This window comes from Brassica napus, chromosome A1 (assembly GCF_020379485.1).
Source record: "Brassica napus cultivar Da-Ae chromosome A1, Da-Ae, whole genome shotgun sequence".
NCBI classification, from domain to species: Eukaryota; Viridiplantae; Streptophyta; class Magnoliopsida; order Brassicales; family Brassicaceae; genus Brassica; species Brassica napus.
The window spans coordinates 29,932,236-30,046,535 of record NC_063434.1 but is presented as its reverse complement, the minus strand read 5'-3'; the positions used below and the strand labels follow the sequence as shown (position 1 = coordinate 30,046,535).

At 35.0% G+C, this 114,300-nt stretch overlaps 20 protein-coding genes across 21 annotated transcripts; 8 read left to right on the top strand and 12 right to left on the bottom strand.

Moving 5' to 3' along the window:
• Positions 1-19,917: 19,917 nt before the first annotated feature.
• Positions 19,918-21,865, bottom strand: LOC125575063 (NAC domain-containing protein 46-like). The gene is made up of 4 exons (XM_048735832.1): positions 21,658-21,865; positions 21,342-21,623; positions 20,948-21,228; positions 19,918-20,730 (listed from the first exon to the last, which is right to left on the bottom strand). The coding sequence occupies exons 2-4, from the start codon at positions 21,538-21,540 to the stop codon at positions 20,176-20,178; spliced, it is 1,035 nt and encodes a 344-aa protein (XP_048591789.1). The 5' UTR covers positions 21,541-21,623; positions 21,658-21,865; the 3' UTR covers positions 19,918-20,175.
• Positions 21,866-27,479: 5,614 nt separating this feature from the next.
• On the bottom strand, positions 27,480-29,215 carry LOC111197700 (NAC transcription factor 47-like). The gene is made up of 3 exons (XM_048735789.1): positions 28,942-29,215; positions 28,455-28,807; positions 27,480-28,204 (listed from the first exon to the last, which is right to left on the bottom strand). The coding sequence occupies exons 1-3, from the start codon at positions 29,108-29,110 to the stop codon at positions 27,653-27,655; spliced, it is 1,074 nt and encodes a 357-aa protein (XP_048591746.1). The 5' UTR covers positions 29,111-29,215; the 3' UTR covers positions 27,480-27,652.
• Positions 29,216-36,052: 6,837 nt separating this feature from the next.
• LOC106445292 (apyrase 1) lies at positions 36,053-39,140 on the bottom strand. The gene is made up of 9 exons (XM_013886807.3): positions 38,614-39,140; positions 38,387-38,515; positions 38,251-38,307; positions 38,082-38,174; positions 37,390-37,595; positions 37,179-37,270; positions 36,875-37,092; positions 36,598-36,787; positions 36,053-36,437 (listed from the first exon to the last, which is right to left on the bottom strand). The coding sequence occupies exons 1-9, from the start codon at positions 38,902-38,904 to the stop codon at positions 36,325-36,327; spliced, it is 1,389 nt and encodes a 462-aa protein (XP_013742261.2). The 5' UTR covers positions 38,905-39,140; the 3' UTR covers positions 36,053-36,324.
• A 314-nt stretch (positions 39,141-39,454) lies between these two features.
• LOC106445291 (aquaporin SIP1-1) lies at positions 39,455-41,596 on the bottom strand. The gene is made up of 3 exons (XM_013886805.3): positions 41,176-41,596; positions 39,908-40,180; positions 39,455-39,831 (listed from the first exon to the last, which is right to left on the bottom strand). The coding sequence occupies exons 1-3, from the start codon at positions 41,461-41,463 to the stop codon at positions 39,628-39,630; spliced, it is 765 nt and encodes a 254-aa protein (XP_013742259.3). The 5' UTR covers positions 41,464-41,596; the 3' UTR covers positions 39,455-39,627.
• A 1,190-nt stretch (positions 41,597-42,786) lies between these two features.
• On the top strand, positions 42,787-43,834 carry LOC106362543 (agamous-like MADS-box protein AGL29). Its single transcript, XM_048749027.1, has one exon. It carries the CDS (start codon positions 43,022-43,024, stop codon positions 43,577-43,579), a length of 558 nt encoding a protein of 185 aa, XP_048604984.1. The 5' UTR covers positions 42,787-43,021; the 3' UTR covers positions 43,580-43,834.
• A 2,854-nt stretch (positions 43,835-46,688) lies between these two features.
• Positions 46,689-50,686, top strand: LOC106365676 (glutamate receptor 1.1). Its single transcript, XM_013805133.3, has 5 exons — positions 46,689-47,380; positions 47,486-48,684; positions 48,957-49,269; positions 49,574-49,905; positions 49,977-50,686. The coding sequence occupies exons 1-5, from the start codon at positions 47,119-47,121 to the stop codon at positions 50,277-50,279; spliced, it is 2,409 nt and encodes an 802-aa protein (XP_013660587.2). The 5' UTR covers positions 46,689-47,118; the 3' UTR covers positions 50,280-50,686.
• A 433-nt stretch (positions 50,687-51,119) lies between these two features.
• LOC125591162 (glyceraldehyde-3-phosphate dehydrogenase, cytosolic-like) lies at positions 51,120-53,567 on the top strand. The gene is made up of 9 exons (XM_048764767.1): positions 51,120-51,237; positions 51,323-51,352; positions 51,440-51,540; positions 51,972-52,087; positions 52,191-52,290; positions 52,437-52,583; positions 52,686-52,746; positions 52,823-53,063; positions 53,139-53,567. The coding sequence occupies exons 1-9, from the start codon at positions 51,234-51,236 to the stop codon at positions 53,353-53,355; spliced, it is 1,017 nt and encodes a 338-aa protein (XP_048620724.1). The 5' UTR covers positions 51,120-51,233; the 3' UTR covers positions 53,356-53,567.
• A 1,001-nt stretch (positions 53,568-54,568) lies between these two features.
• Positions 54,569-55,229, bottom strand: LOC106365674 (40S ribosomal protein S16-3). The gene has a single exon (XM_013805131.3). The coding sequence runs from the start codon at positions 55,148-55,150 to the stop codon at positions 54,710-54,712; it is 441 nt and encodes a 146-aa protein (XP_013660585.1). The 5' UTR covers positions 55,151-55,229; the 3' UTR covers positions 54,569-54,709.
• Positions 55,230-55,967: 738 nt separating this feature from the next.
• LOC106365673 (probable UDP-N-acetylglucosamine--peptide N-acetylglucosaminyltransferase SEC) lies at positions 55,968-61,920 on the bottom strand. Of its 2 annotated transcripts, XM_013805130.3 has the most exons (25): positions 61,632-61,920; positions 61,190-61,335; positions 61,014-61,112; positions 60,879-60,929; positions 60,677-60,793; positions 60,544-60,600; positions 60,003-60,185; positions 59,848-59,926; positions 59,642-59,751; positions 59,513-59,566; positions 59,363-59,430; positions 59,193-59,295; positions 58,889-59,091; positions 58,631-58,727; positions 58,464-58,535; positions 58,193-58,269; positions 57,753-58,122; positions 57,558-57,668; positions 57,391-57,477; positions 57,177-57,304; positions 57,012-57,094; positions 56,823-56,928; positions 56,593-56,739; positions 56,382-56,502; positions 55,968-56,294 (listed from the first exon to the last, which is right to left on the bottom strand). In XM_013805130.3, the coding sequence occupies exons 1-25, from the start codon at positions 61,777-61,779 to the stop codon at positions 56,181-56,183; spliced, it is 2,931 nt and encodes a 976-aa protein (XP_013660584.2). In that variant the 5' UTR covers positions 61,780-61,920; the 3' UTR covers positions 55,968-56,180. The 2 variants fall into 2 exon arrangements, with proteins under 2 accessions (XP_013660584.2, XP_048602150.1); XM_048746193.1 differs by lacking the exons at positions 60,677-60,793; positions 60,879-60,929; positions 61,014-61,112; positions 61,190-61,335; positions 61,632-61,920 and having other exon boundaries at positions 60,003-60,282; positions 60,544-60,581.
• Positions 61,921-68,787: 6,867 nt separating this feature from the next.
• LOC106447903 lies at positions 68,788-69,773 on the bottom strand. Its single transcript, XM_048743853.1, has 2 exons — positions 68,944-69,773; positions 68,788-68,833 (listed from the first exon to the last, which is right to left on the bottom strand). The coding sequence occupies exons 1-2, from the start codon at positions 69,771-69,773 to the stop codon at positions 68,788-68,790; spliced, it is 876 nt and encodes a 291-aa protein (XP_048599810.1).
• A 2,173-nt stretch (positions 69,774-71,946) lies between these two features.
• Positions 71,947-72,534, top strand: LOC125579906. Its single transcript, XM_048743825.1, has one exon. It carries the CDS (start codon positions 71,947-71,949, stop codon positions 72,532-72,534), a length of 588 nt encoding a protein of 195 aa, XP_048599782.1.
• A 700-nt stretch (positions 72,535-73,234) lies between these two features.
• Positions 73,235-77,578, bottom strand: LOC106445286. Its single transcript, XM_048776021.1, has 10 exons — positions 77,158-77,578; positions 76,239-76,410; positions 75,931-76,148; positions 75,798-75,858; positions 75,630-75,702; positions 75,471-75,548; positions 74,175-75,393; positions 73,887-74,090; positions 73,677-73,810; positions 73,235-73,589 (listed from the first exon to the last, which is right to left on the bottom strand). Exons 1-10 carry the CDS (start codon positions 77,530-77,532, stop codon positions 73,391-73,393), a joined length of 2,733 nt encoding a protein of 910 aa, XP_048631978.1. The 5' UTR covers positions 77,533-77,578; the 3' UTR covers positions 73,235-73,390.
• A 1,607-nt stretch (positions 77,579-79,185) lies between these two features.
• On the top strand, positions 79,186-79,651 carry BNAC01G40130D. Its single transcript, XM_013886798.3, has 2 exons — positions 79,186-79,297; positions 79,388-79,651. The coding sequence occupies exons 1-2, from the start codon at positions 79,227-79,229 to the stop codon at positions 79,608-79,610; spliced, it is 294 nt and encodes a 97-aa protein (XP_013742252.2). The 5' UTR covers positions 79,186-79,226; the 3' UTR covers positions 79,611-79,651.
• A 63-nt stretch (positions 79,652-79,714) lies between these two features.
• Positions 79,715-82,593, bottom strand: LOC106365670 (inositol phosphorylceramide glucuronosyltransferase 1). The gene is made up of 9 exons (XM_013805126.3): positions 82,276-82,593; positions 82,055-82,175; positions 81,319-81,668; positions 81,131-81,238; positions 80,919-81,053; positions 80,701-80,838; positions 80,338-80,623; positions 80,145-80,268; positions 79,715-80,046 (listed from the first exon to the last, which is right to left on the bottom strand). Exons 1-9 carry the CDS (start codon positions 82,510-82,512, stop codon positions 79,905-79,907), a joined length of 1,641 nt encoding a protein of 546 aa, XP_013660580.2. The 5' UTR covers positions 82,513-82,593; the 3' UTR covers positions 79,715-79,904.
• A 386-nt stretch (positions 82,594-82,979) lies between these two features.
• BNAA01G33590D lies at positions 82,980-86,015 on the bottom strand. The gene is made up of 2 exons (XM_013805125.3): positions 85,619-86,015; positions 82,980-84,701 (listed from the first exon to the last, which is right to left on the bottom strand). Exons 1-2 carry the CDS (start codon positions 85,734-85,736, stop codon positions 83,143-83,145), a joined length of 1,677 nt encoding a protein of 558 aa, XP_013660579.2. The 5' UTR covers positions 85,737-86,015; the 3' UTR covers positions 82,980-83,142.
• Positions 86,016-87,735: 1,720 nt separating this feature from the next.
• Positions 87,736-88,731, top strand: LOC106449191 (60S ribosomal protein L23). The gene is made up of 4 exons (XM_048777271.1): positions 87,736-87,819; positions 88,016-88,300; positions 88,382-88,423; positions 88,534-88,731. The coding sequence occupies exons 1-4, from the start codon at positions 87,807-87,809 to the stop codon at positions 88,614-88,616; spliced, it is 423 nt and encodes a 140-aa protein (XP_048633228.1). The 5' UTR covers positions 87,736-87,806; the 3' UTR covers positions 88,617-88,731.
• An 8,026-nt stretch (positions 88,732-96,757) lies between these two features.
• Positions 96,758-104,592, bottom strand: LOC125576230 (protein LIGHT-DEPENDENT SHORT HYPOCOTYLS 2-like). Its single transcript, XM_048735699.1, has 2 exons — positions 104,340-104,592; positions 96,758-98,613 (listed from the first exon to the last, which is right to left on the bottom strand). Exon 2 carries the CDS (start codon positions 98,476-98,478, stop codon positions 97,891-97,893), a length of 588 nt encoding a protein of 195 aa, XP_048591656.1. The 5' UTR covers positions 98,479-98,613; positions 104,340-104,592; the 3' UTR covers positions 96,758-97,890.
• LOC125579895 lies at positions 98,781-104,197 on the bottom strand. Its single transcript, XM_048743802.1, has 3 exons — positions 102,456-104,197; positions 99,187-102,345; positions 98,781-99,120 (listed from the first exon to the last, which is right to left on the bottom strand). The coding sequence occupies exons 1-3, from the start codon at positions 104,195-104,197 to the stop codon at positions 98,781-98,783; spliced, it is 5,241 nt and encodes a 1,746-aa protein (XP_048599759.1).
• A 1,729-nt stretch (positions 104,593-106,321) lies between the features above and the next one.
• On the top strand, positions 106,322-107,941 carry LOC106362541 (rubisco accumulation factor 1.2, chloroplastic-like). Its single transcript, XM_048743156.1, has 2 exons — positions 106,322-107,186; positions 107,268-107,941. The coding sequence occupies exons 1-2, from the start codon at positions 106,394-106,396 to the stop codon at positions 107,804-107,806; spliced, it is 1,332 nt and encodes a 443-aa protein (XP_048599113.1). The 5' UTR covers positions 106,322-106,393; the 3' UTR covers positions 107,807-107,941.
• A 4,366-nt stretch (positions 107,942-112,307) lies between these two features.
• On the top strand, positions 112,308-113,598 carry LOC106363929 (AT-hook motif nuclear-localized protein 19). The gene has a single exon (XM_013803587.3). It carries the CDS (start codon positions 112,525-112,527, stop codon positions 113,470-113,472), a length of 948 nt encoding a protein of 315 aa, XP_013659041.2. The 5' UTR covers positions 112,308-112,524; the 3' UTR covers positions 113,473-113,598.
• The last annotated feature ends 702 nt before the right edge of the window (positions 113,599-114,300 follow it).

Below are 114,300 nucleotides of genomic sequence, written 5' to 3'. Positions count from 1 at the left end.
AGGCCTGGCAATGAAAGCCGCTCTTTATAAGAGTAAGGTATTGAACTATCGCCACATTCGATGTGAATCGAACTCGGCACAGTTGATCAAGGCGTTAAAGACGAACGTCATGAATAAGGAAATTTACGGCATCGTATCAGATATCAACGCTCTGGTCGCTGCATTCGATTATGTTTCCTTTAGCTGGATTCCACGAGAGAGAAACAAAGATGCCGATTGTTTGGCTAAACAATGTTTATCTTTTCATCAAGATTTGTACGCTTTGAATGCTACCTAACGTTATGGTTGAGTAATGAATGTTTTGTTTTTCAAAAAAAAAAACAAAAACTATAAAATTATTATTTTCTTGATAAACGGAGACGACAAATGCTCCAAACCTCTTTGAACATCATCATATGTTAGTGAAGGATGCAACCAGCATTAAAACAATATTGTCATATTTTTTGAAATTTTTCTCAAAATCTATGGCTAACCCTACAAAATATTGAGTTTTTGGTAAATACTTTATATACTAAAGCTATAATCTTTAGTGTTGTTTACATTGTTTAAACATTTCTACCCATATTCTGAATTTGTATTAATGTTATACTAAACTCATTTTCATGTAAATTAGCATCGTTCAATTTTTTTATTCAATTATTTAGTAAAACTTCATAATACTCCCATAAATCGATGGAGTAAACCACTATAAAATTATATTTTCTTGATAAACGGAGACGACAAAGACTCCAAACCTCTTTGAACATCATCATATGTTAGTGAAGGATGCAACTAGGCATTAAACAATATTGTCATATTTTTTGAAATTTTCTCAAAATCTATGGGCTAACCCTACAAAAATATTGAGTTTTTGGTAAATTCTTTATATACTGAAGACCATAATTTTTAGTGATGTTTTAAAATTTCTACCATATTCTACATTTGTATTAATGTATGCTAAACTCATTTTCATAGTAAATGAGCATTGTTTAATTGTTTTTATCAATTAATTTAGTAAAATTTTATAACACTCCTAAATCGATGGAATAACCACTATAAAATTATTATTTTCTTGATAAACGGAGACGACAAAGGCTCCAAAACCTCTTTGAACATCATCATATGTTAGTGAAGGATGCATTGGCCATTAAAAAAATATTATCATATTTTTTAAATTTTCTCAAAATCTATGGGCTAACCCCTACAAAAATATTGAGTTTTTGGTAAATCTTTATATACTAAAGCCTATAATCTTTAGTGTTGTTTAAATTTCTAACATATTCTAAATTTGTATTAATGTATGCTAAACTCATTTTCATGGTAAATTAGCATCGTTCAATTGTTTTTATCAATTAATTTAGTAAAACTTCATAATACTTCCATAAATCGATGGAATAACCACTATAAAATTATTATTTTCTTGAAAACGGAGACGACAAAGACTCCAAACCTCTTTGAACATCATCATATGTTAGTGCAGGATTCAACTAGGCATTAAACAATATTGTCATATTTTTTTAAATTTTCTCAAAATCTATGGGCTAACACCCCTACAAAAATATTGAGTTTTTGGTAAATTCTTTATATACTAAGCCCATAATCTTTAGTGTTGTTTTTAAAATTTCTACCATATTCTACATTTGTATTAATGTATGCTAAACTCTTTTTCATGGTAAATGAGCATCGTTCAATTGTTTTTATCATTAATTTAGTAAAACTTCATAATACTCCCTAAATCGATGGAATAACCACTATAAAAATATTATTTCTTGATAAACGGAGACGACAAAGACTCCAAACCTCTTGAACATCATCATATGTTAGTGAAGGATGCAACAAGCATTAAAACAATATTTCATATTTTTTGAAATTTTCTCAAACTATGGGCTAACCCCTACAAAAATTTAGTTTTTGGTAAATACTTTATAAAGAAAGCCTATAATCTTTAGTGTGTTTTAAAATTTCTAACCATATTCTAATTTGTATTAATGTATAATAAACTCATTTTCATTGTAAATGAGCATCGTTCAATTGTTTTTATCAATTAATTTAGTAAAACTTCATAACACTCCCTAAATCGATGGAATAACCACTATAAAATTATTATTTTCTTGATAAACGGAGACGACAAAGGCTCCAAACCTCTTTGAACATCATCATATGTTAGTGAAGGATCAACCAGCATTAAAACAATATTGTCATATTTTTTTGAAATTTTCTCAAATCTATGGCTAACCCCTACAAAAATTTGAATTTTTGGTAAATTCGTTATATACTGAAGCCCATAATCTTTAGTGTTGTTTTAAAATTTCTACCATATTCTAATTTTATTAATGTATGCTAAACTCTTTTTCATGGTAAATGAGCATCGTTCAATTGTTTTTATCAATTAATTTAGTAAAATTTTATAACACTCTCCTAAATCGATGGAATAACCACTATAAAATTATTATTTTCTTGATAAACGGAGACGACAAAGGCTCCAAACCTCTTTGAACATCATCATATGTTAGTGAGGATGCAACCAAGCATTAAAAAATTGTCATATTTTTTGAATTTTTCTCAAAATATGGGCTAACCCCTACAAAAATTGAGTTTTTGGTAAATACTTTATATACTAAAGCCTATAATCTTTAGTGTTGTTTTAAAATTCTAACCATATTCTAAATTTTTATTAATGTATACTAAACTCATTTTCATGGTAAATTAGCATCGTTCAATTGTTTTTATCAATTAATTAGTAAAACTTCATATAACTCCATAAATCGATGGAATAACCACTATAAAATTATTATTTTCTTGATAAACGGAGACGACAAAGACTCCAAACCTCTTTGAACATCATCATATGTTAGTGCAAGATGCAACTAGCATTAAAAAAATATTGTCATATTTTTTTGAAATTTTCTCAAAATCTATGGGCTAACAAACCCTACAAAAATATTGAGTTTTTGGTAAACTCTTTATATACTGAAGCCCATAATCTTTAGTGTTGTTTTAAAATTTCTACCATATTCTACATTTGTATTAATGTATGCTAAACTATTTTCATGGTAAATGAGCATCGTTCAATTGTTTTTATCAATTAATTTAATAAAACTTCATAACACTCCCTAAATCGATGGAATAACCACTATAAAATTATTATTTTCTTGATAAACGGAGACGACAAAGGCTCCAAACCTCTTTGAACATCATCATATGTTAGTGAAGGATGCAACCAAGCATTAAAACAATATTGTCATATTTTTTGAAATTTTTTTAAAATCTATGGCTAACCCCTACAAAAATTTGAGTTTTTGGTAAATTCTTTATAATGAAGCCCATAATCTTTAGTGTTGTTTAAAATTTCTACCATATTCTACATTTGTATTAATGTATGCTAAACTCTTTTCATGGTAAATGAGCATCGTTCAATTGTTTTTATCAATTAATTTAGTAAAACTTCATAATACTCCCTAAATGATGGAATAACCACTATAAAATATATTTTTTTCTTGATAAACGGAGACGACAAAGACTCCAACCTCTTTGAACATCATCATATGTTAGTGAAGGATGCAACTAGGCATTAAAACAATATTGTCATATTTTTTGAAATTTTCTCAAAATCTATGGGCTAACCCCTACAAAAATATTGAGTTTTTGGTAAATTCTTTATATACTGAAGCCCATTATCTTTAGTGGTGTTTTAAAATTTCTACCATATTCTACAATTTGTATTAGTGTATGCTAAATTTTTTTCATGGTAAATGAGCATCGTTCAATTGTTTTTATCAATTAATTTAGTAAAACTTCATAACACTCCCCTAATCGATGGAATAACCACTATAAAATTATTATTTTCTTGATAAACGGAGACGACAAAGGCTCCAAACCTCTTTGAACATCATCATATGTTAGTGAAGGATTCAACCAAGCATTAAAACAATATTGTCATATTTTTTGAAATTTTCTCAAAATCTATGGGCTAACCCTACAAAAATATTGAGTTTTTGGTAAATTCTTATATACTGAAGCCATAATCTTTAGTGTTGTTTTAAAATTTCTACCATATTCTACATTTGTATTAATGTATGCTAAACTCATTTTCATGGTAAATGAGCATCGTTCAATTGTTTTTATCAATTAATTTAGTAAAATTTTATAACACTCCCTAAATCGATGGAATAACCACTATAAAATTATTATTTTCTTGATAAACGGAGACGACAAAGACTCCAAACCTCTTTGAACATCATCATATGTTAGTGAAGGATGCAACTAGGCATTAAAAATATTATCATATTTTTTGAAATTTTCTCAAAATCTATGGGCTAACCCCTACAAAAATATTGAGTTTTGGTAAATACTTTATATACTAAGCCTATAATCTTTAGTGTGTTTTTAAAATTTCTAACCATATTCTAATTTGTATTAATGTATACTAAACTCATTTTCATGGTAAATAGCATCGTTCAATTGTTTTTATCAATTAATTTAGTAAAAACTTCATAATACTCCCTAAATCGATGGAATAACCACTATAAAATTATTATTTTCTTGATAAACGGAGACGACAAAGACTCCAAACCTCTTTGAACATCATCATATGTTAGTGCAGGATGCAACTAGGCATTAAAAATATTGTCATATTTTTTTGAAATTTTCTCAAAATCTATGGGCTAACCCCCCTACAAAAATATTGAGTTTTTGGTAAATTCTTATATACTGAAGCCCATAATCTTTAGTGTTGTTTTAAAATTTCTACCATATTCTACATTTGTATTAATGTATGCTAAACTCTTTTAATGGTAAATGAGCATCGTTCAATTGTTTTTTATCAATTAATTTAGTAACTTCATAATACTCCCTAAATCGATGGAATAACCACTATAAAATTTATTTTCTTGATAAACGGAGACGACAAACTCCAAACCTCTTTGAACATCATCATATGTTAGTGAAGGATGCAACCAAGCATTAAAACAATATTGTCATATTTTTTGAAATTTTCTCAAAATCTATGGGCTAACCCCTACAAAAATATTTAGTTTTTGGTAAATACTTTATAAAGAAAAGCCTATAATATTTAGTGTTGTTTTAAAATTTCTAACCGTATTCTAAATTTGTATTAATGTATACTAAACTCATTTTTCATTGTAAATGAGCATCGTTCAATTGTTTTTCAATTAATTTAGTAAAACTTCATAACACTCCCTAAATCGATGGAATAACCACTATAAAATTATTATTTTCTTGATAAACGGAGACGACAAAGGCTCCAAACCTCTTTGAACATCATCATATTAGTGAAGGATCAACCAAGCATTAAAACAATATTGTCATATTTTTTGAAATTTTCTCAAAATCTATGGGCTAACCCCTACAAAAAATTGAGTTTTTGGTAAATTCGTTATATAATGAAGCCCATAATCTTTAGTGTTGTTTTAAAATTTCTACCATATTCTACATTTGTATTAATGTATGCTAAACTCTTTTTCATGGTAAATGAGCATCGTTCAATTGTTTTTATCAATTAATTTAGTAAAATTTTATAACACTCCCTAAATCGATGGAATAACCACTATAAAATTATTATTTTCTTGATAAACGGAGACGACAAAGGCTCCAAACCTCTTTGAACATCATCATATGTTAGTGAAGGATGCAACCAGCATTAAAAAAATATTGTCATATTTTTTGAAATTTTCTCAAATCTATGGGCTAACCCCTACAAAAATATTGAGTTTTTGGTAATACTTTATATACTAAAGCCTATAATCTTTAGTGTTGTTTAAAATTTTCTAACCATATTCTAAATTTGTATTAATGTATACTAAACTCATTTCATGGTAAATTAGCATCGTTCAATTGTTTTTATCAATTATTTAGTAAAACTTCATAATACTCCCTAAATCGATGGAATAACCACTATAAAATTATTATTTTCTTGATAAACGGAGACGACAAAGACTCCAAACCTCTTTGAACATCATCATATGTTAGTGCAAGATTCAACTAGGCATTAAAAAAATATTGTCATATTTTTTTGAAATTTTCTCAAAATCTATGGGCTAACAAACCCTACAAAAATATTGAGTTTTTGGTAAATTCTTTATATACTGAAGCCCATAATCTTTAGTGTTGTTTTAAAATTTCTACCATATTCTACATTTGTATTAATGTATGCTAAACTATTTTTCATGGTAAATGAGCATCGTTCAATTGTTTTTATCAATTAATTTAGTAAAACTTCATAACACTCCCTAAATCGATGGAATAACCACTATAAAATTATTATTTTCTTGATAAACGGAGACGACAAAGGCTCCAAACCTCTTTGAACATCATCATATGTTAGTGAAGGATGCAACCAAGCATTATAACAATATTTTCATATTTTTTGAAATTTTTTCAAAATCTATGGGCTAACCCCTACAAAATATTGAGTTTTTGGTAAATTCTTATATACTGAAGCCCATAATCTTTAGTGTTGTTTTAAAATTTCTACCATATTCTACATTTGTATTAATGTATGCTAAACTCTTTTAATGGTAAATGAGCATCGTTCAATTGTTTTTATCAATTAATTTAGTAAAACTTCATAATACTCCCTAAATCGATGGAATAACCACTATAAAATATTATTTTCTTGATAAACGGAGACGACAAGACTCCAAACCTCTTTGAACATCATCATATGTTAGTGAAGGATGCAACTAGGCATTAAAACAATATTGTCATATTTTTTGAAATTTTCTCAAAATCTATGGGCTAACCCCTACAAAATATTGAGTTTTTGGTAAATTCTTTATATACTGAAGCCCATAATCTTTAGTGTTGTTTTAAAATTTCTACCATATTCTACAATTTGTATTAGTGTATGCTAAATTTTTTTCATGGTAAATGAGCATCGTTCAATTGTTTTTATCAATTAATTTAGTAAAACTTCATAACACTCCCTAAATCGATGGAATAACCACTATAAAATTATTATTTTCTTGATAAACGGAGACGACAAAGGCTCCAAACCTCTTTGAACATCATCATATGTTAGTGAAGGATGCAACCAAGCATTAAAACAATATTGTCATATTTTTTGAAATTTTCTCAAAATCTATGGGCTAACCCCTACAAAAATATTGAGTTTTTGGTAAATTCGTTATATAATGAAGCCCATAATCTTTAGTGTTGTTTTAAAATTTCTACCATATTCTATATTTTTATTAATGTATGCTAAACTCTTTTTCATGGTAAATGAGCATCGTTCAATTGTTTTTATCAATTAATTTAGTAAAATTTTATAACACTCCCTAAATCGATGGAATACCACTATAAAATTATTATTTTCTTGATAAACGGAGACGACAAAGGCTCCAAACCTCTTTGAACATCATCATATGTTAGTGCAGGATGCAACTAGCATTAAAAAATATTATCATATTTTTGAAATTTTCTCAAAATCTATGGGCTAACCCCTACAAAAATATTGAGTTTTTGGTAAATCGTTATATACTGAAGCCCATAATCTTTAGTGTTGTTTTAAATTTCTACCATATTCTATATTTTTATTATGTATACTAAACTCTTTTTCATGGTAAATGAGCATCGTTCAATTGTTTTTATCAATTAATTTAGTAAAACTTCATAACACTCCCTAAATCGATGGAATAACCACTATAAAATTATTATTTTCTTGATAAACGGAGACGACAAAGGCTCCAAACCTCTTTGAACATCATCATATGTTAGTGAAGGATTCAACCAAGCATTAAAACAATATTTTCATATTTTTTGAAATTTTCTCAAAATCTATGGGCTAACCCCCACAAAAATATTGAGTTTTTGGTAAATTCGTTATATAATGAGCCATAATCTTTAGTGTTGTTTTAAAATTTCTACAACATATTCTACATTTGTATTAATGTATGCTAAACTCTTTTTCATGGTAAATGAGCATCGTTCAATTGTTTTTATCAATTAATTTAGTAAAACTTCATAACACTCCCTAAATCGATGGAATAACCACTATAAAATTATTATTTTCTTGATAAACGGAGACGACAAAGACTCCAAACCTCTTTGAACATCATCATATGTTAGTGCAGGATGCAACTAGGCATTAAAAAAATATTATCATATTTTTTGAATTTTTCTCAAAATCTATGGGCTAACCCCTACAAAAATATTGAGTTTTTGGTAAATACTTTATATACTAAAGCCTATAATCTTTAGTGTTGTTTAAAAATTTCTAACCATATTCTAAATTTGTATTAATGTATACTAAACTCATTTTCATGGTAAATTAGCATCGTTCAATTGTTTTTATCAATTAATTTATAAAACTTCATAAACTTCATCCCTAAATCGATGGAATAACCACTATAAAATTATTATTTTCTTGATAAACGGAGACGACAAAGGCTCCAAACCTCTTTGAACATCATCATATGTTAGTGAAGGATGCAACCAAGCATTAAAACAATATTGTCATATTTTTTGAAATTTTCTCAAAATCTATGGGCTAACCCCTACAAAAATATTGAGTTTTTGGTAAATATTTTATATACTAAAGCCTATAATCTTTAGTGTTGTTTTTAAAATTTCTAACCATATTCTAATTTGTATTAATGTATAATAAACTCATTTTCATGGTAAATTAGCATCGTTCAATTGTTTTTTATCAATTAATTTAGTAAAACTTCATAACACTCCCTAAATCGATGGAATAACCACTATAAAATTATTATTTTCTTGATAAACGGAGACGACAAAGGCTCCAAACCTCTTTGAACATCATCATATGTTAGTGAAGGATGCAACCAGGCATTAAAACTATTGTCATATTTTTTTAAAATTTTCTCAAATCTATGGGCTAACCCTACAAAAATATTGAGTTTTGGTAAATTCGTTATATAATGAAGCCCATAATCTTTGTTGTTTTTTAAAATTTCTACCATATTCTACATTTTTATTAATGTATGCTAAACTCTTTTCATGGTAAATGAGCATCGTTCAATTGTTTTTATCAATTAATTTAGTAAATTTTAAACATAACACTCCCTAAATCGATGGAATAACCACTATAAAATTATTATTTTCTTGATAAACGGAGACGACAAAGACTCCAAACCTCTTTGAACATCATCATATGTTAGTGCAGGATGCAACTAGGCATTAAAAAAATATTATTATATTTTTTGAAATTTTCTCAAAATCTATGGGCTAACCCCTACACAAATATTGAGTTTTTGGTAAATCTTATATACTAAAGCCTAATCTTTAGTGTTGTTTTAAAATTTCTAACCATATTCTAAATTTGTATTAATGTATACTAAACTCATTTCATGGTAAATGAGCATCGTTCAATTGTTTTTATCAATTAATTTAGTAAAACTTCATAACACTCCCTAAATCGATGGAATAACCACTATAAAATTATTATTTTCTTGATAAACGGAGACGACAAAGGCTCCAAACCTCTTTGAACATCATCATATGTTAGTGCAGGATGCAATTCGGAATTAAAAAAATATTATCATATTTTTTGAAATTTTTTCAAAATCTATGGGCTGCCCCCTACAAAAATATTGAGTTTTTGGTAAATACTTTATATAGTAAAGCCTATAATCTTTAGTGTTGTTTTAAAATTTCTAACCGTATTCTAAATTTGTATTAATGTATAATAAACTCATTTTCATTGTAAATGAGCATCGTTCAATTGTTTTTATCAATTAATTTAGTAAAACTTCATAACACTCCCTAAATCGATGGAATAACCACTATAAAATTATTATTTTCTTGATAAAGAGAGACGACAAAGGCTCCAAACCTCTTTGAACATCATCATATGTTAGTGAAGGATGCAACCAAGCATTAAAACAATATTGTCATATTTTTTGAAATTTTCTCAAAATCTATGGGCTAACACCCTACAAAAATATTTAGTTTTTGGTAAATTCGTTATATAATGAAGCCATAATCTTTAGTGTTGTTTTAAAATTTCTACCATATTCTACATTTGTATTAATGTATGCTAAACTCATTTTCATGGTAAATGAGCATCGTTCAATTGTTTTTATCAATTAATTTAGTAAACTTTATAACACTCCTCCTAAATCGATGGAATAACCACTATAAAATTATTATTTTCTTGATAAACGGAGACGACAAAGGCTCCAAACCTCTTTGAACATCATCATATGTTAGTGAAAGATGCAACCAAGCATTAAAAAATATTTTCATATTTTTTGAAATTTTCTCAAAATCTATGGGCTAACCCCTACAAAAATATTGAGTTTTGGTAAATATTTTATATACTAAAGCTATAATCTTTAGTGTTGTTTTAAAATTTCTAACCATATTCTAATTTGTTTAATGTATACTAAACTCATTTTCATGGTAAATGAGCATCGTTCAATTGTTTTTATCAATTAATTTAGTAAAACTTCATAACACTCCCTAAATCGATGGAATAACCACTATAAAATTATTATTTTCTTGATAATCAGAGACAACAAAGTCTCCAAACCTCTTTGAACATCATCATGTTCGTGCAGGATTCAACTAGGCATTAAAAAAATATTGTCATATTTTTTGAAATTTTCTCAAAATCTATGGGCTAACAACCCCTACAAAAATATTGAGTTTTTGGTAAATTCTTTATATACTGAAGCCCATAATCTTTAGTGTTGTTTTAAACTTTCTACCATATTCTACATTTGTATTAATGTATGCTAAACTGTTTTTCATGGTAAATGAGCATCGTTCAATTGTTTTTATCAATTAATTTAGTAAAACTTCATAACACTCCCTAAATCGATGGAATAACCACTATAAAATTATTATTTTCTTGATAAACGGAGACGACAAAGGCTCCAAACCTCTTTGAACATCATCATATGTTAGTGAAGGATGCAACCAAGCATTAAAACAATATTGTCATATTTTTTGAAATTTTCTCAAAATCTATGGCTAACCCCTACAAAAATATTGAGTTTTTGGTAAATTAGTTATATAATGAAGCCCATAATCTTTAGTGTTGTTTTAAAATTTCTACCATATTCTAAATTTGTATTAATGTATGCTAAACTATTTTTCATGGTAAATGAGCATCGTTCAATTGTTTTTATCAATTAATTTAGTAAAACTTCATAACACTCCCTAAATCGATGGAATAACCACTATAAAATTATTATTTTCTTGATAAACGGAGACGACAAAAGCTCCAAACCTCTTTGAACATCATCATATGTTAGTGAAGGATGCAACCAAGCATTAAAACAATATTGTCATATTTTTGAAATTTTTTCAAAATCTATGGCTAACCCCTACAAAAATATTGATTTTTTGGTAAATTCGTTATATAATGAAGCCCATAATCTTTAGTTATGTTTTAAAATTTCTACCATATTTTACAGTTGTATTAATGTATGCTAAAATTTTTTCATGGTAAATGAGCATCGTTCAATTGTTTTTATCAATTAATTTAGTATAACTTCATAACACTCCCTAAATCGATGGAATAACCACTATAAAATTATTATTTTCTTGATAAACGGAGACGACAAAGGCTCCAAACCTCTTTGAACATCATCATATGTTAGTCAAGGATGCAACCAAGCATTAAAAAAATATTGTCATATTTTTTGAAATTTTCTCAAAACCTATGGGCTAAAACACCCCTACAAAAATATTTAGTTTTTGGTAAATTCGTTATATAATGAAGCCATTGTCATTAGTGTTGTTTTAAAATTTCTACCATATTCTAAATTTGTATTAATGTATGCTAAACTCATTTTCATGGTAAATGAGCATCGTTCAATTGTTTTTATCAATTAATTTAGTAAACTTTTATAACACTCCCTAAATCGATGGAATAACCACTATAAAATTATTATTTTCTTGATAAACGGAGAAGGCAAAGGCTCCAAACCTCTTTGAACATCATCATATGTTATTGAAGGTTATTGAAGGATGCAACCAAGCATTAAAACAATATTTTCATATTTTTTGAAATTTTCTCAAAATCTATGGGCTAACCCCCCCTACAAAAATATTGAGTTTTTGGTAAATTCGTTATATAATGAAGCCCATAATCTTTAGTGTTGTTTTAAAATTTCTAACCATATTCTAAATTTGTATTAATGTATACTAAACTCATTTTCATGGTAAATGAGCATCGTTCAATTGTTTTTATCAATTAATTAGTAAAATTTTATAACACTCCCTAAATCGATGGAATAACCACTATAAAATTATTATTTTCTTGATAAACGGAGACGACAAAAGCTCCAAACCTCTTTGAACATCATCATATGTTAGTGCAGGATGCAACTAGGCATTAAAAAAATATTATCATATTTTTTGAAATTTTCTCAAAATCTATGGGCTAACCCCTACAAAAATATTGAGTTTTTGGTAAATATTTATATATACTAAAGCTTAATCTTTAGTGTTGTTTTAAAATTTCTAACCATATTCTAATTTGTATTAATGTATACTAAACTCATTTTCATGGTAAATGAGCATCGTTCAATTGTTTTTATCAATTAATTTAGTAAAACTTCATAACACTCCCTAAATCGATGGAATAACCACTATAAAATTATTATTTTCTTGATAAACGGAGACGACAAAGGCTCCAAACCTCTTTGAACATCATCATATGTTAGTGAAGGATGCAACCAAGCATTAAAACAATATTGTCATATTTTTTGAAATTTTCTCAAAATCTATGGGCAACCCCTACAAAAATATTGAGTTTTTGGTAAATTCCTTATATAATGAAGCCATAATCTTTAGTGTTGTTTTAAAATTTCTACCATATTCTACATTTGTATTAATGTATGCTAAACTCATTTTCATGGTAAATGAGCATCGTTCAATTGTTTTTATCAATTAATTTAGTAAAATTTTATAACACTCCCTAAATCGATGGAATAACCACTATAAAATTATTATTTTCTTGATAAACGGAGACGACAAAGGCTCCAAACCTCTTTGAACATCATCATATGTTAGTGAAGGATGCATTTAGGCATTAAAAAAATATTATCATATTTTTAAAAATTTTCTCAAAATCTATGGTCTAACCCCTACAAAAATATTGAGTTTTTGGTAAATACTTTATATACTAAAGCTTATAATCTTTAGTGTTGTTTTAAAATTTCTAACCATATTCTAAATTTGTATTAATGTATGCTAAACTCATTTTCATGGTAAATGAGCATCGTTCAATTGTTTTTATCAATTAATTTAGTAAAACTTCATAACACTCCCTAAATCGATGGAATAACCACTATAAAATTATTATTTTCTTGATAAACGGAGACGACAAAGGCTCCAAACCTCTTTGAACATCATCATGTTCGTGCAGGATGCAACTAGGCATTAAAAAATATTATCATATTTTTTGAAATTTTCTCAAAATCTATGGGCTAACAACCACTACAAAAATATTGAGTTTTTGGTAAATTCTTTATATACTGAAGCCATAATCTTTAGTGTTGTTTTAAAATTTCTACCATATTCTACATTTGTATTAATGTATGCTAAACTATTTTTCATGGTAAATGAGCATCGTTCAATTTTTTTTATCAATTAATTTAGTAAAACTTCATAACACTCCCTAAATCGATGGAATAACCACTAAAAAAATATTATTTTCTTGATAAACGGAGACGACAAAAGCTCCAAACCTCTTTGAACATCATCATATGTTAGTGAAGGATGCAACCAAGCATTAAAACAATATTGTCATATTTTTTGAAATTTTCTCAAAATCTATGGCTAACCCCTACAAAAATATTGAGTTTTTGGTAAATTCGTTATATAATGAAGCCCATAATCTTTAGTGTTGTTTTAAAATTTCTACCATATTCTACATTTGTATTAATGTATGCTAAACTCTTTTCATGGTAAATGAGCATCGTTCAATTGTTTTTATCAATTAATTTAGTAAAACTTCATAATACTCCCTAAATCGATGGAATAACCACTATAAAAATATTATTTTCTTGATAAACGGAGACGACAAAGACTCCAAACCTCTTTGAACATCATCATATGTTAGTAAAGGATGCAACTAGGCATTAAAACAATATTGTCATATTTTTTGAAATTTTCTCAAAATCTATGGTCTAACCCCTACAAAAATATTGAGTTTTTGGTAAATTCTTTATATAATGAAGCCCATAATCTTTAGTGATGTTTTAAAATTTCTACCATATTCTACATTTGTATTAATGTATGCTAAATTTTTTTCATGGTAAATGAGCATCGTTCAATTGTTTTTATCAATTAATTTAGTAAAACTTCATAACACTCCCTAAATCGATGGAATAACCACTATAAAATTATTATTTTCTTGATAAACGGAGACGACAAAGGCTCCAAACCTCTTTTAACATCATCATATGTTAGTGCAGGATGCAACTAGGCATTAAAAAAAATTTATCATATTTTTTGAAATTTTCTCAAAATCTATGGGCTGAAGCCTATGATCTTTATTGTTGTTTTAAAATTTCTAAACACATTCTACATTTCTATTAATGTATATTAAACTCACTTTCGTGGTACATGGGCATCGTTTTAATTTTTTGTCAATTAATTTAGTGAAACTTCATAATAATCTCAAAATTGATGGACTAACCAGTATAAAATCGCCATTTTCTAGAGAAACAGAGACAACAAAAGTTTCAAACCTCTTTGAGCTTCATCATAAGTTAGTGAAGGATGTAACTATGCATTAAAACAATATTTTCATATTTTTGAATTTTTCTGAAAATCTATGTACTTAACACCTATGAAAATATTGAATTATTTGGTATATGCTCTATATACTGAAGCCTATTATCTTTAGTGTTGTTTTAAAATTTCTAAACACATTCTACATTTGTACTAATGTATATTAAACTATCTTTCATGGTACATGGGCGTCGTTTTAATTATTTTGTCAATTAATTTAGTAAAACTTCATAATACTTCCTAAATTGGTGGACTAACCAAAATAAAATTGCTATTTTCTAGAGAAACGGAGACAATAAAAGTTCAAAATTTCTTTGACCTTCATCATATGTTATTGAAGGATGAAATTATAAATTAAAACAATATTTTTATATTTTTAAATTTTTCTCAAAATCTATGTGTTAATCCCTACGAAAATATTGAATTTTTCGGTAAATACTCTATATACTGAAGCCTATGATCTTTATTGTTGTTTTAAAATTTCTAAACACATTCTACATTTGTATTAATGTATATTAAACTATCTTTCATGGTACATGGGCATCTTTTAGTTTTTTCCCAATTAATTTAGTAACACTTTATAATACTCCCTAAATTGGTGGCCTAACACCTATAAAATCTCAATTCTCTTGAAAAACGGAGACAACAAAGGTCCCAAACCTCTTTGACCTTCATCATATGTTAATGAAGGATGCAACTATACATTAAAACAGTATTTTCATATTTTAGAATTTTTCTTAAAATCTATGCATTAACCTCTATGAAAATATTAAGTTTTTCGGTAAATATTCTATATACTGAAGCTTATGATCTTTAGTTTTGTTTTAAAATTTTTAAACACATTCTACAGTTGTATTAATGTATATTAAACTCTTTTTCGTGGTACGTGGACATCATTTTAATTTTTTGTCAATTAATGTAGAGAAACTTCATAATAATCTCAAAATTGGTGGACTAACCATTATAAAATCGTCATTTTCTAGAGAAACGGAGACAACAAAAGTTTCAAACCTCTTGGACCTTCATCATAAGTTAGTCAAGGATGTAACTATGCATAAAAACAATATTTTCATATTTTTGAATTTTTCTGAAAATCTATGTGCTTAACCCCCTATGAAAATATTGAATTATTTGGTAAATGCTCTATATACTGAAGCCTATTATCTTGTTTTAAAATTTCTAAACACATTCTACATTTGTACTAATGTATATTAAACTATCTTTCATGGTACATTGGCGTCGTTTTAATTTTTTGTCAATTAATTTAGTAAAACTTCATAATACTCCTTAAATTAGTGGACTAACCAGTATAAAATTGCTATTTTCTAGAGAAACGGAGACAACAAAATTTCAAAACCTCTTTGATCTTCATAATATGTTAGTGAAGGATGAAACTATACTTTAAAAAAATATTTTTATATTTTTGAATTTTTCTCAAAATCTATGTGTTAACCCCTACGAAAATATTGAATTTTTCAGTAAATGCTCTATATACTGAAGCCTATAATCTTTATTGCTGTTTTAAAAATTCTAAACACATTCTACATTTGTATTAATGTATATTAAATTATCTTTCATGGTACATGGGCATAATTTAGTTTTTTCTCAATTAATTTAGTAACACTTTATAATACTCCCTAAATCGGTGGACTAACAACTATAAAATCTCTATTCTCTAGAAAAACGGAGACAATAAAGGTCTCAAACATCTTTGACCTTCATCATATGTTAATGAAGGATGCAACTATATATTAAAACAGTATTTTCATTTTTTTGAATTTTTCTCAAAATCTATGCGTTAACCCCTATGAAAATATTAAGTTTTTCGGTAAATGTTCTATATACTGAAGCCTATGATCTTTAGTGTTCTTTTAAAATTTCTAAACACATTCTACAGTTGTATTAATGTATATTAAACTCTCTTTTGTGGTACATGGGCATCGTTTTAATTTTTTGTCAACTAGTTTAGTAAAACTTCATGATACTCCCTAAATTGGTTGACTAACCAGTATAAAATTGCTATTTTCTAGAGAAACAGAGACAAAAAAATTTCAAAACCTCTTTGACCTTCATCATATGTTAGTGAAGGATGCAACTATGCATTAAAACAATATTTTCTTATTTTTGAAATTTTCTCAAAATCTATGTCTTAACCCCTACGAAAATATTGAATTTTTCGGTAAATACTCTATATACTGAAGCCTATTATCTGTAGTGTTATTTTAAAATTTCTAAACACATTCTACATTTTTACTAATGTATATTAAACTATATTTCATGGTACATGGGCGTCGTTTTAATTTATTTGTCAATTAATTTAGTAAAACTTCATAATACTCCCTAAATTGATGGATTAACCAGTATAAAATTGCTATTTTCTAGAGAAACGAAGATAACAAAGGTTCCAAACCTCTTGGACCTTCATCATATGTTATTGAAAGATGGAACTATGCACTAAAACATTATTTTCATGTTTTTGAATTTTTCTCTAAATCTATGTGTTAATTTCTACGAAAATGTTGAATTTTTCGGTAAATGCTCTATATCCTAAGCCTATTATCTTTAGTGTTGTTTTAAAATTTCTAAACACATTCTACATTTGTATTAATGTATATTAAACTATCTTTCATGGTACATGGGCATCTTTTAGTTTTTCTCAATTAATTTAGTAACACTTTATAATACTCCCTAAATTGGTGGACTAACACCTATAAAATCTCTATTCTCTAGAAAAACGGAGACAACAAAGGTCCCAAACCTCTTTGACGTTCATCATATATTAATTAAGGATGCAACTATACATTAAAACAGTATTTTCATATTTTTGAATTTTTCTCAAAATCTATGCGTTAACCCCTATGAAAATATTAAGTTTTTCGGTAAATGTTATATATACTGAAACCTATGATCTTTAGTGTTGTTTTAAAATATCTAAACACATTCTACAGTTGTATTAATGTATATTAAACTCTCTTTTGTGGTACATGGGCATCGTTTTAATTTTTTGTCAATTAATTTAGTGAAACTTCATAATATTTCCTAAATTGGTGGACTAACGAGTATAAAATTGCTATTTTCTAGAGAAACGGAGATAAAAAAAATTTCAAAACCTCTTTGACCTTCATCATATGTTAGTGAAGGATGCAACTATGCATTAAAACAATATTTTCATATTTTTGAATTTTTCTCAAAATCTATGTCTTAACCCTACGAAAATATTGAATTTTTCCGTAAATGCTGTATATACTGAAGCCTATTATCTGTAGTGTTATTTTAAAATTTCTAAACACATTCTACATTTATACTAATGTATATCAAACTATCTTTCATGGTACATGGGCGTTGTTTTAATTTTTTTGTCAATTAATTTAGTAAAACTTCATAATACTCCCTAAATTGGTGGATTAACCAGTATAAAATTGCTATTTTCTAGAGAAATGGAGATAACAAAGGTTCCAAACCTCTTGGACCTTCAGCCTATGTTATTGAAAGATGCAACTATGCATTAAAACATTATTTTCATGTTTTTGAATTTTTCTCAAAATCTATGTGTTAACCTCTACGAAAATATTGAATTTTTCGGTAAATGCTCTATATACTAAAGCATGTTATCTTTAGTGTTGTTTTAAAATTTCTAAACACATTTTACATTTTTATTAATGTATATTAAACTCTCTTTCATGGTACATGGGCATCGTTTTATTTTTTTGTCAACTAATTTAGTAAAATTTCACATTACTCCCCAAAATTAGTGGACTAACCACTATTAAATCGTTATTTAATAAATAGTCATATTAATAAAATATACTATACGTCGATGTTGATATCAATTTATATTTAATTATAAACAATATAAAAGATAAAAATTATTATTTTGATTTATTTACCATCAAATAATTTTAAACAACAACAATTATTTTGATTTATATGTCCGCACCTATTTAGTTTTATATATAATAGTTACTGACCTTTCACTAATTTAATATAAGTATAAAACCGCAAATAAATAATAAAACATAAAATAGTATCTATATATAACATTCATTCCGTGCAGGGGTGCGGGTGGCGTGGGTCTTAATCTAATATTAGGATATTAGGAATGGTGTGTATTTCATCATGTACAATGATTACAATATATAGAGATTACAGTAGGGTTTAGGCTATTATTAATTACAACATTAGTCTTTAACATCTTGTATCTCTTATATAAGAGCAAAGGAAAAGAGGAAAGATTATAGAGAGAACTCATCGTTTAGAAAACGGTCAAGAATGCTCAAGTTCTCCGTATGCTCGGAAACGGACGGTGCAATGCGTTAATTAACATGAAAAACGTTCTATATATTAACATCAATTGTAAAATGGCATTAGGATATACGATAGTTTTAATCATCAGAAGAAAAATATCACATAGAAATTCAACATTTTGTTTAAAACTCTTGAAAGCGAAGTTTATAAACACAAAGTAAGAAAACGTAAAGTAGCTGAGCGTGTAATAACTAAGGACTGTTCCTTAAGACAGAAGACTTAGGGATCTGGAGTTTGTTTTTACAAGAAATCCATCATTAATTACTGTCCTTGCTAAGCATCTTTTAATATATTTAACTAATTCTTAGATAATTTAATACTAGTAAGCTAACTCATTAGCCAAATTTAAGGAACAACTCACATGCTTCGTGAGCTGTGTTCTTCCTCTCAGTTTATTCAGATTCTATAGGTCCATATTTTGCCACTTTATGAGCAGAATAAAAGGAAAATTACTTTCTTGATATTCGTCTTCACCCAAATAAAGACAATACTATAGATATTTCGCACTTAGCCGTGCATGATATTATAACTATTGCTTTAGAAGTAAAGTATGACTTAAAAAAAAACTAATTAAGAGACGGTGGTCTAATAACTACTATGAATTGAATTGTCTGGTTGATAAATAGTACCATTCAAACTCACCTAACCGTAGACTTTACATTAAAACTACAAGCTTGTGGGATTAGTATTCACGAGTTTCGAACCGGGACGTTGCATCTCATAGAAAAGACCATATTGTCTTGTTATTATATCATAACCAAGAGTTGATAAACCCTGCTTGAAAGTCTTGATCCTTCAAAATCTTGAATTTATGTGCACTTCACCAATAATTTTTATATAGAAAAATCGACTACAAATTTATTTATATAAAATACCAAGAAACTTCATAACAAAGATATAAAATCATACGAAGAAATATATATGTGTATATATATACAAGTTAATCACAAGGAAATGTATTGCAAATTACAAAGTTTTTTTTATCCCAAACTAAAAACTAAAAACTAAGTAAACAATTTCGTCTACCTAAAGTTCATTGCCTAGGAACACCTAATAATCCAAGTGGATTTATAAACAAACTAATTCCCTGATTAAAATCACTAAGCAAAGTAATCAGTACCACTCACAGATTCACAACTAATAATAACACCTTCAAATTAGTTAGTAGTCGTCCCAAAAGATCCCCAAGTCATCATCATCGTAGGACGTCTTGTTACCATCCATCATCGCCGCATTGGCCGCAGTATTCACCATCCCTGGATACGAAGAAGATATCTCCGGCGTGGCGGTTGTGTTCACATCGGAACTTAAACCGGTTTCTTGAGACACACTCACCAGAGAATTCTCCAGCTTGATCATACCGTTGTTATTGTTGCCGGAACCAGTCCCATAACCAGAACCAAATCCATAATTTGGCACCGAGTTATAAGGGTAAGTGAGGGTTTGGGCTGATGGGTAAGTGTTGTTGATCTGCACGGTTGTAGGGTGATGAGGGATGGGTTTGAAGTCGTGTTGTTGGCCGGCACCGGAGAAGCTTGGGCCGGGCTGACTCAAGAAACCCGGATCGATGAGAGGAGGGAGAGACGAGAAGTCTAAGAGATGATCAATGTTGTCAAGAGAATCAATCCTTGTAAGTTGATTTGTAGTAGTAGTAGTTGCTGTAGTAGTGGGAGGAGGAGCGTTCTTGTGAAAAACCCTACACACCACCCATTCATCCTATAATTATCACAACAACAAAAAGTTAAGTTAATTAAACAATTCTAATTAATAAAGCTCGTATTTATATGATTATATTATCTTTTACGATTTGGATTAATTAAGAACATTATAAGATACACATTTCCATACCAAATGCATCAGAGTAAGGTAGTTCTCACAAAGTTTCTAATAAAAATCAAACTAATAGTTCTGTAAAAATAGTTGAATTACATACCCTTGCGGTTTTAGGGAGGTTGTGATAAGAATAGATGCCATCAAGACGATACTCATGCATAACCCAATTGGTCTTTTCACCTTTTGGAGCTCTTCCTCTATAGAACACAAGTGTTTTCTTCATTCCAACAAAACAACCTTTGCCTCTAAAAATCTCCTTGTCCTTCCCGGTCGCCTTCCAATAACCGGACAGGGTTGCACGGTTCGTCCTCATGCCGGTCGGGTACTTCCGATCCCTCTGGCAAAAGAAGTAAAACTCCTTCTCCCCCATCTTTGCAATTTCTGCACCCCCAACAAAAATAAATTCAAGAATCAGAATCTTGATGTATTATAATTTCTGAAAAGGTCAAATAACAATGAAAGAAACAATTTATTTAGATAATGACTTGACTTACTTGGTAGATCCCATGGCTCGTTTTTGTTAAGGTCGGCTTGACCAATTGCAGCCGAGGTGAATCGAACGTTGAAGACCTTCTCTTTGAGATAGTGAATTATGATCTCTGCATCAGTTGGATGAAACCGAAACCCTGGAGGCAAATCCACCACCTCTTGGTCCCCTCCTTGGTTCACAACTACACCTCCTTCTTCCAACATATCTATATGTATGTTTTAATCAAGAACAATAAAGATGAGGTAAGTTCTTGATGGATTAAGAAAAAAAGCAGGAATATATATATATATATATATATATATATATATATATATAGGTATGTGTTTGTTGCAGACACACGTCGACGTTGAAGAAGAAAGAAAGAGGTTGAAGAAAGATAGCAGAAGAAGCAAAGGTTGGAGAATTTTAAGGAACTAGACAGTTAAAGGAAATGGAAATAAAACTTTGAAAATTTAGGAAAACATTTGGCTTATTTATACAAAGGGAAGGATAAGAGCTTTGAATTAAAAATAATTAAAACCAAGAATTGTCTTCTTCTTTTTTTTTGGTGATGTAGCAAAGACACGTAAGCTCTAAGCAACTTCCTGAATTGTTGAAAAAGCCCCCACATAAAAATGCTTAAAATATCTTACTACATGATACATTTATGAAAATCAGGGAGATTCGCATGTGTATATATGTATTAATGTAAATAACCCGTTATTTTCTACACCTAATTAGTAATGTTACTAAATTTCACTATTTTATTGTTTTTTTTTCTTATTCTAGTTTCATTTTTTTACTATGAATAATTGTAATATTTATTTTATTTTTATTGTTTTAATAGTATTTTTTAACTAAGAAATAACGGTTAATTTAGTGGGAGACTTTTAGAACTTGCCGCTTAATATCAAATTTTGGATTTATAAATCCTATCATTTACTCTAATTACAAAGAAGCTAGATAAAATTCATATGGTGATGTTGAACAAAAAAAATCATATGGTGACACCTCTGTCGAATAGTATTATGGTTAATGCACTTTCTTTAGAGAATCAATTCGTTTTTAATCCTTCGTTTCATATGACTATGCCCTTATAGTTATAGGCTTATAGCTTCTTTAGATTTCCACAACAAAATGGCCGGCTTCCATTGCCACAATGACCAACATCTCTCTACCTTTTGACAAAAAAAAAAAGATCCTTTGAGAAAGAAAATAAAGAGTCGTGGGAAAGAAAACGTTTGAAGTTGTGCTATAAATGTGGACCCATATTACTGAATCCCTCTTAAAATTTAACTATTCATAATGTATTATCATACTGAAAGGAATCAGTCTCTAAGGAAATCCTTAAAACGTATTTTACCAAAACAAAATCTTAAAATGTATGTTAATGTTGGAGTTATTAAAAAAATGTTAATTTCAGTTTTTTTACAAAGGTATATTTACGAGAATGTTTAAATAAATAAATCAAACAAAAATGAGATTTATAGTATGTAGATATGGAGCAATAGAAAACCCGTTAACAAACAAAAAGTAGAAACTAAAGTTTGGTTAGTTTTAATTTTCAACTAAAGTACATGTAAAATAATACAATTTATTTTATAAATGAATTAGATATTTAATATTTATAAGATTTTAGTTTTGAATATTGGATGTAAAAGAACTGTGAGTAACATTAACGTAGTTAAATCTTGATTTGATTTTTAGAATTGGAATTTTATTATTGGTTTAAGAATAAAATAATGTACGCTGTCCTTTTTGATATTTTAAAAATACGAAAATATTGTATTCTATAGCAAAAGTTTAAACTATTTCATACTTACATTATATACACATAAACGAATTTATACTGTATGTATAGGAGTTACAATTTAGGATATTAATCTCCAGTCTTTACTAATTTAATCGCATCTATTTCGGTATAATTCTAGTTTGAATGAGTATATTTAGTCGTAAAAAAGTATATGCCTTTTCTTAAAAGTTGGCTCAATTATGTGGTGACGGAACCCATTTACCAATATTGGAATTTGGAATCATTAGAAAAAGACCAAGTCAAATAGTCCTAATTAATTTTTTAGATGTACCGACACAAAAAAAGTTTTTTTAAGAGCATTTTTAAAAATATATTTCTAACTACACAAAATAATAGAACTGTTTTAAAAATATTTTTCTAACTACACAACATAATATGAGCATTTCTTTTTTTAGGAAGAACATAATTTGAGTATTCCTATTATAAAAATTTTAGAAGAGTGTCAATTATAACTGCCGCTGTATATTTAAAATTTCGGCCTAGATAGTATCATTTGATCAATAATATTATATATACGTATCAAAAAAAATCTCTCAGACTATTTGTAGCATGACAAGAACTATTCTTTACCAATGCAGCTAAACAAATCAATACGAATTTATAAATGAAACAAGATATTGACGAAATTAGTACAAAGTTTCGTGATATGATGAGCGAAAATACTAGCTGGTACTTAAGAAAAAATATTACCAGTTGGCTTTTGTGATATGATGATTCTAATTGGGGTTTCTCAAAAAGTCTAGTTGGTTTTTAATAACAGTTTGATTAGTTTTTTAAGTTGTTCTTTGGGGGGTTTCTTTGAAAAGAAGGATAGGACACCTAATCTTCAACTAACATAACCGTCTAATTGTCTCTGTTCACCAGTATATTTATTGTGTCAATATCACATACTCAAATCTCATCGATGATAACTATTTTTTCATTACTGTACAGCAGCATCTATTCAGAATGTGCTGCATATCAACATATATGCATGCTTTTTACCTTTTCCAGGTTAAATTCCGCTAAATACAACCCAGAGGAATCCATTAACCAGAAAATTGTATGCAGAGACTATTATGTTTGAATCATATTAATGGAACCAGTTTGAACAGAAAAAAAAAAACAATCGCCCATAAAACAAAACAAAAATACATACAAAAAAATAGAAATTGGCTGTATAACTTCTAAAATTATTAATGATTTTTCTCAAGAAATCCCAGCATTGATAAAGACCATATTAAACCGAACTACCTATGGATCGACTGCAATTATCATATCTTGTAACACAAAAAAATCAAATAACTAAAATCCAAACAACTCCAAAAAAGTATTTTAAAAGTAGACGTACTAATAGGTTATCATATTAGTATATCTTGTGTTTGAATTATTAGTATTTTTGAAATACACTGATGTTTCGAGCTCGTCATTTTTTTTGAAACTAGCTCGTCATCTTCTCATTGAAGGTTGACATGTTTTGATCAAATCGAATGTATTTTAATTACTAGTAACTCGGTACACGTTTGTCAATATTCGCAACCAATTACCGACCCAATCATCAATTTCTAAAACAATTAACTCATAGTTGACCAACTATTGCAAATTCGATTTTTTTTTCATTTACCCGTATATTACAGTATCTGTTTTATTATTTACTCAAAAAGAAAAACAAATAAAACTTTTTTTAAAAAGTAAAACCAATAAAACTTTACAACCTTCGTTACTGTATATATGCATTAATAGATGGTAGAAACTGGATAGGAATAAATCATCCCGATAATATATACAGTATGATATACAATGACATGTCGAACGCAAGTTGTGGAATATAATTAGGGATAAATAATACTCATAAATAATGCTGTTCTTAGGTTTTATTTATTGTATTCTGTCGAATTTTTTTTATAAATTCTGGTATGGCGCGTGGACCCCACAAATAGAATAGAAGTAGGTTCTAATATATACGCGGGCGTAGCTTAGGAAGGTTGACTTTTGCTATCCGAAGGCAAACACTTAAAAGCGAAGAAGACGGATCCTTCGGTGACGGATTATGACGTAAATTATGACATCACAGGCTCTTCTTATTGGGTCATGTGGACCCAGCCCAGGCCTTTTTAAACCATCGATACACACAGACAGAATCACTGTCCCATCGATGCAGTTGATCAGTCCTAATGTTATATGGAAAATACGAGTAACAAGATCATACCTGAGAAATTCCATGTGTCCTTAACTCAAATATTGTCATTTTTCTCGAATTGTATTTTCATCATTAATATTTCTATTTTTCGTTCGATCAGTATAGATAGTGTGACCCACACTATGCTCCTTGAAAACTATATTATTGGGAAAATTACAAAAATAATATGTATAGCATAGTGCTGTAATGATGATGATGTCATTCAACCTTGCTCAAAGTCATGGCTACCACCACTATTTCTCAGTCATGCGTATATATTTAAGGTCTATATTTAAACATTTCTACACACAAATATATATAATTTAAATGTTAAAAATTGGTGTGTATTAGAAAACTTTTAAGTTAAATAGTAATGTAGGCTTCGGAATCAAGTGGGTGGACTTATTATAACTATATAGTACAATATAGCTTATATAAAATATAGACTTCAATTATTTATTTTATATTTCAGTTGCTGCCGCAACAATTTAGGATGTTAATATTATTATTTGTAAGAACCTTACAACATGATATGTGGATTTTCTTTTCAAATGGCTAATAACCTTACAACATGATATGTGGATTTAATTTATAGTATAGGGCTTGATTTGTAATCTTCGACAATGGAAGTAGAGTTTTTGTTACTCATGAAATGGTGTTATCTACATCAACAGTTGTATACTAAAGCAAATATTAAGATCATTTCGTGTTGAATTTTTTTTTTTGTAAGAGATACTACTGCAAATATCCTAATATTAGGTTCTATTTGTTGACATCGTAAATTTCTTCTATATTTTGTAGTTGTATTCGTCTCGGAAAATTTCTATAGATAGCAAGATACTATATATGTATTAAATAGTTGGAAATATATATAATATCCGAGACGAATTGAATATATTGTTAGGTCGACGTATATATACATACTACAACAAAGGGTTCATATAGTTTATATTTTTGGCTTTAGTTTTATCAGCTGGACTTCATAAAAATTAATAAATAAATCGATCAAATCTCAAGTTTTGGACACTTGTGTTGTGTGCACATAATGTGTTATATAGCTTGCAAATATAGTATCATTGGAGGGTAGAAGAACAATTTGTGTGGTCGACTTGCGTCACCTCGAAATGCAAGATAACATATTTAATCCGCCTATATATGGTTCTATTTATTTGAATTTTTATCCAAGTCGCTATTTGATAACTAAACAGCGAAATTGTCTATATATAAATCAATTGTTTAGAAATTAGAAGAATCGAGCCTTGAACTGTCGTAAAATTTTTGTGACACTATCCATTCTGCCAAAAAAAGATGGGGACAGCCTCTCAAAACAAGTCAAAAAATAATTTCCAAACACTTTGTAAAATAATAAAATCTAAATATAATTTTGGTAGTAGCATTATCATCATCACTCGTTTATATTTTTTTTTTATCGCAGCAAATCAATTTAATGTGATATAGTAACATTCTCAAAAATAATAATTTAGCATAAGCGATAATTATTAGTTGTCTAATGGTTTTCATGCTGTCATGCTCCTACAGTGATTTAAATGTGATAATCTGGCTTCATGAGATTTGTTTTTGTATGGACGATGTGTATATTACTTATGGAGCCTATTTGACCTTTTTCTTTTTGCTAAAACTTATTTGAAAGTTTATAGATAGTATGATCTCAAATATACCAGGGGAAAACCATTCACAGTCCCTTATTGATGAAATCACCGGCCTCTACAATGTTACAGAGTCAAAATTTGTTTTCCAATGACTCTCTTGAAGATCAGGCAGAGACATTGGATTTGGCCATGACGATGATGGGTGTTGTCAAATTGTCCATTTGGTTCTTGATGATTCACAAATTCGTTGTGTGCAAGTAATTATGGTGATGATATTTCAAGGGCTATGAAAGAAAGAATAATTGGGATGTCATCTCCACGTGGACTTACCCAAAACCGCAAATATATGTGTACACTGTCAACCAGGGACGAGGACAAGCCCTTTTAATACGGCTTGCGAAAATGATTTTACATACTATACATGTCACTCATTCTACATTTCTCTAAAAAGGTTTTAAGAATATTGGCTATTTTCATGCTCAACATGCGTGTCCATATGTCTAACATGTATGCATATGTGGAATATGTCGTAATAATAATATATAGAGAATCAGAATTCTGAACGCATTAGAAGAAGAGAGATGAAACCAAACTTATAATCTTGATATGATCATATATCCATTACAACTATTTTATATATTTTCCCCTTCCCCTCGCAATACTTAGTAATTTATATTATAACAACTCCTAACTTTTCAATCATATATCAAATGGGCCCTAATTCTCGTCATTGGGTTTTGAAAACAATATCCTCGCTAGCCTTGATACTTAAGGTGAGGACTGATCAAGAGTTCTTGATTCAGAAAACTAGATTGTTGAATCAGACTATGATCCAAATGATCTATACTATTATTGTAACTAAAGTTGTTGATCTTCTTTGAATTGTTCATCATTTCTTCAGCATAATCCACTCTTTCTCTTTTGTTTCCTATAACTCTGGTCTCTGAAGTGGGAGAGCTCAACTGCGGTAACTTGTGACCCAAGTAACGGTTTCCGTAGATGTCAGGGTTTGAGAAATCTCCAAACAAGAAAGAAAACTCTGACTCAGTACGATTTTCCGGAGTTTCGTTTAGAAAATTTGTCAAGAACGTCAAATCTGTAGCGTCTAGTAAGTTGGAGAAAGAAGACTGCTGGCGTTTAAGGGTTTGATCGTTTGCCAAATTTGGCAAAAGGGTTTCGCTGACTACGAATGGTTCGTTGTCATTTTCCTCATGTTCCTGATCCTCGCTTGTAGCTGAAGCAACCTCTGGTGATGACAATGAAGCGTGTGATTTCTTGTAAATACGGCAAAGAACCCAATCATCCAGCTGCAAGAGAGTAAGGAATATTAAAATCATAAGTATTGGGGGAAAATCATAAAACAATCAACATATATGTTGCATAGGTTCTTTATTAAAAAAACAAAAAAAATATTTATTCTATATCATGTATACTTTAATTAAACAATATAGTTGAATTATTTTTTCCTTTTAACTGAATTAAAAATATCATAATTTTTTGGTTCACATAAAAATACATCAATTATAATAAAAATATTAAGTACTTCTGAAATTTTACCCTCATTGAGTATTCTGTAGATTTTAAAGTCCTATCTCCCAAATTATTGACTTGGCTACCGTTCCTAGCATGGGCCACTCTTTTGGGCGATAAGGATTCGGCAAGTCGATACTCATGCATGATCCAATTGGTTTTAACACCTTTTGGAGGCTTTCCTGTGTAAAACACAAGAGCCTTTTTTATACCAATGTTTTCATTAAACCCTTCACGGTTTGGTACCGCGATTAATTTATCTGTTCCTGTGGCTTTCCAATATCCAGACGCGGCCGCTCTGTTTGGTCTTGCTCCATTGGGATACTTCCTGTCCCTCGGACTGAAAAAATACCATTCTTTCTCTCCAAACGGAGCCTTAGCTGATACAAACCAAACAACATGTTATAACACTAATAAAAAATGTGAATAAGAGGAAATATGCATATTATAAGAAAAAAAAGAGGAAATATGCATACACAAGTTATTATAATGGAAATATATTTTGCTTAGTTACCTGGTAAGTCCCATGGATCAGACTTATAGATATCGACATCTGCGATGATCGAAAGAGGGACTGGTAAGGAGGAAACCTTCTTCCTTAGGTAATGGAGGATGAGTTCTTCATCTGTTGGATGAAATCGAAACCCTGGTGGTAAGCTTGATCTTGGATCCTTGCTTATCATTGTTTCTTGGTTTGATCTTAAAAATCTTTTATATAAATAGAAAGTCTTTATTGAAATGAAAGAACAGAGGAGAACTGTTTTGGTGAAGAAGAAGAAGTGAGCCAAAGATTGAAATTTTTCGTAGAGCAGGTTGCGAGGCAATTTATGGTGTGTGGATTTTTGTCCTCTAGTACTCTACTGTATATGTATAATAATTTATATAATTAAGATATTAGAAATTTAGAACAAAATAGAGGGTATTATATTCTTAAAAGTAGACCGGTAGAAAAAGTCCAAAAATAATGTTAAAGTAGTCGATAAAAAGAAATAAAATAAGTTCTAATTATTTCGAACTGGGTAATACTTGATTTTCCAGTTATTAGAACTTTATGGCGAGAAGCTAGCAAATATCGTCATCGAGCTCGAGCATGGTCTATGAACAGAAACTTGTATAATGAATATCTTAACCAATAATTTTTGGTCGTCTTTTGCATGTATTTTTTTTGAGAAAACGTCTTTTGCATGTTGTCTATATATTCTCATCATTTTATACGTTTGGACTAATTAATTTTTTTTATTCAGTCCAACGTAATTAAACTTCTTGTGCTAGATAAAATTCCATTTTATTGAGGATTTGCATCCTTAAGCTATTGAATTCAATACTAGGTATATATTTTTATAAAGTTTCTGAGAAATATTCTTCAATCTTCTCCTAGCAAATATCAAAAACATCTACAATGATCCAAGTATGAACACAAATGTTCCGTTTTCAAATATTTAATAGCTATATAATTATTTATTTGTCATTGTATTGAGTGTGAATAATTGAAGTTATCTTAGAGAAGTGGACCCAAAAGAGACAGCTGTGTCCTCTGAGATTACATCTGATTGGTTAGTTTTGCTTTTGTCCTAACCATATCCACGTACTCCCAGATGCGGCTGCTGACGTAAGCATCATACTTTCTCAAGAGTGATTTTCTTTTGAGTTATTTTCACCATAGGACAGTTATTTTCTTTTGTACTTGATAAGAAAAATGAGATGATTCAAGTACAACATTATTGAATTTGAAATAAACTTGTCGCAGTACAAACACATGTATACATTCCCTGGTTATCCATTAATGAGAAGATTATGAGAATGTTAAAATTTTTGGAGTATTAGTTCGCTATTTGTATAAGATATGATCTTAAAATTAAAATCCGCAACAGTAAGACCATTTCCAATAAAGTTTTTTCTATGGAGTTCATAATATATGTGCTATATATATATATATATATGTATGTATATATTATATATGTATAAATAATTGTGGTTCTAAGAATTTTTAAGAATTCTTATTTATGGGATTTCACACTAATTGTGGACCTTACAATTATTTACATATATATAATATATATATATATATAATACATATATTAAGAACTCTATTGGAGAGAAACCACGTTGGAGATGGTATAAGACCCTAACGTACTATTTTAGATGTGATGCGAGCTGCTTTTTATGATTCATGAATTTTTCCAATTTTGTGACGTTAATTGAATTCTCCCTACTTTCCAAATGTAGATTACAATTATCATCCATGGATGATGAAAATAGGGTTGTGTGTTCGGAAAAAGAAAATTTAAATACGAAAGAGATTTCCTTCTGCCCTCTAATATAAAAGAGATAAGAACAACTTTAAATGATAAAAGCTTTGCATAATTGTTTCTGCATACTCTTTATCATCATGGGCTTGTACAATTGTAATTCATATACATATACAATACATTGCATATCCAAGTCGTATATACTAAACTTTTTATTTTTTCTTTGTTATAATGTAGAAAATTAAAGAAAAATATGAATAGAATAAGGTCAGTAGTCAATAATATTTATTGTTCTACATCAAAATTTAGTCATGATGAAGATAGTCAGAATGTTACAAAAAATGTATTAAACATCTATGAAGCGTCCAATAATATCTAACGCACATTTTTTCTTGACTTTCAAAATATTAGCTTACATTTATATGAAAACCGATATATAGCTTTTCTCCCCAGACAAGTTGTATATTTACTATTGATCATTTATACCTGAGTATATAAAGATATCTGATGTAGAAAAATACTATATATTAATGTCTATCAAAATATGAATATGCATAGGCAAACACATATATAGAAATGCAATCGAATCATACAAATCCCATACTTCAGTTATTTGTTAACTTATTTTATGTACGTAACGACCAAGTTATAATGATAAATTAAACAAACCGATTTATTTTTCAGAAAGAACTAATAACTATGCCAGTTACAAAAAAAAAGAACTAATAACTATGCTGGAAGTTTTTATGGTTTGGTAATACGTTAAGTATATTTTATTATTACAGTAAAATAGAATTGGATAGACGTATCAGACCAACATATTGATTGGGTTAACTGAGATAAGAACTACGTACCACGAAGCTTTGAATCAAATCCATATATAAAAAACAAAAGTAAACTTTGACCAGTGCTGCTCTAACATGTGTGAAGATGAAAAGGACAATAATTTGTTGACAAAAGACAATAATTTTGTTTCAATGCTAAACTAGTTAATTAACTACGTGTTTTGTCTAATGAAGCAAGTACTATTAAACTAATCTTAGTTTGATATGTTTCTTGGTGGGATGCAAACCAAATATAAACATTTGTTTCTTCCCGAAGAACAAACGTGGAATCATAAACACCCACATGATCTATTTAATGTTTACTTTAAAACGTAATTTAGTAAGCTAATTAGACTATGTTAATATTATTAAACCTACATTATTAAGATAAAGTGTTTTTCTTAAATGATAATGACATGCCACGGCGGTATTCACACACACACGCAAACCACACGCTAGCCCAACTTTCCCTCGAATATACTTCTGATTTTGACTTTTTGGTTCTAAATTTGTAATTACACGTCAGTGATTTATTTACCAGCTACTTATATATTGTAGGGATAATAAGCTTTAAAGGTTCAATTAAGCGTTGCTAAAAAAAAAGGTTCAATTAAGCAAACCAATAATTGAACCTCATTAGTTCACCGAAAGAGGTATCACCTGACTGTCAATTATAAGTTGCATAGTTTACAAAAAAAATGTTATAAGTTACATAAATAACTAGGGGATCATAAAAGATATCACAAGCGCTATTAACCTTTTAATTACTAAGTTTCCAAATACACCACTTTGGCAACATAGAAGAGTATTTTCATATAGTAAAGATAAAAATGAATCACAGCGACTGTCTGGTAAAATTATCTATTATTTTCAAGTTTTTTAAAAAAATAATAAATTGATCGTAGTTTGATTTTAGAAATTACATCGTAAAGCAATATAGAGGAATGAGTTACTCTCCTCACTTCTTGAGTTAAATATTCATAAAGGGATGAGTTAGGGCCTGACTGGTTCAACCGCAGCGGTTGCGGTTGCGGGAGTTTGCGGATGCGGGTGGTTGCGGTTTCTAGCGGTTTTAAGAGATTTGTACGACTGGTTCTGCAGTTAGAAATTAGTGCGTTTGCGGGATACTTATGACTGGTTAACTACTAAATGCAGCAGCAGTTAAATTATAAATTAACAATATTTACATTTTATACAATTATAAAAATATCAAAAATAATAATATTATAATAAATATAAAATTTATATTTAGAAATTTATAGTTTAAATTTTTTAAAAATATAGAAAATATTTTTATTTTAAAGTTTTATAATATTAATTAAAATTTAATTGATATATTTTAGCATTTTTATAATTTCAATTTAATTTTTTTATTGAATTTTTTTATTTTTGTATTTATATTGTTTTGAAAAAAAAAATTATCCTCCCGCAAACGCCCGCAACCGCAAACGCTAGCTGTAACCAGCTTTTGAATTTATGAGGTTCAGAGCGATTTGGAACGCTTTGGAGCGGTTTAGAGCGGTTTGAGCGATTGTTGCAAAACGCCAGCAACCGCTACCAACCGCAAAAGCTGCGTTTGCGGGTAGTAGCGGGAAAACCAGTCATACCCTTAATCTCCTCAATCTTCTGAAATTTCAAGTTTAATTAAATCATTTGATCAGTTCAAAAAAAAAAAATTAAATCATTTGGTAATGAATTAAGTTCCACCTTGTTTTCAACTTGAAAATTATTAATTAGAAACCCTCACAAAACAAACAGAGAGTAGTACTCTATATGCGAAATTCATGGACAAGAATTCGACAAATACGCTACACCTTTATGATCTCCTATGAATTTCATATGTATGCGTTGTATATGTAATCTCATATTACTAGTCAAATATTGCGTATCAACGTTAAAACCCACTGATTATGCACGTACGCATAACGAACAATACGCAAGCAAATTATAAAGAAACCCAACTAGCAACAAAGTAGTTGTAGAAAATACACGTTAAAATTTACAAGAAAGTGTTTTAATATGTACATAAAACACTTCGAATGATTTTTTTTATCATCAAATGTGACTTTTGTTTCGTTTGTAGAAAATTGAATTTTATCTTACGCCAGTAGGCTTTAAGGTAATTCACAATAAATTTATTTTTTTATTGTTTATAAAATCTAAAGTCTCCCTCAAATAACAAGAAAACAAGAAACAAGAAACATGAAAAATGAAAATATGAAAAATGAAATAGTCAACGTGCCAGCAACAACACGTGTGACTTTCGATTCCTCCATCAAGCGTCAACATTTTGCACCTAGCTAGAATTATAGGTGAGCATGTTCCTTTTAATATACGTATTATATTTTTCTGACAGGAAAAATTTACTGTATGCATAGTTTTAAAGACTTAAAAATAAAAATAATAAACGCTACTTTGCTAAAAAAATAATATATAATATTGGTTATGTGAAAGAAAAAAATAATAAATACCAGACGAGACGAGTTGTTTGAATATATAGATCTGTGTATATATATTTTTGGGTCTAAATGTTAAGGTCAGTGTATAGTTCTTCTTCAGTATTTCATCACATATACCTCGAGCATTATAAATTCAAGAACTAGATTGTTGGGATGTTCAAAATTTAATGTTGATCAACATTTGAACTTATTCAGTGACATGTTCCGCATGTTAACATTTCCAATATACGTTTTCAGAACAAATATTTACAATATTTCTTCTTCTTTTTGCAAAAAATATTTACAATATTTCTACCATCAGTATATTATTTTGTTTTTCTTAAAATATATATATGTAGCATTTTTGTTTTCTAACTAAATTTCGATGCACTATATTTAAAAGGAAAAGTTTGCAATTTTCTATAGGTGAAAGTTTGCTGACAAAATACATTTTATTTACATATATTTATGTAGATTATTTGTTATAAAAGTCTAATTTGTAGTTGTAGAAAGATAGTAGGAGAAATAGACGGTTATAGAAAATTGGAAAACGCCAAAATCGGAAGGGACTTGCTTTAGGAACCGAAAAAGAGATAGAGAGGAAGTGAGGAGCATTATTAATAATTTTATAATAAGCCAAACCGTAGAAGATAGCATATGCCAAAAGAATGAAGTAAGTCCACACTCCTCATAAAAGTTTGATATTATCCACTTGATTCAACCGGGTTTTAAACTGAGGAAAACAAATCTTGACAAGGAGATATATGGATGTCCATCGCGTTATTTATAGAGAAGAGGAAGATAACTAGTCTTTTGACGAATCATTTCATCAAATATTGGTGGTAACTAGATACATAACTAGTTTAATATAAGCTACTTTTCTTATTTTACAACGAGTAATGTTTTCAAGTACTGTTTAAAATTTTACACATTGATATCTTGTACATAATAGATTATTTTTGGTAGTAGGTCAGAATCTATTCTACCGAACAGAAAAATATGGATATTCATCTTGTTTACATCCTTTTCTTCTTTGTCGTTATATACTTTTATATGAGATAGTTTTTTTTTTTCTGGAATGATGGGTACTAACTTAGTTGAATAGTGGTCTCTTTACGTAATTTAGGAATGGTATATTATACTTTTAGTTTTATCACTTATTTCTCATCTTTCTTTCCACTTCTCCACTTTATAAAGATAAAGATATATGCTACTTTTTTAGGAAAAAAAAGATATTATACGTATAATTATGGGTGTGGATATCCTTCGTAATTAAGATAATATGAAGCAGAATTAGATTTTCGATTTTCTAAATAAGTGTGGTTAGATATAATGAAAGTTTACTTGTTCCACTGGAATTTGAACACTAACTTGTCAAGTTTACAACTACTCACCAATCAACATCTTATACTTTTAAGTCTTAACTTTTGTATTCTAGAAGAGAATTTTGTTTTTAAGTTCGATTATCACATTTACTAAAAGTTATTTTAACATATTATAGAAGTTTTTTTTTTTGTTTTAAGCAGCAAACAATAATACATTGATTGTGGACCATTAATAGTTTTATCCCTTACACAGTCTGGCCGATGGTTTAGCTGAACAAGTTTTACACTTGTATAGTCTGCATATATAGCTTTACCTGATTTGAGTTTCCATGTGTTTTCAATGGTTCATTACAAGTATATTAATGTAAAACTACTTTGGTCCCGGAAGTCAAGCTGGTGACATGAGATTAGAATGGGTGGGCGTGTAAATGGTCACAAATCAAAGTAGTAGTTCAGTTTATATGACGGGACCACTCATATAACGTATAAGTTCCAAACTATCTATAATGCCTTTGACTTGTCAACGCTCATCTCCAATTCTTTTTGCAAACTTATCTCCAAATTAATGTTGTTTGCTCAACAAATAAATTAAACAGAAATTTAAGGAAAAAAATATATTGGCTTAAAATGGACTTGGATATAGACTGCTTGTGGAGAAATATAATGATGTTTACTGAATTATCGACGTTGAACTAAATCAATCCACCCACAATAATTGTAAGTCTGAAGAAAAAAACAGAGACAAACAAGGACAGACTACAAAATCAAATTCTCAACCGCCAAGACAAATACTCTCAATAAGGAAAGCATTTATACGAAACCAAGGACACGTATTCAGTCTAGTTTTACAAAAAAAGGAAACTAATAAATTAGATATATAGTAAGAACAAAAAGTCTCTTTGTTTCTTTTCTAGAATGATTCTTGTAATAAAAATCAATAGTAAGGAAGTAAGGATTATGATGATAACAAAACTTGGAGGTAGAAATAAAAAGGATGGGGTGATTTTGGGAGAAATCAAAAGAATATGGGTCTTCATGCAAATTCCCAAAAATTTCCCCACTCATAGCGAGGATACGGCCTCTATGGCGCTTCCTAGTGGCCACGCAGCTTCCACTGCGTGTTCTCCATACTTCACCTTCTTCACTAACGTTATTGTCTGTGATGGCTTCAATCCTGTTTAAGATTATTAACGTTATTGTCTGTGATTGCTTTCATAATATCACTGAACTAAGAAATCTAACACATGCATAACCACTAACCATTATCATCAAACTTGTACTTATCATTATCGTGATAGGCTAATGTAAAACGAAATGCGTAGAGAGTAGCTTACCAAATCCATCAACGAGAAGTGTGTATTGGTAAACAAGATCCAAGCACAGGTAAGGAAGATTGTCTTCCTCCACACGTGGGAACTTCGTTTTCCCTTCTCCCATTTTCATGTTACACGCTTGGCTTGCCGCTTTCTCAAAGTCAGCTGGACGAACCGTAGCCACAGGTTGCGACGGGTCAACGAAACCAGCCTGCCATTTACCATCATGGTTTAGTTTTAAGCATTGACAAACAATGTGATGTCAACGAAGACTTTTAAAGGCGATAAAGATTTTTACCTCTGCGGCTCTGTCAAAGAAAAACGATGCGACAAACATATTCTTTTGGCCACCACCGCCTCCACCGTTCCACACTCCACCGAATGTGCATTTCATGTGTGTACAGACTGAATCAATGACTTTAAGTGCCTTAAGAGCTACTCGCTTGCATTCGTCTACACTTGCACCGGATGGAGAAGCAGCGGCCTTAAACGCTGTTCCACCATACTTGTAAGTACCTGAAATGAATCACATGTTCCACAGTTGGATGCAGAGAGTTCTAGTTTGAAACAGAGTGTTCCTCAAGTAATAATGTCTCACTTACCATCATAGCCGGTGACAATGCAGGGGTTGTTAGAGCCCTCGGAAACTTTCAAAATCTCTGCTCGGGCAGCTAATAACCCGTAATGTAGGTAGCTGCATTCAGCAAGCCAATAAGATATTGCGTTTGAGTTAATAAAAGCTAGGTTCATGTCTCGCATGTAAGGAGCAATGTATCATCAAATAGGGTACAAAAGCAATTACAGATGACCAACCTATGAACGTAGAGGAAATACTTTCGTCCCTTGAGATACATTTCTCTGACGTAAGAATCCTCGCCTTGTAATGGTTTTGGTGCTGTTGCAGCATCTTTCTCAGATATAGCATACGCCATCTGAACAGATCCCCCTCCAAGATCAACCACTCCAACCGTTTCTGAGTAAGGCTTTCCCAAAGTCTTTAGCAAGTAGTTGATAGTCACCTTAATAATAGACAATTTAGGGGGAAAAAATGAAAACTTGTTAGTACTTAACTACAGGTTGTTTTAGGATAAAACAAAATTATTCAAAGAGATCAGTCCTCAAAATGAAAGATAAAAATACTAAAAGAGACACAACAAATACAAGCACTTAAGACCATCTCCAATGGTTTGCTCTATTTTTCACTTCAAAATAGAGTAACTCTATAATAGAGTTCAATTTTACTCCAATGGTACTCTATTTTAGAGTGAAAAATAGAGTGATGAACAAAAAATAAATAAGTTACTCTATATTTGGAGTAAACCTATTTTTTACTCTATTATAGAATGGAAAATAGAGTACCATTGGAGCATTTTTACTTCAAACTCTATTTTAGAGTGGAAAATAGAGTGGGGTTGGAGATGCTTTAAATCTTAAGTTGTACTCTACAATAATAACAAATACGAACTGGATTTAACACTAATAAATGGAAAAATCAGAAAACATACCCACTGATAAGAACCTTCTTGAGTACCATCCAGAACAGTAACTGCATTTGCCTCAGTCTTCAACCTGCTTCTATCTTTCAGGAGCTCCCTAACCTTCAAAACAAAAATATATTTTTCGTATAAACACTACAAAAGCAGGCGAATTTTAATATATTTTCACAAAAATTACCGCTTGCAAAATGTTTTCAGAAGCTTCGTGACCCAAAGCCCTCAAACCAGCAGTCGCCTGCACATAATATAATGCAAAAGATAATGACTGATCACATGATTAGCTATCATTATGTGCAAGGAGCTCGTTTCCATACCCCAACTCTAACAGGAGTCTTGGGACGCAACTCATTAGGAACAGAGTCCTCTGCTTTATCAAGCAGAGTCACCAAAGAGTTCGCTGATTGTCTAGGATCATTAGGATACGCACTCAACCCCGGCTTAAGCTGAAATCAACATAACACAAACCGATTACAAAACAAGAAACACGAATCAAACAAACATATCCTCTAACGCCTAAAATCAATTTTAGCATTCGCAACACCTGAAGGAAGAGCTCGAGTTCATTCTCCAAAGGAACGAGATCCAAATTTTTATCAAAGCAGTAAACATGCACGCGGCTCCCCGAGCTCCCCGCGTCGAAAATCACAGCGTACTTCTTCGAATCCGCTCCTCCTCCTCCGTTCAACGCGTACTCCGACGTCGTCCCCGGCATTAGCAGGATCACGAGAGTGATCAGCACGATCGGGATCGAGATTACGAGCAGGAGACCGCGGTGTCGACGGATCTTATCGGGGACCGAGTCGTGCCTCCCGATGGCTCGCTTCGCCGTCATTTTCGCGCCGTTGTCGGAGTCGGAGGTGGGGGAAGTGGCGAGTCCTGACTCGAGTAGCTCGGAGGCGGAAGGGGAACGGTAGCGGATCTTGTTGGTGGTGGCGGAGGACGCCGATGTCTTCACGGACTGCGGCGGATCCTTTGACGGATCCAGATCGGCGATGGTTGGTGACGGATTGATCTCACAGATCTGTGAATCGGAGAGTTTCGTGAGCGATGGGAAGCAGATGAAGTCGTTACGTTTATGATTTAACGAATTCGATAAAGAGTTAACCGAACCAAATTGAAGATAACCAAACCGAAACCCGGTTTATTCCGCAAGCTTAGAGAATGAGCCGAAAAGAACCAAAGTTAACCATTCATTGATAATCTACTGTTTCTAAACCGGGAGAGTCTGAAAAATTAATGCACAAACCGGAGAACAGTTGACATTTTAAATTCAAACTAAACCAAATCATCTGTTTATTCCGCAAGCTGAGCCGAACAGAACCAAAAATAAACCATAATAATTCTAAACCGGAAGAGAATCTCAATGATTAATGCACAAACCGGAGAAAAGCTGAATTAAATTGATAAATAAAGAGTGAATCTAAACAATTGATAAGGAGACTTTTTGTTGGTTTCTCCTTAATTTTGGAATTAAAGAAAAAAACATTATGAATCTTTGTAAAATCCCAAACCGGTAAAGAATGGAACCGGTGTTGTGTTTGATTGGTTTATCTCCTCAGGCTTTCTTCTGTTTTTCTGCTTTCTTCTGTTTCTTCTGTTTCTTTTGTTTCTTCTGTGGTCGAGGTGGAGATGGAGATGGAGGGAAGATAGTACGGAAGATCAATGCAGCAGATAAAGCTCCAACGAAAGAACTGATCCAGTACACGTAGAAATGGTCCCATGTGTTGTGAGAGCTGGTCATATACGCCCACCCAAACGCCTGCATTGCAAACACACAAAGACGTATTTAGAGAGATCATTCATCTTTTAAAAACGTTGAACCAATGGATACTTACAATGGCAGGGTTCATTGCTGGTCCGGTGTATTTAGACCCAGCAACAACGAAGCAAATGGTTGCGAGAGAAAGCAAGAGCGTCTTAGCGAGTAATCTTCGTGGACCCTTGAGGATAATAAGCAAAACCGCGAAGGTAATACCGAAACTCAAGATGGTCTCTGCAATAGCTCCAGTGTGCACATCAACCAGAAGGGAAGGCCCTGAGATCATATGCTTGTACTTCTCTGGTATGAACTCCATGATGGCTAATGCACCTCCTGCAGCACCAGCTGCCTGGTAAAATCACCCAAAAATGTCTCACATTTCATTTTTAAACATTTTCCAGGAATAAAAAAATGTTTATTTCTAGAGCAAAACGTTGTAAGAAGAACAAATAATAAGTGAAAAAAAGAACAAATATTTAATCCTATTAAGAGGTGTTATGTTAAGGTCTTTTTTACTCAGTATAACTCCTCTACAAAGGAGTACAACTTACTCTTTTGTTAAATCAGCTTTAATCAATCTTCTAACAGTCTTTATATCTCTTTATGCTATACACAGAACCACACAAGAAACTTCAGAAAGAACAAAAAAAACTTTTGTTTCTAGACCCAAAGGATGTTTGAAAGAAGAAATAATCAGTGAAAAAGAAAATATTCAATCCTACCAAGTGGTGTTAAAGTCTTTTTTTACTCAATATAACTCTCAAAAAGGAGTACTAATTATAATTCACAACAACAATGGAGTTTGTTCCATTATTGTCCTCTGTTCTTGCAACATCTTGTAATTCAAGACAATAAATAATAAAAATATTAAGCCGTTAAAAAGGAGTACAACTTACTCTTTGTTAAATCAGCTTTAGTTAATGTTCCTAGCAGTCTTTCTATGTCTTTATAAAAAAAAGCTTAAAGATAAGGGGTTTTTTTTCAGCTTTAATAAAGTGGGAAACACGTAGATCAACAAAAGAATCTGATTCTCTGTGTTCTTCATGCACAAGAACAAAAAACAAACCCCACTATACTAACTGATCAAAATTGAGAATATACTAACAGTAACAACACAAGATCATTCTCATTGTCCCAAAATGATATGATGTATGATAAAATTGAGTACTTGCAAGTTGCAACCAACCTAAAGAGGATTAAAAAATGCACATACTATAATAGACTGAGATTCAGACACAACTAGATTCAGATTCGTACAGACAAAACACAAACGAAATTCAAATTTAAGACTCAAAGTCCAATACTTTCGAAATAAAGTTTGGATCTTTAGAGTAGATTATGTACCTGAGCAGGCAACCTGATGGCCAAGGTGAAGAGGGTATCTCCAGGGATCCCGGCGGCGTAGAAGGCGGCGTTTCCGGTAGGGTTGAAGCTAGCGGAACCGAACACGACGGTGAAGATCGAGACGTAGACGAAAATGAGAAACGTGGTGATCGCCAACGGAGCCCAGGTGATTCCGTGAAGCCCCGCGGCGGAGATGATCTCCGTCGTCTGTAAACCGAAGGTCGCGGAGAGGACGACCCAGGAGAAGGTCATCAGCATATCCCCAGTCGCCGACTTGACAACACCCATTCTTCTTCCTTCTTCCTTCGTCGTGAGTATCGATGGTTCTGTTTTTTTTGGGGATCGGAGTAGTTTTTTTTCTCCCTCTAATAAGATTTTTATTTTATTTTTATGAAAGGAAGATATCTTTGTATGATTCGACTAACCACTCGTCTTGCACTTGTTATACAGTATGATTTTTATTATTATTATGTTGTAATAGATTTATATATGTATTCGAAGCATATATGTATCACTGAAGATTCAAAATTCATGGGTTCTATATTAGTTAAGCTATGAGAGAAAACAATTGTATATTTCAGGTTATTTAATTATTTATTTAGTAAAAAGATGTTATTAATTATCTGGAAAATTATTCGAGCAAAATGCCACTCTAAAGTTGTTTGTGTGTGATATAAATATATAATCACAAGTACGGAATACTAGAAAATTAGAATAGTGTTTTGTGTTTGAGATTATTTTAGACACAAGATGGGTTATTTAGTGATTTACATAAATATATTTTTTGTTGCAAAAAGTTCTAGGACGAAATTCATAATTTTTTAGGACCAAAAAAATAGTTGGTTGGTAAATAACTTTCTCGTAACTATTAAGGCTCGAAACTTGAATTTTCATCTGAAAAGTTTATTAGTAATATTGTGTAAACCTGACGAAATTTTCATTCCAAGCAACAATATTTTCTATTTTACACAATCTTGATAGAATAAAATTGTTTAAAAATATATATTTAATCAGGATTGTTCAAGATTGTGTATTTGTAGTTGAATTTGTTAACAACTAACAATTAATAAATTATATTTAAATATTAATATTTTCTCTTTTACTAAAGTGTCATTTTAATACTCTTACATATATATAATTAAAAAGATATATAATTAATTTAATTTATTTAATAATTTAATAATTATGTTTATATCAAAATTATTATTTTAAGAATAAATTTTACAATTAAAAGCTGTTGTTAAATAGTATTTTACATTTAAAATATAATAATTATATTCTAAATGTGAAATACTATTTAAAAAATATTTTATTGTAAATTTATTTTAGAAATCAAAATTTTATTTTCTGGATATAAAAATAATTTTATATATTATTAAATAAAATAAATGAATGAATTATATATTTTCCTAAATTTTATAAATTATAAATGTAAATGCTCTTCTAAAAGCTTCATATGAAAGAATTGACCAGAGAACATTTGGAGAGCATTAACGTTTAATAAATGCTTTTCTAAATATTTTTTTAATAAATGTTGATTGGATTATGTATAATATAATGTTAATGCTAATGCTCTACCAATCAAGACCTAATTGAGTTACTAAATTACAATCTTAGTTTGTTGACTTTAATTCTGCAATAATGACTACAAGATTTAAAATATATTAAGTGGTTGCCAAATAATTAGTCAAATATGTAAATTATTCATTACAGTCTCTTCATAAACATTAAATGTCTACAAACAATATACCATATTTCTATACATCTATTTTCCTATAAATATATTAAAGCACAAAACTAAAAAACATACCAAAAACCAAACTCTCCAAGTCCTAAAAAGGTGACAATGAAAAATACAAAAGGAAAGCAAAAGATCGAAATGAAGGAGGTGGAAGACTACGAAAACAGAATGACTACGTTTTCAAAACGTAAAACTGGGATCTTCAAGAAGATGAACGAGCTCGTTGCACTATGCGGTGTGGAAGCAGCTTTCGTGGCTTTCTCTGAAACCGGAAAGTCTCACACATTCGCACATCCGTCTATGGAAGATGCTGTTGGTCGACTGAAGAGCCCTTTGATAGATGAATCGCCCAGGAAAGACGATGCCAATACTGATCCGCTAGTGGGAGCTTATAAGAAGCAAAAGAATGAAGAGCTCAAGAAATTGTATGCTGATTTCACTGAAGAGTTGGAAATGGAAAAGGAAAAGGAAAAAAAATTGAAGAAATCAAAAAGTGACAAAAGGTTTGACAAAATGTGGTGGAATGCTGAAGGCTTGAGCGTGGAAGAGCGGAAGCAGCTGCACCAACGTTTTGTGGAGTTAAATGTTACCTTATGCGGTAAGGTTTCACAACAGTTTAGAAAAGACGGTGATGGTTCTGATCTTGCTGGACATGGACATTAGGATGTGGTGAAGCCGATGGGTGTGAATAAATTTGAATTAATCTCTTCGTATTTGAATAATTGTTTTTATGTTGTTTTTCTTTGTCGTTGTCTTGATACATTTAGTTATATGGTTGGGTGATAATTTGAATTGTTGTTTTTATGTTGTTTTTCTCTTGTCTTTTAGTCGTTGTCTTTTGAATTTCATTATAAATTTTATGTTTACAATCTTCTCGGACTTAAAAGGCAAAAATCATAATGGTATAATTAGATTCATATTCGTTGCCGCTCTTCAGACTCGTACATACCATTGATATGTTTTAATTTAAATTTCGTTTTAAATACATTTTATCATCGAATTCATAAGATCTATGAATGTTCATGAACAGTATAAATAAATTTAATTTTGATGGGAAATTAGTACTCATTATGACAATCTCTCGATCGGTTCTGTTTCATCTTTTTGATACTTGATAGTCAAACTTGCCTCGAAGACTATTGCTCCTTTCCTTATAAAAGTTAAAAAGTTTTAACAAAATGTCCATGTACAGAACGCATTGACTTTGACTAATAATTTGCTTAGAAATGATTATGACAACACAATAAATCAAAGGGAACGGTGCAATACACGGCCATACACAATCACTGGAATGGAGATTCTGATTTCTCTGCGCGTTTGTCTACTTCTCCTTCCGATGATTTAATCGGGAGTAGCTGATCAAAACGACGGCATTTTAAAGGAGGTTAGGGTGGGATTGGTAGTTGACTGTGGTTCCACGGAAGGAAAAATCCTCGAGACTTCGTTTTCCTTGGCCCTTTCAGATTTCTATGGCATCAACAACGAATATGGAACCATTACCATAGTCTCTGTTTTAGCTAGAGACCCTCTCCTTGTCTTTGCCGCTCGTGAGTTAAGTTTCATCTTCTTTAAATCTTTCTCCGTCAAACTATTTTATTCGTTATTTGTTCATGAATGTAACAGTTACAAACCTTCTCAAGAATGCAAAAGTCGAAGCTATTGTTGGTGCACAATCATTACAAAAATGCAGCAGTTAGAGCCTGTTTAATGGTAAAACTCTTAAATGTCTCTTAATGAAAAAGCCAAAGTTCTTGTAATAAAGTGATCATTGGTGTATAGCTCCAAAAAATTTTGAAAAATAATTATATAAGATATATAAGCCCCAGAATTCAAGTTTAAGTATCCATCTCTTTGGATTCAAGAGACTTTGTTAAAACTAATATAAGTTCTTGAGAATATAAAAAAAAAAACAAGAAAACAAAAAATGAAGATAGTGATCAATGTCATGACGAATTCTACAAATTTCTTTTAGTTCGATTTTGGAGTTGTTCGATAAAGCTCTAGTGACTACAGTCATGATCGCATGCCTTATAAAAAATTTCGGTCTTCTATTAAGATTGTGTGATTGGAGCTGAATTAGTTAACAATTAACAATTAATAAATTATATTTAAATATCAACATTTTCTCTTTTATAAAAATGTCATTTTAATTATTCTTTAATAAATTATTATTTTTATAAACTTTTTTGTCCTTCATGAATATATTAGCAAAGATTTATTTTCTAGTTAATACATTAAAGTAGTAAAGTTTAAATTAAAATATTATTTACAAATTTTTATTGAAAATATAAAATGATATTTTTGTGAAATAAAAATTAAAATCTTAAAATGGCATTTTTGTAAAATTGAGAGTAATTTTTTGTTCTATTTTTGAAAGAATTGATATGTTCTCAAGATTTACGCTAATTGAGTTACCAAATTACAATCTTAATTTGTTGACTCTAATTCTGCAATAATAACTACAAGTTTTAAGAAAAAAATATTAAGTGGTTGCCATTTTATTAGTCAAATATGCGAATTAATCACTTTAGTGAACATTAAATGTTTACAACCAATAAAAATTTCTTCTGTACATCTATTTTTTTCCTATAAATATATTGTGCACGTGCATTGTTTTATTAAGACACAAAACTAAAAAACCTACCAAAAACCAAACACTTCGGCTCCTAAAAACGTGAGAATGAAACATACAAAAAGAAAGCAAAAAATCAAGATGAATAAGTTTGAAGCCTAAGAAGACAGAATGATTATGTTTTCAAAACATAAAGCTGAGATTTTAAAGAAGATGAACGATCTTGATGTGGAAGCATCTTTTTGGTTTTCTCTCAAACCGGAAAGCCTCATACATTCACATATACGTCCATGGAAGATGTTGTTGGTCGAGTAAAGAGTTCTTTGGGACATGAACCTTCCGGAAAAGATGAGATCATTAGTGGAAGCTTATAAGCGGCAAAAGATCGAGGAGCTCATGAAAAATAATGATGATTTCGCTGAGGAGATAGAAATGGAGGAGGGGAATGGAAAGAAATGGTGGAATATTCCAGATGAAAGCTTGAGCATGGAGGAGTTGAAGCGGAAGCACCAAGGTTTGTTGAGTTACATAATAGCTTATGAGATAAGGCTTTACAACGGTCGGGAAAAGATGGTGATGGTTCGTCTTCTTGTCCTGCGAAACATGGACATTGTGGTGGTAGCAAAGCAGAATTAAGCGTGTGAACAAACTTGATTTAATCTAATCCAGTTTGAATTGCTGATTTTTATGTTATTTTCCTTTGTCGTGTCTTAATAGATTTGGTTATAATTGATGTAATGAATCATGAACTATTCATCATCTTCTCTTTATTTCTAAGCTAGTGTCTTTGGAATTTCATTTTAAAGTTTATGTTTATAATCTTCTCGGACCTAAAAGGCAAAAACCATAATGGTATAATTAATTAATTCATTGCCGCTATTCAGAATCGTATTTGATCGTTTTAATTTAAATTTCGGCGTACTGTATATACATTTTATGAACAGTATGCATAAATTTAGTTTGATGAGAAACTATATTTGCACTTTTTTCCTTGAACCATAGGAAGGCGAAACTTAATTTTCAAAATTATGCGTAACCAACTTTTACAAAGACTTTACCATATTAAAAAAACTGAAAAACTATGAATAACTACTTCTTTATAATCTTCACATCTGTAATGATTTTTATTAAAATTTAATATAGTATATAACCCACAAAGTTCTTAAACAAATGATTGATATATTGTATCTATATTTGAACAACGACTCATGTCACTCATCTGCAGACGAAGTAAGTTGCCCACACGTACTTGTATTGTTAAACAGATTGCCCATGCTCTTGCATTAACATGCATGCATACATGCACCTCATTTAGACGTGCCGTGATATATTGCTTGTTTTGTGGAAAGCTCTCGTCCCTTGATCTAATTTATTGCAAGGAAATTCACAACCAGTCCACATTATACACTAGTTTAACCATCTCTAGATCGGTTCTGTTTCAGCTTTGATACTTGATAGTCAAACTTGCCTCGAAGACTTTTGCTCCTTATAAAAGTTGAAAGTTTTGACAATGTCCATGTACAAAACTCATTGACTTTGACTATGCGATATAAATTATTTGAAATGATTACGACAACAACAATAAATCAAAGGGAACCGTGCAATAGCAATACACAGCCATAAACAATCAATGAAGAATCTGATTTCTCTGCTCATTTGTTTTCTCCTCTTTCCGACGATTAAATCGAGAGTAGCTGATCAAAACGAGGAAGTTTTAAAAGAGGTTAGGGTTGGATTGGTGGTAGACTTGGGTTCCACGGAAGGAAAAATCCTCGAGACTTCTTTTGCCTTGGCGCTTTCAGACTTCTATCGCATCAACAATGAATATCAAACCAGAGTCTCTGTTTTAGCTAGAGACTCTCAAGGAGACCCTCTCCTTGCCTTTGCCGCCGGTGAGTTTCATCTTTAAATCTTTCTCCGATCAAACTAGTTTATTCGTTATTTATTCTTTTTTTTTTTTGTAACTTAGTCGTTATTTATTCTTGAATTTATAACAGTTACAAACCTTATCAAGAATGCAAAAGTGGAAGCTATTATTGGGGCACAATCATTACAAGAAGCGAAGCTTCTTGCAACAGTTAGTGAAAAAGCTAAAGTTCCGGTATTATCACTTCTTGCTCCAAACTCATTATCTTTGAACAAGTATGATCACTTTATTCAAACCACGCACGATCCGACATCAGAAGCTAAGGGTATAACAAGTCTCATACATGATCTAAACCAGACATCGGTTGTGGTTATATACGAGGATGCTGATGATTGGAGAGAGAGTTTGCAATCACTCGTGGAGCATTTTCAAGATGAAAGAATCAGCATCAACCGTACTGCTTCTTTCTCCGAATCATCAGGAGAGAACCATATGATGAATCACCTAAGGAAGGTTACTAAGGTCTCAAGAACAGCAGTTTTCGTGGTGCATATGTCTAATAGTCTTGTTTCTCGTCTCTTACATTGTGCGGAGAAGTTAGGTCTGATGGAACAAGGTCATGTTTGGATTCTCACCGCAAGAACCATGCATCATTTTCATTTCTCGGATCATTTCTCAACTAGGTCTATGCAAGGGGTGATTGGTTTCAGATCCTACGTTCCAGTATCATCAAATATTATGAATTTTACTTCAATAGCGACAAATACATTGATGGAAACTAAGCGTTATAGTGCATGGGCACACGCCGTTGCTTCTATTCTAGCAAACGCAGCTGAGAGAATGAGTCTAAAAACATCTGAAAATGTATCATCAAACCTTCTTGAGACAATGAGGCAGAGTAGTTACAAGGGTTTGAGTCATGGTGGTGACATCCAAATGGTTGGCAACAAGTTTATTTTAGGTACATTTGAGATTGTGGATATGGTTGGAACAAGGGAGAGAAGAATAGGATTATGGAGTTGTGATAGTTTTTGTGGAATAAGAAGAGATGTCATGGCTTCTTCAACCAATGATCTTGAGATCCCAAGACACCGTTTTCTGGAAGAGAATGGTGAAACTAAGAAGGTTCTTAGGGTCTTAGTTCCAGCAGGAAACAAGGTTCCAAATCTAGTGTCCATGCGTCTTGATCCTGAAACAGGTGTCTACACTGCCACTGGATTCTGCATAGAAGTTTTCAAGACTTGCATTGCTCCTTTTAACTACCAGCTAGAGTTCATACCTTATAATAACGGAAGCTATAACAACCTTGCTTATCTACTCTCTACTCAGGTGTGTTGCAAAAACAAAAAATAATAGTCACAATGCTATATATATATATATATATATATATATATATATGCATACCATTTTAATTGTTAAGTTAAATAAACTTCCGAACTAAAACTGATTGGTGATAATTGGATTGGCACATATCTATAAAATATAACTCTAGATCATTTTCTTTCTTTTTTTGTCTTTAACACATACTCAAGATCCTTTTTTTTTCAATTTCCGATACCAGAGACTTTCTCTAAAACTAATAATGTGTTTTGTTTTGACAGAGTGACAAATACGATGCCGCTGTTGGTGATATAACCATCACTTCCAACAGATCTTTGTATGTTGATTTCACTCTGCCTTTCACAGACATTGGTATAGGAATCCTGACGGTAAAGAAGAAAAGCCAAGGCATGTGGACTTTCTTTGACCCTTTCGATACATCCTTGTGGCTAGCAAGTGGAGCTTTCTTTATCTTGACTGGAGTTGTTGTTTGGTTGGTTGAACGGTCCGTTAATCCGGAGTTTCAGGGCTCTTGGGGACAACAACTTTGTATCATGCTCTGGTTTGGATTCTCCACCATTGTCTTTGCTCAAAGTAAGACTATGTTTCATAATCTATAGTTTTGACGGCATTTACGATTAAATTTATTATTTATTTATATTACACATTTTTCAGTAACTATATATTTAACTAATTAAGATATTTTTAATAAATGTTTCTTAAAGAATTATGACTTATTAATATCAATGAATGAAAATACCAGAAATAAAAAAATCTGTTTTTGTCTTAAAAAATCTGTTTTTGTCTAAAAAAATCTATAAAAATATCTTCCGAAAAGGAGAGTAATGCTTTTCTTTTTACTGTATACTTTGGTCGGTAACGGTGACATTCTTGGCAGGAGAGAAGCTGGTGAAAATGTCATCAAGATTCTTAGTCATAGTTTGGCTTTTTGTGGTGCTGATATTGACATCAAGTTATAGTGCAAATTTAACATCAACCAAGACCATTTCTCGCATACAACTTAACCATCAGGCGGTTTTCGCCTCTACCACTTTAAATAATATGAAGCTTGGATCCATAAATGCAGTAGAGGCATATGCTCAAGGTCTGCGTGATGGAACTCTTAGTCATATTATCAATGAGCTACCCTATCTCAACCTCCTTCTTGGTTACTATCCAGATGCTTTTGTAATGACAGATAGAGAGAGTAGTACCAATGGCTTTGGCTTTGTACGTGCCTCTCCTCAAAAATCTCATTGGTTTGTTAATTACCTTCACTAATCTATGTCTAATGTTTTCAGATGTTCCAAAGAGGTTCAGGTTTGGCTACTAATGTTTCAAGAGAAATCGCGAAGCTAAGGTCATTAGGAACTTTGAAAGACATGGAGAAGAGATGGTTTCAGAAGCTGGATTCATTGAATGTACGTTCCAACGCTGAAGATGTTGCATCTCTTAATGACGTCGATGAAGCATCTAATCGGTTTAGCTTCCGTGAGTTGCGAGGATTGTTCATCATTGCTGGGTTTGCTCATGTTCTTGTAATATCCCTACATCTCGTTCATATGCGTCAGGAGCTACTCACCAAACTACAAAGCTTCTACTAGTAAAAAAATGATTCATCATTCATAAGATGATGCAGTATAGCCTTTGAGTTACAACTTACAACTTTCAAGAACAAGAAAGTACAGTTTGTAAAATTTTGAAATGAATGCACATGTAAATATAGTACTTGCTCCTAGTTTTAAGTTTATATCAATTTTATTTCATGCTATATAAGTCAGAACAACACAAAAATAGAAGAAGCATTACTTCTTTACAATTTTTTTAAAAAAAAATCTTTTCTGAATAAGATTATGAACTAAGTTTATAATCAGCATACATATATGCTGGTTGCATCTTTCTGTTGCAAATATGCGTCATCTCATACGCAACTTTTTGGATACTATCATGAATATTAAATCGAACATTTTACATTCAACTTTACGTTGACTTAAGGAAATAATAAAAATACTAGGCTTGGTTTTAAATAATATAGAAGAGTCCATATGAAAGAAGCAAAGAACATAGAATTATATTATTTGTGAAGTTATTACTTGGGGGCGTCACTTCTAGAAAAATTGAAATCGTCTACTAAAATGGGCCGCACTTGTCAAACGCGATGCGTTTCATGCCAAACCGACTTGACCCGGCCCGTTCTACGGTTTTTAAAGAATCTTCTAGTTCATCGCGTGAGATGCAGACGCCACGACTCGCTAATTAATTTCCTAATTAACAAATCAGGGGTGACGACATTTTTGCTAAAACAGAGTGGCTAACGAAGGTAGATAAGGTAATTAAAGGGAGTAGCGTAGGGTAACTTGGTCATTTTGGTTTTTAAGAAAATATTAAAAATCAGATCTGACTTATTTCCCAAGAAAAACTCTCCACCGTTGGATCTTACCCGACCCCTTCGCCACGTTCCTCTCTTTTAAATACACCTCTTCACGGATCTCACTCACTCAGTCTCTCTCTGCTAATCTCATCTTCAATCTCTCTCTCTCTCTCTCTCGCACATCACCATGGGTGAGTATATCTACTTTGTTGAATTGGTTTCTGCTTATGATGTTGTTTATTCTCATCTGAACCTTTTGTTTTTTTCTGTTTGTAGCTAACGGTAAGATCAAGATCGGAATCAACGGTGAGTTTTCGATTTATTAGTTTTGTTAACTTACGTATATGTATCAGATCTGTTGAGCTGACGTTTTTGTTTATGTATAATCGATAGGATTCGGAAGAATCGGTCGTTTGGTTGCTAGAGTCGTTCTCCAGAGGGACGATGTTGAGCTCGTCGCCGTTAACGATCCCTTCATCACCACTGAGTACATGGTTTGTGTTTCCTTCCTTCAACGACGTCGTTTCGATCGTTTTGATATGCATGTGTGATCTTAAATGATTGTTTATTCAGTACTCAGATCCAGAAACTGGTTTAGTCGTATGGTTTTCGTGTTGGAGGAGCTGATCAGATTCTTAGTGACTCGATAATGTTATCGATTAGTTGAGTTTGAGCAACGTAATTTATTACTCTCTTCGACGTCGTTTCGATCCGTTTGATTGTTTAGTATGCATGTGTGATCTTATTGCTTAGATGAATGTTTATTCATTACTTAGATCGAGAAACTGGTTTAGTTGTTTGTTTTGTAGCTTTATAAGCTGATCAGATCTTAGTGCCGGTATAACGCTTGGATTAGCCTGTTTTTGATTAATTGAATGAGATTTGAGCAACGGTACTGATTGCTCTCTGTGTTTGATTGGTGCAGACGTACATGTTCAAGTACGACAGTGTTCACGGTCAATGGAAACACCATGAGCTTAAGGTTAAGGACGAGAAGACTCTTCTCTTCGGTGAGAAGCCTGTCACCGTCTTTGGCATCAGGTGCTACATCTACTGGATTGTTATCTTGACTGTACCCTGTGTTTGTATTTATAGTTGATTTTGAGGGTTTTTAAATCTTACGAGTGATTTGTGTATTGTGAAGGAACCCTGAGGATATCCCATGGGGTGAGGCTGGAGCTGACTTCGTTGTTGAGTCCACCGGTGTGTTCACTGACAAGGACAAAGCTGCTGCTCACTTGAAGGTTTGTTTTTACCTGCTTTCGATGTTATATATTCGTATAGACTGATTCATCTGCTATAGCTTGTTGGTCTTGGAAGAGTTTTATATCCCTGTGTTTCAGCTTAAGTGTTGTTTTCAACTGAATGATTTGGTGATTTGTTTGTTCAGGGTGGTGCCAAGAAGGTTGTCATCTCTGCCCCGAGCAAGGACGCACCCATGTTTGTTGTTGGTGTCAACGAGCACGAATACAAGTCCGACCTTGACATCGTCTCCAACGCCAGTTGCACCACTAACTGCCTTGCTCCTCTTGCCAAGGTATACATTATCTCATCGTCTATTACAAAACAAGTTGATAATGTTTTGATCTTTGCAAGTGAATACGTTTCCTCATCCTTTATCATGGGTCTCTTCCTGTAGGTTATCAACGACAGGTTCGGAATTGTTGAGGGTCTTATGACCACCGTCCACTCCATCACCGGTAATTTTCCCAATCTTTAAATAACTGTTTGAGAGGAGACGCTGACACTAATTGGGGTTTGCTTTTATGATATCAGCTACTCAGAAGACTGTTGATGGACCATCAATGAAGGACTGGAGAGGTGGAAGAGCCGCTTCGTTCAACATCATTCCCAGCAGCACTGGAGCTGCCAAGGCTGTCGGAAAGGTGCTTCCACAGCTCAACGGAAAGTTGACCGGAATGTCCTTCCGTGTTCCCACCGTTGATGTCTCAGTTGTTGACCTCACCGTTAGACTCGAGAAAGCTGCAACCTACGACGAGATCAAGAAGGCTATCAAGTAAGCTGTTTGTTCCAGTTGAGCTTAAATCACTTGTTTGATCGTATATAAACTAACGGATTGAATTGTTTACAGGGAGGAATCTGAAGGCAAGCTAAAGGGAATCCTTGGATACACAGAGGATGATGTCGTCTCAACTGACTTCGTTGGTGACAGCAGGTCGAGCATTTTCGATGCCAAGGCTGGAATCGCATTGAGTGACAACTTCGTGAAGCTGGTGTCGTGGTACGACAACGAATGGGGTTACAGTACCCGTGTGGTGGACTTGATCGTCCACATGTCTAAGGCCTAAACACTAGAATGATGTTTGGAGGATGAAGTGTCGTCTTTCGTCCCTGCTAATGGTTTAAATTTGTCGTTTTTTGAATAAAATTTCTTGGGATTTAAATCTCTTTTTTTCAGTTTAAGCGAATCTCCCTCAGAGTTTGTGAAGAGGCTCTTTATGTATGGCTTTTGATATATTGAGTTGTGTTTTATCAGGATTCTAAAACGTTTCGTATTATCGTAACAGAGTAAAGTGTTTTAGAACAAAAAGAAATCCACTTCATCAGTCCCATGGCTAATTAAATTCTACGCTAATATATGGATACTTGTTTCTCCACATTCTTCTTTATTTGACTTCCAGTTCTTTCTTGTTCGGTCCGCTTTAATAGATTAAGTTTAGTTTGGTAGCATTCTGTTGAGCTTTCACCATGTTTTGGGTTGAGTTTGTTGACCGTTTTTGTTACTTAGAAGCTATGTTTGGCTTATGATATATTTACTTGCTTTATCAAATTTAATCACCTCTCTTAGTTAATTTTTGCGCAACCTATATCTTTTGATCAAAGGCTGAGAGAAAATTTTCAAATCTAAAATTGGCTTAAGATAGAGTGACAGACATTGATGAACACATATATTGGTTATTTCAGTCTCCCTGAAACCAACATTATCATACATTGTATTAGATCACGAACCCCATAAGCTGAGCCGGGAAATTTTTATGATGAACTTGCAATGGTTACACATTGGGTCTTGAAGACTTGCAGAGTAGGAGAAATGAACCAAAAAAATACGCCAGCAGGAAATCAAAATCTATACAGCATTAGCGAATAAACACTTTTATCTAAAATAACATCGCACGTTTCGTTTGTTAAGAATGGAACACGAGGCTGAAACTGCTTTACGTTTAGTTTGAAGACGAAGTTTTAAGAAGTTCAAAGGACAACGAAGAAATCAACAAACCAATCGTCACAAGACAAAAACATAGTCTTATTCTATTTAAACAATCAATAAACATGTACTCATTCGTAAGAGATCTGAACTTACTAATTATTCATGCTTCAACAACTTAACTAGAGGCAGAACCAGATCACATGTAAATACAATTCGTTATCTATAGGCGAGACAAATTACAACAAACACACTTCGGCATAGTAGAATTTATTCAATGCGTCGATAATATATCATGATCAACTAAACTATAAGACCTAGCAACTACAAGCCAGATCATTTCACAAACCCAATTATTTCAGCAAATCGAAAATGAGATTAAGATAGTGAACACTGTAAAAACATTAAGTTCTCCAATATCCAATAACAACGAAAAGAAAATGCAACAGCGAATAAGTCTCAGACTTGAACAAGGCATAATAAGACACACATTTGTTTTAACGGTAACTCTTCTGGAAACGAGAACGAGCACCACGCCCACCAAACTTCTTCGGCTCGCACCTCCTCGGATCCGCCACCAGCAGAGTCCTATCATACCTAATCAAAATATCCTTCACCTCCTTCTTCGACTGCTCATCCACATACTTCTGATAAAACGCAACCAACGCCTTAGCGATACTCTGACGAATCGCGTAGACCTGTGAAGTGTGACCACCGCCGTTAACGCGGATCCTCATGTCCACGCCGGCGAAACGGTGCTTCCCGAGGAGAAGCACCGGTTCGAAGATCTTGAACCGGAGGATCTCGGGCTGGAACAGCTCGATCGGGGAGCCGTTGAGCTTGATCAGACCGCACCCGGGCTTGCAGTGGGTGACGGCGACGGCCGTCTTCTTCCTCCCGAAGCATTGCACGGATTGTTTAGCTGGTTTCGTCGCCATTGCTAGGGTTTTGTGATTCGGTTGCTCACTTGCAGCAGCTACAGTGATATATGAGGAAGAAGAGAAAGCCCTAATGTGATAATGGGCTATATTAAAGGCCCATTAGCTCTTATGTGAACACGGGCTATGATGTATTATTAAGGGCCTAGGTAATACTACTTCGTATTGTGTATATACAAATGATATATCGTATTAACAAATTGATATACCTCATTGCTACTGTGCGAGTGTTAATAATTTTACTGTTGACTAACATTTTATATTAACTAAAAATGGTTTTTTTCTTGTGTTATATGGTAGACATTTTGATAATTTTATCTATTGAACTGGTGGTTTGGTGGTGATTAAGTTGGGGACAAAATTCAATACGATTAAGTCACCAGGGTTCAAGTTCCTGTTAAGTTACGGGAGAATTAACATTTGACATTGTTAAAGGCATGGAACCGACACGTATACTGAAAATATAGGCTGCTAACAAGTAGTTAATCTGGACTCACTTACGTGGAAGCGAGAATACTTTTGTATAATTCAAAAAAAATACATGGTTTTTGTTATGGTTGAAATAGACCATTTTCTAATGAATGATATAAAACCTACCGGCTTAGGTAACCGGGTGTTTTTCATCTTTACTAGTTTGGTTTCCACCAAATGATTCAGAACCTATTTGGCTTTGTAGAAATGATTTGGGAGTTAGGTTTGCAGTTGCACGTTTGGCTTATAGAAATGACAGTTAGGTTTGCACTTGCAAGTTTGGGCGTTAAAAAAGTTTAATAATGTTGAGGTTTATATTACAATGATATGACATGTTTTTTTTTTAAATGTGATACAACATTGGGATCTAAAGGATAACATCACAGCAAGCTTCTGTTATAGTATACAACAGCCCCATAATAATAGGTAATCTTTTCTACCTCTGATAAATTTTATCAATCTTTATGCTACTAACTCTCTTCGGTTTGTTTTTTTTTAATTTACAACGCCGAGTGAAATCTTGATTATGCTCTCAATTTTTCTTTTCCCTCATTTGTTTTTATCTGTCATGTGGGAACTCCATGTCCTTTTCCACTACTTTGAAGTGTTGAGGCTTCTGTCCAGAGCAGTGGAGGTTCCACATTTTGAAGTATGACCTCTCAAGATTCTTCACCTGTAGAGTTAGTAGCCAATGGGAAACTAACTGATTAAAGAAACAAACCGGAACAAGAGAGGAATGGAGATAAGAACCAAGACTAACCCAGCGCATGGTGTCAAATAGAGGACAGGTTAAGCGGCTGGCCCTCAGTTCCTTAGTCAGTGCTTGAAGTTTCGGCTTGTTAAGCGCCAAAGAGACAGCCTTCTCTTCGTATTCCTCCAAGCTGTTAGATTTCACCAAGCATCTCATCATATAAACTTAAGAATGTAGAGCAAACAAGTACAAGTTGGTTTTATGCTGATTAGACACTCACCTATTAACAATCATCTCATGTCCTAGACCAGTTGCAAGACAGAGTGATCCAGCCACTCGAGTCGCCATTTTCTCAAGTGGTAATGTTATCATCGGTACACCAGCCCACAGCACATCTGTTCCTGTTGTGTGTCCGTTACACAGAGGCCTAGGGACACAGCAAGATTGTGGTTAGAGTGTTGTTGTTTTCAGAAATATAATGAATCAAGTAGAGAGGGAAAAGGAACTCACGTGTCGAGGATAACATCTGCAAGGACACTTCGCCTTATATGCTCATTCTTCATGGCAACATCTGTGAAGATAATCTGATCAGGATGCACTCCTTGAGCAGCAGCATCTGTATAAAAAATATATGGTCGATTAGTAATGTTATAAGAAAGGACAAGACAACGCTAAGCAAGGGAATGAAACCACACGTACATGCGCGAAACCTCATCTCTCCAGCTGCAGGGAAACGGAGAAGCCAAAGAGCACTGTTGGGTACTCGTTTAAGAACGTTGCACCTTCATGGCCAAAAGAAAGAACAAGTCAGTTTTGCTGAAAAAGAAAAAAAAATCACATCTCTACCTAAGAAAAACATTTTACCAAGTATTGACGATCTCAGGATCCATTTTGTACAGCTGGTTGAAGCATCCAAATATGAATTTATCTTCAGGAAGTCCATAGTCAGATCTCTTGGGCTTAGACTTTGGATCCAACACATCCTGATTTTTCTGCAGATAGAATTTATACAATTGAGATGATACTCAAAAACTACATGAATGTAACATTATAAAAACAACTTAGTCACTGATCATACCTGCTTGTAATCATTGACAAAGTAGCAGTGGGGAAGATGGACAAGCTTCTCTGAGTAGATATGTGCGTATTGCAGAGGAGACACAAACTGAAAAAGAAAAGAGAGTAACTCAGTCATTATTCTGAATTTTTGCTTTGTTTGTGAAGACTTTGAATTCAATTACTAACCTCATCAGTCACTAAGTAGTCGATGTAGGTAGCTCCAGTTGTACCAGGGAAGCCCATATATGAAACCTGGATTGGTGCAGGCTGCATAGCAAATATTTCATTCCTAGCTCCCTGCACAGGTTTAAACCAAGAACCATTACCAAAAAAGCTTTCCATGGGGGTTGGTTACAGCTCCAGATTGTTCTGAGCACATACCTTAGTGTAACCATTTAGATTAATCAGGATCTGGATTTTGTCTTCGTTTATAGTCTTGGCGATAGCATCGGATGACATAGCGGAAACGTCAAGGAAATGCTCAGCTTCTGACTGTGTGCGCTGTCTCCACTCAGTGCCGTCGTTTGGACTCAACGCATAGCAGAAAACCTCGACGTTGTCTCTGTTGTGCATCCCAAACACTGATCCCATGAGGTGTGACAACGGATGATTACCAAAATCACTGCTCACGTATCCAATCCTTAGTCTCTTGAATCCTCCCTCGCGTTTCACAGGGACACCAGCTGGGTGGTTGAAGGGAGGTAGTCCAAAACGGGAAGCGATTATAGAGCAGTGTGCAGCGTATTTACGACTGCAAAAATATAGGAGAGTTATAAGGAACATGCCAGTAAAGTATTAGTTTTGAAGTTTCAGCTTCAAACCTGATTTCAAGGGCGAGGATGGGATCAATAGGATATGCTATTGCATGGAAGGGCTGGACACTTGGAAGGACAGACATCTGAAGACAACAATAGGATATGAGCTATAGTAAAAACTATAAAAAATTAATAATATTGGGACAATTCACAGAGTTATTAATTTACAAAAATTTATTAATTTATCGTGTTTATTAATTTCTAGAGTTTATACATGTACTTTCTTACTGTGAATTATCATAAAAAGTAGCAAAAGTTTTGTGGCATATGCACTTACATTTATTTGCCTCCTAATAATGCCTTCAACTTCAGTGAACATTTTGCTGCGGTCCTCCCAACAGCATACACACTGGTACCAGCAGCAGGGAAGAAGAATAAACTCATGAGAGACGATGAGAATAAACAATAGCCAGAGAACGGAGACAGAAGCTAAAAGTCTTATACCTGCAAGGTGTGCAGAAGGTTGCAAGTTGCTTCTGGGAAGTCTGGTCGTAATAGCAAGGCCTGCTTATAGCTCGTTATGGCAGCTTCCACATGACCACTGCTTATGCAAAAAAGGTCCAAAAAAACATCAACCCAAAAATAAATATCATTCTGATGGATCACATACAGTTAAAAGAAGGCCAATGCTGCACTGCTAGTGTAAACATCTTAACTGTTCTAAATCTCAGAATCAAGCGTCTAAATAACATGAATGGATACCTATCCTTGTAAGCTGAGGCAAGGTTTGCATGAGCTTCAGCCATTGTAGGACGGAAGGTAATAGCATGCATGTAATCCTGAATCGCTTCAGTAACCCTCCCGATCTCTTTGAAAGTATTGCCTCTATTAACAAGAGCATCAGCGGCCAAGGGATCAATACGAAGAACCTCATTATAGCAGGATATAGCATTCGTGTAGTTTCCCTGCAGTTAAGGAGGAAAAAAACAACCAACACTCGTCAAAACATGTTCAAGAAGAGTTCAATAATGATTGGAGATTAACAAAGGAGCATGTAGCCAGCCACCTGTTGTTTGTAAATTAACGCAAGGTTGTTGAAAGGAGCAGATAGCCCTGTCGTCACAGTCAGAGTAGCTTGGAATAATGAGGAAGCAGGACCCATCATATTCCTGCTCAAAGTTACCGTAAGTATTAACACTGTGAATGTAGTAAGAAGCAAGAAAGAGAACCACATACCACTCCATATATATATTTCCAAGATTAGCCATTGCTTGTGGATGATTCGGTTGTAAATGAAGACAATGCTGCAAAAAAAAAAAAAACACCACATGTTCGTCAGAAATGAGTTAATTCATTGACAAGCCTCAAATAAGAAACAACACTTACATTATAACACCGAACTGCTTCCTCTACACGCCCAATGTCCTTCAACGCATTACCCTTCAAGAAGATCATATGTTAATAATATAATTCACAGACCACAATACTCACATAGTATGCATCATTGATGCTAACCAAGTTGTTGTAAGCCTCTAAGAAACGTGGATCTCGGGAGATAGCCTGCTTGTAGTGTCGAATTGCTAAATCCAGTTGACCTTGCTCATAGTATATAGTGGCTATGTTTCCTGCGTTTTGTAGTTATATCTCAGTAATGAAAAAAAGACATCAAACAATTACTTGAACAATTGAATTTTATTACAGTTGGATCAAAATAAACTCACCAAATGCCATTGCAAAACTTGGCCGCGCCTGTATGGCATGCTGATAACACATGATTGCCTCTGTAGGTCTCCCCAGAGCCTTATAAAACAAAAGATCAAATTATATTTTCCAGAAAACATTATTGCAGTTGAACTTTCAGAGAATATAAACGTACCTTATACACGTTTCCCAGATTAAAATATGCATCAGGGAATGCAGGTTTCAACTTCACAGCTTCCTTGTAGTATTGAAGGGCTCTGTTGAGATCACCAGACTCCATGAAAAGACCAGCAAGATTGGACCAAGCAATAGCAAACGTTGGTTGAATGCGAACAGCTTCAAGGTAGCAACTGTAAGCCTGCACAAAATATTTACATTCTAACAAATATGGACTCTAGTAGTAGAGGATCCTGACTATAAGACTGACGATCATCCCTGCCTGCCTTTCAGTATGTCTGTATTGATTGTGGATTATGACACAAGTACAACACAGAAACAAAAATGAAATGCGTCCATCAGTAATGGCACTTGATAAACCAGTAATCAGATGTGATGCTATATTACTAGAGCATCACTTCACCTCTCATTTAGTTATTTTTATTTAGTTTTAATTATTCTGCCATGAAGAAACTTGGATAAATCTATACGTCCATAACAAGAGACCACAAAAAAAATTGCAGATAAACTTGGATAATCTTTTAATTAGCTAGACTTACTTCCTGAATTAATCCTTGAGCCTTCATCAGATTCCCCAGATTACTATGTGCATCAACCTAATGGAATAAAATCACATTATCAGGGGAGAAGAAGTTGTTTGTAATCAGGATAAAAGGATCATAAATTCAATACCAGAAGTGGATTCAGTGAGAGGGCTTGCTGACAGCATTGTGTTGCCTCACTGAGTCTTCCCTTCCGCATGTATGCACTAGCCAGATTCGACCAAGCATCAGCATAGTTGGGTTTCAGCTGAGAAATAGATCGAAAAGAAAGGGCAACATTAGATAAGGTAACAGTATCAGTGTTAGCAAGCACAAGTTTGATGTAGCAGAACCTCAATGGCGATCAAGTAGTAGCGGATTGCACGATCAGTGTCCCCTTTTTCCTGAGAGAGAGCAGACCACAGATATATAAAAATCACATCCACTGGAAATAAACAAACTGATCAAGCAAAGGACAAGCTAGTCACCTTCCAAGCGTTCGCCATGTTTCCATAACACTCAGCAAACTGAGGTTGGATCCGAAGCGCTTCTTCATTTCTAGCAATGCACATATCATAATCTTGCAGCTGTCACACCATGTAAACACACAAGTCAACAACTCTACAAGTTCATTAAAAAAAAACAAAAAGCAGAGAACTAGTACCTGGTAATAAATAGCACCAATAAGAAGAAGATTATCAGTGCGCAAAGGGTTCCTCTGGTAAACCAAGTTGCTATGCTCCAAAGCTTGTTTGAAATCGCCTGCCTTGTAGAGCTGATGAGCAAGTGTCAAACGTGCATCATCATCAGCTGCAGCAAAACATCAACAATCAGAAGCTAACCAATAACAGTCACATTCTCACAAAAAGCAATTAACTTTTTTTCTTAAATCCTAAAACAAACAAAAAAAAACCAAGCTACCAAAGCTAATAACTTTCCTCATCCAGACAAAAAGAAAAAAACACAGGTTGCAGTTTGATTCCACACCAAAAGCTAAGATCTTTCGAATTTCATCATCATAACAAAACTAGATCGCAAAAAAACTATAGTTAAATCAACGGATACAAAACACACAGATCAGGTGAAATTAAAAACAAATCAGAAACCTTCATGAGACTTATTAAACTGATTGAGAAGAAGACTCGAAGACGACGATGACGTAGAAGACAAATCAAGCTTCCTGGTGAAAACTTCGTCAAGGAACACAGGTCGAGAGACCATCATCATCCCAGCTCCGTTTCTCGACGACAACATCTCCTTCCGATCTCAAAACTATCGCCGGAGAATCAAAGCTCCGATTATACGAAAAGGGCTATAAACCCTAGAATCGAATTTCGATTTCCCCTTTCTCTATGGAGACCTTCCTCGAGCTTTGTTTGCTTCCTTCTTCTTCTTCTTCTTTAGCTTTTTCTCTTCTTTTTATTATTTTATTACTTTTTTGTTTTTTCCTTTTTTCGAACCAATCAGAATCTTACAGACTTGAATGCTTAACACGTGTCGAAGTTTAAGCCGTTGATTAGCGTGATGGTCAAAGAGTCAACAAAATCTGAGCAACCCCCAAGAGAAGGTGTGATTCTTTTGTCTGTGGTAACACGTGTCCATGTCGCAACAGTGTTGTACTTCTCAAAGGTTGTCCTAATAGATAGATATCCACCCGATTTTGTTTTTAAAACAGAAATATTTATTTCCGAAATAGTGCCGTGATTAACTTAAACGTGCGAAAATAAAACGTAACTCTGATTAATTACCTTAGGATGAAAAACTAGGAAAGAGATTATACTACTTTGGGATACTGTATCTTGGTCTTAAAGTAAAGGCGATTATTATGTTTTTAATTGAACTTTTTTATTCAAATATGCAAAATAAACCAATGTTACAATCTTTCATCAATTGATTATGATTAGACACCCGTTAATCTGCTGTACAGTCGACCAATCAACAAGTTACACAATGCAACTAACCGTCTTTTATATGGGATCAGTGCATGACACCTGAAAGTTTATGATAGATTATGAAAACCATGTCGAGTGTTGACAGTGACTAGCTTTCTCATATGAAGTCACCGAGACAATCGTTCAATTTTGTCTTCGGTTTTTATATAGTATATACCAACTAATTAAATTAGTGAAAATAAGAATTCAAACGAATCGGCGCCAAACTATATCTAGAACATGGGAGAGTTACGTTAGACCATCATAAATCTTATCTCTATTTAACCCACTCAAGGGGCCCAACAATGGTTTGCTCAACCGACACCGAGTCTATATTTACCAAACTTTCTCCCTCAACTTGTCAACCCCACGTTCATCAGGGACCATATACAATCATCATTTTCAAAACGCCACGTACTTAATTGAAAGAAGAAGAAAGCGTCAGCGTCCAACCTTCTTGGGCCCCTGAATAATGCGAAACAATTAACAATAGTTTATAAAATTGAGTTACTAGATGATGATCTTCCACACATTACTTGCATGCATTTAGTCAAATGAGTGTCTAGCAGATATGACCTTGTCAAGAGCTCGGTCAGGGACATAGATTCATCTGGTTTCCATATCTGCAACTATGGCAATGGCTGCATCGAGTTCTCCAAGGTCCAAGCACAACGTGATGATCTCATCGTACAGTGGGCCGCAATACATTATGGCATTCATTTAGTTTATATAGTCCACTTAACTCATTTTTAATGGCTTACACTAGCTTTTAGGGCCGTCTATTTGCACGTGGAATGTCCAAATTTTTTAAAAGTCCATTAATATGTTTTCTAATAATAAATTTAGATTTAAAATTATGTTTATAAATTTTTTTAAATATCTAATTCGAATCTTCGTATTTATTAACTAATAAAAACTAATCAAACTAAGAAGTAATTAGTATTTACATCAATCATATCTCATCAAATGTTGATGGTTTTTTTAATATTCAATATAGTCGATACTCTAATTTGATTATGTTTAGGAATTAAACTGTTATTAATTAATGTTGTTATTTAAGAAATACATTTTCTTCACCATTTTTTAACAAAAAATCATTATTCACATCTTTATCACAAACCCAAAATAATTAAATGAGTTTCAAAAAAATACTTTTAACATAGTTTGAGACGTCGCCAAAAGAGTAGCCAAGACTATGTGTGGTCTGCGGGATCTTCAACAAGACTGAAGGCATGGGATGGGAGCTCTTATAGCAGCTCGTAATAATCGTTGGAACTCCACCCAATTCAATCACCTATACAAATTCATTATCAGTAACATGATGGATCATACAATTTTTTACTATAATGCTCTAGATGTCTCTTGCCTTTTGACATGAGCACAGTTGCCACCTCGACTTCCCATTCTTATAATGAATTGTTCACAACAGGAAAAAAAAATGTTTTCTTGCCTTTGACATGAGCGCGTGAGATTTTATTGTGAATGTTATGTAACTAAAGATTAGGTTTTCATACCTGAGTCAAACATTTACAATGAATTGTTCACAACGGGAAAAAATAATAATCTGTGGCTATTGTTTGAACAATCTTTTATCGAGTTCAAGATGTAATGGATTGAAATCTCCAGTAAATAGTAACTAAAATATTCTAAACCCCCACCATTAGTTATCTTTTTCGAATTAAAAGGTGTTTTCTCATTACCGAAAAGAAGAAGAATGAAAACCCCAAAAACCAACCGAGTTACTTACTTTACTAATATTTTTTTGTCAACTCGTATTATATTAAAACATTAACGGAGTACAAAGCCGGCTAGCGGTAAACCGCCACCGGAGCCAACAGCCAACCACATGAGAGAAAAAGACGCAATACAAGAGAATAAACCATGAGATGAAACATAAAAGAACCAACACTAAATACTTAAAAGGCAACAAACCAACATAAAAAAAAAAACACACTAACTAATTCATTCAATTATACATTTGTCTTCTTCGGTTTTGATAGAGTCCAGTTGTCTCTGCCAAAAATTGGAGGGAACATTTAACATCACAACAATAAACATTATAAGTCTCCACCAAGGAGAGCCTTAGAATAAGGGGACGTAGGCAACGAGAGCCGCATGAGGCGCATTTTGGTCTCGTAATACGGTCATTGGGAACAAGTTCTATTTTCTCCTCCCCCTCGTTGGGATCGTAGAATCTTCCGTAGATGAGTGATGTAGTATCCCCTAGCAGGCGTTGATAATGATAAGTGAATCCCGGCTTAGCATTTGGAAACTCCCCAACCACACACTGAATATGGAAAGTGACTCCGGAAACATGGCATGTGTAAAACCATTTCTGTGGATCTAAAACGGTTTCACAAACTTCACACCAATACCTACCAGTGGCTTCTTTCTCATCACCATGGCGCAAGAATAGAAAATGCTCATCACCCTTGCGTTTTATCTTTTTCGGTAGAGTAGCACACGCCCAGCACAAGTAGAAATCACATTCAGATTCAGTACAACGCAGCACGTGATTCTTGAGGAGCTTACAGCCCCCACAAAAGCCCTTGTGTTGGATAATTCCAAGCTTGTGGAAACTTAACATATTATTAGATGTTTAATATGTTAAGATAAACACAATAAGGAAACCTAGAAATAGGAAAAGGAAGTTTCTATTTAGGTTAGGTTTGTGTTTTCCATATCCCACATGTTAAAGGGAATTGTCTTTCATATAAATATAGGTCTAATGGAGAGGTGTTCCATATGATCTTAGTGAAACATATTGAGAGCTTTAGTTTTGAGTAGTTTCTAAAGCTAATAAGAAAAGTTGTTCTTATAACTCTTTGTGTTTCTAAGAGATCTGAATTGGTATCAGAGCCTCAGGTTGGAGACTCGATCTAAGCTTAAGTTGTAGCTTAAGATCCTGGTGCTTGTGAACAAGAGATCGCGACGGCAAGATGGCTGACGTGACTAGGGCTCCACGCACGAAGGACTTTGGATCTACATCCATCCAATGTCCGATGTTGTCATCGACAAACTACACAGTTTGGTCGATGAGGATGAAGGTTCTACTACGTGTTCATGAAGTGTGGGACACAATCGAACCTGGTTCAGATGATCAAAAGAAGAACGATGTTGCGATAGCTCTTTTGTTTCAATCTGTTCCCGAAACATTGATTCTCCAGGTGGGAGAACAAACCGCATCAAAAGAGATCTGGAACGCCATCAAGTCGCGACACCTAGGAGCTGATCGTGTAAGGGAGGCGAGACTTCAGACGTTGATGGCGGAGTTTGACAGGTTGAAGATGGATGATTCAGATACGGTCGATGACTTCGCGGGGAAGATATCGGGCCTATCATCCAAAGCAACCTCGTTGGGAGAAAACATAGAAGAATCCAAGATGGTCAAGAAGTTCTTGAAGGGTCTTCCAAGACACAAGTATATCCAGATCGTAGCATCACTTGAGCAAGTCCTAGATCTCAACTCGACGGGGTTTGAAGACATAGTAGGAAGGCTTAAGGCGTACGAGGAGCGTGTAGGTGAAGAAACTCAGAAAGAAGACCAAGGGAAGCTGATGTTTTCGAACAATGAAGAGCATAGTCAGAGGGTCTATGAGAATTCCCGTGGTAGAGGAAGAGGACGGAACGGTAGAGGCAGAGGTCGAGGTAGGTCACACAACCAAAACCGTGCGTCACACACCAAAGATAACAACTCGAAGAAGAATCGTTCAAAGCTGATATGTTGGAGATGTGACAAGCCTGGTCACTACGCAACTGTCTGTCCCGAAAAGACAGAGAAGAATCAAGAAACTAACCTAAACGAGACAGAAGAGGCTGATGCACTCTATGTACACGAGGTGGTGTTTTTGAATGAAGATAAGGTGATTCCGAAGAATCTTGATATCGACAAAGGCAGTGCAAGTGTCTGGTATTTGGATAATGGAGCGAGCAATCACATGACAGGGAACAAGGAGTTCTTTTCGAGTTTGAATCTCAACACCAAAGGGAAGGTGAAGTTTGGTGATGGATCGTGTGTTGACATTGTAGGAAAGGGTGTGGTTACCTTTGTGTGCAAGACTGGTGAGAAGAAGGCACTCAAAGACATATACTACATACCTGATCTGAAGCACAATATATTGAGTCTTGGGCAAGCAACAGAGAACGGATGTGAGGTTAACATGAAAGATGTCTACTTAACGCTCACAGATTCGCATGAAAGGTTGCTAGTTCGTGTGACAAGATCTCCAAACCGTCTCTACAAGACCCCTATGGAGATAAGCTACCCGGAGTGTTTACATGTCAGGGACGACGATGCTACATGGAGATGGCATGCTCGACAAGGACATATATGTTATGGAGTGATGAACAACATGGTAAGGAAGGAGATGGTTGTAGGAATGCAGAGTGTAACACACGAAGAAGGCGTGTGTGACATATGTCTCGCAGGGAAGCAAACGAGACACTCATTCCCGAGTGTAACACACGAAGAAGACGTGTGTGACACATGTTTCGCAGGGAAGCAAATCAGAGATTCATTCCCGACTAAGGCCATGGTTTGTACATCAAAGCCATTAGGATTATTGCTTGGAGATTTATGTGGAATAAGTGCACCACCAACGCCAGCAGATAATGGTGAGGCATTCTATCGGTTCAAAAGATTTCACACCGATAGAGGAGGAGAGCGTGCCTCAGCTATGTTCAATCTAGGTTGCACCGATAGAGGAGGAGAGGTTGCCTCAGATGTGTTCAATCTAGAATGCACCGATAGAGGAGGAGAGATTGCCTCAGATGAGTTCAACCTATCTTGTGAAGAAGATTGGGTTGAAGCTATGGAAGACGAGTTGGAGTCTATCACAAGAAACAAGATATGGGAGCTTGTAGATAGACCGACTGGTTCTGAGAAGAAAAGAGAAGAGGATCGAGTTTGTGTGTTACACAAGACGTTGCATGTGTTACGCCAGGCACCCAGAGCATGGAGTGTGAAACTTGATCAGGTTCTCAAGGAGATGAGATTTGAGAAGTGCACGAAGGAACCATCAGTGTACTGCAAGACTGAAGGAGGAGACGTCTTGATCATTGCCATCTACGTTGATGATCTATTTGTGACAGGAACTTCACTTAAGGTGATTAGGCAATTCAAGGAGGAGATGTCTAAGAAGTTCGAGATGTCAGATCTAGGTAAGCTAACGTACTACCTTGGCATAGAGGTGATTCAAGGAGCAGACGGAATCAGAATAAAGCAAGAGAGGTATGCTCAAGGAATCCTGTGTGACACAAATCTATTTGTGACAGGAACTTCACTTAAGGTGATTAGGCAATTCAAGGAGGAGATGTCTAAGAAGTTCGAGATGTCAGATCTAGGTAAGCTAACGTACTACCTTGGCATAGAGGTGATTCAAGGAGCAGACGGAATCAGAATAAAGCAAGAGAGGTATGCTCAAGGAATCCTGTGTGACACAAAGATGAAAGTGTGTAACACGATTCACGTAGGAGTGTGTAACACGACTCACGAAGGAGTGTGTAGCACGACACACATAGGAGTGTGTAACACGACTCACGGAGGAGTGTGTGACACAAAGGTGGAAGCGTGTGACACAACGCACGTACCAATAGAGTCAAGGTTCTCAAAGGATGAAGATGAACCAGAGATAAATCTGTTGGGTGTTGAGCAGAAGGCCGACATCCTTATCAGAGCTCACGTACGCAAGATGGCGGATGTGACCAGAGTTATCATCGCAGTGAGCTTCAGCCACAAGACTCATCGCAACTTAAGTGAAGAGGTCATGAGAAGGTTCTACAAGAACTGGGCCGATTCTAAGAAGAAGCAGTACGGAAGCAAGGAGAGCATCCGGTCTAACCTTGAGAAAGATGTGAATCCAATGGGTGGATTTGCACACCATGGTGTGGTGGAGGATGATTACTTGATGATTGAGCTCAAGCAAATGAGGAGCTTAATCGGAGTTCAAGAAATTGATCTCCCTAATTCAAGTTGGAATTAAGGGGGTGAATGTTGGATAATTCCAAGCTTGTGGAAACTTAACATATTATTAGATGTTTAATATGTTAAGATAAACACAATAAGGAAACCTAGAAATAGGAAAAGGAAGTTTCTATTTAGGTTAGGTTTGTGTTTTCCATATCCCACATGTTAAAGGGAATTGTCTTTCATATAAATATAGGTCTAATGGAGAGGTGTTCCATATGATCTTAGTGAAACATATTGAGAGCTTTAGTTTTGAGTAGTTTCTAAAGCTAATAAGAAAAGTTGTTCTTATAACTCTTTGTGTTTCTAAGAGATCTGACCTTGTCCATCGTTGTGAGAAAGAGGGTATGTGGGTGACATTCATAATCACAGTAGGATGAGATCAAAGATGCACATCGCAAATCTAGTGATACTGGCATAGGACCCTCAGTCTCGTACTTGAAACCATCGGATGTTGTTTCACATGCACCACATCGAAAGAGAGATTTGGTTCTATCATCGTTATTTACTTTTAAATAAAACATGTTCGTGGAGAGCCAGAGTCGTTTTTGACGAGGAAGATTAGCACACGTCTCGTGGATGATAAAGTCGCATTCCATACACGTGTAGTGCGTCTCGGAAAAGATAGGACGGACGCAAGCTTCACAACGCATGCTTCCATCACGTATATCATCCTCATCTTCAATCTTATATAAGAGATGTTCATGGGAAAAATGATCAATTGTAATTCCCTCTTCAATCACGTTGAATGGCGAAACATCAACATATACTTCAGGCACCCCTTCGAGCTCTACCCCATCCCACACATCGCCTCGAGTTGCGCACTTTGAGTGAACAACGTACTTATCAGGACATGTCGAGCAGGTATAAGCTCCGTACCTCCAGTCCACCATCTTGCGACAAATCATGCATTTCCAATTCCCAAAACCAAGAGAATAGGTGTGAGAGACCCGGTGGTCGTGGCGATTCATGTTTATGACGTGTGGTAGGTTGATACATTCCCGGTGGAACATGACACCGCAGGGAGCGCACACGTAAGGACATCGTTCACCATGCGTACCACAAGCGTTGCAAGTGAAGGTGTCATTTCTAACCATACATGTTAGTGAATGCTCGTGGCACTTCGCAGTTTCCACAATGGGTGGTGGGTGGTTCTTGGAACACCGCACGTGCATGCTGAAATCGCATATCGAGCAATGGTAGAAGTAGCTCTTGAGGTCTTCCTGACATGCATCGCATTTCCCTTTGGAGTAAACAGGTGGGCCATCGATGAGAAGCTTCAGCGGATGGTAAGCGTGGAACAGGTGGTATATATCGTTCGGTGAGCTTGGTATGCAACGAGGATGCCACATCTTGGAGCATAAATTGCAACGGCAGCGAACCTCATTATCTTCAATGCGCTCCAGACAGTCACAACAAAAATACAGACGAGGAGAACGAAAAAGATTTCCCTCTCTCACATTATCAACGATTCTCCACAGATCGTTTTCAGAAAGCTCATCTCTATGGGCGGGGGACCAGAAGTGTGTATCGATCCTTCTCATGGCTAAGGAGGAAAGGTATGAAAATGCCTATAAAACACATACATATATGACTATATAGCCAAGTAAAATCAATCAAGTTGGTGAGTCTAGGGGTGAGCGCTCGGGTATTTCTTCGGGTTCGGTTCGGGACTATTCGGATTTTTGCGTATTTCTAAAATTTGGTTCGGGTTCGGTTCGGGTTCGATAACCCATTTAAATTATTTTTAAAATTTATTATATACTTTAAATTTTTCAAAATCTATAAACAAAATAACATATTACATATAAATTTGAATAACATATGTCAGAATACTTAAACTTAACATATAAATTGGTTTGGTTTGAATATTTGAATAGAGAATCGATATATATTTTAAATATTTTTGGTGTTTTGAGTATACTTTAGTTATTTAGACATTTATTTTTGACTATTTGTATATATTCTCAACTATTTTGGATAACTTAAATATATCTTATATATTTTGAATGTTTTTTAAATCTAAAAATAATTAATATATTTAGGTATATAAATCTATTTCGGATACATTCGAGTACCCATAATACTTTGATCTGGATCGGGTTCGGTTTTAGTTATCTAAATACCAAAATTTTGAATCCATTAGGATATTTTATCAATGTCGGTTTGGATTTGGTACTACTTTTTTGGATCGAATTCGGTTCGGTTCTTCGGTTTCGGTTTTTTGACCAATCCTAGGTGAGTCTTTTTCTGAGAATACGATGTTACTTAAAATTCAAAATGACCAGAGTTGCATTTAAGTCAATTATAAATAAGATAACTATACTCACATGTGAAGCCAGATGGACAGCTAACTTATTTTATTTTATTTTCTCAAGCTGATCACCTTAGTGTGTAATACGAGGATGTTTGTTTATTTTCATATACACGTTGTTAATTTCACTAATAAAATGATAATCAACCCTCTTTAGCTGTCACCAATTAACTAATCAAGGTTATTTATTGTCTTTTTGTAATCAAGTCAATGAAAATTAAATATCCTTAACTACAATACACATATGAATTAAGAAAGATTAAATTAGTCGGGTTTCGTGGTCTGGTGGTAAAGGAACCTCGGTTGAGGTGCCCGCTATCACGCGTGATTCGAGCTTCGGCCACAGCAGATTTAACATAGTTTCTGTTTGACCTCTAGGACCTTCCTCATCAGTTCCGGTTGAACGCGGTGGGATAGTCAGATTAAGAGAGATCCGGATAACTGGATTATTAAAAAAAAAAGACTAAATTATTAATAAGAAAACCTACTGGTCAGTGGTCATAACCTTGTGTTTCTCGCATCCCAAAGAAAACGTGTGTCCAGCACAACTGCACATGGGAACGCACGATCTCACGACTCTTCAAGCATGGAAGGCTCCAGGCAGACCACAATTTTTATTTACTCTGTGCTATGTTTTAATACTTCTTTTAATAAATTTTTTTAGTGGAGTATTAGTGGAGTGAACTGCATTTTCTCATTATGATTGGGAAAATTAAAGTAATCTTGTATTTCAGATCCATTTGTGCTTTAATGTTTGTCTGGAGATGGTAATTCGGATGAGTGATCTATTTCTGATCTATCAAAGTTTTTATTTGTTCGGAGATGGTAATTCAAATAATGTTTTTTTTTGTCCAATATATTTTAAATTATTCCAACTACCATCTATTTTTCATTAACTATCTGATATTTTTCAAAAAGTTAAATTATTCATAAAATCTATTCAAAAGTTTGAAATACCAGAACCGAATTGGAACATACATTTTTTGCATATTTAATTGGTCAACTGTGTTATTCAAACAAAAAAAATCTGAAAAAGAAAAAAAATCAGGCCGAAACCAAATTAAATTATAAAAATAATTGAATGGATCTTATATTTATAGAATGAAAATTCAAAAATCAAAATAACCAAACTAGACCGAAAATCACATAACTAAAAGGCAGGGCTAGTTGTCCCATAGGTCATTCTGATTAATTACCTTAAGATGAAAATAATGAAAACAATCGTACTAAATCCGGGAAAATGTATCATTGGTCTTAAACCTATTGATTATCTGATTATTGCAGAGACAAAGGAACCTATAAACCGTGAATCTCTACATATTGCAGAGACCCATTTTCCACATGGAGTTAACAAGTGTTATATAGATGGAGCATGGAAGGAACATGATCTTTATACAGGGCAGGGATGGGTCTACAGAAAAGATGAATCAAACGATACTATGATGGGTGCAATGTCTATTCGCAGGAGTCTATCACCTTTACATGCTGAATGTGAAGCGTTGATATGGGCGATGGAGTGCATGAAGACCCTACAAATCTCAGAGGTGGTGTTTGCAACAGACTGTTCTCAATTGGTGAAGATGGTGTCTACACCGACAGAATGGCCGGCGTTCACTACACACATGGAGGAGTTTCTGCGATGTAAGGAATTCTTTCTCAACTTTACTATCCAGCATATACCAAGGGCGCAAAATACTCTGGCGGACAAGCTGGCACGAGGTGCTAGAACTTCACCATCTGCTATGGTTTATGTTGACTCAGTTCCTCCGAGGTGGCTCTCGGATCAGGAATCTTCTTAGTTTCTTAGCCTTTTGTCGTAAAAAAAAAAAAAAAAAAAAATCTGATTAGACACCCGTTGATCTGCTAAACACTTAATTAAACGCCCAATCAACAGGTTACACAATGCAAGTAGCAAAGCAGTCTATGGATCCATGACACCTGGAAGTTTATGACAGAATACAAAAGCTATGTCGAATTTAGACAGTGACTAGAGACAGCTCGCTGATAAGAAATCACAGAGACAATCGCTCAATTATTTTTTATTGTTTGACAAATAGGCGCCAAACTATATCTAGAACATGGGCCATCACAAATCTTATCTCTAACCTACTCATGGCCCAACAAATAGTTCTGCTCAACCGACACTGACTCCATCTTTTTTTTTTTTTTTGATCAATCTTTACGTTTATTTTCCAACCTTTCTCCCTCAACTTGTCAACCACGTTCATCAGAGACCATACACACCATCATCGTTTCCAAAACGCCGCGTACTTGATTGAAAAGAAACAAAAATAGCGTCTGCGTCCAACCTTCTTGTCCCCTAAAGACAAATCAATGCATTGGTAGCGCATTGTAAGTCTCTTTGCAAGCATTTAGTCATATATAAAAGTTATATTATTGATCTTCTGAAGGGTTTAGGTTAGTGTTTGCTCTATGATGATAATCTTTTCACATGCATATGTTGATCTTGTCTATGTAAGATAATGGCAATATGGCATGGATATAATAAGCAAAGCTTTAAATTATAGACTAATCTACACTCCCAACTACACTTGTACTTAAATTAAACTTTCTCAGGACTGGTTTTTTTTTTTTTAACACAAAATTTTCGTAACTAAGACGGATACAGCTGCATCACAATTGTGTCAGAAGATACTAAGAGCTTTCTGATGATGATGGTGGCTCTTCATGCTCAGGCTTAGGACTCTCATTGGACTGTCTAGCAGATATGACCTTGTCAAGAGTTTGGTCAGGGACAGCGATCCCTGTGGTTTCCATATCTGCTACTATAGCAATGGCTGCATCAAGTTCTCCAAGGTCCAAACACAACGTGATGATCTCATCATAAAGTGGGCTGCAAAAGATTATGACATTCATTTAGTTTATATAGTCAAATTACTCATAATCAAAGGCTTAGACTATGTTGTGTAGCTTAATGAACCTGCCAAAAGCGTAGCCAAGACTGTGTGTGGTCTGCAAGATCTTCAAGAAGGCTGAAGGCATGGGAGCTCTTATAGCAGCTCGTAATATCACCGCACAGTCACCAATCGTTGGAACTCCACCCAGTTCAATCACCTACACAAACTCATTATCATTAACATGATGGAATCATACAAATTTATACTATAATGCTTTTAGAGAGGTCTCTTGCCTTAGCCATGAGCACAATTGCCAACTCGACTTCCCATTCTTGTGACCATCTCCTTGGAGTTTTGTTCTTAAAATCCTTCTCCCACGTCCAACCCCAAACGTCTGCTATAGTATACATGTCCTTAACATCAAACACTTTTCTTTCCCTCATCTCTTTGAACGCTTCAAATGGTTCCTCAGGGAACCAATCCTCATCTGCATCATCCTGATGAAGGGAAACCACTCGTGAACATGTGACCACTTAAATGAATAAATCATAAACATATCATAGGTTAATACTCATACACACCTCGAGTGTCATGCGAGACGCCCTCTTCCCACGTTTCTTTGTTCTGCTTGCTTCATCCGATTCTTTCAAGAGCTGGACTCCAATCATTTGAAGATGCCTCTTAGCGTCAGCTGCCTTATTCTTGACTAAATCCTCTCCTTCTGCTCGATTCTCAGGCTCTGCAACCACCACTTCTTCTTCCTCTTCGTTTTCATCATCCTCCTCGTCTCCTTCTTGATCCTCTTCATCGTCCTCCTCATCATCATCGGCTCCTTTTGCAACATCTTCAGTCTTGTTCTCCGGCCCACCTGCAGCTACTGATTCATCCGTTTCTATGGATTCAGCCGTAGTTTCAATCAAGCCTTCTCCAAGAAACCGGCGTTTCCAGAACTCTGTGTCTCCTTCATGTAGCTTGATTCTACATATTAACTCGTCTACTTCTTCATCAACCTCCTCCTCTTCTTCTTCTATTGGAGGAACCCAAAGAGGTCGACCACGAGACTTGTTAATCCTCCTTGCTTTTTGGACACGCTGGTAAAGAACATTTCTCGTTCCATCAATCGGCAAGCCCTGAGCTTCAAGCTCTTCCTTTAACTCAGACACAACCATCTTGCTAGCCGCTTTTGGCTTCAGAAGATTCTGTGCAGGACCTTTGATTATGTTCCTTAACCTCTCCATCACCCTCATGTAATCAGATTCCGTTGCGTCTCCCAAAACCGGAAGACCTTCGCTCTGCAAGGTCCTCAAGAGCTTCCTATGGTGAACTTTCCAATCATCAAGACATCTCTGTTTGAAAGATGTTTCAATAGGGTTCGAGTATATGAATCCAGCAGCATCTGGATCTAAAGGAGTTTTCCCTCTTCGAGGTACCCAGCGCTTGCGGTCACCGGTAAGCCCTCCTTCCTCTACGTACCTTGCTAGGTAATCAATCTCATAACCAAGCTCAGCTTCTTCTTGCAACGGTTCGATCCATGAGCTGACTAGTGTCCTGTATTTTCTGCTCATGATCATGGCTCTTGGAGGTATAGGTTGGTTGTCTTTGCGCATTGCATCTAAAGCATCGATAAGCTCAACAATTCTTCCTTCTCGACACAATGCACGGAGATATAAAGAGAGAGGATCCTCAAAGTTCCCATTATTGTGTAAAACTTTTGTTCCTCCTTCAAAGTTTTTCAGAGCACGAAAATGTCTAATTGCTTCCTTCACAACACAATATTTCGTGAAGCACTCAACTAAGAGCCTGAAAATAGATTATTATACAGATGACTTTTAGATAAGAGCACAAGACAGTAGTGAAATTTTATAAGATTCTCTTACGCATGAGTCTTCACGTTTGGCTGTACACGCTTGTGGTCCTCAACCATCATTCCAAGTAACTCAGCAACATCTTGAACCCTGTGATTCATTCAACATGCTAGCTGAAACTTAGTTCATCTTTTGAGATAAACGTGTGCAGTTAAACCTTATATGAATTACCTATCATATGAATCAGCTCTTGTATAGGCTTGAATCACCCAGTTATACGTCTCAGTGTCCGGCTTCATGAAATCTAAAACCAAGATCATATTAAGCCAAGTCAAAACCCATCATCCAATAACTAAACCAAACAATTGAAGCGAAAATTAGCCAAAGAAAGTTACAAACCTTCACCATACTCCATATTCTCAAATGTAGCATAAGCCACCTCTGGAATCCCACAAGTAGCCTACACAAAAATTTGATGTCATTAGACAAAGAAGAGGCGTGTGTTATACATTCCCAAGACACCATAACAAACCTGCACACTAAGAAGACAGTTGAAATGAAACGTTGTTGCAAATCTACCAGCTGCCTCCATTTCGTAAGAGATCTCCAAGGCATTAGAATGATCTCCAGCTTTGCAATCTTCTTCAATCATCAGATCATATAGCTGATCGGTTGCTCTCATCCCACCTTTAGCACCCTTCAAGAAAACTTTATTCGCCTCTTCCAAGTGGTTAGTCCTCACAAGTTCCTCTATAAAACACCACAACCCAATAATAAAATGGTAGACACACAAAAAAAAAAGAATTAAATCAAACACATAGTCTAGGCAAGAGAGTTTACCAACGAGAATAAGCCAAGCTTGACGAATGTCATAGTTAAGCTTTTCCATAGCGGCAAGAAGCTCTAAACCTCTTTGTGCATTTCCTTTAGAACCGGAGAGTCGAACCAGAGCTATCATGGTTTCAGGAAGCGGACGTTGCCCTGCACCTAGCTCCTTTCTTAGCGAGTGCATCTGCAATCACACATACACACACACACAGAAAAGAAAATAACACTCTTTACTTCTCAATTCAATCACCACACACATGAGAAGCTACTAGAGACAAGAAAGTCCCAATTCTGAAGTTTGTTGAAACCAATGTTCAAAAAATAGCTAGAGGATCTAAACCGATTTTTCGAAAGCATAGATCAATTTTATGAGTTCTGGCAAAGCCGAATGAAACATTCGCCTATACTCTTTAAATTTGTTTAAAAACTTATTTTATTAAAATCTTTACTAATCGCCTACAGCTCCAAAATCTCAAGGCCGGCCACTCTTAAAACCATTAGCTCAAGTTCTATAAAGCATAGATCAATTTTATGAGTTCTGGCAAAGCCGAATGAAACATCGCCTATACTCTTTAAATTTGTTTAAAATCTTATTTTATTAAAATCTTTATTAGTCGCTTACAGCTCCAAAATCTCAAAGCCGGCCACTCTTAGAACCATTAGCTCAAGTTCTATAAAGCATAGATCAATTTTATGAGTCGTGGCAAAGCCGAATGAAACATTCGCCTATACTCTCCAAATTTGTTTAAAAACTTATTTTATTAAAATATTTACTAAATAGCCTACAATCCTAAAAAATCTCAGGGCTGCCACTCTTAGAACCATTGGCTCAAGTTCTATAAAGCACAACAACAATGCAAAATGATTCGATTCTTAACAGATTATACAAGTCTACATTTACAATTAAGCTATAGAGGAAGCGTTTTTTTACCGCGCCTTGTTCGTCGCCGTTAAGCGCGTGAGCAACAACCAAGCCGTGGAAAGAGCGTGGGCCAGGGGTAAGCCCAGCGGCTATCATGTCATAGATAACCTCCGATACGCCTGACGGATCTCGATTCCTGGCTCGCTCCATGAGCTCGTCCATGAATGTGAGGCGGAGACTCCTCTCCAGCGCCGAGACGGCTTCGCTGCTGCCGAAGGATGAGGAGTCTTCATTCTCGCGCTTCTGAATCTGCTTACGCCTCCTCCTGGGCTTCTTCTCCGGCGCGGAGATTGAGCAACGAGTGGTGGGGATTCCGGCGGCGCGGCGAGGAATCGGGTGGATTGAGTTGGAGGGAAGCGATGGATTGAGGAAGAAGAGAGACATGGCGAGTGAGTGAGGAAATGGATAAAATGATTTGAATTAAAAAAAACAATTCACACTTATTAGAAGGAGATCATGTGGAGATCACGTGATGATGTTTAACCGAACCAAAATTGGGTTGAATCGGATTCATACCATTAGTTGTATAAACCGAATTAAACCAATATTTTTTAATCTTGTAGGATGCATAGGAGAGAGGTCATGTTGTTGAATCCCCCTATATTATTGTCACTGTATTATTATTACCACCACCACATGTTACATGTTCAAACTTGTTTTTGTTTTTTTGAAACTACGTTCAAACTAGTTTGAATGCAATCTTATAAATTAATTAACCCTACATCAAGAAACTAGTTTATCTAGATATCATAGTTATTTTATATATAATGAAAGTATATCAAGCGTTATAAAAAATGAAAGTATACAAAGCAAATGTATAAATGTTTTTTTTGGCTAAAAAATAAATTTCATACTTCAGATTTTTCAAAAGAAACTTAAGCATTGGTATCTGTTAATGTATATTCTCTTAGTTATGGTATCCTTTGTTTTTTTCAATATTTATATTTTTGTTGTTTGTGAACTATCTTGGAGATCTGATAATTTATGTTCTTGATTAAACTATCTTGGAGATCTGATACTAGAAGAAAGGAACAAGAACAAATGTTTTCGACGTGTGAATGATCAGACCAAATCAAAACATGATATCGTTTTCCAAATTTATCAAGGTGTTCACATGGAGATTTTGTTTTCATCTTGAAGCTAAACTTCCACTCTTTATCCACTTGTTCATATTACTCGTCTGAAAGAAAGAAGATTGCATATACTAGCATGCAAATTCGAGAATGTTTCCATAAATATTTGAACGTGCATGTATATAAGGATATAATAAGAAGTGTATACACTAAAGTACTAATCCTCACATGCCATGACATAGCAGAATAAAAAACAAATAGAGCCAGTTGAGGAAGCAGCCAAACTAGAGGGGGGGCTACACAAATCAATGTCCCGATTTATCACGTATCTTCCACCGTAGAACCAGTCAAACATTCTCGAAACTAAAAAATAAAATCATATACTAAAATTTAGTGAAGATGTGAATAACAATCTTAACCGAAGAATCATTTATTACTTGTTGTAAAAGCAGATCTCAAGCTACAGTCTAGATACCATACTCTCGAGTCTCGACTGTTCCCATTTGATCACTGCAGAATTCACATATGGTTACTACATTGTCCAGAGATAGTTGAGTCTTCACTGTAAAAGAGAAAGCATGATGGACTGACTGGGACAAAACATAAGGGGTCCATGCGGTTTGAGACTAAACAAGCATTTTGCCTTCTAGAGAAACAATCATAATCAGATTTAACTTATAAAACAAACAGGAGTAGAATACCAGATATTTGTAATATTATCTACTTCTAGAATGACTAATCTACATAATACAACCTAATGGATGTATTGTATGTATTTATTGACTTTGTTTTGTATCCATTATAAGTCAAAAGTGCTTCTTTGAAGATTCCTTTCTCCTATGGTCTCTTTCGATAATGGAAAAAAAAGAATCACTCACTTTATTCATACATGTTTATATATTACACATGCAGACCGACTACTGTCCTTCACCATATAAATACATTCTCATAAACCTACTTTCTTCATATCTTCCTTTCCTCTATTCACCTTACTCCTCCTCCAAAATGAATATCATAGTTGAACACAACCCTTCAACAATAAAGTTATCTGAGCTTGGAGTCATGTCATGGCCTAAGTAAGTATCAAACATGCACATGCTCTGGTTCTTCAATTCCTAATTTTATTGGTAATAGTTAATAACATGATGAGTTTCTCTGATAAATAGATGGTCTTGTCAGCCTGGGAAATATGCATTGGTGTTTGAAGAAAGAGAGACATGCTATTTGGTGAAAGGAAAGGTGAAGGTGTATCCAAAAGGTTCATCATCAGAGTTTGTAGAGTTTGGTGCAGGAGACCTTGTGACCATCCCCAAGGGACTTAGCTGCACTTGGGAAGTCTCTCTATTCATCGATAAGCACTACAAGTTTGATCCTCCTACTTCTCTATAATGTTTCCTACTTATGATCTATTTCTCGATTAGTCTTTATCATCACAAAGCATATAAGCTTCTATATCCAGACAGTAAAGTATAGAAGAGAAACCAAAAAGACAATGCTTAGAGAAGGTACAAAGCCTTTCCTAGATTATGTTCTCAAATGTGACTTCTTTGGAGCAATGATCAAGAAAGAACAATGATATAATAATAACACAAGAAAGTACAAAACTCAAGAGCTGTCCTAACAGAATAAAAAAAATCATACATAAGCTGTGTTGTGAATTACACTGCGACACACTTTTGAATGTCAGCAGAGGAAATAGATTGACTTTGTTCTCGTCGTGTCACGGTCTTCTAGACTTTTGAGGAACCATCTGACTGCGAGGTGCTCTGAAGCATAAGTCATGAACGAAACTAGAACCATGGCTACTGCTATCATCAGACCCAACCTGCTCCATATGTAACCAATTTAGTACATAAACCACTACTAAACCGAGCAACACCAAACACATTCTCTACAGGTAACTAAATGAAAAAAAGTTTTTACCTCAAAAATAAAGCTGTGACCCCTAACATGTAGGGCAAAGAGATGGCAGCAAAAGCCAAAAACACCATTCCTAATCCATAATACAATGCAGTGAAGTCACAAGACGCATCTACCCGCTGATGACCTGTTGATTTTTCAGAGAAGTTTAGTGATAAACAAAACTAAGAAGACATATGTGTCTCTGTGGCTATACCTTTTCCTGAATCATCCAACGATGATTCTGTTTGAGATGAAGGAGATCCTGTTTGAACTGCTACTTTCTTGCCATATTGGTACACTAGAAGTAGAAAGCCACCATATAAAAGGAAGAAGATTGTAAATGTCCACTCATATATCAAAATCAAGCCAGTCCATGGCAAGATTTGCCTCGGCACAATCATAAAGGAAACTCCAATGGATGTCAACACAGCCGCAAAGCAGACTACAACTGAAACTGCCCCCAAGTATTGAGGAACCTTAGAGTGAGCGCCAGTGTGGAGCTGCAGTGATAAAAAATTAACATTAGATAGATTCTTTTAGCATCTAGAAAAAAGCAAAAAGGCAGATAAGAACTAACTTGATAGTTGGAGTTCATGGTAGACAATGTCGATACACCACTATAACCAAGTGTTCCATTAGATCTGACTTTGTAATAAAGATGTCTGATCTGGTTGCATACAGAGTTCCTGCACAATGAACTCAAGAAGTCACGTCCCTGCAATAGAAAACAGAGATTCAAATGAGATTATAGATGAAAAGAAACGGTTTGGGTACAACTAGAATAAGAGTCTTAACCTTTAGGGAACGATAAAGGCAGAACAAGAGCCCACAAAGTGGTAACAAGAAAAGGAGCTTGACGATGAATTCATCATTTGGTGTTTTCCCACCTCCAGTTCCAGGAAGAGTCTCCTCAAGCCCTACCCTAATGCTCTGCCAGGTGTCCAGGTGAAACTTAATTAGAAACTCACTCAAAACAACCTAAACTTTCCACAGACAAGAAGACCTACATGCCACGCCTCAACAGGCTTCACTAGCCATGCTGTCCACCAGTCCCAAGGCTTAAGAGGACCCAAAGTGTAGTGAATAATGTGAAGCTTACTGTCATCAACCATCCACTGCATAAACAAAGAGAATCTCAAGATTCCAGATCACATCACTTTGGTCTTTAAAACAGAACAAAAAAAAAGTTAACTACCTTGTTAGCAAGCATATAAAGACCAACATCTGCATTATACAACGTAGAGAGCCTCTCCATTTTAGGAACCGGTCTTGATTTCACAGCTTCAGGTGACAAACTAGGATCAAAGACACGAGCATTGGGAAAATCAGGATAATACGAGTTCAAGAACCCTTGATCTCCCCCGGTGTAAGAAGACAAGGTCTTCACTTGCTTCACCATATCGTCAAACAAAGCTGCAGACGGCTCAACGACCATAACTCCAGAGTTCAGCCTCTCGGAATGCTTCAAGTTAGCGCAAAACTTGGAGCACTTGAACAGATCCTCAATGTTCTTCACCACAATGGTATCAGCATCCAGATACACAACTGTAACAAATAAAAACATAACATAAACATGAGACAAATCTCTTTCTTTTAAACACTGTATATTATGCTATTGGAAACTAAGAGAAATATGTAAATGCTACGACCAACAATTCTACATGTCTTACGAGAATTCACATGGGACAAAGCTCTAGAGGATTGTCAAAACACACAAAGTACTCACCTTTCTTGTAATCAGTCATGTCAAAACAAGTGTTCTAAACATCGGTCTAGAAGGCGCCTAGTCCGTAAATCAGGTATGAGCGAAACAATTTTTTCAAATCGATTTTTCTAGGCCTTAAAAAAATCGGCCTAGACGTCCGCCTAAACAATAATTACCACCTAGCGATTTTTAGAACATTGACTCAAAACACACACAAAGTAGTTACCTTTCTTGTAAGCAGTCATGTTAAAGATCTTGAGCTTTGTGTAAACACCCCAGAACCTCTTTGGATGAACTTGGTTTGGGTTTGCTAGTAAACTAATCTTCTCTACTTTCCACCCATCAGCCTACATAACCCCCAAAAAAATCAAAATCAATATCCAAAAAAGGAAAGATCTTTACTTTAAGCTTCTTTTAAGCTTTCCAGGAATAGAAAGGTAATATTACCACAAGGAGCTTCTTAGAGTAGTCAGAAACACCATCAGACACCAAAACAACCATGTCCTTGTGAGATCCAGTGTCTCTTATCGATTTACCCAGTACCCTGACTCCTAATAAGAACTCGTCTCCGTATAAGAGTGTGACGTAAGCTTCGTTAGTTGATTGGGATGCGAAGGAGCCTTTGAATTGGATTGAGAGAAGAGTGATTGAGATAACCCAGAAACTCGGGTTGAGTTTCGCCATGGATTCGGATCTAATTGCCACACCGATATTCTCGAGGAGTTAGTATAAAAGGTCGGGACTTTTATAAACGGTTGTAAGTTTGTTTTGTTTTTGTTTGTGTTCTGTTTCTGCTTCTTATTACCATACTCATGTAACAGACAGTAAGAATAACAGACACGTGTCGGATTAATAAGAGTTCAGGAGAAAAGAACTTTAGAGCTGAGATCAATGCTTAAGAAGTCGTTAACTGGTGGTTATGGAGGATTTTGAGTGCTTTAGACTGATTTAAACTGACTCTTTACAAAAAATGTTATAGAAAAATATTTAGATTCTAATAAATGTCTGTGTCTTAGTGTTGCTTATACCGATTTTTAGAATACTAGTTGGTTGTGACCGATAAGAGATATATATCTGAATCTCTTTTTGTGTTCAGACTCTGTGAAGAAAGTAAGGTTCAGCTAGAGAATCTAATCTATGAACCTGTTCAATGACACAACATGTGACAATGTTAGAATATAGCAACCTGCCACTCATGTATATGAAGTTTGTATAGAAACAAAACAACAAAGTAGTGATACTTTTAACATCATCATCATACACAACACAACACAAGTAGCAAAGATTCACACCGAACAAATATGCCTTCTTCTTTCAACAAAGCTCATCTCCTTCCCAGTTATCCTTCTCCTTAGGCCCCGTGGGACCTTCCTCTCCGTAAAGAGCAACAGGAAACAAATCCACAATGTTCTCAACCGAGAACCTAACAACCAAAGGAAGAAGATCCATAATCTTACTAATCTCAGACCCTGAATCATACTCTATCACCGGCCCCCACTCTCTCATATACTGCAACCAACACGGCTCATCCACACCACCTTCCCTTAAATACTCAGCCGCTACAACCACATACCTCTCGCTAGACTCCACAACGTACTCGCTCTTCGCAACATCGTTCCTCACACCAATCCCAAACTTGGACGAGCCTTGTAAATACATTCCCGGGTGAGGGAAGCTAGCGTGTCCGTGCTTAGACGAGTAAACCGCAGGTTTGTTACCCTTAACAAACTCTATCTCAGACGCATCCACCCACCCGCCGCCGCTGTGCTGAGAGAAGAACATCTGCCAAAGCTCCCCGGAGAAGTTACACACTCGGAAAGTGAAATGCTCCCAGTCCCCCACGTGTTCTCCTATTCTCGTCATAGGTAAAGTGAAGAGACCGATCTTGAGCGTTGCAGGGCCGTTGAATGGGCAGAAGATCCACATTACAATGTCAGTGAACGTTCCACCGAGCGCTGGCTTCACATGGACGTAAAGCTCAGCGCTCTCGAGGTTCCCTTTCTTGAGATTGCTCTTAGCTTCTTCTTCTTCTGGGAGATCGACCCAATACTCAAGATCATTGCTTCCTCCAGCAGGCAAGTTTGAGCCTGTAGAGTTGATTGGTTGGCCTTGTGACTTACCTCCTGAACGGTATAACAAAGCTCCGTTTTTAAAGAACCATTGTACGGATGAAGGCATGTAAGTCTCTTCAGGGTGGAAGTAGACCGTTGGTCCGTAGTGTTTGATGACAGCATGGACTTGGTTGAGATTCGGCATTGCGTGTAAGGTCGGATCAAGATTCTTTAAGCAGGCGATGTCACGAACCGTTTCATGAGATGATAGTTCGTAAGTGCAGGAGAAGAATGTCCCGACGGATACGCCTTGTGACCTCATCCCTCTCTCGCAAGGCTGCACGGTCCATACGCTAAACGGGTTTGACTTCTTGGAAAGTATCATCTCAGAGGTTTGGCAGCTCTCGGTTAGATCCTCTCTTACGCATCTAACGTCTTCAGTTTCAGGCTCCTTTGGTTTATCTGTTACTATGACTCCCATTGCTTTGTAACCAGCAGGAGGGTTAGGTAGCCAGAAGTAACCACCACCACCTACACTCGAAACTAAAGTGTAACCCACAGGCTTCTTCAGGGGTGGTGGATCATCGGTTTTGGTGGGTTTGCTAGAGCGAGCGGCGAGTATATAGCCTCTCAAGGGCTTATCCGTTGGCTGGCAGTAATGACCAAGGGAGTGGAAACCTTCTGGAACTTCCTCGGCTCTGTAAAATGCTACACCTTTTGATTTTTTGTGCGAAGAATCAGAGCTCCAGAGTTTGTGGAACTTGGTGATTTTAACCACTTCTATCTCTCCTAGGTTTATTCTTCCAGTGGCAAAACCTTTACCTGCAAATAGATTGGCAACAAGAGAAAGAATGTCATTTTCAGCACCAAAGAACTAACAAACACTTATAGATAGGATTGACTTAAAGAGTACCAATCATTAGCTTTCACAACATTCAAAATGATAAAGAAAGTATCAATCATTAGCTTTCACATGCATAGCCAAAGGTGAAATTTGTGTCCATCAAACGCCACTCATTCTTTTCCCTTACAAGCAATGGTGGGGACACAACAACTATTAGAGATACAAGACCTGGATAAACTATTATTGTACCATATCTGGACCATCTACATTATCAAAACATTAAATGACAGTAGAGCCTTTTTTTTATATGGTCGGACAACAACATAAACAAAACTAAGAAGATTATTATAGCAAAACTAAGAAGATAATGAGAGTACTATTAGACTTGGAACCAACTTGTGTATCAAGTTGTAAAAGACAAAATCTTGAATCAGAGTCAAACAAAGAAGAAAGAAAAAAAAGACAATGAGAACCCCATGCAGAATATTCCAAAGCATCTTCCTAAGTCTACACTTTCAATAAGCCAGAGAACAATATTAAACTAAGCCACAAAAGTAGATAAGATTAAGTGACTAACCAAGGAAGGATCTATGATTAGTTAAATCTTATCTTATGTAACGCATGTAAAAAATAAAATAATGACTAATCAAAACTCAAATGAGAGCTAATTAACAATCTTCTGGTTTTATCTTGTTTGAATCTTTTGATTCTTTTCCCCTATATTATCCAAAGTTTCACACATTTGTTAATAAGACCGAAATTTCAGCTGGAGAAAGAAAAAAGACTAAAACTTCCCAAAATTAGAACAAAAATTCAAGGTAATAAACGAAATCTTGCAACCTTCAATATCATAGATAAATTGCAACTTTCCAGAAAAGGAAAGTTCTTTTGGTACCTTGTGGCCAGCGAGGAAGAGGAGAGGGAAGAGAGAAGGGCTTTGGCTCGGACGGCTCCGAATCAAGCTCGGAGAATCCTCTGCTCCAGTAGAAACAGTCACACCCAAACCAAAACATCTTGTGGGGGAAATTCAAGATTTTGTCTCCGGATTCGGGAAAATTAAGAGAAACCCACCAAAACCCACGAGTTGATTTACAGTTCCCCGATTTGGGTCGAATCAGCCGATTGTTTCTCCGGGAACTCTGTTCCTGGCGTCTCTCTCTGCCCCTGTCTCTCTGTTTCTCAATTTGAGAGAAGAGAGAAGCAACAAAAGCAGAGAGCTTCTCCTTCTATGAATTGATCAACATGCAAGGTGGAGAGAGAGAGAGAGAGAGAGAGAGAGTGGAGTTGAAGTTATAATTGCGTAAGAAAGAAAGGTTGATGATGAAAGTTATTGGTGTGCGTTTGATGCGTTTTTTAGACGTTTCACAATTGCCCCATTATTATATAAAGTTCAGAAAAGTCCCTCTAAAGTCTAAAATAATCTTGAGGTGAAAAAAAAACAGGAAGTTTTATTCAAAATTTGATCTCATACCTTTCAAACTTGCAAATTTAACCCCATTTAACCAAATACATTACCAAAACATGAAAACAACCCTTTCTTATCTCATACAAACTAGATTAAAACTATTTGACCAAAAAAAAAACTATTGGGAGGTTTTCAAAATATTCTAAAATGAGAATTGTATTATTAAATAATAGTAAAAAAAAGTAAGAATGGATTCTCAAAAAGATTAAAACATTTGAGATGTCAAAAGACAAAAACACCAATGAAACACCTATTAGCTCAATTTTTTTCAATACAACGTAATATATTTGGTTTGAGCAGATTAATTGATGCCACCAAAACCTCTTTCATTTGCTCCAAATTGCTCTTATCTTCTAAGCTTTACAAATACAACACTTTTGTAGTGAACTCTACCCGAGAAAGTTTGTTTACCGTGTGAAAGTAATTTAACGTTACTCTCATGTGATGAGGGAAATCTGATCCATATGGAGGATACATAATTTTCAGAAGAATTGACTAAAGCGGATGAACAAATAAATTTTCTTGGATGCTTAACATAGACATAATGACAAGGAAATTGAGAGAGGACTTGTTTTCCACATGCATTAGATAGATGAAGAGTGTACCCGGTTCAATTCTTGCAAAGTGTTCTTCAGATAAAGAGGTGTGCCTTATTTGAGTATGATGGTAGCATTCACTTATACTCGGAAGGAGAATACAGATTACTCTATCGACCATAAGAAGCTTCAACAGTCTTGATCATTTTCAGAATATGAACTCATCAAGTAAGTAATAGCGTGCCAATTATCCATGGCTGATTGCGAGTAGTTGCTTGGTTTCAGATTGCTTAGGTCTTCTGTTTCTCTTTAGCCAAACGGTGTAATTAATGATTATTTCAAAATTTAAACGAACTAAACATTCAATTGAAATATCAAACTTCACGGTTACCACCACATAACATTGCCACGTAAGTTGTTGCTCACATTAGCAATCCACATCTACTACTATGGACTGAACAACTTAGCCAATGAAAATAGATAGTGATTCATATGGATCCAAAATTAATCTAACAAAATTATTGACCAAAATTAGTACAAACATAACAGATATCTTAAAATTTGTAAACAAAGCAGAAAAACTTGGAATATAAAAATTATGCTTACATATTTAGAGAAAGTTATATATTCATATCATAACTTATCTAATAAAAAAATTAAAATTTATTTTTATTTGTGGCTAGTTTATATATTGTATTCATTAAATTTATAAATGATATTTAATTTGAGAGCCTCAAATGCGATTCTACATAGATAAAGAGTTTACCATCAAGATTAATTTTGTGAGTTAAAATTATGATAGTGCGAAACTAATTATGTAGATTTAGATTTTATGATGATTCTAGTGTTATTCAATTAAGACATGTCAAAACTATGTTAAAATCTTGTGTTATTTGTTTATGAAAAAATAAAGAGAATTCACTAATTATATTGTATTTGCATTATTGGGCTTTTAGTAGGCTTTTACAGCCCATACTATCAAATCCAGGTAAGCCCATAGTATAGTTATATAGAAAACCCTAGCTTAACAATACATAAACCTTCTCTCTTCACCACCATCATCGAGCTGCTACTCTGCAACCATGTCGAAGCGAGGTAAAAATCCCTCTCCAGCTCTTCTAGCATCATCCGTATACTGTAATGTTAGATCAAGAGCTCTTATACATATACATTAACATCTTGAGCTGTCATCTTTATCATTTTCCGACCAAATGATCCTTAGTGACTCGTCTTTAGTTTCTAGATAGCATGTTCTGTTACTGATCTGCCATTTGTTTCATATGTTTAATAGGAAGAGGAGGAACCTCTGGTAACAAGTTCAGGATGTCACTGGGTCTTCCAGTGGCAGCCACTGTGAACTGTGCTGACAACACTGGAGCCAAGAACCTTTACATCATCTCCGTTAAAGGTATCAAGGGTCGTCTTAACCGTTTGCCGTCTGCATGTGTTGGTGACATGGTTATGGCTACTGTGAAGAAAGGTAAACCTGATCTACGTAAGAAGGTTCTGCCAGCTGTCATTGTTAGGCAGAGGAAGCCTTGGCGCCGAAAGGACGGTGTCTTCATGTACTTCGAGGGTTAGCATTTCTATCATCATCTCTTATGTTTATCTTATCTATTAAGGCTAAGAGTTTCATCAGAATAGGTGATTTTTGTAGATAATGCTGGTGTCATTGTCAATCCCAAGGGTGAAATGAAAGGTAAGCAATTCATCCAGTAGTGTTACAATAAACACGAAGTTAACTAGTGACATTAGTTTAATGAAGTCTCTTTGTTTTTTTTTGTGTGTGTGTGTGATATATATATTTAGGATCTGCTATCACTGGACCAATCGGGAAGGAGTGTGCTGACCTGTGGCCAAGGATCGCAAGTGCTGCAAATGCTATCGTTTAAGATCTCTCAGTTTGTGTTTGTTGAACGTTTATCTCCTCTGTTGAGGATACTTTGTTTTTGTGCTAGACTTATAGTTCCGGTTTGTTACTTAATTATAGTTTGGTTTGACCTTTAATTTTGCAAGTGTGCTTATCTAATTTAACAAAATATATGGACATGTTCTTCCTCTGGTCTAGTTCGGTCAAACTTGATACATTTTAGCTACTAGAGATTCAAAAAGTAATGCGAATGTAAATTATGATTAACGTAATTTTTCCTGTAAAACACTAGTTAGCTGCCAACCGGAAAATTAGAGCTTTGATTCTTTTGAAATCTCAATTTTACTTGGTTTCTATAACGTTACAGTAAAGAGATACCGACTACCTTCGGTCCAAAGGCTAAAAAAACTTCTAAAGCTCTATATGTAATATGATTGGCGCCCAAGAAACTGAGTTGGGTTTTGCTCTAACTGGGTCTAAGAAACGTGTTCGTTGCTCTTCTGTTTGTTTACTTTTATGTGAAACTCACACCAGATAAATTGATGATTTTCAAATGCGAGTATGGTTTGGTCACGGTTAAAGCTCTAGAAGAACAAGAGATGAAGGAAAAGCGAAATTCAATAACCTATTAGTTTAGAAACTAAATTCATGTCTTAAAAGTTGTGAAATAGTACATAAGAAGCTAATAGTAAATATACATGAAAAGAGACTAGGACTCAAAGCGCTATATCCCAGCCCGCCATAGTAGAAGAGCATCATCAATTCTGCTTTCTGAACCTTCATCAAACTGTAGCACATGGTGTTGTGTGTGTGCAACAGAAAATTTCAACCAGTAGAAGACGGAAGATATAATCAATGATGCGAAGGTTATGGAGGAAGCTCGATTTACCGAAGTCTTCTACAAAATTGATACTCAATGCTGGAGTATATTGGTTGTATTTGTGAATATTTTTCAAATTGGCAAACTAACATTTTTTCCGTTTTAGGATAAATAAGAAGCAATAAATAGTCCAACAAGTTGTGTGAGATGAAATTTGCATTTTATTTTAAAGTTTTCACATAAAACATAGCTTCAACTGCATATCACTTAATTTAGTAACTTACTTAATTTCCTTTATACATTTCCTTTATACATTTCTTTCTCCAGTGTTTTTAGAAGATTACACTCTAAAGCAACCAAAAATATTTTTGAATATTTTCCTTATATTTTTCTTATATTTTATTTATAATTTGTTTTTTAACTAAATTCCTATAATGATCAACCGGACTGTCAGCTAGATGGATACACAATCGGAATGGCAATACCCGACAAGTGATTGACCAATACATAACTATTGTGACAAAGATATGGCTAGAATCATCATCATCATGTGGTACGTTAATATGTTGAAAGTCTCTCTTTTTTTTTTTGATCAACTAATATGTTGAAAGCCATTTGGCAAAAAAATACAAAGAGCGATAACTGATTGAGCTTTTTGGGGGTTTGAAAATAACACACAGATTGTGTTATACTGTTATATGAAAATAAAGAGCTGGAGAGAATGGTAATGCATCGAGTATCATCAAGGGTTTATAGAGAGACTGCATTTACGAACATAATATTTTCGTATAATCGACTCGAACTATTGTGTGACTACTTTTTTAATGGAAATATGTTTTTGCAAAATAAATATACCAGTAGGGACCTAAAAAAAGAACTACACTAGATACCTTTGTAACAAAACTTAAAAAACTAACAAAACATAGCAAAATCCACATATGGATCACATAAACTAAAAATTAGTATGAGTTTTGACGTGATATATAATTCATTGTAAAAATGCAAAAAATGTAAATTCTAAGAATATTTAGATATTTATGAAAAAACAACTTTAACATTGCAATACAATATTATTCGATTACTAATATACAAAATGACACAATAGTTATGTATATAAGCTTTTGACTACTTTGTCAAAAATAATATAAATGTCGACTAATAATAATTTGTTTAAAATTATTATATTCACAAAAGCATGTTCCTGACTGATAGGGAATGTGGACAGATTTTATAGACTAAAGTTTTATATGAAATCAATGAGTTACTTTGATATATAAAACTAAATAATATACCATCCAGTTGACCAAAGGCTGGCTGTTATAATAATGGTCTGGGTTAACCTAAAAATTAGAATAAATTAATTTTAATCATAAGAAAAAAAGTCTTTGATTCTTATGATATATTGATGTCAAAAGAAAACAAACAAATAGTTGATTTGATTGAATTATATGTTTTAGTTTTGAGCGAACTATGTATCGATGAATTATGATAAATACAAAAGGAGAAACGAGTGAGAATATCTCCCATCCTACCTTTACTGTGTTTAGGACCGATCCGTTGTACAGTCCGGCGACTAGCCAGATCTGAGAAAGACTAAATTCGCCTGATTCTAGCCCAACTATGATCCCAAATGTTTGTGGTAGCCTGTGCTCCATATATAACTTTGGGGGTATTTGTGATGGTTTAATACAGTTAATCAGCAAAACTAAATTGTATATTTAAAGATTTCATTTGTAGTTTGTTTTTAAATAGTTACATCATGTCCTTCCTTGGCAGCATAATAGGGGATTCCCTTGCGAGTACGTCGGGCGTTAGTCACATGCTTTTTTTGCCCGAGGTGTTTGTCCCTGGGTCTGCTCCATCTCGTGGGTACTGTTTGGTCAGGACATACGTTCCATTTTGATTCCACATCTGCCGCATTTTTTTCCCTTTCATTTTAATTATCATGCTCCATTTGACGTCTGTGCTTTCTGATTTATAACAACAACAAAATATTAGATCAAAGAAAATAGAAAATTGGATAAACAAAATATTCGATCACTGAGAATAGAAAATTTGATTCTCTTATCAGAAATGAATTCCATAATCCCCTTTAAAATAAACAATTCGAGAAAAAGAAGATTAATTAACTTGAAAAATATGATTTTTGAGCAGGGGATTACTGAAAGCGGGCTGGTCGTCTATCTCGCTGCAATCTATTATATCCCCCAGAACTCTTCCAAATTAAATTAAGTAAATAAAAGGTCGATACCAATAGCAATTGAAATACAGAAAAATACTAAAAGTTTTCTAAGAGAATATATGAATTTTGTGTTTTAAAATAAAATAAATAACTTTTGGGAACCTTGATTGTTAATAGAGGATGTAAAATTTCAAGAAATTTGATGAAAAATAACTAATGAATATTTAGTAATAGAAAATACTTGTGAAATTATATATGTAATTATCATATTAACTTTTCCAACACATATTATGCATCTTCTTTGATCTCTTCTTATTTTTTTCTTTATCATTTCGTTATTTTTATTAAACTTTTGCTAATGTATTCCTAATTTTTTACATGTGTTTTGCCAACTATTTACTTCTCTCTCTAAGTAGTAATACAATCAATGAATCAAAAAATCCATCTTATATTTTTTTAATCATAACATTACCTTATTTACTATATTATTTGATTTAAATAAAATATATATTTTAAATCAAAGTTCTCACATGATCTGTTTAGTAGGGGTTATAGTTGTTGTATTTTTAATGGATTTGAAAATCTGAACTAAATCTAGTGTTATTGGTTCTGTGATTTTCAAATCTGTATTAAAATCAAGTGTTATTGGTTTAATGATTCATAAATTCTATATTAAATCAAGTGTTATTCAATCGTACGGATTTACTATTATATTTGATTTTATAATAGATTTGAATAGATTTGTTTAGATTTTTTAGTTAAAAATACAAAGACTCAAATCCGAGAGAAAAGTTCCGGATTTGCATATTTTACTTGGATTTATAAATGTTATATGGATTTCTAAATCAATCAAAATATATAAACCAATAACACCTAATTATTTATACAACATATTTATGGACATTATAATAGATTAATAATTATAATAGATACTAATATATTATTATATGAATATGAAATCATTATACTGATTTCTATAAATGGTTTTCTATTCACTATTTTATGTAGCATATAAGGATTAAAGAACAGATCAAATTTTGTATAATTTTTTGAATTAGTTATCATAAAGTACATGTCAAAAAAAAAAGAAGTTATCATAAAGTACTATTTACAATATCAATTAAGTTTATTTGGCAATTGATAATAAGTTAATTTTTTGAATTAGTTACACGAATTAGTTTCAAATGTCCTAGGCCCATAGCCGAAACATCTATAGGTAACTACGATTTAATTCTCATGGCTGGACACAAGTGACAATTTTCGAAGTTTCTACTGATGAGTGACCACATTACAGAGATACACACATGAATACGTGACGCAAACAAGTAACACGTTCTCGTATCCTTATTAATTTTAACCGTTCGATTGATTGTTAAATAGTGAACACATGAGATGGTACGTTTTGTTAAGGCACAAGACCAAACCCAAAACAATACCAGCAAGCCCAATACTTTGTTGTAAACCCAGTGCCGGCCCTGACCTAAAGCTGGTAAAGCTAGGGTTTTAAGCGCCAAATTATAATAAGAATTTAAGGGCATCATTTTTACAAGTGTTTAGGGTTCTCTTTACAAGTGTTTCCTATAACTATTAATGTTTATATACTTATCTTGTCTCGTAACCTTTCAGTTCGTTGTTTGCAAGTTCAAATCAAAATTCAGAAATTCAAATATAATTACAGACTTACAGTCTAACTAGTATATTTTTGTATCATTCGACTAAAAATATATTTTCATGTTGCTTGAACAAGTTCGAATTAAGCAATAAGTTTCCGATACATCTCACGTGGATACTCGATTAAAGACTACTTTCGATTTGAGCCGTATTTGTTTTCATCACTAGCTAGTGCAACATGTAATATGAACGATTCAACCATATACGATTCCGAAAACGCAATTACCAAAAGTATTTTGAATAAATGAAATATTGATCCAATCACTTATTACAAGACAACGCAACTATATGCTGCTTGTTTCAACAAAATAACAACCGTTTGTTGGATGTAGAGAAGAACATAGAGACCCGCATCCCGAGGTGCGCCGTTTCGGATGGATCTCCTCCGTTCCAGCTCCGTCACTCCTTCAGACTCCCTTTGAAGCAGCTCTGCTCCTCCTCCATGGCCCTTATGGTGAACGCTCCTCCTTCGTCGTTTTCCAGACCTCCTCCAGATCCGCCGCCGTACGAGTATCCTCCGCTTGAAGCTCTCTCTCCCGTCGCTCCACCGGAACCTCCAGACCCTCCCGACGTCGTCCCTCTTGTGCCGTCCAGTGACTCTCCCTTCCCCTGTGGACGCTTATTTCCTGTTGTGTGCAAGTCGTCTCCTTGTCAGGTCGTGGAAGGGTCTATTCTCAGATCTTGTCCCGACCTTCCACTCCACCCTCCTGTTACAGTCTTCCAGGTTCATCGTAGCTTCCCTCTCTCCGCTTGCCTTTATTCTGTTGAATTGGTTGGAAAGCGAGTTGTATGGGGGACTTTGAACTTGGGGTCAATGGTTTTAGTTGTTAATGTTCCGATGGACAGAGTTTCCGTCGGTTCTATCTTTGTCGCCTTGGAGCGATTTCTTCCTGCAGTATGTAGGTCCTTCATTGTATTCAGTCTGGTCTTTGGTGCTGTTATCTTGTGTTTCTCTTCTTTGTGGCAGCTGGAAGAAAAACCTAGTGACATATGTTACCTATTGAATATGATCTTGACGGGTATTGTTCTCCCGGTTGTCTCCTGTTTGGAGCGGTGTCTCTTCCCAATATTTCCTCTTGTATGGAGTGAATTGGAAGCTCAAGAGTTGCTTGTACTGAAAGGATTTTCCTCCCAGCTAATGCTCTCCTCTGTTGTTGATGCAGTGTATGTAATCTTTTGGATTACACTTGGTACAGTTATTCAAGAAGCTTATGAAATCGTTGTCATGCGATTATTATGGTTTCTTTTAGTGATTTGTATCAATTCTATCTTCTATTTTATCAGTTTATCATGTTGGTTGGCTCTTTGTAGCCTTGTTGTATCCTCTTCTAATGGAGTTTAAACTCTTTTAAGATAAATGCAAGTTTGGTTTGATCAAAAAAAAAAAAAATCGTTTGTTGTTACCAATGCAACTCAGATTCTCACCGTTGAGGCTGCTCTTAGAAGCCAAATCATTTTTACCAATGCAACTATGCAAGTTTCATATTCGGATTTTTTTTCCTACCATTTTTATTTTGTTGATTTTAAACTACAAATTCTGAAAAGTCTTCAAAACAAATATGGTCAAGAATCCAAAACTGTAGTCGTATTAACTTTTTCGCTGGCAAGTACTATATATATTTATGAGTTATGACTGACTCTCAGTAAACAAACGTGCAAGACTTTAAATATAAAAAGTTGACAAAAAAAAAAAAAAATATATATATATATATATATATATATATATATATATATATATAAACATGGCCCCTCCCAAATAGAGCAAATCCACAGGTTTGCCAAATAAAGCAAAAGCAGTTTCCAACAAAAGATAATGCTATTTTTCTTACAGCTATGAAACCTACCTCGTACGGACGTATAAACTGCATGTCTCCAGACTTTCGAAGTGGTTATTGCAATAGCCTTAGCCGAAACATCAAGGTAACTAGTCTATACGATTTCAACTCTCATGGCTCGACAGAACTGACTATTCTAATTCTGCAAAGCTTTACTGATGAGGGACCATGTACCAGAGGTACACACGTGAATACGTGACGCAAACAGGTAACACGCTCTCGTATCCTTATTTATCTTTAATCGTTTGATTGACACATGATACTGTACGTGATTAATTAGTAATTCATTCAATTTATATATATATATATATATATATATATCTTGCCTCGTGACTTTTCAGCTCGTTGTTGCCATTATTTGCAAGTTCAAATCTGCTGAATTCAGAAATTCAAATATAATTACAGACTTACTCTGACTAATATATTTTCATATTTTGACGAAAAATCTATAATCATATATTGCTTGAGAGTTCGAATTAAGCAATTATTTTCCGATACATCTCACTTGGATACTCGGTTAAAGCCTGTCAAATTGAGCCGTATTTGTTTTCATCACTAGCTAGTGCAATGCAATATGAGCGACTCAAACATATAAGACTCCAAAAACGCAATTACTAAAAACTATTTTGAATAAATGAAATATTGATCCAGTGGTCACTTGTTAGTTGTTACAGGACAAAGCCTTTTTTTTGTCACGATTACAAACAAAACCCTAGAACAACCATTGACGCTTGTTTCAACAAAATAACAACCGCTTTGTTGTTTTAAATGAGCTGCGCCACAATAGCGGCAGTAACACGAATTATTTGAATACATCATTCATGGTAAAGTGTCAAATCCAGATTCGGCTAATAAGAAATGTGTGTCACAAAAAAAAAAAAAGACTGAAACACTCTCTCTTATCCTTTCGAAGAAGAAGAAGACTTCACCGGATTTCTGGCTCGGCCAGAGTCCGTTGGCTCTCGAGCCACGGCGTTGAGCCTGTTCTAGTGTTTTGTTTCTTTGTATGGTCCTCGGTCTCCTTGTTTGTGAGATGAAGCAACGGTTCGCCGGTTGAGCTACGGTTCGATTTAGGCGTGTGTGGCCCAGATCTGAAGATATGATGATGCAGAAGTGACTCTCTTTATCCATCCTGTGGCTTCCTTCTTTGATGGCTCAGATCTATCCGCCTTTCATCCATTGTGTAGGCGAGTGAAGCGCGTGAAGACGGCCGTTCTTGGTTCTCGGACCGAATCGGTCCGTTTTTGTTGCGGTGGTTAAGAGAATCTTATGGCTCTTGTCTCTGTTGGTTGTGGGCTCTGTTCTGGCTTTGTTTCCTGCAAGTGAATCGGGGGCTTTTTATTTATGTGTTTTTAGTGAAGTCTGGATATCATGTGGTTCTTGACCTCTATATTAGGAAATTATTATGCTCTCTTTTGATTTTTGGTCCTAAGCTTGTAGTGTTTTCGAGTGTGTAATGAGGGTGTGAACGCTTTCCTGTTTGTAACTACTGCTTCGGTGTGGTCGTTACCGGGTCTGACCTCGTTTATCTCCAGATCTGTTGAGATTGGAGTGTTCTTTATAGGACTTTTATGGAGGTGTTGCTTGGACGCAATCAAGTTGTGTCGCAGCCGTATCCGGAAGAAAGTATGTTCCAAGTATGGTTCTATCTTACCGGGTTATAAAGTCTGGTTTCTTTGAGGTGGAGAGGAGTGCTCTCGGTGTTGGTAGGTGTTGGTAGAGGTTGAAGTTATCGTTTGGTCAGCCGGACAACGATATATCTCGTTCAGAGACTGGTGCAAGCTTAGTGTACTATTATCATGGTGGGTTATGTAATTTCCTTTTGTCGGAGTGTATGTGTTTGTGTTCTTGTTTTTGTAAGTCACTCCCGGTGTGGGTTTTAGGTGCCTTTCTTTGGGCTTATGTTTCTGGGGATATCTTTGTTTTCCGCCAGTTTGTGTATCAATCGTGTATCTCTTCGTTGAATGAATATTTTCAGACGGGAAAAAAAAGAAATGTGTGTCACAAGATTAGCTGTCATCAATAATTGACAATATGACCTTATTTTGTCCTTTTGTAATAATAGCTAGATAGGTTTAGAGTTACCTTTAAAAACTTGTATATTGTGTAACGTTTTCAACTATAATGCTTTGTCAATCCAATTCGTATTCAAGTACTGTATATCCGCATCAAAATTTTAGCACAGGTTCATACGCTAATGAGTGTACATATATGTCTATATCATAACTGTAACTATGATGTAGATGTCGATAATTTTATGAATGATAGTGTTAGGGTTCAATTTGTACTGATATGTATCGCTTATACTTATGAATTTTCTTCATCTTCAATCTTCATGAATCGTTGGTCTTATTTACCTTTGTTATATGGTATTTACATATGTACTCACCGTCAACTTTCTGTGCATTTATTCCGTGTCATAGTATACGTTTTATTAACGACAAAACTTGTTACATTATGTAATTTAATTACTATCACTGACAGGATAAAATATTTATTCGTCATCTGATATCAGTTAGTTAAGTAATGTTCGAGAATCGATTTTATAAAACGTTGATGTTTTATCTTGAATGATTGTGATTTACAGAAGAGGTTAAGATACTCATAATCTATATATATAAGACCAATTATTAAAAAGACAAAACACTAGTTCAAGAAACAATAGCGGTGGATGGAGTAAAGTAGGGATATTACATTACACAAATACAAGGGAATGGTACGTATAAATAGATAGATACGAACGTACATTTATCGAAGTTGTACAATATCATCTAGTTGACCGTGGTAATTAATTATAATTAGACATAATAGACTGACCATGCTGATGCTGTTGTGGCTGCGGCTGTAGAGGCGGCTGAGAACTCGATTGAGTTATTTGCTTGTTATTGACCGTCTTCCTCTTCTTCTTGTAGCTAACGCCACGAGATTTAGCCTGGAACTCTCTAACCTCCCTGAGAAAAATCCTGACTGAACGTGAGCCAAAAGGGCTAGTCTCTGGAACTCCACCGTTCTCCTCGTAGGCGGCACGGAGACGACCGATAAGGGCGTCAAGTGAACCCCAAGCTTGCCGGAGAGGACAAGGACAAGGAGCCGGAGGATTTAGGAGGCCAAAGAAAGAGCAGTTTTGGTGGTGGACTTTGGTTTTTCCGAACTGGTCAAGGTAACGCAGAAACTCTAGGACGTGTTCGCCGCTGCAAGACGGTGGCGAGAGCGGTGGACGATGGTTTCTAAGGTATTGGCAGAAAGTGTTCCAATCACGGCGTTTCTGGTTCTCGTAGCGGCTAGAGGATGGTGGAGAAGAAGAAGAAGAAGAAGGCTGTGTTGTGAGAGTGGTATTAGGGTTCTTGATATTGTGCTCTTGAGAGATCAGATCCATAACTTAAAAAAGATATGATCCAAAGTAGGGTTGGAGAGATTAGGGTTCTTTTTCTTGATTTTGAAAGCTTTAGGCCAGAAGAAATTAGGCTTTTAGTACCTCATAAAATGAAAAAATTAGGTTTAGTCTTGAGACTTTTTTTTTTTTTTTGCCAAATATGTGAATTATCATATAAAATGAAGCATGATTGTAACATGTTACAATAGTTTTAAGACAGTCTAGAATTAACCTTGGCAAAAAAGAATAAAAACAAGGTTAGGTCTAGCCAGAAGAGCATTTCCATGATCTCCTCATGTAATTCTTCACAGGTGAGCTAGCCATCTCTGCATCAGAGGATGGAAGCTTTTTCTTTGCCGCTGTCCCAGAATGACATCCCGTACGCGACGATCAATAATCTTGAAAACTTGTGCAGGGGAGGTAGAGATCGAGTCATGAAGGCGCTTGTTCCTTTCCTGCCATATGCTATAAACTGCAGCTTGTGAGGCTAGCCTGTTCAGGAGTCTAGATGTCTCTGAATCTCTGATGTTTAGCCATTCAGCAAAGGCCGTCCAGGTGTGAAAAGCTATCGGTCTTGCTCCCAATCTGTGTAGGACCATATGCCATAATTGCTCACTCCATTCACATCGCAAGAATAGATGATCCCTGTTTTCAACATAATTATTACATAGACAACATGTTAATGGGACAGGGATGCCCCATTGAGCTAACCTCTGTCGCGTTGGCAAGCGATCCTGGTGGGCCACCCATAGAGTAAAAGCATGCTTAGGTACAGAGCCTGAGAACCAGACACTAGATGTCCACGGTTTGACCGTATCTCTCGGTCTTAAGTCCTCCCAGGTGGCTTTTGCAGAGAATCTATGGAGACTGATTCCATTTGCCTCCCACACGTATGAATCTGGTTGATTTGAGCTTGAAGGGAGGGGGATTGTTGTGAGATAAATGTGTAGGTTTTCCGCAGCCGGAGAGCGAGCTCCCCTAAGCATCCATCCATGCTGATTGCAAGCAGTTGCCACAGAGGCATTTGATGCGATCGCTAGTTCTGTAGGACCCCTTGGCCCAAAATATTTAATTAATGGTCCCATTGGGGTCCAAGAATCCCACCAGAAGCTAATTTTCTCCCCATTACCGATATCAGCACGAATAAATCTCTCAGCAAGAGGACGAAGATGTAAAAGGGAGCGCCATGTCCAAGAGGTGGCAATATTCTCATCGATCTCCCAAATCTGGCTACCGCCAATTCTGTAAGCCTTCATCCAGTCAGCCCACAGCGACTGTGTATCATCAAACAATCTCCAGATAAGCTTTAGGCACAGCGTCTTGTTCCAAAGACCGAAATCCCTTAGTCCAAGACCACCCTCCTGTTTAGGGAGGCAAACCGTTTTCCAGGAGACCTTGGTGTTCACATGACCAGATATTTTGCCGCTCCAAAGAAAACTCGAACAGAGAGATTCTATTTGCTTGAGACACCCCTTAGGTAAGATGAAGGCCGATGTCCAGAAGTTTATAGAACCGTATATCACTGATGATATCAGCTGTTTCCTACCTGCAAAAGATAGAGTTTTGACAGACCATGCAGTGAAGCTTCTCTTTAATTTGTCAATTAACGGTCTATAATCTGAGATCCGTAGCTTCCGGTGCATTAGAGGGAGTCCTAGATAGCGAATAGGTAGTGAGCCGAGAGTGAAGCCTAGACTTGCCAAGTCGTCGGTTTCAGGCTGGGTCAGACCTGCTGCATATAATTCTGTCTTGGTTCTATTCATAGTGAGCCCTGACCACCTAGAGAATGCTTCAAATGTCTGAGCAATGTGATCCAGAGACTGTTTCTCTCCATCGAAGAAAACCATGATATCATCCGCAAAAGCGAGATGAGTGATATTGGGATCAGTGGCTTTAGGGTGAAAGCCAATAGAACCATCACTATACTTGACCCTCAGCATCTGCGAAAAAACCTCCAGAGCCAAAACAAATAGATACGGAGACAAGGGATCACCCTGTCGCAGACCCTTAGTTCCCTTAAAGTAACCACAAAGCTCCCCGTTTATTGCCACAGAGAATCTGGTCGTTGTTATGCATTGCTTTATGAGGTTCCGAAAAGTCAAGGGGAAATCCATCGCTTCTAGTGTGTTGAGAATGAAGCTCCAGTTCAATGTGTCAAAGGCTTTCCTCAAATCTACTTTCAGCATACATCGTTTAGAGATTGCCTTCCAGTTGTACCCCTGAACCAGTTCAGTAGCTAGTAAAACATTTTCAACAAGCAAACGGCCAGGAATGAAAGCAGATTGGGCATTGGAGATGAGCGTTGGCAGGACTTGCTTTAAACGGTTTGCTAAAAGCTTGGAGACCACCTTGTATACAGAATTGCAACAAGCAATAGGTCTAAATTCTGAGATCCTTGAGGCGTTTGTTATCTTTGGGACCAGGGTAAGGATCGTTGAATTCCACTGTTGTAATAGCTTCCCTGAACGAAAGAATTCACTAACTCCCTCAATCAAATCTTTACCCACAGTCTCCCACTGAGAGGAGAAGAATTCACCCGGGTATCCATCTGGTCCTGGCGCCTTATTCCTCGGTAGATCAAAGAAAGCTTGTTTGATTTCTGTGGCGGTGAAAGGGGCATCCAATAAAGCAATGGCAGTTAGGTCGCATTTTATTGAGACCAAGTCAGCGATGGCTTCCGGCGTAGAAGAAGTCAGGGTAACTTGTCCTCCTAGCATATCGGTGAAATATTGCACAGCGTGATTTTTGATGTCAGGGAGGGAGTCTATTACCGCATCGTTGGAGTCTAAGAAGAAAGAAATTTGATTGGTATCTCTTCTTGATTTGATCGTGTTGTGGTAAAACGCAGTGTTAGCATCGCCTAGAGAAGTCCACTGAACCCGTGATCTTTGCTTGAGGAAAGAGTCCTCCGCTATTGCCAGAGTAGACCATTTAGATTGCGCATCTCTCTCTGCCTCTGCATTTAGAGGGGAAGGGTCAGATAAGGTGACTTGCTGACATTGGATTAGATGCTCAAAAGCTTCAGAAACCCGCTTTTCCAGATTGGAGAAGTTGTCTTTGCTGAAGTTTCGAATAACTGGTTTGAGTGCCTTCAGTTTCTTTGAGATACACAGTTGTCGCGAGCCATGGAAAGAGAGAGAGTCCCAGCAAGCTTTAATCAAGACTTGGAAATCTGGATGCTGAGTTAGATGAGCGAAAAACTTGAAGGGCCTCTTCTGTTTAGGTCTCAGCTGATCTAAGAAAACACAGCATGGACTGTGATCTGAGATTCCGAGTTCACCAAACACACCAATAGATTCTGGAAATTTGATCAACCATGTATCATTTACCAAAATTCTATCTAGCTTCTTTGATACATGCTTGTTTGTCCAAGTGAAAGTGTTGCCGCAGAAAGGGAGATCAGATAATGAGCTTCGGTCAAGACATTCACTGAAGTCGCGCATCCCCCGCTTGGAAGAGAATTGATCAAAGTGGGAATGCTCTGAAGGTGAGATTATTTCGTTAAAATCACCCATCACCAACCATGGAACACCACTGCATTGAGGATCACATGAAATAGCTTCCAGTTCCGACCATAGAAGCCTTCTCTCACATTGATCATTTGAACCGTAGACTATAGAGACCATTATTTCTTGGACTGAAGTAGGAAGCTTGACCAGACAATTTACTAGCTGAAGAGATTTCGAGAGTATCCTAACAGAGACCGAACTGTGCCAGATTATCCAAATACGCCCCAGCTCTGAGAAATCATAGTTGTTGTCACAAAACCAACCCGGCAAAGAACGAGATACTATAGTCGCTGCATTTGCCGGCTGTACATGTGTCTCAATGAGACCTCCGAATATAGGTTTATTTTTCTTTAACCATTTCCTAAAACCACGCCGCTTTACAGAATCATTAAATCCTCTTATATTCCAACAAAAAAGATCCATATATAAGAGGTAAAAAGTTAGAGGTTTAAAGGGCCCCTAGCCCTAGACCTGACCTTCTGCAGCTTCTTGTGTCTTTTAGAGATCACTTCAATGAACTTGTCATGATCTTCACTTGGATTATCCTCATCTTCTGAGTACTCCGAAGATTCAGAGGTAGAGTTTTCTCCTGAAAGATTCGATCTAGTTGGGGAGATTCCCCCATAAAGACTCAGATCAATACAAAACTCGCCCTCTTCTAATTCCTGGCTGGAAACATGAAATGGGTTTGGAGGTAATCCCGCTGCACTGGAGGTAGAGGCTCTTGTCATTTCGAGATTCCTGGTCAGCTCTTCCGGTCTCTGTTCAGGAGACCTTGCGACAGACTTGCCGGTTTCCTGAATTCCTGCGGTAACATTCAATCCTTTAGAACCCTGACCTTCAATCTGATTCGCTACAGGTTTGTAGACCTGCTTGATTTTCTTGGAATTCTTAGGTTTTGAGTGGCCACTCGTGTTTGAGTGGGTACTCTTTGCTGCTTCATTTTTATATCGCGGACATGAAATAGTAGGATGCTTAACAGAGTTACACAGGGTGCAAGTTGGCGTAGCAGATTTGCATCGTGAGATAGTGTGCCCAACTTTTTTGCAGAACGAGCATACAGAAGGAAACCATGGGCATGAGACTGAGATGCGGTGGGTAACGCCGCTTTCAAAGCTTGCGTTAACAAACTCCGGGAGAGGCTTTCTCGGATCAATAATAGTGTAGACTTTTGCTACCTCAATGTTTGTCAAGTTTTCCGTTGAAGGGTGAAGACGGACTGGGTGTCCTACCAGGCCCGCTATCTCTTTCAGGGCGTCTCGGTTGAAGAATTGCAATGGGACACCCGTGAAGTCCAGCCAGACAGGAACCATTTCTAACTCCGGTTTGTTTTGCTGTACTCCCGGCGACCATTTTGCGACGAACATTGTCTGACCATCAATCTGCCACAACGGCTGGCTCAGTATATGTCTTCGTGCATTAGGACAAGGGACCCTTATGAGGAAAGCATTCCCGTCCATTTTGGTAACCGAGATATCCCGTCTTTGGCGACTCCATATTCCATTGACAATTGCGTGAACTGCTCCACGAGGAGGGACCTTCTCGTAGAATTGTCCAATGATGAAGCATTCCCACGCTTTTTTGTTCTTCTCAACAACAGCATTAGGGATCGTAACACACAGCTCTCCTGAATCTAGAGTAAACGGTTTTTCCTTAGGGAGTAGTGTTATCGTGCTTTCTTTGACAAAGCTCTTCCAGATATCTGCCGCTTTACGGCCAGCTGTCTTCTCAGGCTCAGGAAGTCCTGCCAAAGAAACATCTTCAGTCGCAGCTACAGTAATGACTGCAGGTGGTACTATCTCTGCTCTAGCTACCGCTTGAACAGTAGAAGGAGCGTTCACTGTCGCAGCTACAGTTGAGACCGCAGGTGAGGCTTTCTCTGTCGCAGCTACAGTCGGAGCAGTAGGTGGGACTATCGTAGTTTCAGCCGGTTCTGACCCAGGTACAGAGATGGGTACTGTAGCTAGGTTTACAGATTTGGGGGTTTCCACATCTGTGGCGCTAATCCGCTGGGCATCCTTTGCTTGAGCTTCCTCGGGCAAAGAGTGGCGATTTTCCTCATCACTTTGGATTCCAAAGGGAGGAGATTCAATTTCGGCTGTTTTAGACACAGGCGAAGATTTCTGCGATGAAGCAGGGGATGAGGACCGAGAGCCAGTACCAGAGGGTTTGTGGCCTAGTGCGTGCTTCTTGGGTGGTTTCTTTTTGGCCATGGGGCCCGGAGGGAGCCGACGCCGTGAGAGGCGACGGTGGAGGTGAAAAGATGTAGAACGCAGTTTGGGAGAGAAAAGTGTACGGAAGGAAAATAATATTTTACGTTTTTTCTTTCCCAGTTCAACTTTTTAGTCTTGAGACTTAGAAGTGGATGGATGTAACTTCTTGGCTCATTAATTACAAGAAGAGATAGATAGAGGACTTAAATACTTCCTGGTACTATTGAGGTAGGTGCTACAAAAAAAAGATGGATTTGGTGATGGTGTTGTGCAGAAATAGTGAGACAAAGTGGAAAAACCTGCAAAAAAAGGAAGAGAGAGACCTTTGAAGCTGAGAGATATAAGTGGAAGAGATCAAAGTTGAATTTCTTTCCTTTTCTTAATTGTTGTTATTGTCTTTTTGTGTTTTTCTTCTTTTCTTTTATAGAGAGAGTAGATGGATAGCAAAATGCATTGACAGTTGCTCACATATATAGCTGCAAAAACATTATAAGCTCACTTATAGCGTGAGAGAGAAAGAGATATAAGTCGCCAGACTGATCATCAATAATCACAAGTTTCCATTTAAGACACAACACAGGAAGATAAATAGCAGAAGAGGACTTATTGTTATACATACATAGTGTATAAAAAGATAACTCTATATAGGTAAAAGAGATAGATGGTGAGTACTGGGTCAACTGGAGAAACGAGACGCAAATGTTTTCGTGATTTTCAATAACTTTATTTTGTTAATACTGTAGTTGATTCCGGACGAAAGTTCACAAGTCGAATAATTGTGTATATTGCTTAACTAACTTTTTTGTTTGAATTGGCATGCTATTATACTAGAACATATACTTTAGTAGTTTATCACAACTAATAATTATTTATTTATATTACTCATATTCATTTGCATGTTTCATTTAAATTACTGTTTTTGATTGGTAATGTGATTGTACACACGTGATTCAAATCTCTTAAAGAGAGCATATTAAACCCTTTAAATATATAGTTTCGCAAAGGTGATTTGGCTGAAATATGCTGTATATTTCAAACCAATTAATTGGTTACTAAACGTATGATTCAGGTCAAAAAGTATGTACAAATCTAACTTATTGTTGTTTACTTTTTCCTTACAAATTCTTAGAAAAACGACTGGCTTAATAACTTATTTGCTCACTCATGAAACCATGATTACTATTTAAGATGTGAAGTTTTATTCTTGTTTCGGCATATACGTTTTGATTGATATATAGATGATCAACTTCATTCATTTAAAAAAAATCTGCCAAAACATCATTGAACTACTTGACTAATAAATTAAAATCGTATTTTGGTAGATAATCCTCAACCAAAAGAAGCAAGCTACAAATATAACTATTTTTAAAGTGTTAATGAATTGTAAAACGTTTTTGCAATCTGTTTATACCAAAGCTATTGAAATCGAAGAATGTACCCGTACTTCTGAAGATGACATATCAAAAGTATCAATTGATGATTCGGTTACTTGATTGAATTTGACAATAAATTTCTATTTTAACTGAAGTACCATAAGAAAAATTCAGACTACATATGTATTTTTCCTATATATAGTATAGTATAGATGATGATTTTGAGAGATCATGGTGTTAATTAGGTCGAAAGTTTGAGATATCATGCGTGATAACGAAGGTTATGGTCGGCCCATTGTAGATTAAAATGATTTTTCTTGTTGGGCCTATTTAGGAAGTCTTCAGATCTATTGGGCTAACTGTATCATAGGTCCCGTTTTCAGGTTAAATATGTTTGGTTTACAAAATGCTGTATTTAAATTAGCATAATTGGATACAAAAACTTATAATTCGAGTTAATACCTAGTGGCTAGTAGTCACCGAAACATTTTTCAAATTTTGAAGAAAACGAATTCTTCACCGTTTTTTTTTTCTCATTTAAATTACCACTAGTCATTACATAGCATATCTGTTCAGTAAAAGTCATTACAGCAGCACTTGTTTAAGAGATTTAACGATGATATGTTAACGTCAATATCCTCCACTAGAAGAGAAGAAATATCAAGTGGCCCCAAAAGATCTAGATCGAATATGCGAACTTTTTAACCAATCCGGTTTACATCCGGTTAAACATCGGTTAACATCTCAACAATTCTTGAGATAAGGCAAATTCTACCAATCTTCTTCTTCACACTCTGCTAACAACCTCTCACTCACACACACCATGGTTTCTCTCACAGCAACCATCCTCAAATCCTCACTCTTCACACAATCCACAACCCATGGGTTCCCCACCAACCCGATAACCCGACCCGTTAACCCAGCACCACATACTCTAACCGTCACCGCCAACGTGTCCCGCAAACCTCAAAACATGATCCCCAAAAACCCGCCGGCGCGCCAAAACCTCTACCAACCCTTCCGCCCTCCCTCCTCCCCCGTCCCGCCGCAATTCCGCTCCCTCGACTCCGCCGGAAAAATCGAAATCCTCGCCGGCCGCTTAGCCCTCTGGTTCGAGTACGCCCCCCTCATCTCCTCCCTCTACGCCGAAGGCCTCACCCCTCCGAACATCGAGGAGCTCACCGGAATCTCCAGCATCGAGCAGAACCGCCTCATCGTCGGCACCAAGGTCCGCGACTCGATCGCTCAGTCCCTCCACGAACCGGAGCTCATCGCGGCCTTCGACACCGGCGGCGCGGAGCTTCTCTACGAGATCCGCCTCCTCAGCACCACGCAGCGCGTCGCCGCCGCGACTTACATCATAGATCGGAGCTTCGACTCGAAAAAGGCTCAGGACCTCGCGCGTGCGATTAAGGATTACCCTAGCCGCCGCGGAGACGTCGGCTGGGTTGATTTCGATTACAATCTTCCCGGAGATTGCCTCGCGTTCTTGTATTATAGGCAGAGCAGAGAGAACAAGAATCCATCGGAGCAGAGGACGTCGATGCTCCAGCTGGCGTTGGATGCTGCTGAGTCAGAGAAGGCGAAGAAGAAGCTGGAGAAAGAGTTGCACGGAGGTATATTTAATTTCTGGTTAAAATCGTAACAAACTATTAAACCGCGTAACAGAATATTAAACCGGTCGGTTTACTAAATAGGAGGGGAGGAAGAGGAGGAGAAGGTGAAGGTGGAGGAAGTTAAAGCCGTTACGATTCCTGTAGTGAGGCTTAAGTTCGGTGAGGTGGCAGGAGCGAGCTCTGTTGTTGTTTTACCTGTCTGTAAAGCGGAGGAAGGTGAGAGGAACGTTGTGGAAGCTCCGAGGGAGATTAATGCGGGAGGGGAGTTTAAGGTTGTTGAGGCGGAGAGAGGGTGGAAGAGATGGGTGGTTCTTCCGTCGTGGAAGCCCGTGGCGGCGATCGGGAGAGGCGGTGTTGCGGTTTCTTTTAGGGATGATAGGAAGGTGCTGCCTGACGGAAAGGAGGAGCCGTTGCTTGTGGTGGTGGATAGGGAGAGGAGTGCGGTGGAGAGTGATGATGGGTACTATCTTGTGGCGGGTGAGAGTGGGCTGAAGCTGAAGAAAGGATCGGTGTTGAAGGAAGGGAGTGTTGGGGAGAGTTTGGGGATGGTTCTTTTGGTGGTGAGGCCGCCGAGAGAAGATGATGATGATTGGCAGACGAGTCATGAGAACTGGGAGTGAGTGTCTAGAATCAATACCCCCATGTTCTGTAATAGAATCATTTTGAGGCATGATCATGTATAATTTTTGGATAAAGGTTGAAAGTTTTTGTTTTAAGACACAATGAGAAGAGACAGAGCAAAGATTTTCTCGTTATTTTTGGTGAATGTTTATTAACCAATGTCTATAATAGTTTGGGACCTGAAAATGATTTCAATCATTTCACACGTTCTTGATAGAGATCAAACAAAGAAGAGCTCGGTGAAGCAATTAGCATCAAGTATGGAACTCAGACCTTCTGCATGACAGATATTAATAGGCACCTAGCAATATACTTTAATCTGTTCAAAGCTCCAGTAGTTTAAAAAACAACCGGCCATAATAGATATCAGACACCATTGATGATGTAATTTTAACACGAGTCTAGAATCTAGATTAATGCCGAAAATTAGATTCACAGGAAGTTGCAGGGACCGTATCACTGTTTAATCTTCACCTTGAAAATGTTATTATCATGTTTGTACAAACGCATTCATATGTCTATATATATATATAGATAGAACCAAGTTGCTTTGGTCTAGTGGTATAGGAGCTCCAGCTGGAGTGCCCGCCCCTGGGTTCGAGCCTTGGCCACTGCGGAATTTACATATGGGCTGCAGCATCCGAGACCGAAGACCGTTACACGGTGAGCCACATGGTGACGCCCTGGCAGCGTCCTTGCTCACTTCGGTCTCTAGTCTGGACCACCTCGGTGGGGCCAGGATACTCGGTTAGCAAAAAAAAAAAAAAATATATATAGATAGATATGCATGTGTATGATTTTAGATATATGCATAGAGAAAGTGATTTCATTGATTGACTACTTTTGAGGGAAATGAGCTGAAGCTACAAACTTTCATACTATGTATTAACGGAGCGTATTTTGAGACACTCAACGTAGGAGGCAGCGAGCACTTTGCCATTTCAGCTGCATAGAGAGAACACAAATTAGTAAAATTACATCCATACTACTTTCTTACACAACTTACTTTTTAAAGATCAATTACATCAAAAGAATAATAATCTTTAAGGTAATATATATAAGTGCAGTGACAATCTTTCATTTTTATACATTATCTAAAAAAAGTAAACATTTCCCCGAAGAGAGAAAGTGAAAAGTCTCAGTAACCACACGCCATGTTTATCTAAGTTAGCAGCAGATTCGAATTCGGATCTCTTACAGATTCACGAAACGCCTTGTACCACCCGATCATAAACGCGTGGTTACTGTTCTTATTGTTAAGAACCACTAAATATATTGTTTCCCCAATGGGAGTGGGAAAATGCTGGTTTATACATTATCTATACATTATTAACAGTTAATCACTGAAATATGTTAATTGTGAAAGAGATAAGACTTTTGAAAATTCGTAAAGATTGTTATATACTTTATTTTGTGTTATGTTGTCCCAAGGTGTTCAGCTACCCATTGTTTTTTTCTCAACCTCAATTAAAACTTAATCAATTAATAATGTGTAGCTATGTTTGTATAAACTATAAACTAATGTTTTAGTTGAGAATTGTTGAGTGGAAGAAAAAGATGAACAATGGAAAAACTAAATGAAGTAATAAATTACAAGACGATTAATATTTAGGCAATGGATAATATGATAACGAGGTGGCTCGAACTTGAAAGAAAGGTGTATTGGTTACTTTTGCCATGATGAGTCGTGGAAATATAGTTACATTACTATTTACTAATTTGGCTACAACTAGTAACATTCAGTTATTCTGCTCGGATTAATTTAAAATAAGTTGCATACGTGTATGCTTTATAATATACTACTAGATTTTGACCCGCGCAGGCGCGCGGGTGTATATTTTGAAAAATATGTTGATATTTGTTTTTCATGTAATTATTAGGATTTGGAAAAATGAATCCGAGGAACATAACCGATACCGATCCAAAGATATAGTACCAAACCCAAACATAAATTGATTAAATATTCTAATTATTCAAAATTTTGTTATTTAGAGAACCGAATCTGATCCGAACCGAAGTATTTGGGTATCCGAATTTATCTAAAAATAGATTTATATACTTATATATATTAATTATTTTTAGATTTAACGTATATAAAACATCAAAATGATACTTTTAAATTGGTTTAAATACTTGAAAATATATATAGATAGTCAAAAGTAAATATCTGAAATAGTTAAAGTATACTCAAATCACCAAAAATACTTAAAATAATTATTGATTTCGTATCCAAAATTTTAAATCAAACCAATTGATATGTTAAGCTTAAGTATTATGACATATGTTATTCAAATTTATACGTAATATATTATTTTATTTATACATTTTGAGAAATTTAAAATATATAATGATTTAAGACTTTAAAAATAATTTAAATTAGTTATCCAAACCCAAACCAAACCCGCAAAGATCCAAATCGAACTCAAACCAAAATTTAGAAACATTCTAATAAGGCTGAAATCTTTGACCCCGAAAACCCAAAATACAAACCGATCAGAACTAAACCCGTATGGGTATCCAAACGCCCATCCCTAGTCATTATTATATATCGTATTTTATCATCATATAATTAATCGTATTTTATATGTACCATCATATAAGTAATCATATAATTAATAGTATTTTATACATACCATCATATAAATAATTACATATATTATATTTTTAAAACTTAATATGAAATATGAAAACCATAATTTGAGTTGGTATTTCAAATTGGGCTTTGTATTATATTTTTCTTATATATATTGACAATATTTTTTTATAATGGTTATTGAAAAATAGTTTAGTAAAAATCCATTTTTGAATATATGTATATTTTTGAATCAATTTTTGATATAAATCAAATTTGAATTATTATTTTGATTTGAAATATGTATATAAAGTTTAAATTTTGTTTTATGGTTAGTTTAGAAAAAAAAAATTTTAGGGAATTAGATTGACCCATTTTGGTATATTTTAAAAGTGGCCTAGATAACTTTCAATTTTTTAAAAAAACATAAGCCCATTACTTTTTTTCTTAATACTACTATCCTTGTTTTCAAACAAAAATATTTTTTTTTTTAAAAACTGCAATCCATGTTTCCAATCACTCCAAATTTTTAAAAGTCCTATTCAAGTCTCCAAACACTCCAATTTTGTACTTGAGTTTTAATAAGATAGATGATCTGCCAATTACTGTGTTAATTTGTTATTATTTTAGTGAGTTGAACAAGTACTTGTTCTTATAGAATTATCTACAATAAATATGACAAAAACTTAATATTCTATTCAAGTATTTGATAAAAGCATTTTTCAAAAAAAAAAGTATTTGATAAAAGCTATGCAAATGCCAAATTCTATGTTATTCCCTCTTGAATTTTGAAAGGATCTTTTTTTAATCAAAAACAAATTGTCATATTATCGTTATTCATATTAATTGTACATTCACCCAGTGTAGTTTTTAATTCAATCTCTTTATTTATCCAATTTAAAAAAAAAAAATGTATGGCAAGAGTATCCTATTATTCTTTTTTAAACAGTATCCTATTATTCAATAGTAGCAAATTGATCATAAATCTCTTGTATGTCATTGTTTAGACATTCGGCGAGGTGGTTTGATAAAATATGCATATTCTCTTCTTACCAAAAAGAATGAAGTTCAAAGAAAACACTACTCATTTTAATCCAATAAATACAGCGTAGATATTATATTATTTTGTTTTTATATTCAAGAAAACCTTATGATTCAACTTTCGAAATAAAAATATTGTAATGGGAAAACGATCGTGCGCTCCATTTGTTGTACCTCGGCGCTCGACCCCACACATCAATTATAACGCTAGCTAAATTTTTTATATAAAATGATAGGTTTAAAGAAAATTATCTTAGAGTGTGACTGGCATTAAAAAAAAGTAAAAACAGAGCCAGGAATAAAATTTTTATTTCACTTAACCAAGAGAAATACATTACTGTATTTTTACTCCACTTTTTTCTTTAGGCTAAATAAATATTTATCCTGATTAAACAAAAATAGTGTAAATCATCTGAATAGTTTGTACTCCACTTTATTATCGTCCATTGTGTCATTTAATCACACTCTTGACCAACCAAATATTGATGCCAGAATAAGAATACGGTGGTAACTTATTAAAAAGTATATGTTTAACGATTTTCAATGGACTATGGTTTAAGTTTTTTTTTTCCTTCTAAATTTAATTTTTTATATTCATGAGAACTCTAGTAATGTTAAGTAGTTCATTTAATGATTATACAAAATTGGCCATACGCATTATTATGACAAAAATCTCTGTCAAAGTGTAAGTTAAAATAATCTTCTTACCAAAAAAACGTTAAAAATCTCGATCGTAATAAGACCTAGAATACATATTCTAATCCTATTTGTAATAAGACTTTTGTAATATATATATATATATATATATGTATGTATTATATTAGTTAATATCTACATATGCCTCCACTTGTTATATAAGTTAGCTTACATTACATCTTTTCTCTTTCTTGCTTATAGCATCATTCTTTGTCGTGTTCTTTTATTTAAACTTTCTTTGTCTTGTGTTTCTCACAACACTTTGTAAAAGTGATTTAAAATCAAGATCTGAAAATCTTAACTCCTCTATTATAGTTTGCTAATCTTCTCGTTCTAAACAATCACTTATATTTATATCGGGCTTCACTTTTGGAATATATAATCAGATACAATCTATTTAGGGTTTTAATGGCGAATCCATGGTGGACAGGACAAGTGAATCTCTCCGGCCTCGAAACGACGCCGCCGAGTTCCTCTCAGTTAAAGACACCAGATCTCCACATCTCCATGAACATGGCCATGGACTCAGGTCATAACAACCACCATCATCATCACCAAGAAGTCAACACCAACAACAACAACGAAGACGATAGAGACAACTTCAGCGGCGACGACCACGAGCCACGTGAAGGAGCCGTGGAAGCTCCCACGCGCCGACCACGTGGACGTCCTGCTGGTTCCAAGAACAAACCAAAGCCACCAATCTTTGTCACGCGTGACTCTCCAAACGCTCTCAAGAGCCATGTCATGGAGATCGCTAGTGGGACTGACGTCATCGAAACCCTAGCTACTTTCGCTAGGCGGCGCCAACGTGGCATCTGCATCTTGAGCGGTAACGGCACGGTGGCTAACGTCACACTCCGTCAACCATCAGTGGCTCCCGTTGCAGCTGCCCCTGGTGGTGCGGCTGTATTGGCGTTACAAGGGAGGTTTGAGATTCTTTCTCTAACCGGTTCTTTCTTACCTGGACCGGCTCCACCTGGATCCACTGGTTTAACTATTTACTTAGCTGGTGGTCAAGGTCAGGTTGTTGGAGGAAGCGTGGTGGGGCCATTGATGGCTGCTGGTCCGGTGATGCTAATCGCTGCCACGTTTTCTAATGCGACTTATGAGAGATTACCTTTGGATGAGGAAGAAGCGGCTGAAAGAGGTGGCGGTGGAAGCGACGGAGGAGTGGTTCCAGGGCAGCTCGGGGGCGTAGGTTCCCCGCTGAGTAGTGGTGGCGGTGGAGGCCATGGGAACCAAGGACTTCCCGCGTATAATATGCCCGGAAATCTTGCTTCTAATGGCGGTGGAGGAGGACAGATGAGCGGCCAAGAAGCTTACGGTTGGGCTCAAGCTAGGTCAGGATTTTAACGTTAAGATGGCTTTTTATTTACAGCAGTTAACAATAAAGAATTACGTTGATGTCTATTATGATAATGATGATGAAAACTAGTTGCTACCAGTGAGCTATATAGTGTGTGGGTACATTATATTATGTTCTCTTGACTATATTATTATATGCTAAATTTCACTTACTTGTGTGTGGTTTATGATCTTTTATTACAAGATTTTCTCTTTGTTGGATTCTTCATTTGTTTTTATAATGAAGTTATGTGTGCATATATGTATGTGACTGGTCCTGATTGAATCGTTAAGGTTGGTCATGTTTTCCATGTATATGAATATATGCCATATATAATTGGTTTTATATATTTTGTATGTTTGCATGCATTTATTAGACACCTGATTGGCAATTGCCATACACTCACCTAGTCTCATTAAATATAAGTTGGTTTAATTTTGCTACAAATTATGTAAGAAAATATTGATTTACATGTAACCCAATACTTCAAAAATGCATATATATATATATATATCTCAGCCTTCTGAACAAAACATCGGATTATAACCCGATTAAGAGCAACACGAACACGTAAAAGAACTGTTTAAGCTATGCACATCAGCATACATTATATCATACAAAAGAAAAAGAATTGCCCAGAAAGATTAATGAACTCCGGTTCCAGGAGTTTAGTTCGACTCCAAATATTCACAAACGATTTGTTTTATTATTTTCGGTTATGATATTTTGGTCTAGTGATTTATTTGATGGTAAACTCACATAAAACTATCATTTCCGAAGAATATGTACATTCACATCATGATAAGTCGGATGATGAGTGAACTGTGAAGTGATCA

Excerpts from the sequence above, each read along its gene's own strand:
- LOC125575063 (XM_048735832.1), bottom strand. The coding sequence starts at position 21,540 with ATGTTGGAAGAAGGAGGTGTAGTTGTGAACCAAGGAGGGGACCAAGAG. Across the intron at positions 21,229-21,341 it reads CGAGCCATGGGATCTACCAA|AAATTGCAAAGATGGGGGAG; the intron begins GTAAGTCAAGTC and ends TTGGGGGTGCAG. Across the intron at positions 20,731-20,947 it reads ACCTCCCTAAAACCGCAAGG|GATGAATGGGTGGTGTGTAG; the intron begins GTATGTAATTCA and ends TGATAATTATAG.
- LOC111197700 (XM_048735789.1), bottom strand. The coding sequence starts at position 29,110 with ATGATAAGCAAGGATCCAAGATCAAGCTTACCACCAGGGTTTCGATTT. Across the intron at positions 28,808-28,941 it reads TGATCCATGGGACTTACCAG|CTAAGGCTCCGTTTGGAGAG; the intron begins GTAACTAAGCAA and ends GGTTTGTATCAG. Across the intron at positions 28,205-28,454 it reads CTACAGAATACTCAATGAGG|CTGGATGATTGGGTTCTTTG; the intron begins GTAAAATTTCAG and ends ACTCTCTTGCAG.
- LOC106445292 (XM_013886807.3), bottom strand. The coding sequence starts at position 38,904 with ATGACGGCGAAGCGAGCCATCGGGAGGCACGACTCGGTCCCCGATAAG. Across the intron at positions 38,516-38,613 it reads AACTCGAGCTCTTCCTTCAG|CTTAAGCCGGGGTTGAGTGC; the intron begins GTGTTGCGAATG and ends TGTTGATTTCAG. Across the intron at positions 37,093-37,178 it reads CATTGTCACCGGCTATGATG|GTACTTACAAGTATGGTGGA; the intron begins GTAAGTGAGACA and ends GATTCATTTCAG.
- LOC106445291 (XM_013886805.3), bottom strand. The coding sequence starts at position 41,463 with ATGGGTGTTGTCAAGTCGGCGACTGGGGATATGCTGATGACCTTCTCC. Across the intron at positions 40,181-41,175 it reads CCATCAGGTTGCCTGCTCAG|GCAGCTGGTGCTGCAGGAGG; the intron begins GTACATAATCTA and ends TGATTTTACCAG. Across the intron at positions 39,832-39,907 it reads CAGCAATGAACCCTGCCATT|GCGTTTGGGTGGGCGTATAT; the intron begins GTAAGTATCCAT and ends TTTGCAATGCAG.
- LOC106362543 (XM_048749027.1), top strand. The coding sequence starts at position 43,022 with ATGAAAAATACAAAAGGAAAGCAAAAGATCGAAATGAAGGAGGTGGAA.
- LOC106365676 (XM_013805133.3), top strand. The coding sequence starts at position 47,119 with ATGAAGAATCTGATTTCTCTGCTCATTTGTTTTCTCCTCTTTCCGACG. Across the intron at positions 47,381-47,485 it reads TCTCCTTGCCTTTGCCGCCG|TTACAAACCTTATCAAGAAT; the intron begins GTGAGTTTCATC and ends AATTTATAACAG. Across the intron at positions 49,270-49,573 it reads CACCATTGTCTTTGCTCAAA|GAGAGAAGCTGGTGAAAATG; the intron begins GTAAGACTATGT and ends CATTCTTGGCAG.
- LOC125591162 (XM_048764767.1), top strand. Across the intron at positions 52,291-52,436 it reads AAGCTGCTGCTCACTTGAAG|GGTGGTGCCAAGAAGGTTGT; the intron begins GTTTGTTTTTAC and ends TTGTTTGTTCAG. Across the intron at positions 52,747-52,822 it reads CACCGTCCACTCCATCACCG|CTACTCAGAAGACTGTTGAT; the intron begins GTAATTTTCCCA and ends TTATGATATCAG.
- LOC106365674 (XM_013805131.3), bottom strand. The coding sequence starts at position 55,150 with ATGGCGACGAAACCAGCTAAACAATCCGTGCAATGCTTCGGGAGGAAG.
- LOC106365673 (XM_013805130.3), bottom strand. The coding sequence starts at position 61,779 with ATGTTGTCGTCGAGAAACGGAGCTGGGATGATGATGGTCTCTCGACCT. Across the intron at positions 59,752-59,847 it reads AAGTTTTGCAATGGCATTTG|GAAACATAGCCACTATATAC; the intron begins GTGAGTTTATTT and ends TACAAAACGCAG. Across the intron at positions 57,478-57,557 it reads ACTACTTAGTGACTGATGAG|TTTGTGTCTCCTCTGCAATA; the intron begins GTTAGTAATTGA and ends TTTCTTTTTCAG.
- LOC106447903 (XM_048743853.1), bottom strand. The coding sequence starts at position 69,773 with ATGTGGCATCCTCGTTGCATACCAAGCTCACCGAACGATATATACCAC. Across the intron at positions 68,834-68,943 it reads CTCTGGCTCTCCACGAACAT|TATCACTAGATTTGCGATGT; the intron begins GTTTTATTTAAA and ends GTCCTATGCCAG.
- LOC125579906 (XM_048743825.1), top strand. The coding sequence starts at position 71,947 with ATGAAAACAATCGTACTAAATCCGGGAAAATGTATCATTGGTCTTAAA.
- LOC106445286 (XM_048776021.1), bottom strand. The coding sequence starts at position 77,532 with ATGTCTCTCTTCTTCCTCAATCCATCGCTTCCCTCCAACTCAATCCAC. Across the intron at positions 75,703-75,797 it reads GAATATGGAGTATGGTGAAG|ATTTCATGAAGCCGGACACT; the intron begins GTTTGTAACTTT and ends TCTTGGTTTTAG. Across the intron at positions 73,590-73,676 it reads CTTGGCTACGCTTTTGGCAG|CCCACTTTATGATGAGATCA; the intron begins GTTCATTAAGCT and ends AATCTTTTGCAG.
- BNAC01G40130D (XM_013886798.3), top strand. The coding sequence starts at position 79,227 with ATGAATATCATAGTTGAACACAACCCTTCAACAATAAAGTTATCTGAG. Across the intron at positions 79,298-79,387 it reads GGAGTCATGTCATGGCCTAA|ATGGTCTTGTCAGCCTGGGA; the intron begins GTAAGTATCAAA and ends TCTGATAAATAG.
- LOC106365670 (XM_013805126.3), bottom strand. The coding sequence starts at position 82,512 with ATGGCGAAACTCAACCCGAGTTTCTGGGTTATCTCAATCACTCTTCTC. Across the intron at positions 81,669-82,054 it reads CATGACTGCTTACAAGAAAG|TTGTGTATCTGGATGCTGAT; the intron begins GTAACTACTTTG and ends TATTTGTTACAG. Across the intron at positions 80,839-80,918 it reads GCCTTTATCGTTCCCTAAAG|GGACGTGACTTCTTGAGTTC; the intron begins GTTAAGACTCTT and ends TTTCTATTGCAG.
- BNAA01G33590D (XM_013805125.3), bottom strand. The coding sequence starts at position 85,736 with ATGTTTTGGTTTGGGTGTGACTGTTTCTACTGGAGCAGAGGATTCTCC. Across the intron at positions 84,702-85,618 it reads TCTTCCTCGCTGGCCACAAG|GTAAAGGTTTTGCCACTGGA; the intron begins GTACCAAAAGAA and ends ATCTATTTGCAG.
- LOC106449191 (XM_048777271.1), top strand. Across the intron at positions 88,301-88,381 it reads TGTCTTCATGTACTTCGAGG|ATAATGCTGGTGTCATTGTC; the intron begins GTTAGCATTTCT and ends TGATTTTTGTAG. Across the intron at positions 88,424-88,533 it reads TCCCAAGGGTGAAATGAAAG|GATCTGCTATCACTGGACCA; the intron begins GTAAGCAATTCA and ends ATATATATTTAG.
- LOC125576230 (XM_048735699.1), bottom strand. The coding sequence starts at position 98,478 with ATGGATCTGATCTCTCAAGAGCACAATATCAAGAACCCTAATACCACT.
- LOC125579895 (XM_048743802.1), bottom strand. The coding sequence starts at position 104,197 with ATGGCCAAAAAGAAACCACCCAAGAAGCACGCACTAGGCCACAAACCC. Across the intron at positions 102,346-102,455 it reads AAGAAGCTGCAGAAGGTCAG|GAAATGGTTAAAGAAAAATA; the intron begins GTCTAGGGCTAG and ends GCGTGGTTTTAG. Across the intron at positions 99,121-99,186 it reads CGCTTGCCAACGCGACAGAG|GGATCATCTATTCTTGCGAT; the intron begins GTTAGCTCAATG and ends TGTTGAAAACAG.
- LOC106362541 (XM_048743156.1), top strand. The coding sequence starts at position 106,394 with ATGGTTTCTCTCACAGCAACCATCCTCAAATCCTCACTCTTCACACAA. Across the intron at positions 107,187-107,267 it reads GGAGAAAGAGTTGCACGGAG|GAGGGGAGGAAGAGGAGGAG; the intron begins GTATATTTAATT and ends TTTACTAAATAG.
- LOC106363929 (XM_013803587.3), top strand. The coding sequence starts at position 112,525 with ATGGCGAATCCATGGTGGACAGGACAAGTGAATCTCTCCGGCCTCGAA.